At 42.4% G+C, this 139,210-nt stretch overlaps 1 protein-coding gene across 1 annotated transcript; it reads left to right on the top strand.

The window, feature by feature from the left end:
* Positions 1 to 57,110: 57,110 nt before the first annotated feature.
* LOC140696738 (uncharacterized) lies at positions 57,111 to 122,465 on the top strand. Its single transcript, XM_072962168.1, has 4 exons — positions 57,111 to 57,482; positions 58,453 to 58,573; positions 63,510 to 63,744; positions 122,134 to 122,465. The coding sequence occupies exons 1-4, from the start codon at positions 57,302 to 57,304 to the stop codon at positions 122,206 to 122,208; spliced, it is 612 nt and encodes a 203-aa protein (XP_072818269.1). The 5' UTR covers positions 57,111 to 57,301; the 3' UTR covers positions 122,209 to 122,465.
* Positions 122,466 to 139,210: the final 16,745 nt, after the last annotated feature.

Raw genomic sequence — 139,210 nt, 5'->3', positions numbered from 1 at the left:
AAGATAACCAATAATGTTTTTAAATATTATACTTACTGAACTTTTGCAATAAAATGTGTATTTATAATTCTGTCTGGCTACAGAATAACTTCATAATCCTGAATGTGGCTGGTGGCTCCCATGGTGGGCAGCACGGGCCTAGAGAATTTAAGTGACTTGTACAGCCTCGCTCAGGAAGCTCATGGTGGGATCAGAGCTATAGGCTGGGACTTTTCCTTCCTATCCAACAAGTCCCTCTTGGAGGCTTAGAAGCTTCTCCTTTGGTGCCCAGCTGTCTGTCCGTACATATGACATCTTGTCAGGTGTCCCAGCCTGCTCCTGAACATCAGCCAGAACCCACTTCTGCTCTTTTCTGGCCAGGTAATACATTCTAGCAACTTCCATTGACTTCTTGGCATCAGTTCTTACCTGGAAGGGTAGTGGCTAGAGATGTAAATGTGTCCACATGACAGGGTTTTCATACAAATAGCAGGAGTTGTCAAGAGAAGAAAACGTCAGGAAGACGAGTGGAAGCAGGTCATTTAAAATACCAAATGGGTACTTTCAATGTATGTTTGTCTTTCCAAGTCCAGACTTGTTCTGCTTGTGCATTACAGGCTAGTAAATCGGGAGAGCAGGTTTTGGGGCAAGAAATAGCAACTTTAATTTGGAAAGCCAGCTGAAAAGATGGAAGTCAAATGTCCTGGAAAACCATCTCCCAAAGTCAGAATTCAGGATCTTTTTATATTAAAAAGGGGAAGCAGGAATGCTTGGTTGTTGCAAACTTCGTTTATGAATTCTTTGTTGTTAGAATCTTTTGTTCTTGCAGCTTTTCACCTGGGTCAGATCCGTGTAAACCTCCAACAAACAAATGTTATTTTCTATTTTGTAACTTGTTATCTTTATATGAATGGAAAAGTGTTAATTTCCTTTAAGGTCAGAGCCTTGAGAATAGGGTCTCCTGTATATTTCAGGCTTTAGGCAACACTGTTTTACAAAAGGTGCAGAACCAACAAGACTAAACCTAGGAAAAAGGGCACAGGGTTAAAGTCAAACGAACAGATCTAATATGGAGTAAGATTTGTTCTTTCCTATTTCAGTAGTGCCATGGAGAAGGCACTTTGGGCAGCTTTTTGTAGGGTCCTGGAGGCTTTCTTTCTCAGCCTCTGGGCTCCTCTATGGTAAACCCTTCACAGCTGTCTGGCCTGCTGGAAAACCACTCCGACTGTTTTGCCCGGAAGATGTGTTTGGTTTATAACTCATCTCTACTCCTTGGAAAACAACTCAAGAAAAACTCAGTTGGTTTTTCACCAGCCATTGGCAAGGTTGAGGGATAGCATTTTATTATCTTATAAAGTAAATTAAAAATAAAATTAAAAATAATAATAATAATAGAAGTCTTATAAAAGCACTGGGCACATAGGAGAGAGTCAATAAATGTTTCCTGGCTTAAATTAACAGTGATGGCTCAGTGATTCCATGGCTGCTGTATTTGCTGTGCTAGTTACTCCTTTGCTCCATTACAATTTTTTTTAACTGAAGAAGAAATACATGCATATGGTTAAAAAAAATTCAAACAGAGCACAAAAATACACAAGTGAAAGAAAGTTTCCCTCATCCTCTGTTCTTTCAGGCTTCCCTGGAGATGCCACTGTTTACTATCCTTTTCGTGCTTTTCCAGATATGCATTGCACATTCCTACCTATGTATGTAAATTCCTTTAAACTTTTTTTTTTTAACTTAAAGGGATTTAAATCCTCAAGTGGCTTCTGCCTGGGTAATAGAACAGAACAAATCTGACTCCATATTAGATCTATTCCTTTGACTTTAACCCTGTGCTCTGTCTCCTAGGCTTCATCTTGCTTGTGAAACACTGTTGTTTAGAGCCTGAAATATACAGGAGAGCCTTTTCTGAAGGCTCTGACCTTTAAGGATATTTAACATTTTTTCATTCATAAAAAGATAACAAGTTGCAGAATAGAAAATAACGTTTGTTTTCTGGAGGTTTACAGAGATTTGAATCAGGCGGATAGCTGCAAGAACAAAGGATTTTAACAAAAAAGAATTCCTACACCAAGAATTTGCTACAACCAAGCACGTAGGAAAGAAGCCTGAATTCTGACTTGGGGAGATGGTTTTCCAGGACATTACTTTGCCATCAAGGTCTACAGAAACTTGCTATTCCATGCCCCAACACCTGGTCTCCCAACTTACTGGCCTGTCCTGCACTGAGGAGAATGAATTTGGACTCAGTAACACTCCTATCTACACAGCAAGCTGGGCACTGTAAATGAGGACAGCTCTCCCACACCCAGGGACCTACTGTGAGCCCTTGATGGTTCCCCTAGGGTGGGGTGTGGTTTAATCAGGCGGGATGGGAATATACACCAACACTCAGGCAGTATGCTCCCTCTGGGGCTCTGATTTTATACCTCCCACTCCCCGCCAGCTCAACACCTGGGATAGTGGAGCTAAGGGCAGAGATCTTGCCTGCCTGTTTCCCAGTGTGTAAAAGGGGAATATGTACTCTTCCAAGGTAGTTCTGAGCGACAACACCCTCCGGTGCTTGGTTCCCAGAGCAACAGGAAACACATCTCCGCGTGGGGGCAACGGACGTGATCCCATAGGGGTACTGCAGAGGCCTCGACTGAAGGGCTGGACAGGGAGATAAAATTTGAGCTGCGGGCCTTGAAGTGTTAGAGAAGGGTGCAGAGGCAGGACTGCCGCCTGTTTCGGGGTGCCGCCAGAAGTAAAGCTTATTCTCTCCATCTCTGCTACTCCACTCCCCTCTCCAGATCCCTCCGTTCTCTCTGCAACTCCTGTCCATCTGTCTCCCTCCACTTTTCCCCTCCTCCCTTCTTCCTCCCATTTTCTCCCTCCCTCAATTCCCCAGCTTCTCTCGCAGGAATCAGAGGGTCGCTGGCACAACTGCGCATGCGTAGTCGGTGCCAGCTGGACCGCGGGTTGGAAGCTCCAGCTCAGAGCCCGGGATCGGCCCCAAAGGCTTCTCAGCTCTGTCGCCCGTTAGGCCTTTGGCTTCTGCCTGGGGCCGGGGCCTCCGGCTGTGGAAGTGCAAGGTATGGGCTCCCGGGAAATGTTCAGGCTGCTGGGGGAGGGCGATCCGCGTGTCACAGCCCGCGAGGGCGCGAGTCAGCGTATGTTCAGCTGAATTGCTCGGGCTAGGCCCCTCTGCCCCGGCGCCTCGGCCACACCTGTCCAGGGCGAGGTGTGAACCTGCCGCCTCTCGCCCCAGCCGGGATCCCCTCAGTCCGAGGCTGGCGTCCCCTTCCCCTCTCCCGCCTGCGAGAACTCTCCTCCCAGGCTTCCTCTCCTCGGCCGCCGACCGGTCCCCACACCTGGGCGGGCTGTGTCCCGCGCGGGCGGGGTCTGCGGACCCGGACGGGGGCGGGCGGCTGGGGCTGGCCTCCGAGCGGGGCTGCCGCACGCGTCTCCCACCCAGCTCTCCCTGCCCCACGACCCCGGGGCTGCCCTCCTCTCCCTTTCCCGCTCCCTGCGGACCAGCTCAGTGGCGTGGGCGCTGCTCCCCGGGCTGAGAGCCTCAGGTTGTAAATACCAGCTTCTCCTGGTGGAGTCGGGAAAAGGTAGCGGCAGTGCTGAGGGAGCTTCTGTCTCCTTGCTCAGTATTTCGGACCCAGGTAAGTACCTTGAACACTTTCAGGTGTTATGATGGCGGTGCTTGATGATGTCACGTGTTTTTATAGTGAGAGGGATTTTAGTGGTGAAAGCAGGGCTTGGTTCACCTAAAAATGAGCTGAAGGTATGAGGCTGTGACATCCTCCAGGTTTCCCTCTCCGAGGGTGAAACGTGTGACCGTAGATTTTAGAAAGATAGTTACAGTCCCTAACTAGTCCAGCCCAGCTAGTGTGTGTTAACAGGAACAGCACCACCAGAGGCCTTGGAGACCCAGGGACATTGCAATCCTAAAGAGCTCCTGGCACAGTTTAGTTTGTTCTGGCTTTTTGGTTTTCTTAAATTGTGCGGCAGACTAGTTGTATAGAGGGGAAAATAATTGTCAAGAAATATTTTTTTCATATAACAACTTTATTGTGATTTTGTTCACACACCATGAAGTCCATCCATTTAAATGGTACAATTCAGCAGCTTTTAGCATATTCACAGTGCTGCAACCATTATTATTCCAGAACGTTTTTCATCACTTCAGAAAGGACAGTGGAAATCAATGACCTATCCACCCTTCCCCAGTGATGTTTCTAAAGAAGTTTCTTGGCTATTCCTGACCATAAATTAACTTGTTACATTCCATGAAAAATCTGGTAGGAATTCTAATAAAAATTACATTGAATCTGTCTATCAAAACAGGAATAATTAATGTCTTTATGGCATAAACTTCTTCTACCGATGAATATATCTGAGACCCTAAATTTTCATCTGTCCAGAGCCTGGCCCATGGGAAGTCCTCACAAATTGTTGGGCTTGTGAATGATGAGATTCTATACATTCTTATTTGCAACTGTAGTTTTCACAGAAGAGAAAAGTAACCTCAGTGAAGCCAAGTGACACTCTGATGGTCAGAAAGGGTGACAGTCAGTTCTGGAGTGATCCAGTGGACTTGGTGCTTGCAACCAGAATTCTCCACCACCTACAGCTAAGGGGATTACAGTGTTCTTTTATTTTTTTAATGACTTGCTTTTATTTTTCTAATTATTTTTTATTGAAGTGTAGTTAACTTACAATGTTAGTTTCAGGTGTACAGGAGAGATTCAGTTATAAACAGATGTATATGTATATACATAAGTTTTAGATTGTTTTTAGTACAACTCATTACAAGAACTTGAATATAGTTCCCTGTGCTATATAGCAGGTCCTTGTCATTTATTTTATATTTATTAATGTGTATCTGTTAATCCCCCCTTTCCTGCCTGCTAAACACAGTTTGTTTCTATGTCCATGAGTCCATTTCTAGCAGCACCGTTTTTCCTAGTTAATATATGCTGCTTGGTGGCTTTCAGTTTCAGTAATTCCATCTTATCTGTGGGCGTATTTCTTCTGGTGGGCCTGTATGTGGTTTTCACACGTGGTAACAGAAATCTGTATTTGGGAGAACTCCAGGCCTCATGTAGTCCCTGGTACAGAGCGCCCACTGAGCTGATGCTTGAACTGGGAAAAAAGCACAGTAAATGTTAGAATTTCCACTATGATTGAGACTTCAAAGTTTCTATAATCTCTCTAGCCCACCTTAATTTTGGCTGCACCCATACTGGGTAAATTGGTGGAACTCCATGTTATGGTGATGTAGAGACAGGGCCTTGTATGCTTCTTCTCTTTCCTTTTTCTAACACTCATTCTCCTGGGCCTCCCAGATCTTCCCACAGTGGTGCCCAGGGCTGGCTTGGTGCTACACTCAGGCAATATTTGTTAATAAGGCCCTTTCCTCATCTCTTCTCAGCGTCCGTTTCCTTCTCTGCACAATGAGACCGTAGACTAGATAAGTGCTTTTCAGTTTCTTTTAAAGCCATGTTTCCTTTGAGAAACAGAAAATGCAAATCTCTCCTCCCATCCCAACCGTTTAGATTTTGATACGTCCTCCAAGGAGTGACAAAGTTCTTTGTGGAAAACTGATGTGATTGTGATTCCAGGTGGCACAGAAAAGACTCTTCAGAGATTTATTGCAGGGAAAGGGCAGGAAAGGGGCTGTATGTCACACTTTCTAGTGTGAGCAGTGGAGAAGGGGATTGGGTTTAAATACGGTGTCTGATGTGGCCTCTCTCTAATCTTGCACAATGCGATAAACTTCTCTCCCTCAGTTTCTTCATGTGTCAAGTTGGGGTGATAGTATTTTAGGGCTTTTGTGAAACATTATACACATAATCCATTTGTGTCTCGTTAGAAACAAGAGCTGCTAGGGCGTCAGTGATTTCTTTAAAAAAAAAAATCTTGTCCATAGCACTCAGTCTGTGTGTATTTTGAAGTTCCTGGAGGGTGAGTGTTGAAACTAAAGTCCATCGTCGGGCAGGTGGCCCATGGTTCTCTGTGCCCCAGATTGCCCCCTCCTTCCCAGTCCTCTTCCTCTCAGTCCAGGATGAAGTTCCCTTGTAGATTTACACAGAAGTCTTGTGGAAATGGCATTTCATTTTATTGTTTCACAAAGAGGGGCTGCCATCATGATCTCTGTGGTCAGGTTTTGGTGAACTGAAGGCTATGCAATTGGGGGTTTCTATTTAATAAAAAGAAAAATAAATTATAAATACAAACTTAGACCTAGGTTGGTGAAAAGGGCTCTTGGAAGTGGGGACCACTAGATTTGTTAGCTTCAGGTGCAGTGGCCTCTGGCCACGTAGATCCATCCTCATGTTCTGAATTTGGAGGGACCAGTGGGTTCAGTGGGAAATTTAACTGAGTGTATCTCATGGTCTAGGGATTGTTCTATTTGTGCTGTGTGTTCCTTATTTGAGACAGTGAGCTCATTTAACCTCAATATCCTCTTTAAAAAATTAGACTTTTAATTTTGTGATGTAATGTAGATTCCCATGTAGTTGTAAGAGATAATATGGAGAGGGCCTATGAACTTTTTGCCCAGTTTTCCTTAATGGTTCGCTCTTGCAAAATTCGGGTACAATTCATTACTGACTCAGTAACCCTTTGAAGTTTGTGTTATTGCCTTCATTTCTACTCACGATTAAACTGGGGCTTAGAGAAGCACACAGGCCTGCCCAGGTCACCCACATGGTTAGTGCAGAGTCTGGTGAACTTGGGCTTGGGATTTCTAGGCAGTACCACTATGATGCTCTATGGCAGGGAGCAGCATTCACTTTGCTTGTTTATTCATTCATTCAACAAACATTTATTGAGTAACCTCTGTGGGTCAGATGCTTTCATAAGGTTATCAGATTCTTCAGCAGTACTGAGAATAAGGTAAATTTTTCTTTTTTTTAATCTGAGAAAATTAGATGTGAGAAGTTATAACCCCCACCAAAGGTAATATAGCTCATAAAGGAGCGATAGTAAATTTCTACAGTCCCCCCTTTTTATGCAGGTGGTACCCTAGGCATTTTACATTTACAAACTTGCATAATCCAGATATATTCTTGTAAGGCAAGGTTTTTTTTAAATTGAAGTATAGTCAAGTTTACAATGTTGTGTCAATTGCAAGATGTTTTTTGAAATTTGAATTAAAATATTTTTTGAGGAGGGTAAGTATGTTTGTTTATTTGTTTCATTTATTAAAATGAGGTACTGGGGTTTGAACCCAGGACTTCGTACATGGTAAGCACGTGCTCTACCACTGAACTGTACCCTCCTCCCCAAGGCAAGTTTTCTTATCCATTATTCTGCAGCTTAGGAGTTCAAACAAATTGGAATTGAAATTCTGATGTTTAGATCCCACTGTGGTTCTTTTCTCTATATTCTGCTTAAAGGGATTTGGAAAGCCGTTCCTTTGTTCATTTCTTTATTCAGCAATTTTGAGCACTGACTTTGCATCAGGGTCTGGCTAGGTACTTGGAAACAGAAAACAAGAAATGACTGCTGTGCAGGCGCAGCAAGCCTAGACCAAAAGCTGGGTAATGTGATCCGAGCTACACTAGCCATGTGCAGACGCTGAGGACAAACTGTACCCCCGGCTTTGCTTGGGCTTCCCTTGCCTTCTGGCTGGTACACACGAGGTCACCGCAACCCAGAGGGGCGCACAGCCCACAGCAGAGTATGTATATCGATCTCCTCTCCCCTCTCTGCAGGGGCTGCAACATGAGCATCCCTCACTACGTGCAGTGCGCTGAGAACGACCAGAATCTCCCCGTGATGGTAAAAGCCGTTGGAATTATCTCAGAGGAGAATTTTTTTTGCATCTATAAGCGAATCTCCTTGGTGAGCCAGATCAGCCCGTGCGGCTCCCAGTGGCCACTCTGTATCCACTATAGGCACCACTATGCGCCCGAGAATGAGTGGAGAAACTTCCAGACCCATTGCACCATTACCGACTGCCTCTTGGCCAAGGCCTTCAAGAAGCTCCACGTGCAGAGGAGCTGTATGGCACCTCGTTAATGACTCTCAGCTCTTTGTCTTTGTGCTGTATGGGGAGGTGGCCGAGCAGACGCGCACCTACGTGGCTTTCAATCTACGAGGCCTGCAGGCTGGTGGAGAAGAGGATCGAGGACTTCACTGGGTCACTCTTCATCATTCTGAAGTCCAAGTGGCTGAATAGGGCCCCCAACAAGTCTGGAGACAAGATCCCCCTCCTCTGCACCTTGTTTGAGAAGGAGGACTTCCTGGGACTGGACACAGAGAGCAGGTAAGTCTACCTGTAGGACCGGCCACCCTGGCTGTGTGCCGGATTGCTTCCCTACATCCAGGAAGGGATCAGCAAGGAAGAACGCTGTCTTGTAGCCAAGGGTGGAGGAAGGTGCAGCCCGCCAGTTTACAGACATTTCAAAGTGAATCCCCCTTTGTTTCAGAGAGGTCCTTTTAGGGTTAGTGTGTGACACTTCCTCCCTCTTTTCAGCCAGGACCACTGGTGGGACCCCTGGAGTTTCTGTCCAATAGAGTAGCCACAGCCACTGATGCTAGGAGTGCTGAGGAGGAGGCTGGTCTGAGCTGACATGTACTGTAGGTCAAATGCACATCAGACGCTGAGGCTTGTCTAGAAAAAGGAATGTATTCTATCTTGTTACTTTCTATATTGATTACATGTCAAAATGATAGTATTTTACATACAGTAGAATAAGTAAGATCGGTTCTTAAAATCATTTTCTAATATTTGTTTTTTTGTTTGTTTGTTTAATTTTTAAATGTGGCAACTGGGAAACTTTCTTTACATGGATCTCATCTCATTTCTGTTGGGCAGCCTGTCCTGGGACAATCTCATCCCTTTGCTTATAGATGAGATGCTGAATCCCGAGACGCAGAACGAGGCGCTGGTTGAGCTGCAGCTGGAGCCGGTGTCTGCTGCCTCCCAGGCCCAGCACCTGCCCGGCTCAGGCCCTCTCTCCCTGCCCGACAGCGACCATGCCAGGTTAGGACATCAGAAACACCGCCAGGGACTTCCGAATGAACTCCTTATGCAGGGAATGTTGTGTCAAGGAGTATGGGACAGAGCAGGGAAAGGTTCCTCCTCACTTTGCCCCTGTGATTAGGTCAAAGGCCTCACTTTGCCTCGGAAGTGCAGACGAGCTCTTCTGGGCAGCCTACCCCCTCACCCTCTGCTCTGTTTCCCCATGTGTCTATCTTGCTGTCCCTCGGGCAGTAAAGGTTGAGATGCCTTTGCCGAGAGGTGGTTCCACTTTGCTGGGGAGAGTGAGGCAAGTTGTGTACCCCCGGCCTACGGCCTCGGGCTTTGAGTCTGGAGAGCGCTCATGGCGGTCCCAAAGGTGACGGTTGGAGGACCTGGCACGTTATGCCGGGCCCGCTGTGGAGGCGGTGCTCTGTGATTCTTGAACATACCTAAGATCAGATCCTACTTTCTGGTTGTTGGTCAGTTGGAGGAGAAGATGCCAGAGAATTGATAAAAAGAATGTCCAGTCCAGCCCTGTGAGTGAGAGGCACAGGGGACCCGAGTCCCACCAGCGTGTGGTGCCTGGCGAACTCTGGATGAATTTTCAGTTCCTCCCCGGATATGCCTCTGTGGCTTAAGGAAGGGGCAAGGCATGTCGTGTCCATGATCTGTACTTGTCCTCACAGGGCCCTGTGATCTACATGTCCGCACTCCCCTTCTGCTCCTTGGAGATTAGGTGGCAGGTTTAGGAGCCTGGGCACTGCTGAAAGCACAGCTGCCAGCACCGGGCTTCTCCCAGACTGACTCCGTTCACCTCACCTGTCACCTCCTGCTGATCCCCCAGGCGTTAGTCAAGGTAGGTACATCGGTGCAACATAAACAGGGACCACCTTATCCCCCTGCACATACTGGTGGGTGAGCAGTGGAAGCCTGGAGCCCTGCCCCAGCCCCCTGGACAGTGCTTCCTCTTTTGTCATAAGAGGCACTGGTGACATTTTTGCTCAGCAACTGCTTGGCTCTGAGTCTGTAGACCCACCAGAGAAAGCCAGCTTGTTTTTGCATTTTGAAGTCTGCCCTTGGGATTTGGCGGAGTAGCTGGATGTGTGCTTAGCACATAGTGGTTGACACTGTCCCCATTGTTTACCCAGAACCTCGTGTACCAGGCATGGCTCTCGGCATCAAAATACAGCAGCGCATTAAACCTCCCTCCAGGTGGGTCTGTCTGTTTTGGTACAATAAGCGCCCAGCCAGCATCTGAACGTCAGTGAGTTAACGCGGCCAGTGAGCTCGGGTCAAGCAAGTTCTCTTCCAGTCACTTTTACTCCATTGTAGCTTTTACTATTCCACAGTCATTAATTTATAAAGCAATTCTTTGGTGCAGGATCAGAGCCTAATTCTCTCCTGCTACTCTTGGTGGCAGTGAGTAAAACTGTCCAGCCTGAATTGCGACAAAATTTTGTAGCTCAAAAGCTATCTAGATGCATGTAGGTGGAGTTTTGGTTAGGGGAGCTGATCACGTTGGTGTCCCCGGCAGCGCCGCTCCCCACAGTCTCCTGCCTTCCCTGGAGCAGGAGGTTAGTGTGGGTCTCACCGTCCCGCGTCCCTGGCCTCACACATTCAACTAAGCTCTTGTACAGGTTGTCAAAGTCATTTTTGTTCTTCTGTGTTTCTAATTTTCGCTTGTTCCTCTTTTCCTTTTTCTTTTTTTCCTTTTTCTCTTGTACTGCCCAGTGAGGATGTTGTTGCGTCTGAAAAGGTGAGATGTGCACACCCTGCATTGGAAATAGCCAGATCGCCCTCCGTACTGTCTCCATTGCTTTAAAAAGCAAAAACTTAACAGCTCACTTGATTCATGTATTATCCTAGTCATCTATTTATTTTGTAATTTTTTGGAATATTTGCTTTCTTAGCACATTACCCACTGGTGTTTGATACCTGTTAAAATCCTTGCTTTGAGGAACCTGTTTGGTCCTCCTTATATTTGGTGACAAATGCACCCTTATTAAATTTGTTTGTTTTCAAGAAGTGAGATGCGAATTGATTTAGGCTGCTGCTGAGGGATTCTTTTCATGGAGTATTTAAATTGGAAAGTCAAAGTCTGCAGCATTTTGCTTGATTCTGGCTTTTACACAAACGTGCTCGGCATGTAGTTCCTGGCTGTCGCTGTGTGACGTGCGTGACGGCGTTTCCAGGCCGGCGGTCACTGGTGAGGAAGTGGCCGGCTCGAGGGTGAGCAGCTGCAGGGGACGCTGTTTGAGGAAGCAGTCACTTTTTTTTTTTGCATTCAACTTCCCCGTGCCATTTAGTTTACTTTGCCTTCATAAAGGAGCAGTATCGTGTCTAAAATCCATGCCACTCTTTTGTTCCCTTTACGAGGCTGGTTTCTCTGAGTATCAGGAATACATGGCCTTCTCCGAAGAGGCTGGCTCACCTGTATCTGGTGGACAAATGGACCGCTAAAGGGGACCGTAGGTTCCTCTCTGCTTCAGCCAGTGGGCATTCAGAGCCGGGTCTGTGGTTTGCCTCAGCAGCCTTGCAGGCCTCCCTGCACCGGCCTTTACTTTTACCCCTTTTTGGCAGTAAATAGCTGACTCCGTGTCTGTTGCAGCTGACGTCCACCACTGACGGCCGTGTCGTTAGTTTGTGGTAGTGAGACACCAACACCCCAGACAGCCATGAAGGAAGATGCTTTGGCCGACCTAGGACGTTGCATTCTCACCCCCACCATGATTCATCTCACCTAGGGGAAGGGTTTGGCCACCACCATCATGCTGACCATGAGGCCTTGTTTCTTCTTTCATGCTCTGGTCCAAATGTCGACTCTGCGTTTTTCACTGACTTGGTCTCGTTTGAGACAGACCAGAATTTCTGAATGAGTCCATCACATTCTGGGTGGGGAACAGAACAGAAGTAAGTGTCGCAAGTTGAATGAGTTTAGGCTGTCTGGGTTGGCAAATGCAGGCTGGGATCTGTGATGACTGGGCTGTGCCCTGGACACAGGCCTTTCCTGTGGCTCCTGAGAGCCCAGGGGTCGGAGTGAGAACATCCTTGCTTGGGCTCCTCCATCCTCTTTTGCTCACTGGCAGGTGTGTCTGCTCACTAGGAGCTCCCCAAGACCTCAGGCCCTTCAAAGCTCAGACCACGGACAAACCTTGAGTCCCTTCTCCTGGGCCTCCTTTGTGAGAATCCAGTGCCTTCTGAGGTGACCCGTGCCAGGAGATGCCTCCCCCTCCAGGGAGCACCCTTCAGAGGACTGTGACTCACTGCATACTGCTGTGAGCTTGTGGGTTTCTGGCTGTGGTCCCTGCAGAACCAGACTTGAGATGGGCTTAGCGACGGAAATAACAAGACTGATTCCAGGGCAGGGCCGCGGGGAGGGAACAGGGGAAATTTAATGTGACCTCAAACACCTAGATGTGTGCTGGGGCTGTTACTAAAATGGGAAGCCTGGGAGATACCTGCCAGGAATCGAATTACAGAGTAAATGGTGGACATGAGGCATTTTTTAGATGCAATTTTTCATCCAAGTTAGGACTTCAAAGAGGCACTCGGGTATGTGACCCTGGGGATAAGGTGAAGGTGCCGGAATAGAGATACACGTTGGGATTCGTCCTTCTTAGCTGGTGTTCACAGCCTTACATGTGGGTTAGCACTTCTCCAGAGGTGCAGATTGAGGGTGAGGGAGGGCAGGGCTGTGCCTGGGTTGGAGGAAAGCCCAGACCATGCAGCTTTGGTGTGTCAGTCAGTGGCGTTTGCTATTTTCAGAGCAATGCCATTTATCCTTAGGGGGCCTGGTGGTGGGCAGGGCCAGCCAGGAAGAAATCTGAAGGGAGGTTCGTGGCCACGTGTGTGTCTTGGGACGTTGCAGAGTCTGCAGGGTCCGGGAGGGTAGACTACTCAGAAGCTGGACTTGGAGTGGGGAGTGGGGAGAAGTTAGTCACACTTACTTTTGAGGGAGGGAGGGAGGCCTAGGGAGTCCCCACTCTACCGGACTCGATTTCCCATGAGCAGAAGGCAATCATACAGGATCTGAGATGAAAAGGGATGGGTGCTGGGAGGGGAGCCAACGTGGAGAATGGTGCTTGAACTGTTCTAGAATAGTCTCCCTGTATAATAGAGTTAAAACAACCCAGACTCTAAAGAATATTGATAGTAACTGGGGAGGAGGCAGTTTTTCTGGCCTCCTAAGGGTAAGTCATGTATCCGGGGATACACAGAAGAATCGGGCAGTCTCTTGCGGGGGCTTGATCCTTTCCAGAGGCAACAGTGCAAGTTTAAAGGGAGATAAGGGCAGCGGAGGGAAACTAGCCAGGCCCCGTGTCAGGTACCAGGCGGCCGCCCTACTTTCGTGTTGCATTCACATCCATGCCTCCCAGGTGTGCGGTGGCAGCCCCGTTTTGCAGATTGGGAAGCCTCCTCAGAGGGTTTAAGGAATTGGTCCATTTAGCGGCTAGTAAATGCTGTAGCAGGATTCAAGCAGGGCCTTGTCAGACTTCAAGGGCATGTTCTCTCTACTAAGTCCTGTTGTACCTGGAATGGTGAAGTGAGTCAGTTTCGGAGCCTTTCAGAAAAACTACGATTTAAGTGCCTCAGGAGTGTTTCACAAAGCTCAGCGTTCTTTGATGATTTGGAAGCACCGCAGTGCTTTACACCCTACAGATGTAAGGTTTTACTCCTTTGACGATGACGTGGTTGCAAATGACGTACAGGTGCAAAACCAGACTTAGCAGCTTCTGAAGGGAAACTCTCCAGTTCTCCCTTGATAGGCTGTCTTCCACGGGATGTAACTCTGCTGCAGCTTAGGCCTGAGGTTTTCGTATGGAGTGAGGGTTTGATAGCAAATGTTAACATAAAACGATCAGATGGAGAAAATCGACGTTGGCAATTTATTTTTGGGTTTCATTAGAAAAGATGCATTGTTGGTTAATAGCCCATATAACGTATGAAATTGAGTACAGAACATTGCATTTCTTACTTTCTACTTAGAAATGTGTTCTATTGTAAGGTTGTCTGCTTTGAAAATTCAGCTCAGACACTAGGGCCCCTGTCAGTGTGTTGGTGTGATTGCATTTACACAGTGCATGTAATCTGGGCTTCCTCAGCCCCAGACACTGCAGTGCAGAGTCATGGGCTGTAGCAATCACTTAGTTACACAAATACTTCTGAAACTATATGATTCCAAAAAAAAAAAAAAAAAAACGGAGAGAGAGAGATTGCCTTTATCAAAGTTCCTTTGGAATTTAACAGCATACTGTTGTTGAGCAGCTCTGGCTTGCTTTATATAAGAATATATACATTTCTTTGCATGTAACTTGGTTCTTGGACTAAAACACCAAGCTCTTGCTTTCCATGAGCCACAAAAATCGTAGCCAAATGACACATGTATGAAACATTTTATTCTTTTTTTCTGAGAAAGGATCCTTAAATTTGGGACTTGGGCTCTGATTTTGCTTTTTGCTCTTCCCACCCCTCTTGTCATCTCACTCCTTTTTCCCACGTGGCCTCCAAGATGTCATGGTCTCAAAGGAGTGGGTGGACATACACCAGTTGGTTGCCATGCAGTGCTGCTGTAGAAGAAGCCCAGCCAAGAGCTAAAGGGTATTATCAGAGAGGACTTCCTGGAAGAAATGGGCTCTACATTCAGTTCTGAGGACAGACTAAGAGTCAGCCAGGAGAAGGAGTCAAGAAGGTGGCTCATGTGGCAAGTGCAGCCCAGGCAGAGGCCTGGAGGCTTGTGATTGGGGACTCGTGGAGACTGCCCTCTGTGGTCCAGGGTGGAGGGTGCCCTGCTGGGGAGGACACTGGAAAGGGTCTGGGAGGAGGGCTTTGGAGGAGCTTGGGTTTTACTAAAACTGACACAGGAGGCAGTGAAGACTGTCAGCAGGAAGTGACCCTCAGGAAAGGTACTTCTGGTTTTGCTTCTGATATTCTACAGAAAGAAGGGCCGGGACGGGCGAAAGCAGGTATGTCTCTCCCTTTGAGACCCACCCCGTCATTCATTTATTTAAAACACGTGCACTTCTGAGTGTCTAGTGTAGAGAGGGTGGACCCACATTAGTAAGCAAAATGCATTAGCTTCTTGGGAGCTTAGCAGTGTCTGAAGTTGACTTAGCCTAGAATGTTCTAGGAACAGAAGAACAAAGTGGGGAGGTTGGAGGGAGGGAAGGCTTCCTTGAGAAACAGTCAAAATGAGCCTGGAGGCAAGTGGGAAATAGGAGCAGGTCAGGGGGCCCCTGAGGTCACTGGGGACCTGGGTACTGAGGTGAGGCTGGGCAAGCAGGGTCAGGGGTGGGGCTAGAACTCTACCAGGGAGCCTCTGAAGGGTTTGAAGTGGGTTGATGTAATCAGTTTTGTGCTTTGGGAAGGCTGCCCTGGCTCTGTGTGTGTATGTGTGTGTGTGTGTGTGTGTGTGTGTGTGTGTGTGTGTGTGTGTGTATGTAGCGGGGAAGAGGAGGAGGGTGCCACCAACTGGCAGGGTCATTAGAAGACCATTCTCAGGCTGGGAGGCGACCAGTGGGAGAGGTGTGTCTGGGCTGCTTGGGGACGGCAGGGGCAGTGTGTATGCCGGATTTCCTTATGGGGCGGGCTTGTTAGCGGGGCCGCTCTAGCTATACCTTGTGGCTGGAAGAAAACAGTTGGAGGCCGCCAGGTGGACTTTCTTCTCTCCTTCCCTGCCTTGTGTGATGATCTTAGCTCAGCCAACATATGGAACAGAAGAGCTAAGTGCCAGGGTAGCCCAGGATTTTGTTGCTCTCGTTCGAGTGAGATCAGATAGGACATAAGTTTGTGTTCAGATCTGCATGTTCACTTAGCTAGAAACGTCCCGTGTTTTGGATTTCCATAGGGGTTTTTATTCTTGATAAAAATTGCTTTCTTGGTGAGAGGAAATTTAATACAGCTGTGGTTTTTCTCAAAAAGAAATCATATCTTTTAAGAAATATAATATTCAAAAGAATCGGAATATTTAAAAATGATAAAGTAAGGTTTTGGTGTAGTTTCTTTGGTTTCTGAGTTAATGTGGAGTTAGAGCCTTTGCATTACTTAATAGCACATACTTATCAGTATTTAAAGAGCTGTTAGTGGGCGCACCAGGCCCCACCTCTCAAAGAATCGCTAAAGTTTTCTCTGAAATTGTGAAGTCATAAAGCTATTATTTGCAGAAGCGAAACAGTTGGTTTATAATCTGCAGCATAGCTCCCTTTATAAAATAATAATAGGATCAACATTAAGAAAGTGGAAGATAATTGATTTTCTTTTAAAGCTGAAACATAAACTTTCTTGTGCTAATGTTGCAACTGGAAATTTTGAAAAGAAAAATCCTACTCTAATAACATCTACGTGGAATACATATATGCCTTTCACGTTTGTAAAGTAACTGTGCAGTGGTTTTTGAAGTCAGGACCATTACACCACAGATACTGGCAGTGACGGTTGCTGGTTTTCAATGGAAGAACCTAAATTTGCCTTCTTCACTTTTTTTATTTTTTGTAGTGAGTGGGTGGAGTAGTGCTTTGTCAGTATGATTTTGGGGCAATTTGGGGGCAGAAGTCATGCACCAGCAGTGAGATATTTCCATGCATTTTACTTTCTGGACATCAACAGGGCACATCTGGGGTTTGTACCTGCAGGCTGGGATGCTGCAGGACTCCCTGATCCATCACCGTTATGTCCTGGAGCTGCTGCGGTCAGTGAATTGTTTTCTGTGTCTTGGAGGTAAGGTGGTCTGATACAGATGATCAGATGTGTACTTAAAGTACTATTACTTGAAATAAGAGAAACCTAGAAAAATGGCTCTAACAATACAGGATAAGGGAGAATTGTCTGAATTGCTTGAAGTGGGGAGTCTTCTCAGGTGACTTCCTCACAGTGATCCCTTCCAATATCCGCCCCAGCCCTGCACGGTAGACCTGCTGAAGCAAGCAAGCACTTTGCTTAGAAACGCAGTGAATTTCCTTGTGCCTCTATTGGTTGGCTTTTTTTTTTTAAAGCACATCTTTCCCTTTGTTTAAGTGCCATCCCTGCCAGTCACCTCTTACACTCATTCTTCTGGACCTGGAACATACATAGCTGCTGAATGGATGAAGAGAATGTAGTATCTCCATGTAGTGGAACATTATTCAGACGTAAGAGTGAATTAAAAAAATAATAAAAGCGAAGATGAAAAAGGCCTCCTGCTCTGGGAAGTCCACCCTGACTGTTCAACCCGCCCTTTTCCCTTTGAAACCCAATCCCTTATACTCCACTATACTCTTTTTGATAGTACTTACCACCTTCAAATAAACTTTTAAGTTTTCAAAAAAAAAAAAAAAAAAGACAGAGATGCTGATACCACTTCAACATGGACGAGTCTTGATAACAGCATGTTAAGTGAAAGGAACCAGACACAAACGGCCACATATTGTTGATTTCAGTGATCTGAAATGCCCAGAAAAGGCACGTGCAGAGGCAGAGAGCAGGTGATGGTTGCAAGGGGCTGGGTGGAGTGGTGTTAGGGAGTGACTGTTAGTGACAGGTGGTTTCTTCTGGGGTGATGTAGTGTTCTGGAAATAGATGGTGGAGAGGGCTGCACAACCGTGAGTGCGCAGAAGGCAGCTGAGCGCTGTCTCTGGGAGTGCCTGTTGTTGGGGCGGCTTTACTTTGTTCTCATCCTGCAATGTGAAGGGTCATCTTCTGCTGTGGCCGTTCTACTCCTGTGAGTGGTGAGGCTCAGAGACTTTGCAGAGTCATGTTTCTTTTTTCCCCCTTGCTGAGTGTAGGCAAAAAAAGTTTAAGCCTGAGAAAGTGCTCCATCTGCAGATATGTCTTTCGGGCTTGTATGGTGTAAAAATCTTGAGAGCTTTTTAATCTTTGAGGACAGTCTGTGGGGGGAAACAGCCCGTGAAGCCTGGGTGAGACCTTGAAAATCTGTGCTTCCCTCCCTGACACGGGTGGGGATTTCACCCCCGTTCATGCAGTGAAGGGCCCAGACCCGTGAGCGGAGTTAACAGTCGTGAATATTTATGTGTATCCGCTGCTTCATTTTGGATATTAATTTCAAGCTGAGTCAGTTTGTGGCGGCAGCCTCATCCTACATCAGGAATTTAAAGTATCTGCTCTTTGAGGTGAAGACCAGACAGACTTGATTATTTAACAGTCTCGAATTGATATCTCAGATACCTTTATCAAAAGCAAAACAGCAGAAATACAGGCATCCTTTAATAACAATGTGACGTGGAACGGGTTTAGTCTCTATGCCTCAGTGGCCTTATCTGCGGGTGGAGAAGATGATAAAAGTGCTTCCCTCAGATGGTGAGGGGGGACTGAGAAGCACAATGGAGGCCTAACACGAGATGCCCATGAATGACCGAATTTAGTGCTCTCAGCCTGGTGAGGCCTCAGGGGCAGAGATGTCAGAACAGAGCAGTCCTACCCGGAGCTCGATCCACGTTGGCACCTGTTATGATCAGTATCACCACTGTGGATTATCAGGTAGTTTTAAGACTTTGTAATATGAATTCATGAATAATGTTAGAAGACTAGACATTTCAGATCCAGGTTACATAGTTCTTAAGATTTCCTCTGAGAAATGGATGGTTTCTTCCTCATCTTAAATCTGAGATGAGTCTCTAAAAAAATTCTGTATTCCTCCATCTTTTTGCTTTAATTCTCCATTTCTTAAAAACAAAGTTTTTAAATGGAGTTAATGGGGACTGAACTGAGGGCCTCATTCTTGCTAAGCACATACTCTCCCAAATGAGGTATAATCTCCAACCTGATTTTTTTTTAAATTTACTTTCTTCGTATTCAGAGGTCAGAGGCCTCTAATTCTTTATCTGGAGACTTGTCCATGAACCAGTAAATCTATAATTAATGGACAAAACTTAGTTTATTAAAAAAATCCATAGAATATTCTGCAATCCACCCAAAAGGAAATGCTAACTGACTTAAAATGTTTCTCCTTTATGGGGATTTCTACTTTTTGGTCTAGCTTAATTTATTAACAGCCATCCTCATCATCATAATGACCAAACTCACTCTGAGTAGACACCTACCTAAGGCTAAAATGATTTCCTCATGTTTTCCTTCATAGCAGGTGTTTGAGGGTAGGTATAAGTGTCTCCTTTTTTGCAGCTGAGGGATTGAGAGATGGGCCAGCTTGTCCCAAATCACACGCAGCTGGCGGTGGCTAGCTCGGTGCTGGAATCCAGGCTGCACAGGATGCATTCTCAATTTCTCCTCTAATCAGCCTCCCGTTGAGTGGTTACCCGAACTCCTCTGAGTCCATAAATGACCGATTTTAGCGATCTCAGCCTGATGAGGACTTCAAAGGAGAGACACCAGTGAGAATGTGAGATAGAGTGGCATAAATTAAAATTGTGCATTTCACAAATGTTTTATTCTCAGGTAATGACTTAAAAAGGTAATTTTTTTTTATTTTAGTGCTTTGTAAGCACTAGAAACAAAACCTTTAAAATAATTATTGTGCAAAGGAGAAGTTGGCTTTGAAAGTCGAACCTTTGCTAATGATGATACTTGTCTTTCTCTAGTGCTTATTGACTGAAAAATTTACAAAGACTGAAATGGTTTTATGTAGTCTTAATATGGAAGGAAAGATTGTCAGTGAGTATTGTAAATAAAATCCTTACTCTTTTCTTTCCTGATGATGAATATGTTAGTTGTTTCCATGGCTTAAGTACATTTCGTCTTTTGTGAAATTTGAGTAATATCGTTTACTTTGTCTGACTGTGAGAGTTAGACGCCTTGAATACAAAGCACCGTAAAGGTGCTTAATAAAAATGTGCTGTCACAATGACCGATACTTTAGAAGGATCAACTCTGAATACTAAAAAGATTGGCTTGTTTCTGATGCATATTCAATATGTATATATATGATATATGTGAATATGGCTTAATGTATCAAGGATACAGTTTTTCTTTTAGTGCAGTATGAAGTTTTAATGAAATCTGTATCATTCTAGTGAGACAGGGACTAGTTAAATTGCCTTAAGCAGACGACCTTGAAGATTATTTACACAGAATGTGTATTGTTACAACTCAGAATTCATGTTGCCGTGTAACCATCCACTCAGACTTTTAAATTCGTGGGATTCTGACCAGAACCGTTAAGTTTAGAAAAATCCACATTGATCATTTTCAGGGAATAAGCTTCTCTATTTAGTGATTAAAGAAAATTTTGATTTTTTTCTGCACTCTTAACAGGTTTTAAAATATAAAATTTTTATTTGACATGTCACTTTTTTAATAGAGAGAATAAAGCTCATGCTGTTTTAATATGTAAATAAATGTTTTTGTATTTCAACAAACGTGTTATTTCCTGGCTCTTGGAGAAATATTTTGCAAGATACTTAGATTACCTACTGTTGGAAAAATACAGACGTGACTTTTATGAATATAGGCGTAGTACAGATCTGTTGGTTTTTTCTACAGTGCAAAACATGAGGCCTAGGAGAGCTTTGCTGCTGATTATCAGGAGGAAAGATCCAAGATCTCAGTCTCCCCTCCTGCTAAATTAAGTAGCTGGACTGAATTCTTTTCTCTTCTAAGATGAGTTTCCATGAGCCTATGTCTTTTGTTTATATTCAGGAGTATTAGCAATATCATATTAAATACTGAATACCCCTCCCTTCCCCCGAAGCAAAGTCTATTGTGTGCTAAATAAGCTTTTAGTTACCTGATTCTCGTTCCTCACCCTACAGGCAATTTTTGTGTTGCACCTTTACAGGCAACCTGGAAGGTCTTTTTAGCGATAGGTGGCGCTATTGCACCTTCTTACAGTCTTAATTTTCCTGTTTGTAAAAGAAGGCTTAAACAACGTTATTTTATTTTGATTTCTTTCCTTAATGCTTCAGAATAGCCCAATGTCCATTATGTCTGTCTACCTGGAAAAATTATTCTGTTTATATCTTAGTTTTATTCTGTCATCTCACTGTGAACATTTTAGACTTGCTGTGCAAAGAATGGCAAAATCGGACTTTTCTTGCAGTGTTAGAAACTAGTGAGCCGGGATTTTATAAAACAGCTAGAAGCGGCCTCTGGAGCAACTTAAAGGTAAAAAGTGTGTTGAGTTCACTGAGTATTGACCCTGCCGCTGTGTGTTATTTGGTGGTAGGGGATTTGGTACATATACGAAGGGGTGAAGTGCTTTGACTTGGCTTTGCGTGCACGCGCTGCCACTGAGCCACGTGAGCCTGAGTCAGTTTCTTCTGAGTTTTTCCCTCGCCTGTGATTTGGGGATGCTTGTATCTGCTTTGTAGAATTGTGAGAATTAGTAATTATGTAAAGTGTTTACCACAGTGGGTTTGTCAAGAGGGCTCTTAAACTTTAGCTGCTGTTTTGTGTGAAGCCATCATTTGAGAGTCTTTGGCAACAACTAAGAAACAGGAAAATAAGAAGAGATGGTTTTATGATGAAAGATATTTGAGGAGGTTCCATAATTCCTATACCTATAATTTAGCATCACCAGAGTCAGAACTGTTACACAGTCGCCATGAACCAACGTTAAGCCACAGAATTTTTTGTTGCTTTATATATGTTGGGGCCTCAGGGGATCCAAAAGTTATACACATGTCTCCAGCAGCCAACTGAGAGATGACACAAAAGACAAGGCAGGAGATAAATGTCTTCTTTGTTACTGATGAAGCCACATTCTCCATGAACTTCAGGGCTGTGGGATAATGCGTGTCATGATACTGTGTAGCAGAATTAGAGACTCACCCTGTCCCAGCTATCTCTAGGCCACAGCGAGCCTTCCCTTGAGAGGACCTGCCCCTTCATACACAGGGCTGTCCTGCCATGGAGCTGAGCATCCCGGGTGCTTCCAAAAGGTGGTCAACACTGGAGGGAACGGAAGGTTTTCACATGCCCTGCTTGTCTCCCCGGACTCACACATCACTCTGTTAGTGTGACGAGGTCAAGCTGTGGGCCAGAGGTCAGGGGTGTGAAGGGAGAAATACTCTATGGCCCAGAGGAGTGGGAAGAGGCATCCCCTCCTTCAGTTTAAACAGGTGGTGGGATGGAACAGAAGGGTGCACCCTAAGTGTTTATAAAAGGAGAAATAAGGATTTCCTTTGGGACTTAGTCTAGCCAGGAAACACAGAAGACAATTAGAAAGGAGACTTGTAAACCACTGTATTTTTAAGTTGACATTTGCTGAGAACCAAAAATGTGCTACATTCTTTTCTGAGGGTTTTACAGAAATGAATCGTTCAATCTTCTCAACAAGCGAGTAAGGACGGTTTGATTGTTATCCCAGGTTTACAGTGTGGAAATTGAGGCACACAGAGGGTAAGTAAGTTGGCCAAGGTCACAGAGTTAGTAAGTGGCAGAGCTGGTATTTAAACCCTGGCTGTCTGGTTTTGAGGCTCCCAGAGATGGGCTTTGGGTTTTTAGATGTATCTGCATCCCTGGATTTCTGTACGTCTGTGCATCAGTTAGCCCAGAAAGGACAGAGAAGGGAGAGTTACACAGGTGCTCAAAGTCGTGTCTCGGCCACTGCCCATGAAGAGTGCACCGTGATTGGCGTTAATTGTTTTCCAGGCAGTAGATCTGTTTGTATAACAGAAATTTAGTCCATTGAGTTAATCTAGAAACCCTTCCTGCTCTGCTTCTGTCCAAGCTTGCCATGTGACTGCCCGGGATTTGGCCGTTGAGGAGAAACTGTACTCATGGTTGAACACTGATATCGCAGTCTGGTTCATAGTTTCACGTCTTCTGTTACATTAAGTTTCTGGTTTTCTTGCATCAATGTCTCATGAGTTTGGTTAATGTGAAACCAGTCCATGGGAGCCCAGGAGTAATGACGGTGTAATTTCTTAGCACGTTGTGGTACTTCTAGCCTTGCAGACCTGACTGGAGGATGTCCGCCTTCCTCACTGATTTCCCGCAAGAACACGGTCGTCTCCCGCCCCCGGATATGAGGCTGGGAGCTCTCTGAGTAGGCCAGTCAGAGTCCAAGTCCAGCAATCAGAAAATGATGAAGTACCTGGAAGTGGGTTTAATAGAAGTAAGGGGCTTCCAGGTAGTCCGATGGGTTGTTCGAATAATTTGGTGAAAAGCTGTCCACTGTCTGTGGTTTAGCTGCTTCTTTGCTGTTGAAAAGTCTGGATTAGATGAAGGGATTTTAAAAAGCAGAAAGGAGTGATTTCAGGTGGTACATCCACACCCGGCAGATGTGATGGATGACCGCCTGTGTGAGGCATATACAAAATCTTACAAACTTTATAAAACTGCTTTAATACCTCTGCCATCTGAGTGCACTTCATATGGGGTCCAGTTCATCACTGGTCGTGCTGTGAGGGCAAGTAACTGATGATGGCAGAAAGGACATGGAGGCATCAAAAAGGTCTGAGTCATGTTCCCTCTTTAAAGGATGTGGCACAGTGTAATATATTTGAGCTGGTTTTTCACTGAACACTTTTGAGTGTTTTCTGGGACTCCCCAGTTCCCCAAGGTTCCATGCAGCTGGGTGTCCCCTAAGTGCAGCTCTGTCAGCGCTTGCCCTGGGGTGACGTGGTGTCACCGGGAGCAGGGCGGTCAGCGTCCCCGGCTCCTCCGAGCTCCGTCTCCTCATCCGCAGAGCCGGGTTTCTCATCTGTGTCTACTTAGTAGGGTTGCTGAGAATCACACGTGATGGTTATCAGGTGTGATTTGTGATTGTCTCTGTGATTGGCATATAGTCAATATTTGATAGAAACACTTGTTTTTTATTGTAATTATGGCTCCTCGATTGCAATGGTTTTTAGTCTATTTTTTTTATAACTATATTCTTATTTTTAAATATGACCTTATTTCTATTTATTTTTTTGGAGGTACTGGGGACTGAAGCCAGGACATTGTGCATGCTAAGCAGGTGGTCTACAAGTGAGTAACACCCACCCTCCTTGTCTGCACTTAAAAATAAATATTGCAATACACAAAATAGCTCTTAAACACCATCATGGGACCTAGTCTCTGTATAGGCAATTGAACACGTGTACTATTTCAATAAGAATATATGTTGTTTGGACATACATTTCTGAATCTGTTAATGTGCTTAAAGATGATCATAGCTAGTGATAAACACGAGACTTGGATCCAGTACTTCTTAGGGTCTGTTTTGCCATCAAGGGGAATTACATTCTACAGAGAAGGCTAATTGGGTCTCTTTGATATTTGGATGGTTTAGCAGATGATCAAGGCTTTCAAAAGCTGACAGTTTTGTATTTTAAACAAACTACAAAATTATCTTCTAGAAGTTGTAAGTCCTAAGCTTGTGAAGTGCCCAGTAATCCAGGGGGAATATGTCTGTGTCTGTGTGAATGACTGTGTGTGTGATTTCAGGAAGGTAGAAATAAGTTCCATATAGACTTCTGATATATTTCTCCTCTAGTTTAAGCTGTAGGCTTATATTTACACAAAATACTTGATATTCTTTAGTCATTTGGCATATTGGTGGAAATAAGTCATTCTCATACTTGTTTCAGAAGGGTTGGGAACCATGAGCTAAGAAAATGGGAGGAGAAAGAGGCAGGGAGGCTCTTCACACTTCATGCATAATATGAGAAACAGTAACTTTTCTCTTTTCTTCTAAAGCAAATTGGCACTGAATTGTAACCTGCTATTACTCAGAATTGCTTTTCTGATCAGATACAAGTGCCTCAGATTTTTCAAGGCAACATGAATGATGAAATGTGTTTAGCAGTTATCTTTAAAAGTAGTTTTATTTTTCAAGTAAAAGGCTATAGCCTGTTCTTTCTTCCAGCGGTACACGAAGTTCTCATTGATCCAGGTACATGATTTATGTGCTTAGTCTCTTTGGGTTTTTTTTTTTTTTTTTTTTCAGTGCTTGTTTCATTGTGGTGTGAATGAATGTTTAAAATTTCTGGATTTTGATCTTTAGAACATGCTGATTTATCAGAACTTTTAAAAACCTGATTGTTCTTTCGTCCTTGTTTGGTGGGGCACCCTATTGGTTACTGTTGTCTGTTAAAGAGGGAAATTCTTCCTCTAGCCTGCAGATCATTAAGTGAATGGTTGGCAGTGTGCCTTTAAATTTCATTGAATGCGTTGAACATGATTGTTCAGTGAATTTTGTATTGACTCACAGTAATGACTTTGCTTCTGTGGCTTTTGCTCCTCTCCACAAGAGTTTGAATTCTCTGTTGCATTTTGTATACGTGTTCTTCACAGGGGAAGAAATTTTGCATTTTTTTACAGAGTTGGGTTTTCCTAACCCCTCTGAATGCATTATGTAATTGATACAACAATAATCTGTTATTGCAGTGCTTAATTATTTCATAAACTAGTTTTTGGCTTAATCAGAAACAATGACAGAGTGATAATAAAAAATAGGAAAACATTCCTTCCTTTGAAGAATAGAAATCAGGTGGTCAGGCTCTCCCATGCTTTGTGCCAGACACACTTACTCTCATGTCATTGTGTATCATGATTCGGAGATGGAGTTGCTTCAGGTTTATAGATTTTTTTTAAACATTTGTGTTGAGTTCTTTCTTGAGGCTGATGTATCCTGTTGGGTTTGTTGAAAGTTTAGAAGGGAAACAAATGCGTTTATTTGGTTTCCGGAGGCCTGAGTTGCTCATGATAAAAAGCTGAGGGTGGGCTGAGAAACAAAGTGACACTCCCTCTCCTCTCAGATGAAATTGATGAACAATGTAATCAATTAAGTGTATCGGTATTTGACCAATAGAAGTTAGCGAGACCAAACTGGCTAGTTATGCCCAAAGAAATTACTGAATTCACCTGCAGAATTAAGTGCTTTACCGAGAAGCAGCAGCTTAGAGCAATCAGAAAAATCAGTAAAATGATTAGATATAAAATGAATATAATATCTTTTATTTCTGAAACGTTTCTACGTTAAGTTGTGTAGAGCTAAAATTAAGTTTCAAGCACCAGGAGTTAAGAATGTGGGTGGTTCTGTATGATCGTTATTCAGGGATGTGCCTAGACCCTGCTAGACTGGCTGAAGCTGGCAGGAAAAGGCCTAGAGCCAGAATTTGTCATCCTAGGGTGTCCTCCAAAATGGTTCCATGTGGGAGCCCATGATTGGGTTAAGAAATTTTAACAGACACCAGCCTTCTGTCAACTTTAAGAAGAAAAAAAATATGCTTAGTAACTGCTTTCAAACAAGCGCCTGTGCATTCTCACTGCTGTCTCCTTGCCTTAAAAAGCAGAGACAATGCTTTGCTTGCGAAGTTGAGGTTTTAGATAGCACTCAGCTCATTGCAAAGCAATGACCTAGGCCCTCAGCCATAAACGCTGCGCTTGTGTGCAGTTAGATAGTCTATTATCCCCAAAACAAGGACCTAGCTGGTCTGGTGGTCTGCTGTGTAATTGACATATCAAAAGAATATATCTTACTCACCTCACCCCATGACTTCCCTAAAGATACACTAAGCCTTTGTACTCATGTTGGATTCTACAAACTCTGTCTGATCCCTTCTTTCCCCAGGTTCCTGTTTACTATCAACACTGTAGCTTTTAATGACTTTTTACTTTGATTATACACAGTAAATGTGGGAGCATTTGAGAGGCTTGTGGAGTTGGCTCCCTACTCCCTCTCTATTTCTTGACTATTTCCACAGAGTCTTGAGTAATCATTCCGTGTCGGTAAGACTTCTGCCAGCCAGAACCCACAGTTCCAGGTGAGAACGATGCAGGCTTTATCTCTCCTACCCGAGGGAGAGAGAGAAGATAATTGAGATATGCTCCCCTCGTGGTCCCTTCCTGCCCCAGGGCCACTTCAGTTCACCTGCAGCCTTCTGGCCTCTGCTCAGAGGGCCTCTGTCCCAGGACTGACCGCAGCCTTTTCTTCCCTACTCAACATTTCCTGTGCCTTTCGGAAGTTGGTCTCTTCTCTGCAATTCAACCCTGGCAGATGTGATGGTGGTCAGCGTGCTGGTGGGCAGTCACTTGGGGACTTCCAGGAGCCATGCTGTTTCCTCAGTCTCTCATTCGGGGTTACAGAACAGTCGAGCCCCGAAGGAAGCCCATTCACGTGAGGTCAACAGAGTATTTCATCACTTTCATTTTATTTTTAAATTTTCAGTGGAGAAATAATTTGTAGCAAACTGTTCCAGGTATTCGGCCGCCTGCTTTCCTCACCACCTTTTCCTTGTTGCCTCTGGTGCTTGTTTTAAGAACCAGGTTTCTTCTCTGATCATTTCTAGCAGCTGGGCTTGCTAAATCTTTGATCTGCATTTGAAGCAGAAGGCTTCTTGGTGATGTCAAATTGATTTTCCTATTTCTGAATATTTCGTGAACACTCAGCAACAGTTTCAAGTGAATTTCTCTTGTCCAATTTCGGTTAACTCACATTTGCTGATCTCCTGCTTTCATGCTGAGGGCAGTTTCTTCTTCCTCTAATAAAAATTAGCAATTTGCATTTACTATTTGAAGGTTCTGGCCCTAGGTGCTTTTGTCCTTAACAGTTTTAATACAATTCACCCATTAAAATGTGCAGCGGTTTTTACTCAAAGCCCAGAATTGTGCATCGCAGTCAATCTTAGAATATTTTCATCCCCCAACAGGAAGCCCTGTATGCACAAGCAGTCATTCCCATCTTCCTCATCCTCCCCCAGCCCCAGGCAGCCACTGTTCTCTCTCTATGGATTTGCCTGTGCTGGACATTTCATGTAAAACAAGTTATTTCATGTAAATTGAACTGTCTATTGTGACTGACTTCTTTCACACTGAGTAACTTTTTCAATGTTTTTCCAGGTTGTGGCCTGGGTCAGTACTCTATGCTTTGCTATTGCTGAATTATATTCTACTGTATAGCTGGGCCGTACTGTTTACCCATTCATCAGGTGATAGTTATTTGTGTTGTTTCTGATTTTTGGCTGTGATGAGTAATGGCGCCGTGAATATTCCTGTAGGAGTTTTTATGTGGACATTTGTTTTCAGTTCTCTTACATGTGTGCCCAGAGAGCAGAATTGCTGGGTCATTCATAAACCAAATATTCAACTCTCTGAGGACCTGCCAGGCTGTTTTCTAAAGTGGCCACGCTGTGTTACATCCTCACCAGCAAGGGCTGCGCGCTCCGCTTCCTCTGTGTCCTCATTAGTGCTTATTACACTTTTTTTATAACCTATTGTAGTGAGTGTGAAGCAGTTTCCCCTAGTGGTTTTGACTTGATTTCCTTTACAGCTAATGATATTGAACACCGTTTGATTGTGCTTATTGGCCATTTGTAAATTTTCCTTGAAAAATACATTTTCAGATCCTTTATTCACTTTTTAATTGAGTTTCCTTTTTATTGTTGAGTTCTAGGGTTTTTTTTTTATTTGAAGATACAAATTCCTAATCAGATAAATGATTTTAAAAAATTTTCTCCTGTCTATTGCTTTTTCACTTTCTGGATGGTGTCCTTTGAAGCAAAGTTTTACATTTTGATGATCTCCATTTATCTCTGTTTTCTTTGTTCCTTTTGCTTTTGGAGTATTATATAAAATCTGAGGTATTTTATTTAAACTTTTATATATAAAATAACTTAATTCTTAGGACCATTCTAGCAGACGGGTCCTGTTTTTGTCCCCAGTCTATGGATAGGAGACTGTGATGCAGAAAATTTCACTGACATATCAGTGTCACAGCTACCCAGTGCTGTGGGAGATCAGACCCTCATGTTTGTCCCCAGCATCTGTGCTCTTCACCACCATGCTCCACTTCTTCCTGGAATCGTTATTGAAAAAGTCTTTCCTTTTTTGTTTTCTTGTTAGTTTGTTTTCTCATTGGGGACCTCATCTCCTCATTTTCCTTTCGGATATCAGTGTAGGTTTATTTTAGGTCTCATGTAGGCAGAAGCATTGCTGTCAGTTAACTTCTTTATTACTCACTCTCCAGTGATGATTGTTGCTAATTGACTTAATCAAGTCATGCTTAAGTCTTTCCTGCTCATGACACTAAAAACAGAGTCATGACTTACAGAATGCTCAAAGAAAAATGTACTTGAGTGATTTTATTTTTCTAACCAATCAAATAAAAACCACGGTGTTGACACAGATTATAAGCCTTCCAGAATAGGGTCACTGTCTTCCTTGGGTTTCATTTGTTTGGTCACAGTGTCTGGATAGTGCCTTGCTGTCCAGCAGTTTTGTTAGGATACGGTGCTCGTAAATCATTGTAAGGACAGAATTTTGACAACAGACTGTGTTGTTCATTTCATAAGGGAAAAGATCATATAGAAATACTGCTCAGATCCATTTTAAAATTAAGCTTGGAATTTTGAGAAGAGTTAAAGAAACATACAAAGCTTTTTTTCCCAAATTTTAGATCTATCTTAGATACATTATGTTTACATAGCAGAGTAACTTATCAACTAGATTTGACAAGAGGAGTGTATTATTGATTATTTGTTTTAGTTGAAATATTCTAACTTTCATAAAGTAATCAGTGCCCATAAATGAACAAATATGTTTGTATTATTTTGCAACATAGAAGCAGACATCATATGTTTCTATATAATATATATGACTGTGTGTTTTAATCTGTCAGTGTTTTCATAGTTTTTCAGCAATGTTGTAACTTTAGAATTCTTCTGAGATAATCACCCGCGATTCTAGTGCAGTTTGTACAGTGCATCCTGTCTTTTGCATGGGATTCCACTGTCCCCTCAGTGAGGACTTTCCTCTCCTATTGAGTTAGTAGCAGAGTTAAAGGAACTGTGATTTCTAGGCCTTCGCTTTCCATGTGTTTGCCTTTGGCTGTCAATCACGATTTTCCCTTTCTTGAGTTTTCATTGTTCCATTAGAATTTTTGAAAATAACTATTAATATGTTGCATCGGTCTCCCTAGAAACTTGATGTGTTTGTGCTTTTCAGTTTTTAATTTATGAAACATGTAAATGCACTCTTGTTTTTAAGTAGTACTTTTTCACTAGATATTTATCTCTTAATAGTTAAAATATTTTTTCCCAATGAATGAATCGGTGTTCATGTTTTAAAAGATACCTTACTTTTTATTGTTCTTATTGTAACAGTTATATTCATTGTAGAGAATTTAGAAAATAAGGATAAACACAATAATAACTTAAAAATGGCCTCTAACCTCACCTGGAGATACTGTTGTAAGGTTTGAAATTGAGAATTACAAGTCCTCTCAACTTGTTCTTTTTCAAGTATATTTTGGTTACTGAAACCCTCGAATTCCCATATGAATTGTAGCAGAAGCTAGACAGTTTCTGCAGTGGAGCCTGCTGGGATTGTGCTCGAAACCACGTTGTATGTATGAATCACTCTGGGGAGCATTGCCATCCCAAGAGCGCTGTCTTCTGATCCATGAATGTGCGTGGTGTCTCTGTCCAGGTATTTAGGTCTTCTTTAATTTTTTTCAACAATGTTTTGAGTTTACAGAGCATTACTTTACTTTATTTTTCTTTGCCTTTATACTGAGGACAATTGTGCAAGGTACCGGGATCAGAAGTGTATTTCAGCCCCGCGACTTGCTGCCACGATGAACGCTGCACTCTTGCTTGGCCCTCTGTAATATCTTGCACAAAATAGGACGTCAGTAACTCTCTCGAATGAATGATAATATGATTGTTGATTGATGTTTGAGGGTCCTTGTGATGATGTCTTTTTCCCAGCCTTTCCCCTCTTCTTAACTATGCCCTTTCTCTTCCTTTCCTCCAGCCTGGTTTTCAGCCTGCCTGTGGCATTGATTTTCCCTGCCTGTAGATTCTTCCTTTCACTGGTTCAGGATAATGTTACTTATGGGCTGTAGAAACATGCTAGATGACAAGAAAGAGCAAGTCCATTGCATGCTAGTATTTTTAGAATGTGTTATTCTTTTTTCGATTGAAATTAAGTCAGGCTAACCCCCTGAGCCCTCCCATGAGCTCTTTCCGCCATCCTACAAGTGATACTGCTCTTGTTGCTGCATGTTCCCTGCCCCCAGCCTTGGTTTTGGAGTTGAGTAAGTCACCATCAGTGAAGCCCTCTCTTTAAAAGTTGAAGAGAATATTTGCTCCTTCTCTCTCATTGGGGACTTGCATGAAATGAGTTACCAGATAAAGAATGGAGCCCCACCTCATTCTGAACCCCGCTCTTTCCGTTCTTTTCTCCAAGGGAAAAGAGTACAATTCAACAATATAAAGATTGATTGTGAGCTAATGAGATAGACAAGACAACCGATCATTTATTAAATATCCTTTCATGCTAGAAACAAATGTATTATACACACAAACAGCACACAAATCACGGTAGTACCGTGGTTACAAACGTGGGTCCGAGTTCGAGTCCTGCTCTGGAGTGACCAGTCCTGTGAGATGGAGAAATGGTAGGTCGGCTTAGCCTCTCCAGGACTGGTTTTCTGTCCTGCAGAGACTGGGCTCCCTAGGCGTCCCCCCCCCGTAGAGGTGCTGTGGGGTGTAAATGATGCGCCTGGGCAGCCCGAGCACAGCTTCTTGTTCCTCGTAAGTGCAGGATCGCATAGATTTTGCGGTGACGGCTTTATGACCGCCCCGTGTAGACTCTCAGTGCTCCGAAAGGATGCCTTGTGGTTTGGAGATGGGATTCTCACTTCTGTAAATACCCAAGGATATGGTTATTGGGCCCTGCTGATTTGAATCTCTTCTTTAGAATGTACATAATGTAGATAAATTTTTCAAGCATGTGTGCTTATTTTCTTTTATTATTTATAGTTCTACCCTCTCATCTCTTGGTGTTACTTTTCATGGAATCCAGGAAACAGTCCTAAGCTACCTGCCTCTTCACACTTCTCCGTGGTGGTTTCCTTCCCTGACTAGAAGAGGGTTTTGCATAGGAAATTTTATTTGTTCCCCTTTTCTTGGAGTCTCTGTCTGTCTGCCCATCTCTCACCTCTCAATCTGTCCATTTATCAACCCACTGATTCTTCTGACATGTTCCAAAACACATTTCAGGCAGCTTACAGAAAAACAGATACCAAATAAACAGGTGAGAAAATGAGACCAAGTTCATACAGTGAAGCTAGGGGGCGAGTCTTTATGACGGTTGTAGGCGTGAGACACACGCCTCTTCCCTGTGACTTACATGATGGACAGCAAGAGTGTGCCTAAGGCTCCCAGCAGACACAGGGAAACAGGGTTTGTGGGAGATGCTCATTGGCCGTGAAATAAAGAAGTGGCTGAGCTACTTAGGCTTAGAAGAATATTTTGAATGTCTTCCAAAATCAGAGTATTGCATCTTTTCTTTTGTGAGAGTTCTACGTATAGTTGGCTACATTCTATACCTGGAAGTTTCCCCAAAACTGCTTCCCACGTGAGTCCCATGGCTCGGGAATGGGGTGGTTCTGCTCATTGACGGGGGTTGGCCAGAAACAGAAAATGAGAGCCTCAAAGGAGCCTGGGATTTGTCAGTTATGTTTTGTCACTGCTGTAGAGTTGAAAAATGCTTTCACAAGTTTCTCTCCATCTGAGGCGGCAGCATGCTCTCTTACCAGCATCAGGAGCTCAGGGCCACGGGATGGTGTGGGCTGACTGCACTGCCGTCAAGACAGCTGAGCTAGTCACTGCAGGTGTGATTCTTTTACATACTTCATTTCATGTTCTTTACTAGAATGTTTCAACAGGGAGTTAATTAACTGAGTTAATTAACATTAAATAAATATGATCTTTGTTGAAAAGACATTTATAGGCAGAATATAAGCTGTGTAGACTTTAAAAACGGTTTCATTACTGAAATTTCATTTGGGAAGATACACAGTTTATCTTATATATGCCTCTCTTTTAAAGTAACAAAGAAACCGGACAGGAAAGGCAGAGGATAGTTTCTGTTCTTCCTCTCGGCTTGCAGGTACCCTCACCCCCAGTAGCATCCATCCAGACACCATCACTGACACTGGCCGTGCTCAGAACTGCCTCAGCCCTGAAGACACTGCTGACAAATAGAAGGGGGCCGCGCCCTGTTACAGCAGGTGCTCTCACTTTGTGGGTCCTTATGTAACTGCGTGGTGTTAATCAGGATCGCCCGTTGTACATTGTGTGACGCTGCTGTCTTGTCTCCTACTTACTTGTTTCTCTAAGTATTCATGTATTATTCTCCAATGCTTGGTACTACACACCTGAAAATGCTTTTTTCAGATGAAAAAGAATGTGCATTTAAAATAATAAGTCTGAAAAAGGGGGCAAAGTTGCTATCCTGGTCCCGCTATTCAAAGATAATAATTAACACGTTAACATCTGTTTTCTGTTCTTTTCGTCAGCGTGTATCACCTCTGTCATAAAAAACCAGAGAGCACTCTGTGCCTGTTTACTGTGTGGAGACCTCCATTTTCCATTCGGCTTTTTGTATGTTTTTCTACAATATTCTATCTCCTTTGGCATGATTTTTGATGACCAGTATAGCATTCTGTCTTATGGAGGCATCGTCCATTTTACTTCGGACTTAAATAAAGTTTTAAATTCCAAGTATACTTAAATGAAATACTAAAAAGAGAACTGTGGTGGTACAGGAAGGCCCCTAACTCCCTTCCCCTTATTTCATGAGAGTAAAAGCTGTTGAAAATTGGTATATATATTTCATGACCTTTATGCCTATGACATACATATATACACACATATGAGAATTTCATGTATACTTGTGTGTATATATGCTTTATTTAAAAATGAGACCATACTATATGTTTTTCTGCTGCTCGCTTTAATCACTCAGGGGTATATCATAGACGTCCCACCACTCCAGACTCACCCGGTCCTTTCAGAAAGAGTGGAGGGGTCTCCTGATGTGCGAGTGTGGTCTCTTGTCCACGGACACCTTTGGTGAGAGAATGCTGTGGATAAGGCCCTGGACCACGGTGAAACGCCGGCTCCCTCAGTGTTCGCAGGTCGCCGTGATTTACCGCATCATTGTCTTGATGGTGGACATTTAAGTTTTCTCCATTTTCCACTGTCAGAAAGGATGTTTGACTGGCATCCTTCTTGTACAGACATTCCTGTGATCTTGTATGTGTATTCCTTTAGTTAAGACTTCTGGAAATTTAGTCCCTGGATGTGACATTTACATTCATCATAGACTCCTTTCAAGTGACTCTAGAAATTCCTTCTCCAGTGGGGAATGAAAAGATGTACAATTACTTATGTAACCAATTCTCTATTGCTGGATATGATTTCACTTCAGTTTTTCTTCCCACCAATGTAAAGAGTGCTGTGTAAATGCCCTGAAAAGTGCATTTTTTGGACTGATTTTTTTTTTCCTAAAGGAAACGATTCCTAGAAGTGGTGTTGAGTCAGTGTGTACGTACGTTTTTCAGAGTTTACATATCCATTGACATGTCGTCCTCCGAAAATGTCGCTCATGCTTTGTTCTCCCACAAATGGACACTAGCTAGAATATGTATTAAAAATATTTGCCAATATGATGAGCAAAAGTGCTTTTTCATTGTTTTAGTTTGCATTTGATGACCAATGAGGTATTGAGCATTTTTTACCCATTAGCCATTTGACTTTTTTAAAATTAATGATACCTTTTTTTCCATTGCACACATTTAAGTGAAGGAGCTTCTTGTTGCTTTGTGACAGCTCTCTGTATGTTATGAACATTAACCCCTTGTCTTCATCAACATGTATCACAGAGCTTTTTCTTGTCATTTCTTGCCTTTCATTTTGTTCAGGAGGTTTTTTATTTTGGTTGTGTCTCAAAATATTCATATGATAGTAAATGTCTTCCTTATGGGTTTTATCTTTGACATTATTCTTAGAAATACTTTCTTATAATGGAATAAATTTCTTCTGTAGGTTTTTTTTTAATCTCTAACATGGAGATGATAATAGTACTTGTTAATGTAAGGGTAAGTTGAGTTGATAAGAGCAAAGTGTTGTATTTGCTGTTATTAGTACTTTTTAATATTTACATCACTGTCTGTAATTTATCTTCTGCTCCTTATGACAGGAATAGGATTTATTCTTTCCAGGTGATTCTCTGATTGTCCCAGGACAATTATTGAAGTCATACTTTTCTCTTTGATTTGAAATCCCACCTGTACAAAATACTTATGTACACTAGAGTCTCTTTTTGAGCTCATGGTTCCTTTCTGTCAATCTACCTTTCTTACTCCAGCACCATATGTTACATATTGTAAAAATTTATTTAATAATTGGCAGTCTGAATTTTTTTTTGATTATTTTCTTCCATCCTAAATTTTCTTGTCTAGTATTATGACTTTATTATTCCTGAAGGATTCCAAAATATTTTGTCCAAGTTAAAAAAAAATCAGATTGGGGTTTTCATGGGAATTTTTAGTAAGATTTGAATTATTCTAATGAGAACTTACATCTTTACAAAGCTGCCTTCCTCCATGCAATTTGTTGATGTGTCTACATTCACACCTCTTACTTTACCCCTCAGTAGAATCCTGAATTTTCTCCATTTAGAACATGGCCATTATTTTTGAATTTATTCCAGATTATTGTTTATGTTTTTGTCAATTTTGTAAATGAGAATTTTTTGCTATTATATTTTTAAATGCTTAAAACTGACATTTAGAAAGGAAGATTAGGTTTGTAAATACTCACTTTGTAACTTGTCATTTAAACTTGTAAGTATTAAGTACTTGTCCCACAGTCCTTTCTTTTTTGCTTTTAAAATTTGTATCCAAGATTCTCAAAATGGTCATAGCTAAGTAGTATAGGTGGGGAGACAAATGGAGAGAGGTAGTGAGGCTCATGTACAAACTGTGAGGAGTTTCATGGCTACCTTTAGGCTGGAGAAGCCACAGAAGAGCCCAGGTTAGACCAGGGATGGCTTTGGATGCACTTGAAAGCCAGCTTTCCTGCCTGTATGGTGAAGCCTGGTGGGCGTGGCAGGTAGATGATCAAGTTCTGATCAAGGTCATTGGCTGCACAGAGCGCTGTGTCTGTGAGAACTGGTGACCATTGCCATGGGAAATGCTTGGTGCCAGGAACACTGCAGAGGAGCTGGGGAGACTGTGTGTTAAGGATTTTCCAGTCCTGGGAGTGGGAAGATCAGACTCTGCATTCAGATCTGAGTTTGAATTCATCCTCTTAAGTTTACTGGTCCTCTGACTTTTGTCAAGTTATACATCCTGATTGAACTCCTGTCTCTCAAAACAGGAGAATTACGGCCTGCTGCTAGAGTGTTTGATCAGGGTAAATGATTTGTGTCTATAAGATGCCAAGTACAGTCACAAGCTCAGTGAGAAATGGGCTGTCGCCTCTTCTTCTGCAACTCAGTGCTCGGTAAGTCATCAGGGGAAAGCGAGTCCCTAATTTATATGTGGTGCAAGGAAGAACAAAAATAACGTCTTGCTTTTCCCTGGCAGTATTCTTACTTCTTTGCTTCATGTACCTCTTTCCTCCTTTACTCTTCTCTTTCACCTCCTCCACCAAGTGCCTGAGACTCTCTCAGAACACCAGATTCAAATTACTTTAAATGTTGGCTCATCCCCATGAAATGACAGTGACATAAAAAAACTGTACACATCCCATACTTGACTGTATTTGATTTACACACACACACGTGCACACACACACAGTCTACCTCCCATTTGCTGAGGGAGAAGGACCACTTTTTCTGAGTTTTTATTTACTGAGCGTGAGAGCAAAGTCTCTTGAGCAGAATTTCGCCTGGCTTCGTGCATGGTTTTTTAAATTGGATTTCTGCTTTGTGTCCATAGAAATATTCTCCTATTAGATGAGAGGAAGTGGAGACATAGATATTCTGCTGAGATATTGGTGTCATCATATTTGAGTTTTAAAGGACTTAAGACAGCATAGAGTCGTAACTTTTTATGGGTGAGAATCCATGATGGTGTAACTTGGACAACAACCTGGGTCTCCTGCCATCGTGTCCACGTGGGTGAAGAGGCAACTGGGTGGGGGATGGCAGGGATCCTTCTTGCTTGAGTTCCAGGGTCTTGTTAGTTTTCATGGCTCAGCTGCCTTTAGTTTATGTTCATGTGGCCTCTCATGGGAAGGTCACTCTGTCCTGATAGACTGAGTTTCTAATCAGCAAAAAGCTCTGGACCCACTCATATTTTCCAGAGTTTTTCTTCTGACCTGCTGACACTTTATATAAATGAGACCTAACAAACTACTGGATATAAAATCCTTATTGTTATTGTTTTCCCTCAAGTTCCATAGGAATGGGGTGCTGTCTCAGGCTGTCTAAGGCTAGATCTGAACAAATATAGGATGATAGGCTGTGCTGCTGGACCCTCCCCAGTTGAATGGGATTTCCACTTTAGTTTTTAGAATTGGGTAGACGAGTTCAAATCTTGTCTTTAACAGTTATTAGCTTTGTGACCTTGGGGAAGTAACTTTACTTTTTTGGGTTCCAATTTTCTTTATCTGTAAGTAAGTTCAGTCTATATTTTAGGGTTTTTGTTTTAGAATTGAATGAGCTAATTCCCTCATTTATACCTAAAGTACTTATCGCGTGGTTGTATGATGGTGCCTTGGTAGTTGATTACTAAGGCACTCGGCAGTGAGAAAGGGGGTGGGGCCCCCTGGATCAAAGAGCTTATATTCCAGGATATGCTTGTAAAAGACTGGATTGCATTGGATTTTTAGTAAATGTCCATTCCTTTCCTAATCCCCATTGATTGTGTATATATCTTTATACTAATATATGAACAATTTGTTTTTGCAATTTAAATCTTTGTAGTATTTAAAGAATGTAGCTATAACAAAAATACGTGAAATAAAATGATTTGACTTTTATTTTCCTTTCAATAGGCAAAACAGAATAAAATAGAAAAGAAAAGAAAAGAAAAAGTATTGAAGGAGTAGAAATAATTTTATTTCCGTGGAATTAACTCCCTATATTAGGTTTTTCCGTTGTGTTGTTAAACAGCATATAAAATTGACAGGTTGTGACTTCAGTGTTGATAGCTAGGTGAGTATACTTTATTTTGTATTTGTCTTTGATGAATTATTTGCACTAGATCATAAATGATGTGCATGTTACATATTGGAAACAAGGAAACAGTGGATAAATACTACCTCCAATGCAGTCATTTTGTTACCGAGTCCAAACTTTTTCTGCTTGCCACATGACAGGCCAATAAACTGGGAGATGAGGTGTTGGAGCAAGGAATAGTGACTTTATTTGCAACTCTGGCAGACCCAGAAGACGGCAGACTGATGTCCTGGAGAATAATCTTCCCCAAGTCAGAATTCAATCTCCTTTTATAATAAAAAGGGGTGGGTTGTGGTTGGTTGTTGCATACTTCTTGCTGCATGAATTGTTTGTCCTCTGAATCCACTGTTCTTGCAAGTGTCCATGTGGAACAAATCATGGTGCCCCTGTAAAACCTCCAAAAATACAAAGGTTATTCTCTATTTTGCAACTTGCTATCTCTACAGAAGTGCAGATGAGCTAACATTTTTAAAGATCAGGGCCAGGAGAATAGGCTTTCCTGTAGATTTCAGGCTAAAGGCAACTTTCTTTTACAAATGGTACAGATCTACCAAGTCTGAGCCTAGAAAACAGGGCACAGGTTTAAAGCCAAAGGAATAGATCAAACATAGGGTCAAAATTGTTCTTTTTTATTACAATTCCCTTTTCAGCTTCATAGATACTTTTAGTAAGAAACATGAGCAATTTTGTATTTTTGCTTCTTAATAACCAATAAGTGGGCCAACTATATTTTTGTGAGCAGGGATGCTGTGCGGGCCCTGGGGTGACAGCAAACTCTTGTTGGGGTGGCCGACCTTGCAACATGTCTGATGCCCCGTGAGTGTTGGTGAGGGTCCCCCTAGCCAGGGGCTCTCTTCAGGAACCAGCATATGGGCATTGTCCTCTGGAGACCTCTTTTACGGCTGCAGGAATTTTTTCAGATACTGTGATTGAAAAATCACTCCAGCTGGGGATAGTTAGGGGAAAAAGGAAAAGGAAAAGGGTTTGGAGTAGAGTAGAAGAGTAGGACATAAGATCACGGATCCTGAGTACTTGGCAGCGGGGCCTCGGGAGAGAGGGGAGCACAGGTGGGGAGGGGCCTGGCTCCGGAACCAGCTCCTGTACCTGTCCCCGCGCTCCATTCAAGTTGGAGACAGTAATTTAAGTCATCCCTCTTCCAGTATGTATAATTCTCTGGCTGCAGGTCATGGGGCATTGGAACTTTACCCAAGGATAGATTACTGAGCTTCACAAACAAACCTACTGTATCCTTTTCATAATTCAATTAAACTGTACAGCAATGTGACATAACAGCAAGGAATGATCTGGGAAGTTTCTTAGTAAATATGGACCTCAATTAACAAAACTAGAATTAGTATCCACTAAAATATAATCTTTTTTTTCTCTCTAAGGTTACCCTTAGTTTTCTCCAATAAAACCAAAAGAAGATTAATTTCTTTACAAGTGAAGTCTGATTATTTGATAATATAGGCTATTTTAAATTGGCTGTGTTGGAAGTTTTAATACGGAGTCTCAGGGTAGAATGTTAATAAGGTTTGCTAAGGCCAAGAAAGCCACGTCAAGGCTTTTCATGGGTTTCTGCCTTACAGATTTAGGTAAATTTTTTTCTCTTTAAAATCCTTAAAATACCTTTATAGTCCTATATCTATTAGGAGATGAACTTCCTAATTTGTCTGATAGAGTCACTGGGGACCTAAGTGTTTTTAGTCTCTTGAGGGATCAGATAGAGAGAAAAGATAACTGTTCCAAGTGTGATTACATAGGTATAATTTATCAAATTGCTGTGAACCATAACTAGCTTAAGGAGAAGAGATTCTTTATGTCTGGGAAACAGCTTAAAAGCCAGTAGTATTTCAAACAATATCAAAAATTATAATCATATTCACCAGTTTACTCAATCCCATGTAACTAATTCTTTTAATGAGAGTTTTCATTAGAACTTTAAAATTTCTTACCCAGTTTAGTTCAGTGCTATAGTTTGAAATTTATTAGAAAACAGTAAATCTCCTTGAAGAGAAAGCATTTTGCAAAACCAGCAGAAAAAAACAATTAACTGTCTATAAATGACAAAAGTTTTAAAAGCATGGTTAAACACCGTTACACTATAATCGATAAAGAAACCTGTTCACTATAACCATAATTATCACTGGTAACATTTCAGATATACCAGAATTTTAGGGAGTCCATATAATTTCTACAATATCTATATTAATAATATTTTCTCATTCAGTATAACCTTAAAAGTTTTATGATTCATTTGAAAATACCATGTTATTTAACATGCCAAATGAATCTTAGTAGTTTAAAATCTCTCTTTGGGATGTTTCAGGGGCCATCTGTAGCATCCCAAACTTAACAGGAGATTAAAAGAACTTTAATTAGAATTTGATATTTTTAGAGCTTGTTAAAAGATTTCAGAACACTTGGTCAGATAAACATATAGAACACTGTAAAGTAGTACTAATTCATTAACAAGAAAATACATCAAAAGTAAAGGCAGAACAGATCAGCTAAGTGGTATAAGAAGTTTTACAATCTGTTACTGAATGTGGATTAACATTTTAAGAAAATTTTTTCCTCTTAACAGAGAGAAAACCAAATCTATTCTTGTACCAGCTTACTTCTAAGATTCACTTACGTTGCCCAATTTGATTCTAAACTTAGCCAATTCTGACCATGTATAAAACACTTTCCTCAGGTTTCCTTTTCCACAAGCCTTCCACAGGTTTCTATACTCATATTAGTGTGTCCCTTATTTTCTCTTCCATTCAGAAGTAACCAGCTTCAGGAGAAAGTCACTATTTTCCATTAACAAAATATAATTCCATTCTTATATCTTCCTTTACACATTTATATTACTTTCCTTGGATACTGAGATCATTCCCTTAATAATAGAGACTTTTTCAGTGTGGCACCAACCATTTATTAATATTTCTAAACACCTTTAGTTTCACTGTAAGAGGAAGTTAAATATTAAGTAATTCATATTTCAATCTTATTTTATCTCAAAATGGCATAGCTATTTAATAAATCCCATCATTTAACTTAATTTAGCACAACTCTAGAATTTAAAGATACCAAACGTTTAGAGATTATCTTAAGCATACATTTTAAAAATATATATTAAATATTTACCCAAAGCTATCATCTCATTTGCATTTAATTTACTTAAAATTTTACCACACCACATTAATACTGTCTTTTTTTTGACAAATCTGCAACAGATATAACAGGATTTTATTTGACATTCATTAAACCTAGGTACAGTAAAGGTATTATACTTAATATTGATGACTTTAAAGATGTCTATATGAATTAGAACATACTTAAACTAAACAATATCATATATTATCTTAATATTGAATATTTTCCATTTCACGCGATGCTGAAAGTCAATTTGTTCAGTTTTTATCTTAAAAATACTTAATTTTTAAGTTCTTATTTTTTTACATCAATTAAGCAGAGCTCTTTCACTTTGACTTTTTTTTTTTAGCAATAGAAATATCTCACCACTATAATGTGTACGCTGGCTTATAATCAGACAAAAGCTAGAGATCTCATAGCTTCACTTTAAAACTTACTTATAAGATAGGTATAATAAAAGTTGCAGTAAGCTGAATTTGCTTGCTCAAATCACTAAGGCATACTATTTATGAAACAGACAGTTAAGTTTTCTTCACAACGTCTGAAGGGCCCGTCAGAGTTCTGAGTTCTAAAATGCCAAAAATTTCTTGGCCTTAAGTTCTATTTCGTTGAGGGAATTAGGCTCAGTCTAAGGTCACTGCTTGTTGTATTTATATTTCTGATCTGCAAGACAAAGACACTCTCTTCCAGGTCCCCAGAGAACTGCTCTGTCAACCAGACCCAATTTTATCTCCTTAATTGACATTTTTGTGTCAGTGAGAAGAGCTGTAAACAGAGAATTCCATGTTTTAAAACTTTAAGGTTTACTGTATCATGTCTTCCAAAGCTTGCATAAGGCATTTAGTAAGGTCTCTTTTCCTTGAGTTATAAGTTAAACCCAGGGTAAAACTCTAATTATATTTTTTTATTAGCCACTCAATATTAGTTTTTAGATTTACGTTATATTGGACGGCTCATGTATCAATATTGGTTTCCTTTAATTTGTTCAATTAATATTTTCAGAGGGACAGATATGTGCACAGCCTTATAATACCAAGAAGGGGAAGCGTTTTTCCACTGAAACATAACTATCCCAAAACACAAGCAAAAGGATTGTATAAAGACCATTTAAATATACCAATTTCACAATCTTTTATCTCAATTTTATTAAATCTTATACCTTTAATTTTTATATTTATTAGGTTTAATCAATAATTCTTATTTCTAGAAGGAGTGCCAGAAGCATTTTTTTTTTTTTTTGTGCATTGTATATAATTTTACAGAAGTCTCTAGGATGCCCAAGTTTCAGCCAAAGAGCTTAGGCCTTTCTCAGTTTTTAATTTCATTAATTGGTCTGTTGTCACAATCATTGATCAAGTATTTCAGTCTATATATACATATATTTTAAACTGTGGTAAATAAAACTGACTTGTTTGAACTTTAATATTGGGGGGGAGTAGGTGATTTCTTTGGTCCTTTTTTTTTTTTAACTTTACGTAATGTAGTATCAAAACCTTGTATGTAAATCCAAAAATGTCCATTTTATTTATCTCATTCAAAATAGCCATATAAAAATATTTATCCATTTGGGATAAGCTACTTATCGTTTTTTTAATGACATTTTTACGATCTTTTTTCCAGTTATTCAATTTAATTAACATTAATTATTCTAAGTTTTTATTAGCATCTCTAGAACCATTTATTGGGAAGGAAAAACAAAAATGTAGCTTTTCAAACCAGTTTTATTTTTTTAACTAAGTTCTTAGGTTAACCATTAGATATATTTTTCTACATTTAAACTTGATTTTAATAGGTACCAATAAAACAGCTGTTTATAATGAGATCTCTTTAAACTTTCACCAATTTAAAAGTTTTTCCAAATTAAAAGATCCATCATATGGCCATCAATTTATATATATATATAAATATATATATAAATTATATATATATAAGTATATATATAAATTATATATATATATATAGTGATTTTAAACCAATAAGATGAAGCGGCTCTTCCACATGATTGTCGGGGTGTTGCCTAAATAAAATTCAAAGTTTTCTCTCCAAAAGCTAAAGGCCATTGTGGTCCAGGCTGATGTAGCAAAGTTTAAGATGGTAAAATATCTGAAAATTGGTACAATCAAAGAATTGCTTAGAATTCCAATTTATTTGCGTGGCCACCATATGTACACAATACTTGAAACTTTTGTGTGGCAGAGTCCAAGGATTCCTTTAAAAAAAAAGGTAAACATATATATACATACATACACACACTTAGTACACCCAGAGAAAGATAAAACATTTACATTTCAAGGACACAGGAAGAGAAATCCAAGTTCCCCCTAAAGGGGATTTTGTTTTTATAAGTTCAGAATTCCAAAAAATGTTTTTATCAGGCTTGTTAATTACTTTCAGAGTGAGTTTTTTTTTTCTTACTCCCAATTATTGTTGTAAGTTTTGTATGTACATAAACCTGGCTGGGGTAATAGTTGGAGACAGGCAATCTGTTATTTCTTTTTCTTTTCTTTTCTTTTCTTTATTTTTTTTTTTTTTTGTATGTTCTATTCCCCATTGTAAGGTCGGGTTCCCAGAATAAATTTGTTGGTAAGATTTCCCACAGGGACAACTCTGTGACATGAAGTCTTTGTCACTACCACTGCTGGAAGATTCTCTGTCACCCGAGAAAGCTGTTACGAGCCAGGAGGATGGTCTGAATTTTCGAGTTGAAAGGTTCCTCATAAGAGTTTTACTTTTATCCTGAAAAATTCAATGGTTGTAACCATATTGATGAAAATATTAGACCAGCCTCTTACCTAACCACTCAGTCCTGAACCCAGTGTCTTCGAACTTGGACTCACTCGGGATGTCTCCCCTGGGTGAGTATTTTCCTCATATATTTCCACCAGCCCCACTTTGGACATCTCCTCAAGGTGGGTATTTCCTGTTATCTTTCAACCAGGCCCCACCCAGTATGTCTCCACTGGGTGGGTAATTCACCCCAATTTCTTTCAACTGGAGGGCCACGTACCTGGATACACCGCCAGATAAAACTCAGGATGATCAACCAATATGTGAGATCCGAGAACCAGGAGAGACTCACCCAAATTCATCTGGACTCCCCGAGGAGGCGGATGGCACAAAGGGCCACTGCTGGTACCAAGGCTCCGGTTACTCGGAGAGTCCAGGTGGAGAGAAGTCTGCCGTGGGTCCCTTCAAGGTGTCCAAAACTGTTGAGTGAAATACATGTGCAGCCTAAAAGTTAAGAGTTATGTTTTATTTGGCGGGAGGGCTCGAGCCGGGATGACAGCCTGCCAGATCTCTCTGAGGGACTACTCCAAAGAGGTTGCGAAGGAGCTAGGATATATAGGAGCTTTACAACAAAGACCAGATTGTTGGAACAATAAGAGATTGCTTGTTATCTAAAGAAAGCCAGGTATCTCAAGTTCAAGACTTTAGTGCTTTTCTATGTATGGGAGGAAGCAAATATTTTGGACTCACTGAATTCATTCTTTAGACAAGCACCTAGCTATCTAGGACCAGTAGCCTGTCCTTTCTTATTCTGATTCTGCTCAGAGGACACCATTGTGAGTTGCTGTAGCAGCTGAGCTGCAGGCCTGTCCTAGCTGGGGGGTGGCGGCAGCCTTTAATGACTTGGTTTCAGTATTCTTTGTTTACTGTCATGGTTGCAGTATTCTCATTCACATTGTACTATGTTCGTTCACAGGCTGATTATGGATTATCTGCAACCTTGGAAAGCAACCGAGATGGAATTACTGCAGGTACCTTCTGCTTTAATAAGCCGTGTGCAAACATATACATGGAGGAAGCATACACTGGGATTTGGTGGTGTAGGGAAGGGTTTCTGCACATTACAGGAGAACTCAGTGCAGAATTCCTTAAGTCGACCATTCTTTACTGTAGTGGTTTCTGAGAACTGTTTATGGTAATTAACCAACACTGACAAACGGTGGCACACATTGCGTTTAAGAGCTGGCCGGCTGCAAACTTGTGTATTGGACCGGTGGAATTCATAAGCAAGTGGTCAGGTGGATGGGATAGAGATGGAGCCAAGGCCTGGGCCCAGATTCCGGTTTAAATCGCCATTTTTTCACCATAGGGCCTTGGACTAGAATATAAACTCTCTAAAACTGTTGGAGAATATGTGAAATGGGCATGATAATATTCGTTTCTTCCTGGGATTGTTGTAAGTTTTAAAGAGTATTATAGCACACATGAAGCACTTAACACACTGGCACTTAGCAGTGTTCACTGTGTGGCGCCGCCCCGCTAAGCGTGTGTCAGAGCCGTAAAGGCAGCATTTGTCTGTTAAGGATGCACTGGTAGCCCCTTGGCTAGGTTGTAAATTTGGTGATTTCCTTTAATCCTTGTAACTCTGTGTGCCATGGGCAGTTATTTTCATGGACAGATGAGGAATCTCATGATAAAGAAGACTGTGTAATTTGCCCAAAGTCAGACCATAATTTTGGGTGCAGGGGCCTCGTTTCAGCTTGGGCCCCTGGGCCTTGTGCCCTCTCTGTTCAGCACCAGAGCCAGAAGTGGGGTAGGCTTTTTCCCTGCCCAGAATATCCGGCAGGCCACAAGACACACCTGGCCCTGTGCTGCTTGATCAAAAACTCCGAAGGAGAGGCAGTTAGAAAAGGGATAAACATAAAAAGAGGTGACAGCAAACTGTGATCAGCTATGAGAAGGAAAGGAACACGTCTCGTCGTGCAGAGCTGGAAGGTTTCCCATCGGGGCTGCTCTGGGGGCGTTCATCTCAGCTAAACAATCTCTGCTGCTGCACCAAGGCAGGAAGGCAGGGCGCGAGTGGCCAGGTAGACAGGGCCTCATTGATCGTACACATTCCCCCTTAAGCGGCAGCTTTCACGGGCACTTACCTAGTAAACATCGGCCATAATCTTCACGCAATTTGCTTGGTAGTTTTATTGACCCCAGCTTTGAGATGAGGTCATTGAAACTGGGGAGTTTGCTGCATGCCCGTGATTACCTTGGAAATACCCCCACTGGTCTTTCAACCTAGACTGGTGTGGCTGTCATGCCCCATCCCTGTGAATGGCATCGTGTAGCTTCTCCCAAGTGGCCCAAATGACTGACATTGATATGCTTAATTCGTAGGAAATGGTATGTGGCAATAAGAGAAAAAGGTAGTAAGAAATTGTTTGGAAAACAAGAAAAAAACCTATTCTTCCCCAGCTGGGGGAGCGTAACCTGTATCACCCACCCTAATCACTGCCTGTCACCTCCTCCCTGAGGATTCTGTGTTCAGAAGCCACTCTGAGCCTTGGGAGAACATTTTTCCTCATGACACTTTTGACTAGGACCCGTGACATCTCTGTCCCTGGTTAACACTCTCTTCAAAGCCGTTTAAATTTTTTGCAGGCTCCTCCACTCTGATGTAAGAATAGCCTCTTTAAACTTCTTGATGCAGCTCCTTAATGAAGATCTTGTGATGGAAACCTAGCCAAAACTGGGATGTATGCACATAGTGACTGCAACTTCAGCACATTGTGAGTTCATAATCAGAGGGGTGGGTGACTCAGGAAAGGCTTTTTTAAGGTAACAAGGGGAAAGTGAAAGGACGCTTGCTGTGTGAGAAAGAAACATCTCGGTCACAGCCAGCAAGACACCTGTGTTCATGATGGGGTGTGGCGAGTGCAGAGTTCTCACAAAGAAAGCAGTGATGTGATGGGAGGGAGGACAGTTGGGTAATTTATTGGGGAGGAAAAAAGTGGGCTGAACATTTCCTGGTTGAACAAGAGGATTGTGACATGACGTGCTTGTATTTTGGAGAGAAGGGTTTTGTGGGGACAGGCCTAGGAGTACGCTGTCTGGCTGGGGAGTCAGCACAACAGAGAAACACAGAGAACCTGGCAGACCCCAAGGTCCAAGCTGGGGGAGAGGCTGCCCGCAAATTGGAGACCTGGAAGCTGGTTCTGTCCCTTAGCTGGGCCTCAGACCTCACTTCACAGCCCAGTCCTGTTGATACAAGAATAAAAAACGTTGGGCATGAGAAGGGCTGTGTCCCAGGCTTTCGTTGATCCCATGGGATGTGCCCCACAAGATTTTGTTCTTTGACTTCATGCAGTAAAGAATTCAAGAGCAAGCCAGTGTTGAGTAAAGGTATATATATTCAGACAGATACATTGAAATGCAAGAGAAACGTCACGAGGTGTGGGGGTTTCATGCACAGATTAGAAGTAGGTACACACCCCACAGACAGAAGGTCGGTCTTCTCCAAAGAGGGAAAGAGAGTGGTGACCGCGAGGTGGCGCTGTGTTGCTTGTTTTCTTGGGCTTGGTGGTTTCATATGCTAATAAGTAGAAGGACCAGCCTTAGGGCAAGGGGCTAGGATTCCCAGGGAGTTGGCCATTTCCCACCCTGTGACATTTGGTAGCTAACTTTGGGACTGCCATGGTGCCTGGGGCATGTTATTCACCATGTTACTATTACAATGGGTGTTTACTGAAGCTTAAGATCTGCTAGAAGTTAAATCTCTTCATCCTGAGCCTCAAGGCCTATTGGGGGTTGAATCCTTCACCATTTTGATGTTAATTGCTGTGGCTTTCCTTGAATGGCTGTTCTCTGCCCCCTTCCATCCCATCTCACTGTGATGACACAGAGACAGCAAAGGCTGGGCCCTGCTTGTGCTCCTGCATTTAATGGCGGGATGGTTGGGGTGGGCTTATGATGACTCTGAGTGGTGAGAAGGATGTTTCAGATTTTCCCACATGAGACATGGGGACCTGACAGCAGCTACCGCAGATTTATCTCACGGGCATTATTGCTTGTGTTGTTATGGAAACAAAAGGCCAGCCAAGAAAGAGGCACCACTCAGAGGGTTGGAGTACTGAGATTTATTACGCTGGCGGGCTCAGAGGGGCTTCTGTTCCGAAACTCTGAGCACCTCCAAGAACTGCACATGAGGTTTTATAGGGTTAATTACAAGTATGGGGCTATTAGCCAATAAGGCTCAAACAACAAAAAGCAAGGAATCAGTACACTGAAGCTTATCAATTTGGAAAAGATCACGTTATTGACAATTGTTGACCTTAGATTTACGATTTAACTTATTAACCCAGTAAACTGACACTAAACTTCAGGTTTACCAGGTAGCCCAGCAAAACTTAGATCTGTAAACCGACACTTATCACACTTAGATTTGTGACTTAGCTTGTTAGCCCAGCTGGCCTTTTCCTTCACAGTGTCACTTATCTTCTCTATTTTTCTTTTTTTTTCATGTATTTAATCCAAATTTAATATCAGAGTTTTTTGGGAAAGAAATATCTCTTTTTCTTTTCTTTGGAACTCTTTTGGGGGGTGAGGTAATTAGATGTATTTATCTGTTAGTGGAGGCCCTGGGGCTTACATTCAAGACCCCATGCACCCTAAGCTCTACCACCCGCCCCATCATCTTTTTCTTTTTGCTTTAGCTGCCAAGAATCTTACAGCTGAATTCCTAGTCTGCCTTTAACACTTGCCCTGACTTCATGGAATCCATTTTTATGAGTTTATCTCCCCCTGGTTTCATTTAAGTATTGAATCTCCATTTTCTCTTCACTCTCAGTTTTGCCTTTTTTTTTATTATGGTTGTTAAGCTATGTTTAAAAAAATTGTTTAAATTCTCTTTAAACAAGAGTCTGAATGTAAATAAATATGTAAACAAACAGCACAATTAAATGCTTTTATATATTCTAAGTTGTTTAGTAGTTACTTAAAAATCGAATTGAATATTAAAGTGACAACATTTTAAAATTATTTTTTAATTTTTTATAAAGATATAGAAGAGTTAAAATATGATATTAGTTTCAGGTGTACAATAGATGCTCCATTTATATTTACTGTAAAACATTGTCTGTATTCCCTCTGTTGTAAGATACGTCCCTCAAGCATGTTTACATTACAGATGTTGCAGTTTGTATAAGAAAGTTGGGTAATGCAGAGTCTGGGACGTGGCTGGGTCTTACCCAGGTTCACGCTCACCCTGCCTGTCAGAGCTGAAGCCCTCACAACTGTCTGCAGGGGAGCGAGTGGAGGCAGCTCTCATCAGCGCTGGCACCACCCTCTGAGTGGCAGTGACAGCAGTGATTGTGTGTGGACGTGCAAAGTGTTGTTCCAAACGCTTTACATGCGTTTCTGCAATTAATAATTAAAGCCCTCCTGTGAGGAAGCGTTTTAAGTTTTTAATGTATAATACATTTTATTTTCATATTGATAGATTTCAAACCTCCGGAAAATTTACAGGAGTAGTACAATAAACGCTTAGATACAGTTCACCTTAAAGGTCACTATTTGGCTTTTTGTGTCTGGCTTATTTTAGCATAAAGTTTCAAGGTTCTTCCATATTGTAACCTGAATCAGTACTTTGTTGTTTTTGTTTGATAGTATCCTTTGTGTTTGTTTTCGTTTTTGGTCTATTTAAATATGTTTTCATTGAAGTCTAGTCAGTTTATAATGTTGTGTCAGTTTCTTGTGTGCAGCATAACACTTTAGTTAAATAGGAACATACCTGTATTCATTTTCATACTCTTTTTAAGCATACGTTACTATAAGATATTAAATATATTCTCCTGTGCTATACAGAATAAACTTGCTGTTTATTCTTTACATACTCAGTATCTGCAAATCTTGAACTCCCAGTTTATTCCTTCCCACACCCTCTCCCCAATGGTAACCATAGTTTGGTTTCTATGTCCCTGTGTCTGTTTCTGTTCTGTAGATAAGTTTATCTTTTTGTTTCTTTGTTTTATTTTTTTCTTTTTAGATTCCACATGTGAGCGATCTCACGTGGTTTTTTCCTTTCTCTTTCTGGCTTACTTCACTTAGAATGACATTCTCCAGGTCCATTGATGTTGCTACAAATGGCATTATTTTATTATTATTTTATGTCTGAATAGTAGTCTATTGGACAAATATGCTACGACCTCTTTATCCAGTCATCTGTCAGTGGACATTTAGGTTGTTTCCATATCTTGCTATTGTAAATAGTGCTGCTGTGAATATTGGGGTGTAGGTGTCTTTTTGAATTAGGGTTCCTTCTAGATATATGCCCAGGAGTGGGAATGATGGTTCATATGGGAGGTCAATTTTTTCTTTAGAGGAACATCTATGCAGTTTTCCACATTGGCTCCACCAAACTACATTCCCACCACAGTATAGGAGTGTTCCCAATTCTCCGCAGCCTCTCCAATATTTGTTGTCTGTGAACTTCTGAATGATGGCTATTCTGACTGGTTAGAGGTGATACTTGATTGCAGTTTTGATTTGCATTTCTCTGAGAATGATATTGAACATTTTTTCATGTGCCTACTGGCCATTTGTATGTCTTATTTGGAGAAATGTTTCTTTAGGACTTCTGCCCATTTTTGAATTGAATTGTTTGTTTTTCTTTCTTATTAAGTGTAAAAGCTGTTTACATATTCTGGGAATTAAGCCCCTATCAGTTTCATTTATTGCAAATATTTTCTCCCATTCCATAGGTAGGTTGTCTTTTTGTTTTGCTTACTCTTTCCTTAGCTGTGAAAAAGTTTGTAAGTTTAATTTGATCCCACTTGTATATTTTTGTTTGTTTTTCTATTGCTTGAGTAGACTGCTCTTGGAACATTGTTTAGATGTGTCAGATGTTTTACCTATGGTTGCTTCTAAGAGATTTATAGTGTCTTGTCTACATGTTTAAGTTTTTAACACATTTTGAATTCATATTTGTGTATGCTGTGAGGGAGTAGTCTAACTTCAATGATTTACATGCAGCTGTTCAGTTTTCCCTACACCATTTGCTGAAGAGGCTGCCTTTACTCCATTGTATGTTCTCACCTCCTTTGTCAAAGTTTCAATGACCAAAAGTTTGTGGGCCTATTCTTGGTAATTTTGTTTATCCGTTCATTGATGGATGGATATTGATAGTAACTTTTGGCTACTCTGAATGATACTGCTATGAATATTGATGTGAAATTTTTTATGAGAATATATTTTCATTCTGTTGGCTGTACAGTTGGCCCTCCATATCTGTATTTTCCACTACATGGATCCAGATGGCTGATTGTAAAAGGACTCGAACATTCTTGGATTATGGTATCCAGGGTGTGGGGTTTCTGAAGCCAACCCCCCGAGAATACTGAGGGATGACTCTATATGTAGGAGTGGAATTGCTGAGCCATATAACTCTAAGCATTTGAGGAAATACCAGACTTTTCCAAAGAAGCTGCACCATTGTACCTTTCCACTGGCCGCATATGAGGTTTTTCTGCCTCCTGAACTACATTTGTTATTGTCCATGTTTTGGTTATAACCATCCTAGTGGGTGTAAAATGAGATCTCATTTTGATTTTGATTTGACTAGTGATGCTGAGCATCATTTCATATGCTTATTGGCCATTTGTATATCTATTTAAATTCGTGGTAAATTTAAAATTTGGGTCTATTTTCTTGTATTGTTCAGTTGTAAGCATTTGTTAAATATCCTGGATGCTACTCTCTTATTAGATACATGCTTTGCAAAATTTTTCTTCTACTCTGCACATTGTCCTTTCACTATATTTTTTTAAACATTAAAACAATTTCTTTACAGGGGAGGTAATTAGATGTTTTGATTTATTTTATTTTTCTTGCTAAGCACACACTCTATCACTTGAGATACACATTTCCACTGTCATTTCACTTTCTTGATGATGTCCTTTGTAAGAAAAAGGTTTTAATTTTGATGAAGTCCAGTTTATCTGCTTTTTTCTTCTATCACTTGTGCTCTTGGTATTGTATCTAGGAAACCAAAGCCTATCCTAAGAACACAAAGATTTATACTGTGTCTTCTTTTAGAAAGTTTATAGGTTTAATTTTCACATTTCTGTCTGTGATCTATTTAGAATTAATTTTTATTTGTTATATAAAATATGAGTGTTCAGATTCCAGATTGATTCTTTTGCCTGCAGATACCCAGCTGTCCCTGTACCATTTGTTGAATAAAGTATTCTTTCAATGTAGTGTTGTTGTCCCCCTTGTGGAAAACTGTCTGTAATTGTAAGTTTTTTCCCCTTGGTTTTTATTGTGTCTCATAGATTTGTTTATCCAACCTTATGCCAGTACCATACTGACTTAGTTCTATAGCATTTTAGTACCCTTTAAAGTGAGTCCTCCAACTTTACTCTTCTTTTTCAAGGTTGTTTTGACTGTCCTGGGCCCCTTGCACGTCCATATGAATTTTGGGATCAGTTTTTCAATTTTTGCAAAGAAGTCAGCTAGAATTTTGATAGGGATTCCACTGAATATGTAGATCTCTTTGAGGAGTCTTAACATTTTTAATAATATTTTGTATCATTCCTTGAAAATGGGATATCTTCCATATATGTAGATCTTTTAAAATTTATTTTAGTGATACTTCAAAAATTTCAATGTACAAATCTTGTAAATTTTTGTTAAATGTATCCCTCATTTTATTTTTAATGCTGTTGCAAATGGAAAGGCTGAGTTTCTTATGGGTGGGACTATATATCAATCTTCTTATTTCTAGAATTCCTTCACAGCAAATACCCTATGTTTATATTTGCTACATAAATCTATCCACAACTATTCCCCACCCCGTGTTATAAGAAACCAAGACCCTAGTTAAGCTGCCTGAACACCTATGTGGAAGTGAGAAATGAGACCCTTGGGTGGGGCTTTGTGCAGATGATACTGATAGCTTATTCAGGATGGCTTCTTCATAATTTCTTTTAAACAACCCTTTCAGTGTATTTAGTCAGATGCATTAAGAACATGCCCTTTTGATGTGCGGAGTAGCTAAGACTATGGTTCTCAAATAATTTCTAGTGAGAGTGTTGTACTTGAAACCTAATTTGCATCAATCTTTGAAGATTTATGTTTCAGGAGCTTTGACTAAAGAACACCTGTCTTTATTCTATAATGACAACTAAATGTTCAAGCATCATGTAACATTTTGAGCAAACTGCCCCCGTGCCGTAGTGCTGGGGGACTGCAGCTGTAAATGGAGTCAGCGCTTACCTCTTCCAGTACGCTTGTGCTGATCTGCTCAAAGGGGTTCGTCTAAAATTTTGTCAGTTGTCTGTTGGACAAAGTCATAAAACATTGATTGAAAGTTGCTGGAATGCAATATATTCTTATTAATATTAAGTAAGCACATATTGAGTGCTTACTGTATGATGGAATTGTCCCTCAGCCTCACATGAATATTATTTCTCTTAAAACTTCTTATATTTCCTTGTTATTCTCACTTTACAGAGGAGACTGAGAATTAGGTCTTCTCTATTTTGGAGGGAGATCATTATCAATGATGGGAAGTTGTAAGGAAAAAGATATTGATTCATCCTAAGAAAACATTTTTCTAAGAGTCAGCAATGAAAAAGTTGAACACTGAAGAAGGTGATGATTGTTCGAGTGAGACAAGCCCCGGGTTGTACGGAGTCAGCATCCCTGTCTGCACACGGCACATGTAGTGCTACGTGGTGGGTGAGGTGGCGCGGCTGCGCAGGGAACGCGGATGCCGGGCCATTGGGCTGTGCTCAGGCACGGTGGGACTTTCTCCAAAGGGCAGTGGACCGTCATTGACAGATTGTAAGTAGGGGAGTGGGGTGCTCTCGTAGTTCACTTTTGTCTCATAGAATGCTTGGAAACATTTAGAAGGCTTGGCAGGATGAGTCAGAGTAGGGTGGCTGCGACGTGTAGCAGAGTTCAATTTTCAAGTGGTTTTCAGTCCCAGGCTTGTGGCCCAGTAGCCGTGTCACTTTGGATGACGCATTCAAGGAAGTGAAACAATTTATCTAATCAATTGAAGCAGTGATGTACCGACCTCCCAGGACTGCTGTGGAGATCCAGTGAGATAACGTGTGCACAGTGTGCAGCGTGGTCTCCAGCACAGAGTCAGTGCTGAGTGAGTGCGAGTGAGTACCTGGTAGGACAGGTGAGGGTGGTGGGCCTCGGTGACTGAGGATATCTGGGCCCTGAAGGAGGGGTCCATTCACATCTGTGAGTGATGGGCCTGAGTTGGGAGACACAGGGAGACCTTACCCCCCGAACAGGTGCCTTGGGCAGGACGACTATGGGAGGAGCACCGTGAAGTCAACTCTTTGCTGGTGGAGTTGGAGGTGCCCTTGAGACATCCAAGTGCAGTGTCACGAGCTCATAGTGGAGGTCTGGGCCCGGGCTGTGCATTTTCCTATAATCTCAATCCCTGAGGACGCCGAAGTATTGATCACTAAACGTGAAGACATACTTTACAGGACAAATGAATAGTAGTATCATGTCTGTCATCAAAGCTCACGTCTCTTTATTCATCAGTCACTTTGCTAATTTGGTGCTTACAGAGCTCACTTCACCGTCCTCCCCTGGGCTCAAGCTCCACAGAAAAGAGCTGGTGAGTCTCCCACTTTTCCAGAAGCAGACACATTTATCTGGTAGCCTTCTGTACCTCGCCAGTCTTAGGATATTAGTTTGTTGTTTTAATTCTATTTTCTGATGGCCATCTCCTGACAGGAGAGACTTTTTACCTCATGGACATGTTTCAATTAGCTGTTACTGAGAATTGCTGATCTGATACATAGTGCATGTATTATATTAGCTTTGTAGAGTAGTTATCAGTTTTCTGTCTTTGCCCTTTAATTTTGTTTGCCCCTTCAATGTTCTATCTTATTTTGGGCCTTATTTTTTTTTAATTAAAAAATATCATTTAACAGTTAAGAAAAGCAAAGAAAAAATGCACATGAGTGCTAAATTTAGAAAATGTATAGTGTGTTTTCTGTCTCGGCCTTGGAGGGTTCTAGAAACTCATGAAAACCTTCATTACACAAGTTCCTTAAAATGCTTATTAAGAAATAAAACCTTCCTTCCTCATCTTTCAAACTGCACAACTAATTGTCAAGAAAGAGAGGGGAAATCCTCAGAAGCCAAGACAAACGTGAAAGCAGGGATTCTGGGAGATACGCGAGCCTTAGAAGCCCTTGGATGCCGGTTGGCTCCCGAACTGATTTTCAGTTGCCTTGACAGGAGGGCAGGAGGTGAGCCCGAGGCCTCTCACACTGGGAGTTTGATGGCTGATCATATTATCGGCCAAGCCCATCCCGAGAATCTTGGTTTACTAAAGGTTGAAATAGGAAAAAAAATTCCTCAAGGCAAGAAAGTAAGGAAAGTCAATTTTGTTGGAAGAGGGGAAAAATAACAAATCCAAAGTAAGGATATAGTTTAAAGCTCTTCTGGCATGAGAGTGACCACAAACTCCTGGCAGAAAAGCACAGCTACTCCTTGATTGAGAAGATGTGTTTTGAATGAATCAGTGAACATCCATTCTGAAAAAGGCATCCAGATTCTTGTGGATCAAGATACTGGACAGCAAACACCTCTCTTCCAAGATCTCATTCAAATAACCAGAAAAGTTTTAAAGGAAAGTAGCAATAATCATAGTTCTATTTATTGACATTACTATATGCTAGGAATTCAGAGGTGACTATGCAGTTGTCTCCTCTTTTGTGAACCTTACTTCCTCTTAGGGTAGACAAAATGACATAGTTGTGTAGCTTGGTGGAGGAAGGTGTTCGTCTGTTGCAATTAGCCAGGAGAAGAGATTAAGAAAGCAGTGAAGGGTGGGTGAACTTTTTAGCTGAGGACAGTCTTGTTCACTTGGCTTTTAATTGCAGGCTCAATGAGCTGTCACTGGAGGGAATAGATCTTACGGATGATGGACTTAGCTTAGGACCCTTTAGAATGGACAAGTGAACCTGGAGAAAGACAGTCAAATCTGTGCAGACATTAAAGTTCACTTGAACGTGCTCCATCCCTGAGCCAAAGATAGGACAAATATGCAGCACTTCTTGAGAACAGAGGAGTGGTTTTTAAGGTTCTCCAAGAATAAATCCCAGGGAACAGGGATGGCCAGTCCTCAAACTGTGACTTTGCTCTTTGGACGGTATACCCACCAAGGGTATTGGCCTTTTATAGGTTTTCATTTCTCTTTATTACATGTCAGGTGATGGGGACGTGGGCACAGGTGTTTGACACTTTGTTGAGTCGACTTTGAGTACATGCCTAGAAGCACGGGCACAGTTGCGGCTGTGTCGTACATCTTGCAGCCCATCCCGTTCCCCGGCTCCGTGATCACGGTAGAGTGGTTCCTTGTTGACCTGTCCGTCTCCTCTGTGATATCATAACCCATGAAAAGACCGGAACTTATTAACTCGGCTTTGTTAAAGTCAAAGGAACAGATCAAATATGGAGTCAGATTTGTTCTTTCCTATTTCAGTAGTGCCATGGAGTAGGCAGTTTGGGCAGCTTTCTGTAGGATCCTGGTGGCTTTCCCTCTCAGCCTCTGGGCGCCTCTATTGAAAACCCTTCATAGCTGTCTGGCCTGCTGGAAAAACACTCTGTCTATTATGCCCTGAATAAGTTTTCAGTTTATAACTCATTTCTACTCCTTGGAAAACAACTCAAAAAAACTCAGTTGGTTTTCCACCAGCCATGGGCAGGGGTGAGGGGTACCTTCTTATTATTTCATAAAATAATAATAATAATAAATAGTAATAGTAATAGTAGTAGTTGTAGTAATAGTAGTAGTAATAGTAATAATAATAATAATAATAATAATAATAATAATAATAATAATAATAATAATAATAATAAAAGAAGTCTTAAAACAGGACTGAGCACATTGGAGAGAGTCAATAAATGCTTCCTGGCTTAAATCAAAAGTGATCACTCAGTGATTCCATGGCTGCTGTATTTGCTGAGCTAGTTATTCCTTTGCTCCATTACACATATTTTTTTAACTGAAAAAGAAATACAAGCAAATGGTTCAAAAAATTCAAACAGAGCACAAATATACACAAGTGAAAGAAGTTTTCCCTCATTCTCTGTTCTGTCTGCCCTCCCTGGTAATGCCACTGTTTACTATCCTTTGGGTGATTTTCCATATATGCTATGCACATTCCCAACTATGTATGTAAATTCCTTTAAGGTTTTAGTTATTTTTAACTTAAAGTGATTTAAATCCTCAAGTGGCTTCTACCCGGGTAATAGAACAGAACAAATCTGACTCCATATTAGATCTGTTCCTTTGAATTTAAATTTATGCTCTGTCTCCTAGGCTTCATCTTGCTTGTAAAACTATGTTGCTTAGAGCCTGAAATATACAGGAGAGCCTATTCTGCAGGCTCCGACATTTAAGGACATTTAACACTTTTCATTCATAAAAAGATAACAAATTTTAGAATAGAAAATAACGTTTGTTTTGTTGGTCATTTACAAAGATTTGACTCAGGCAGATAGCTGCAAGAACAAAAGATTCTAACAAGAAGGAATACCTACACCAAGAAGATTGCAACAGCCAAGCACGTAGGAAAGGAGCCTGAATTGTGACTTGGGGAGATGGTTTTTCAAGACATTATTTTGCCATTTAGGTCTACAGAAACTTGCTATTCCATGACCGAACAGCTGGTCTCCCAACTTATTGTCCTGTCCTGCACTGAGGAGAATGAATTTGGACTCGGTAACACTCCTGTCTACCTAGCAAGCTGGGCACTGGAACTGAGAGTTACGGAAATAACAGGTCAGCCAAGAAACAAGCACCAATCGGAGTGTTGGAGTACTCAGATTTATTATGCCGGTGGGCTTAGAGGGGCTTCTGCTCCGAAGTTCTGATCAGTTCCAAGACGTGCACATGAGGTTTTAAAGGGTTAATTACAAATAAGGGGGTATTAGCCAATAAGGCTCAAACAACAAAAAGCAAGGAATCAGTACACTGGAGGTTATCAACTTGTAATAGATCACGTTTCTGACACATATTGAGCTTGGATTTACGAGTTAGCTTGTTAGCCAGGTAAACTGACACTAAACTTAAGATTTACGAGTTATCCTGGCAAAACTTAGAGCAGTAAACTGACACTTATCACACTTAGATTTGTGACTTACCTTGTTAGCCTAGCTGGGCTTTTCCTTCACCTGAGGACACCTCTCCTACACCCAGGGACCTACTGTTAGCCCTTGATGGTTCTACAAGTGTGGGGTGTGGTTTACCCAGGAGGGATGGGGACTATGCACCAACACTCAGGCAGTCTGCTCTGTCTGGGGCGCTGATCTTGTACCACCCTGCTCCCCGCCAGCCCGACAGCTGGGACAGTGGGACTAAGGCAGAAATCGTGCCTGCTTGTCTCCCAGCGTGTAAAAGGGGAATATGTACTCTTCCCAAGTTAGTTCTGAGCGACAACACCTGCGGATGCTTGGTTCCCAGAGCAACAGAAAACCAAGCTCCGCGTGGGGGCATCGGGTGGAGGGCTGGACCAGCGAGGTAAAACTTCAGCTGCGGGTCTTGAAGGGTTACAGAAGGGTACAGAGGCAGTATTGCTGCCTCCTTTGGGGTGCCCCCAGAGGTAAAGCTTTTTCTCTTCGCTAAGACCCTCACCTATCCAGATCCCTCTCTTCTCTCCGCTCTTCCTGTCCATCTGTCTCCCTCCACTTTTCCCCTCCTCTCCTCCCCCTCCCATCTTCTTCCTTCCTCGCTGCCCCACCTTCTCTCGCAGAACACAGAGAGGATCGCTGGCCTTCCTGCGCATGCGCAGTGGGTGCCAGCTGGACCGCGCTTTGGAAGCTCCAGCTCCGAGCCGGGGATCGGCTCCAAAGGCTTCTCAGCTCTGTAGCCCGGTAAGCCTTTGGCTCCTGCCTGGGGCCGGGGCCTCTGGCTGCGGAAGTGCAAGGTGGGGAGCCCCCGGGAAAGTGGTCAGGCGGCTGCAGGAGGGCGGTCCGCGTGTCACAGCCCTCAGGGAGCCAGTCAGCCTGTGTCCAGCTGAATTGCTCGGGCCAGACCCCTCTGCCCACGCCACCTGCCCCGGCGCCCCAGGCACACCTGTGCAGGGCGAGGTGTGCACCTGCCGCCTCTCACCCAGCCGGGCTCCCCTCAGTCCGCGGCTGGTGTGCACTTCCCCTCTCCCGCCCGAGAGTCCTCTCCTCCCCGGCTTCCTCTCCTGGGCCGCCGGCCCGTCCCGGCCCCTGGGCGGGCTGTGTCCCGGGCGGGCAGGGTCTGCGGACATGGACGGGGCAGCTGGGGCTGGGGCTGGCCTCCGAGCGGGGCTGCAGACCGCGTTTCCAAACCCCCCCACCGCTTTCCCTGCCCCGCGACCCCCGGGCTGCCTTCCTCTCCCTTTCCCGCTCCCTGAGGACCAACTCAGTGGCGTGGGGGCTGCTCTCTGGGCTGACAGCCACCGGCTGTGATGCCCAGCTTCTCCTGGTGGAGTCGGGAAAAGGGAGCGTAAGTGCTGAGCGAGCTTCTGTCTCCTCCCTCAGTGTTTCTACCCCAGGTAAGTACCTTGAACACTTTCAGGTGTTATGATGGCGGTGCTTGTTGATGTCACGTGTTTTTATAGTGAGAGGGATTACAGTGGTGAAAGCAGGGTTTGGTTCTGTTAAAAATGAGCTGAAGGCATAAGGCTGTGACATCCTCCTTCTTCCCTCTCCCAGGGTGAAACGTGTGACCGTCGATTTTAAAAAGATAGTTACAGTCCCTAACTAGCCCAGCCCAGCTAGTGTGTTTTAACAGGAACAGCACCACCAGAGGCCTTGGAGACCCAGAGGCATTGCAGTCCTAAAAAGCTCCTGGCACAGTTTGATTGGTTTTGACTTTTTGTTTTTTTTTAAATTGTGTGGCACACTAGTAGTAAAGAGGGAAAAATAATTGTCAAGAAATATTTTTTCATATACCAGCTTTATTGTGATATTGTTCACACACCATGAAGTCCATCCATTTAAATGGTACAATTCAGCAGCTTTTAGCATATTCACATTTGTCCAACCATTATTATTCCAGAACGTTTCCATCACTTCAGAAAGAACAGTGGAAATAAATGACCCAACCACCCCTCCCCAGTGGTGTTTCTAAAGAAGTTTCTTGGCTATTCCTGACCATAAATTAAGTTGTTACATTCCATGAAAAATCTGGTAGGAATTCTAATCAGAATTGAAATGAATCTGTCTATCAAAACAGGAAGAATTAATGTCTTTATGGCATAAACTTCTTCTACCCATGAATATATCTGGGACCCTATATTTTCATCTCTCCAGAGCCTGGCCCATGGGAAGTCCTCGCTATTTGTTGGGCTTGTGAATGATGAGATTCTATACATCGTTAGTTGCAACTGTAGCCTTTCACAGAAGAGAAAATTAACCTCAGTGAAGCCAAGTGACTCTCTGATTGTCAGAAAGAGTGACAGTGCTGGAGTGATCCAGTGGACTTGGTGCTTGCAACCAGAATTCTCCAGCACCTACAGCTAAGGGGATTAGAGTGTTCTTTTATTTTTCCTTAATGGCGTTGCTTTTATTTTTACTTATTATATAAAATAATTTTTTATTGAAGTGTAGTCAATTTACAATGTTATTTTCAGATATACAGCAGAGATTCAGTTATAAACATATGCATATGTATATAAATTTGTTTTAGATTGTTTTTAGTAGAACTCATTACAAGAAATTGAATATAGTTCTCTGTGCTATATAATAGGTCCTTGTCATTTATTTTATATTTATTAATGTATATCTGCAATCCCCCCTTTCCTGCCTACTTACCACAGTTTGCTTTCTATGTAAATGAGTCCATTTCTAGGAGCACCATATTTCCTAGTAATATATGCTCTTTGGCTTCTTTCAGTTTCAGTAATTTCATCTTATCTGTGGGCACTTTTCTTCTGGTGGCCTTTATGTGGTTTCACCCGTGGAAAAAAGATCTGTATTTGGGAGAACTCCAGGCCTCGTGTAGTCCCTGGTACACAGTACCCACTGAGCTGATGCTTGAACTGGGGAACAAACATAGTAAATGTTGGAATTTCCACTATGGTTGAGACTTCCAGGTTTCCATAACCTGTTTAGCCCACCTTAATATTGGGTACACCCATACTGGGTAATTTGGTGGAACTTCATGGTATGGTGGTGTAGAGACGGGGCCTTGTATGCTTCTTCCCTTTCCGTTTTCTAACACTCATTCTCCTGGGCCTCCCAGGTACTCCCCCAGAAGGGCCCAGGGCTGGCTTGGTGCTGCGCTGAGGCAATATTTATTAATAAGGCCCTTTCTTCATCTGTTCTGAGCCTCCTTTTCTTCCTATTCACAAAAAGGGCTTGGGCTAGATAAGTGCTTTTCAGTTTGTTTTAAAGCCATGTTTCCTTTGAGAAACAGAAAATCCAATCTCTCCTCCCATCCCAACCCTTTAGATTTTGACACGTCCTCCAAGGAGTGACATAGCTCTTTGTGGAAAACTGATGTGATTGTGATTCCAGGTGGCACAGAAAAGACTCTTCAGAGATTTATTGCAGGGAGAGGGCAGGAAAGGGGCAGTATGTCACACTTTCTAGTGTGAGCACTGGAGCAGGGGCATGGATTTAAGTACAGTGTCTGACGTGGCCTCTCTCTAATCTTGTACAATGTGATAAATTTCTCTACCTCAGTTTCTTGATGTGTCAAGTTGGGGTGATAATATTTTAGGGCTTTCGTGAAACATTATACACATAATTAATTTGTGTCTCGGTAGAAACAAGACCTGCTAGGGATTCAGGGATTTGTTTAAAAAAGAAAAACCTTGTCCATAGCAGTCTGTCGGTGTGTATTTTGAATTTCCTGGAGGGTGAGGGCTGAGTCTGAAGTCCATCATGGGACAGGTGGCCTATAGTTCTTTGTGCCCCAGATTGCCCCCTACTCCCTAGTCCTCTTCCTCAGTCCAGGATGTATTTCCCTAGTAAATTTACACAGAAGTCTTGTGGAAATGGCTTTTCATTTTATTGTTTCAACTAGAAGGGCTGCCTTCATGATCTGTGTTGTCAGATATTGAAGGAATGCCATCATGATGTCTGGTCAGGTGAAGGCTATGCAAATGGGAGTTTCTATTTAATAAAAAAAATTACAAATAGAAAATTAGAACAAGGGTGGTGACAGAGGCTATAGAAAGTGGGGCCATTAGCTTTGTTAGCTTCAGGTGCGGTGGCCTGCCACGACAACCCATCCTCTTGCTCTGAAGTTTGCGGGACCAGTGGGTTCAGTGGGAATGTTTACTGAGTGTATCTCATGGGCTGGGCATTGTCCTATTTGTACTGTGTGTTCCTTATTTGAGACAGTGAGCTCACTTAACCTCAATAACCTCATTAAAAAATTAGACTTTTTATTTTGAGATATAATGTAGATTCCCATGTAGTTGTAAGAGACAGTATGGAGAGGGCCTATGGACTCTTTGCTCAGTTTTCCTTAATGGTTCCATCTTACAAAGTTGGGGTACAATTCATACTGACTCACTAACAATTTTAAGTTTGTGTTATTGCCCTCATTTCTATTCACGATTAAACTGGGGCTTAGAGAATCACACAGGCTTGCCCTTGTCACCCACATGGTTAGTGTAGAGACGGGTGGAACGTGGGCTTGGGATTTCCAGGCAGTACCATTATGATGGTCTGTGGCAGGGAGCAGCATTCACTTTGCTTGTTTATTCATTCATTCAACAGACATTTATTGAGTACCCTCTGTGGGTCAGATGCTTTCATAGGGTTATCTGATTCTTCAGCAGTATGGAGAATCAGGTATTGTTTTCTTTTTTTTAATCTTAGAAAATTAGCTCTGAGACGTTATAAACCTCCCAAAGGAAATATAGCTCATAAAGGAGCAATAGTAAATTTGTACATTCCCCTCTTTTTATGCAGGGGGTACCCTAGGCATTTTACATTTGCAAACATCCGTAATCCAGATATATTCTTGTAAGGCAAGGATTTTGTTTTTAATTAGAGTATAGTCAAGTGTACAATGTTGTGTCAATTGCAAGGTGTTTTTTGAATTTTGAATTAAAAATATTTTTTGAGGAGGGTAATTAAGTTTATTTATTTGTTTCATTTTTTAAAATGAGGTACTGGGGTTTGACCCCAGGAACTTGTACATGATAAGCTCGTGCTCTGCCACTGAACTGTACCGTCCTCCCCAAGGCAAGTTTCCTTATCCATTATTCTGCAGCTTAGGGGTTCAAATAAATTGGAAAGAAATCCAAATCTTTTGATCCTACTGTGGTCCTTTTCTTTATATTCTGCTGAAGGGGTTTGGGAAAAGCAGTGCCTTTGTTCATTTCTTTTCTTTTTTTTTTTTTTTTACAAGTACACATCTATGTTTATTGTTAAAATAAGAAAATTGCAGATATTTGATGACATTTGCCAACATCAATTTTTTTATTTTTATTTTATTTTATATTTTTACATTTTTTTATTGATTCATAATCATTTTACAGTGTTGTGTCAAATTCCAGTGTTCAGCACAATTTTTCAGTCATTCCCTTTGTTCATTTCTTTATTCAGCATTTTTGAGCAGTGATTTCGCATCAGGGCCTTGCTAGGTGCTTGGAAACAGAAATCAAGAAATGACCCTTCTCTGCAGGGGCAGGAAGCCTAGACCAAAAGCTGGGTAATGTGATTCGAGCTATGTGCAGACGCTGAGGACAAACTGTACCCCCGGATTTGCTTTGCCTTCCCTTGCCTTCTGGCTGGTACACACCAGATCACTGCAACCCAAATGCGCCCGCAGCCCACAGCACAGTATGTACCTCAATCTCCTCTCCCCTCTCCGCAGGGTCTGCAACATGAGCATCCCTGACTACGTGCAGTGTGCTGAGGTCTATGAGACTCTTCCCGTTGTGGTCCAACCCGTGGGGATCAACTCAGAGGAGAATTTCTTTTGCATCTATAAGCGAATCTCCTCGGTGAGCCAGATCAGCCCGTGCGGCTCCCAGTGGGCACTCTGTATCCACTACAGGCACCACTATGCGCCCGAGAGTGGGTGGAGCGACTTCCAGACCCACCGCAAGGTCGTGGGCCCTGTCACCATTACCGACTGCCTCTCTGCCAAGGCATTCAAAAGCTCCATGTGCAGAGGAGCTGTATGGCACCACGCTTAATGACTCTCAGCTCTTTGTCTTTGTGCTGCATGGGGAGGTAGCTGAGCAGCCACGCAGCGATGTGTCCTTCAATCTACGAGGACTGCAGGGTGGTGGAGAAGAGGATTGAGGATTTAACTGAGTCATTCTTCATCTTGCCCAAGTCCAAGTGGCTGGATGCAGCCCCCAACAATTCTGGGGACAAGATCGCCCTCCGCTGCATCCCGTTTGAGAAGGAGGACACCATGGGACTGGACACAGACAGCAGGTAAGTTTCCCTGGAGGCCAGTCCACCCTGGCTGTGTTCCAGGTTTCTTCCCTACATCGAGAAAGGGATCAGCAAGGAAGAGGACTATGTTGTAGCCAAGGTGGAGGGAGGTAAAGCCAGCCGGTTTACGGACATTTAAAAGTGAATCTGCCTCTGTTTCAGAGAGATCCTTTTAGGGTTAATGTGGACACTTCCTCCCGCTTTTCAGCCAGGACCATGGTGGGACCCCTTGAGTCGCTGTCCAATAGAGTATCCACAGCCACTGATGCTAGGAGCACTGGGGAGGAGGCTGGTCTGAGCTGAGATGTGCTGTAGGTCAAATGCACATTAGACGCTGAGGTTTGTGTAATAAAAGAATATAAACTATCTTGTTACTTCCTATATTGTTTACATGTCAAAATGATAGTATTTTACATGCAGTAGATTAAGTAAGATCTGTTCTTAAAATTAGTTTCTAGTATTTGTTTTTGTTTGTTGGTTTGTTTCTTTGTTTTCTGTTTTAAATGTGGCAACTGGGAAACTTTCTTTACATGGCTCTCATTTCATTTTTGTTGGGAATCCTGTCCTGAGACAGTGTCAACCCTTTGTTTATAGATGAGATGCTGAATCCCGAGAGGCAGAACGAGGCGCTGGTTGAGCTGGGGCTGGAGCCGGTGTCTCCTGCCTTCCAGGCCCAGCACCTATTTGGCTCAGGCCCTCTCTTCCTGCCCGACAGCCAGCATGCCATGTTAGGACATCAGAAACACCGCCAGGGACTTCCGAATGAACTCCTTATGCAGGGAAAAGCGTATCACGGAGTATGGGTAAGAGCAGGGAAATGTTCATTCTCACTTTGTCCCTGTGATTAAGTCAAGGGCCCCACTTTGCCTCGGAAGTGCAGACGAGCTCTTCTGGGCTGCCTACCTCCCCACCTTCTGCTCTGTTTCCCCGTGTATTTATCGTGCTCTGCCTCGTGCAGAAGATGCTGAGATGCCTTTGCCGAGAGTTGGTCCCTGTTTGCTGGGGAGAGTGAGGGAAGCTGTGTCACCCTGGCCTATGGACTTGGGCCATGAGGCTGAAGAGCGCTCATGGTGGTCCCACAGGTGACGGTCGGAGGACCTGGCACTTGCTGCCGGGCCCACTGTGGGGGCGGTGCTCTGTGATTCTTGAACTTAACTAAGATCAGATTCTACTTTCTGGTTGTTGGTAAGTTGGAGGAGAAGATGCCAGAGAATTGATAAAAAGAATGTTCAGACCAGCCCTGTGAGTTATAGGAACAGGGGACCTGAGTCCCACCTGTGTGAGGTGCCTAGCGGGCTCTGGATGAATTTTCTGTTCCTCCCGAACATACCTCTATGGCTTAAGGAAGGGGCAAGTCATATCGTGGCCATAAAATGTACTTGTTCCCACGGGGCCCTGTGATCTACATGCCCACACTCCCCTTCTGCTCCTTGGAGATGAAGTGTCAGGTTTAGGAGCCTGGACACTGTTGAGGGCATAGCTGCCAGCACTGTGCTACACTGAGGCTGGCTCCGTTCACCTCACATGTCACCTCCTGTTGAGTCCTAAGGCGTCATTCAAGGTAGGTGCATCGTTGCAATGAAAGCAGGGACCTCCTTCACCCCCTGGACAGACTGGTGGGTGATCAGTGGAAGCCTGGAGCCCTGCCCCAGCCCCCAGGCCAGTGCCTCTTTTGTCATAGGAGGCACTGGTGACACTTTTCTCAGCAATTGCTTGGCTCTGAGTCTGCAGAGTCACCAGAGAATGCCAGCTTGTTTTTAACTTTTGAAGTCTGCCCTTGGGATTTGACGGAGTAGCTGGATGTGTGCTTAGCCCATAGTGGAAGACACTGTCACCATTGTTTACCCAGAACCTCGTGTACCAGCCATGGCTCTCGGCATGAAAATACAGCAGCGCATTAAACCTCCCTCCTGGTGAGTCTGTCGGTTCTGGTACCATAAGGGCTCAGCCAGCATCTGAACGTCAGTGAGATATCGCGGCCAGTGAGCTAGGGTCAAGCACATTCTCTTCCAGTCACTTTTACTCCATTGCTGCTTTTACTATTCCACAGTCATTAGTTTTTTGAACAATGCTTTGGTGCAGGAGCAGAGCCTAATTCTCTCCTGCTACTCTTGTTAGAAGTGAGTAAAATTGTCCAGCCTGAAATGAGACCACAGTTTATAGCTCAAATCTTCCTAGACGCATGTAGGTGGAGTTTTGTTTAGGGGCGCTGACCACGTTGGGGTCCCCTGGCAGCGTTGCTTCCCTCAGGCCCCTGTCTTCCCTGGATCAGGAGGTGAGGGTGGGTCTCACCGTTCCCGCGTCCCTGGCCTCAGACACTCACATAAATTCTTGTACAAGCTGTCAAAATCATTTTTGTTCTTGTGTGTTTCTAATTTTCTCTTGTTCCTCTTTTCCTTTTTCTTTATTACTTTTTCTCTTGTACTGCCACGTTAGCATCTTGTTGCGTCTGAAAATGTGGGCTGTGCACACCCTGAATTTGAAATAGCCAGATTGCCCTCCGTGCTGTCTCCATCGCTTTAAAAACCAAAAAATTAACAGTTGCCTTGATCCCTGTATTATCCTAGTCATCATTTTTATTTCTAATTTTTTGAAATATTTGCTTTGTTACCACATCACCCACTGGTGTTTGATACCTGTTAAAATCCTTGCTTTGAGGAACCTGTTTGGTCCTTCTTATATTTGGTGACAAATGTGCCTTTATTAAATTTGTTTGATTGTTTTGAAGAAGTAAGATGCGAATTGATTTGGGCTGCTGCTGAGGGATTGTTTTCATGGAGTATTTAACCTTGTAAAGTCAAATTCTGCAGGATCTTTCTTGATTCCTGCTTTTACACAAACGTGCTCGGCACGCCGTTTTTGGCTGTCGCTGTGTGACATGCGTGACGGCGCTTCCTGGCCAGCAGTCACTGGTGAGAAAGTAGCCTGCTCTGGGGTGAGCAGCTGCAGGGGACGCTGTTGGAGGAAGCAGTCACCGTTTTGTTATTATTTTTTTTTTTTTGCATTCAACTTCCCCATGCCATTTACTTTACTTTGCCTTCATAAAGGGGCAGAAGTGGGTCTAAAATCCATGCCACTCTTTTGTTCCCTTTACGAGGCTGGTTTCTCTGAGTGTCAGGAATACATGGCCTTCTCTGAAGAGGCTGGCTCACCTGTATCTGGTGGACAAATGGACCGCTAAAGGGGACAGTAGGTTCCACTCTGTTTCAGCCAGTGGGCATTCATAGCCGGGTCTGTGGTTTGCCTCAGCAGCAGTGCTGGCCTCCCTGCACCGGCGTTTATTTTAACCCATGTTGGCAGTAAATAGCTGACTCCGTGTCTGTTGCAGCTGACGTCCACCACTGACGGCCGTGTCGTTAGTTTGCGGTAGTGAGTCTCCGACACCTCAGTCAGCCGTGAAGGAAGATGCTTTGGCCGACCTAGGACCTTGGATTCTCACCCCCACCATGGTTCATCTCACCCGGTGGAAGGATTTGGCTACCACCATCATGTTGACCATGAGGCCTTGTTTGTCTTTTCATGCTCTGGTCCAAATGTGGACACTACATTTTTCACTGAATTTGTCTCGATTGAGACAGGCCAGAATATCTGAATGAGTCCATCACATTCTGGGTGGGGAACAGAATAGAAGTAAATGTCTCAAGTAGATGGAGTCTAGGCTGTCCGGGTTGGCAAATGAAGGCTGGGATCTGTGATGGCCAGGCTGCACCCTGGACACAGGCCTTTCCCGTGGCTCCCGAGAGTCCAGGGGAAGAATTGAGAACAGACTTTCCTGGGATCCTCCATCCTCATCTGCTCACTGGCAATTGTGTCTGCTAATTAGGAGCTCCCCCAGACCTCGGGCCCTTCAAAGCTCAGACCACGGGAGAATCTTGAGTCCCTTCTCCTGGGCCTCCTTTGTGAGAATCCAGTGCCTTTTGAGGTGACCCGTGCCAGGAGAAGCCTCCCCCTCCAGGGAGCTCCCTACGGAGGACTGTGACTCAGTGCACCATGCTGTAAGCTTCTGGGGTTCCGGCCGTGGTCCCTGCAGAACCAGACTTGAGATGGGCTTAGCGATGGAAATAATAGGACTGATTCCGGGGCAGGGATTGTGGGAGGGAACAGTGGAAATTGAATGTGACCTCAAACACATAGATGGGTGCTGGGGCTGTTACTAAAATGGGGAGACTGGGAGGTACCTGCCAGGAATCGAATTCCAGAGTAAATAGTGGACATGAGGCATTTTTAAGATGCCATTTTTCATCCAAGTTAGGACTTCAAAGAGGCACTCGGGTATGTGACCCTGGGGCTCACCTGAAGAAGCCGGACTATAGATACACGTTAGGAGTTGTCATTCTTAGCTGGTGTTCACAGACTTGCACGTGAATTAGATCATCTCGAGAGGTGCAGACATTGGCTGGGGGGGGCATGGCTGTGCCTGGTTTGGAGGAAAGCCCAGACCATGCAGCTTTGGTGTGTCAGTCAGCAGCGTTTGCGATTTTTCGACTAATGCCGTTTATCCTTAAGGGGCCGGGTGGTGGGCAGGGCCAGCCAGGAAGAAATCTGAAGGGAGGGTCGTAGCCATGTGTGAGTCTTGGGAAGATGCAGAGTCTGCAGGGTGCCAGAGGGTAGAATTCTTTGAAGCTGGAGTTGGAGTGGGGAGTGGGGAGAAGGTAGTCACACTCACCTGTGAGGGAGGGAGGGAGGCCTGGGGAGTCCCCACCCTACCGGACTCACTTTCCCATGAACAGAAGGCAATCATACAGAGTATCTGTGGTGAGAAAGGATGGGCACTGGGAGGGGAGCCAACCTGGAGAATGGTTTTTGGACAGTTCTGGAATAGTCTCCCTGCAAAATAGAGTTAAAAATGCCCAGACTCTTAACATTGATAGTGACTTGGGAGGATGCAGTTGTTTTTCTGGCCTCCTAAGGGTAAGGCATGTATCCGGGGATACACAGATGATAAGGGCAGTCTGTTCCGGGGGCTTGATCCTTACTGGGGGAACAGTGTAAGTTTAAAGGGGGAGAAGGACAGCGGAGGGAAACTAGCCAGGCCCCGTCTCAGGTACCAGTCGGCCGCCCTACTTGCATGTTGCATTCACACCCATGCTTCCCAGGTGGGTGGTGGCAGCCCCCTTTTGCAGATTGGGAAGCCTTCTCAGAGGGGTTAAGGAATTGGTTCATTTAGCGGCTAGTAAATGATTTAGCAGGATTCAAGCAGGGCCATGTCAGACTTCAAGGGCATGTTCTCTCTACTGTTTCCAGTACTTCCCTGTTATACCTGGAATGGTGAAGTGGGTCAGTTTTGGAGCCTTTCAGAAAAAGTATGATTTAAGTGCCTCAGGACTGTTTCACAAATCTCAGTGTTCTTTGATGGTTCGGAAGCACCGCAGTGCTTTATGCCCCACAGATGTAAGGTTTTACTCTTTTGACGATGACGTGGTTGCAAATGACGTACAGGTGCAAAACCACACTTAGCAGCTTCTGAAGGGAAACTCTCCAGTTCTCCCTTGATCGGCTGTCTTCCACGGGATGTAACTGTGCTGCAATTTAGGCCTGAGGTTTACTTATGGAGTGAGGGTTTGATATTCAAAGTTAGCATAAAACGGTCAGATGAAGAAAATCGACGTTGACAATTTATTATTGGGTTTCATTAGTCAAGATATACTATCAGTCAATGGCCCATATAACAAATGAAATTGAGTACACAACATTGCATTTCTTCCTTTCTATTTAGTGTTCTCTTACAGAATAAGGTTGCCTGCTTTGTAACATCAGCTCCACCACCATGGCACCTATCAGTGTGTAGGTACGATTGCATGTACACCGTGAATATAATCTGGGCTTCCTCAGCTTCAAACACTACAGTGCATAATCACTGGCTGTAGCCATCGCTTAGTCACGCAAATACTTCTAAAATTATAGGATGCCAGAAAAGAAAGAAGAGAGAGAGAGAGATTTCCTTTATCAAAATTCCTTTCAATTCTAACTGCAAACTGTTTTTGAGCAGCTCTGGTTTCCTTTGGATATGAATATATACATTTTTTTGCATGTAATCTGGGCTTTGTACTAGAACACCAAGCTCTTGCTGTCCACAAGCCACAAAAATAATAACCAAATTGCACACGTGTGAAATGGTTTATACTTTTTTCTGAGAAAGTATCCTTGAATTTGGGACTTGGGCTGTGATTTTTGCTTTTTGCTTCCCCCAGCCCTCTTGCAATCTCTCACTCCTTCCCACGTGGCCCCCAAGATTTCGTGGTCTCAAAGGAGTGGGCAAACAACCAGTTGGTCACCATGTACTGCTGCTATAGATGGAGCCCAGCGGAGACCTAAAGGACATTATCTGAGAGGACTTCCTGGAAGAAATGGGCCCTACATTCAGTTGTGAGGACAGAGTAAGAATCAGCCAGGAGAAGAGTCAAGAATGTGGCTCAGGTGGCAGGTGCAGCCCGGGCAGAGGCCTGGAGGCTTTTTGTGTGGGGACCCGTGGAGAGTGCCCTGTGTGATCCAGGGTGGAGGGAGCCCCTGCTGGGGAGGACACTGGAGAGAGTCCGGGGTGTAGGGCTTTGGAAGAAGTTGAGTTTTACTAGAACTGACACAGTAGGCAGTGAAGGGTGTCATCAGAAAGTGACCGTCAGGAAAGGTACTTCTGGTTTTGCTTCTGATATTCTACAGACAGAAGGGTCGGGACGAGAGAGAGCAGGTATGTCTGTCCCTTTGAGACCCATCCCATCATTCATTTATCCATAACACGCGCACTTCTGAGTGTCAAGGGGAGAAAAGTTTCAGCCACATTAGTAAGCAAAATGTATTTGGTTCTTGTGAGCTTAGCATTGTCAGAAGTTGAATTACCCTAGAATGTTCTAGGAACAGAGGAAAAAATTTGGGAGGTTTGAGGGAGGGAAGGCTTCCTTGGGAAACAGTCAAAATGATCCTGGAGGCAAGTGGCAAGTAGGAGCAGGTCAGGGGGCCCTTTGGTCACTGGGGACCTGGGTACTGAGGTGAGGCTGGGCAAGCAGGGTCTGGGGTGGGGATAGAATTCCACCAGGGAGACTCTGAAGGGTTTGAAGTGGGGGTGATGTAATCAAATTTGTGATTTGGGAAGGCTGCCTTGGCTCTCTGTGTGTGTGTGTGTGTGTGTGTGTGTGTGTAGCGGGGAAGAGGGGGAGGATGCCACCAACTCGGGGGTCATTAGAAGACCATTCACAGGCTGGGAGAGGGGCGTTGGGACTGCTTGAGGACGGCAGGGGCAGTGTGATTGCCGGATTTCCTTATGGGGAGGGCTTGTTAGCGGGGTCGCTCTAGCGGCACCTTGTGGCTGGAAGAAAACTGATGGAGGCCGCCAGGTGGAATTTCCTCTTCTCTCCTTCCCTGCCTTGTGTGATGATCCTAGCTCAGCTAACTTTGGAACAGAAGAGCTAAGTTCCAGGGTAGCCCAGGGGTTAGTTGAGCTCGTTCAAGTGAGATGTGATAGGATTTAAGCTTGTGTTGAGATCTGCATGTTCACTTGGCAAGAAACATCCCGTCATTTCGATTTCCATAGGGGTTTTTATTCTTCATAAAGATTGCTTTATTGGTGAGAGGAAATTTAATACAGCTGTTGTCTTTCTCAAAATAAATCATATCTTTTAAGAACTTTAATATTCAAACGAATAGGAATGTATAAAAATGTTAAAGTAAGTCTTTGGTGTAGTTTCTTTGCTTTGTGAGCTAATGTGGATTTAGAGTATTTGCATTAGTTAATAGCACATCCTTGTCAGTATTTCAAGAGCTGTTAGTGAGCGCCCCAGGCCCCACCTCTCAAAACATCATTAAAGTTTGTTCTGAAATAGTGAGGTCATAAAGGTCTTTTTTGAAGAAATCAAAAAGTTGGTTTATAATAAGCAGCATAGCTACATTTATAAAATAATAATAGGTTCAAAATTAAGAAAGTGGAGGATAATTAATTTTTTTAAACCTGAAACATAAAGTTTCTTGTGCTAATGTTGCAACTGGAAATTTTGAAAAGAAAAATCCTATTGTAATATCATCTATCTGGAATACATATATGACTTTCACGTTTGAAAAGTAACTGTGTAGTGGTTTTTGAAGTCAGGAGCATTCCAGCTCAGTTACTGGCAGTGGTGGTTGCTGGTTTTCAATGGAAGAGCCTAAATTTGCCTTCTTAGCTTTTTTTTTTTTGTAGTGAGAGGGTTAAGTAGTGCTTTGCCAGCATGATTTTGGGGCAATTTGAGGGCAGATGTGTACCAGCAGTGAGATATTTTCATGCATTGTATTTTTTGAACATCACCAGGGCACGTGTGGGTTTGTGCCTGCAGGCTGGGATGCTGCAGGGCTCCCTGATCCATCACCGTTATGTCTTGGTGCTGCTACAGTCAGTGAATGATTTTCTGTGGCTTGGAGGTAAGGTGGTCTGATGCAGATGATCAGATGTGCAGTTAAAGTGCTATTACTTGAAATAAGAGTAACCTAGAAACATGGCTCTAACAATACAGGATGAGGGAGGAGAACCGGCTGAGCTGCTTGCAGTGGGGAGTCTTCTCAGGTGACTCCCTAACCGTGATTCCTGCTAATATCCGCCCCAGCCCTGCACGGCAGTCTTAATATGGAAGAAAAGATTGTCAGTGAGCAATCTAAGTAAAATCTTTACTCTTTTCTATCCTGATGATGAATATGTAAGTTGTTTTCATGGCTTAAGTACATTTCCTCATTTGTGAAATTTGAGTAATATCGTTTACCTTGTCTGACTGTGAGAGTTAGATGCCTTGTATACAAAGAACCGAAGAGGTGCTTAATAAAAATGTACTGTCACAATGACAGATATTTTAGAATGATCAACTCTGAATACTAAAGAGTGTCGCTTATTTCTGATGCATATTCAATATGTATATATATGATATATTTGAATATGGTATAAAGTAACAAGGATTTATTACTTTTTAGGGCAGTATGAAATTTTAATGAAATCTGTGTAATTCTAGTGAGACAGGGACTAGGTAAATTGCCTTAAGCAGACGACCTTGAAGATTATTTACACAGAATATGTATTGTTACAACTCAGAATTCATGTTGCCGTGTAACCATCCACTCAGACATTTAAATTCATGGGGTTTTGACCAGATCCATTAAGTTTGGTAAAATCCACATTGATCATTTTCAGGGAATAAGCTTCTCTCTTTGTGATTAAAAAAAATTTTGATTTTTTTCTGCACTCTTAACAGTTTTAAAACATCAAAACATTGATTTGACATGTCACTTTATTAATAGAGAGAATAAAGCTCATGTTGTTTTATTATGTAAATAAATATTTTTGTATTTCCACAAGGTTGTACGATTTCCTGGCTCTTTGAGAAGTATTTTACAATATACTTAGATAACCTACTGTTGGAAAAATACAAACGTGACTTTTATGAATATAAGCCTAGTACAGATCTGTTGGTTTTTGCTACAGTGCAAGACATGAGGCGTAGGAGAGCTTTGCTGCTGATTGCCAGGGGGACAGATCCCATGTCTCAGTTTCCACTCTTGTAAAATGAAGTGGCTGGACCGGATTCTTTCCTCTTCTAAGATGAGTTTCCATGAGCTTATGTCTTCTGTTTATATTCAGGAGTACTATCAATATCAGATTAAATACTGAATACCCCTCCCTTCCCCCGAAGTAAATTGCAATATGTGCTACATAAGCATTTAGTTATCTGATTTTCGTTTCTGATCCTACAGGCAATTTTTGTGTTGCATCTTTCCCGGCAACCTGGAAGGTCTTTTTACTCACAGGTGGCGCTGTTGCTCCTTCTTACAGTCTTAACTTTCCTGTTTGTAAAGGAAGGCTTAAACAACGTTATTTTAATTTCTTTGCTTAATGCTTCAGAATAGCACAATGTCCATTATGTCTGTCTACCTGTAAAAATTATTCTGCTTTTATCTTAGTTTTATTCTATCATCTCGCTGTGAACATTTCAGACTTGCTGTGCAAACAGTGACAAAATCGGACTTTTCTTCCAGTGTTAGAAACCAGTGAGCCGGGATTTTATAAAACAGCTAGAAGCGGCATCTGGAGGACCTTAAAGCTGAAAAGTGTATTGAGTTCACTGAGTATTGACTCCGCCGCTCTGTGTTAATTGGTGGTAGGAGATTTGGTACATATACGAAGGGGTGTAGTATTTTGACTTGGGTTTGCGTGCACGCGCTGCCACTGAGCCACGTGAACCTGAGTCAGTTCGTTTTGAGTTTTTCCCTCGTCTGTGAGATGGGGGCATTCGTATCTGCTTTGTAGAATTGTGAGAATTAGAAATTATGTAAAATGTTTACCACAGTGGGTATGTCAAGAGGGCTCAAAAACTTTAGCTGCTTTTTTGTGTGAAGCCATCATTTGAGAGTCTTTGGCAATTACTAAGAAACAGGAAAATAAGAAAAGATGGTTTTATGATGAGAGAGATTTGAGGAGGTTCCATAGTTCCTAAACCCATAATTAAGCATCAGCAGAGTAAGAACTGTTACACAGTCGCCCTGAACCAACTTTAAGCCACAGAATTATTTGTTACTTCATATATGTTGGGGCTTAAGGGGAACCAATACTTATACACATGTTGTCTCCAGCAGCCAACTGAGAGATGACACAAAAGATTAGGCAGGCGATAAATGTCTTCTTTGTAACTGATGAAGCCACGTTCTCCATGAACTTCAGGGCTGTGGAAAAATGCGTGTCATGATATTGTGTCCCAGAAGTGGACAGTCACACTGTCCTATGTAGCTCTGGGCCACAGCGAGCCTTCCCTTGAGGGGACCTGCCCCTTCATGCACAGGGCTGACCTGCCATGGAGCTGAGCATCCCAGGTGCTTCCCAATGGTGATCAACACGAGTGAAAGGAAGGGTTTCAAACTCCCTGCTTGTCTCCCGGGACTCACACCTCACTCTGTTCGTGTGATGAGGGCTATCTGTGGGCCAGGGGCCAGGGATGTGAAGGGAGAAGCACTCTCCACGGCCCAGAGGAGTGATTAAGAGGCATCCCCTCCCTCGGTTTAACCAGGTGGTGGGATGGAAGAGAAGTGTTCTCCCCAAGAGTTTATAAAAGGAGAAATAAGGATTTTCTTAAGGACTTAGACTAGCCAGTAAACATATAAGATGATTAGAAGAGAGACTTGTAAATCACTTTCCTATTAAGCTGACATTTGTTGAACACCCAAAATGTGCAACATTCTTTTCTGAGAATTTTACAGAAATGAATCCTTCAATCTTCTCAACAAGCGAGTAAGGAAGGTTTGATTGTTATCCCAGTTTTACAGTGTGAAAATTGAGGCACACTGAGGGTAAGTAAGTTGGCAAAATCACAGAACTAGTAAGTGGCAGAGCTGGTATTTAAACCCTGGTTGTCTTGTTTTGAGGCTCCCAAAGATGGGCTTTGGGTGTTTAGTGTTATCGGCATCCCTGAATCTTTGTACCTCTGTGCATGAGTTAGCCCAGAAAGGACAGGGAAAGGAGAGTTACACAGGTGCTCATAGTCGTGTCTCGGCGACTGTCCACGGAGAGTGCACCGTGATTGGCATTCTTTGTCTTCTGGGCAGTAGATCTATTAGTATAACAGAAATTTTGTCCATTGAGTTAATCTAGAAACCCTTCCTGCTCTGTTTCTATCCATGCTTGCCATGTGACTGCCTGCCTGTGATTGGGAGATGGAGGAGAAAATGTACTCATGGTTGAACTCTGATATTTCAGTCTGGTTCATAGATTCACGTCTTCTGTTACATTAATAAGTTAAGTTTCTGGTTTTCTTGCATCAGTGTGTCGTAAGTTTGGTTAATGTGAAACCACTACATCGGAGCCCAGGGGTGCTGACGGTATAATTTCTGAGCACGTTGTGGCACTTCTAGCCGTGCAGACCTGGCTGGAGGATTTCCGCCTTCCTCACTGATTTCCCCCAACAGCAGGGCCCGCTCCCACCCCCGGATGTGAGGTTGGGAGCTCTCTGAGTAGGCCAGTCAGAGGCCAAGTCCACCAATCAGAAAATGATGAAGTACCTGGAAGTGGGTTTAATAGAAGAAAAGGGCTTCCAGGTAGTCAGATGGGCTGTTCGAAACCATTTGGTGAAAAACTGTCCAGTGTCTGTGGTTGAGCTGCTTCTTTGCTGTTGAAAAGTCTGGATTAGATGAAGGGATTTTAAAAAGCAGAAAGGAGTGATTTCAGGTGGTACGTCCACACCGGTGAGAAGTGATGGTTGACCGCCCGTGTGAGGAATAGACAGAGTCTTACAAACTTCATAAAACAGCTTTAAAAGCTCTGCCATCTGAGTGCACTTCGTATGGGGTCTAGTTCATCACTGGTCGCGCTGTGAGGGCAAGTAACTGACGATGGCAGAAAGGACACGGAGGCATCAAAAAGGTCTCAGTCATTTTCCCTGTTTAAAGGATGAGGCACAGTGTAATATATTTGAGCTGGTTTCTCACTGAACAATTTTTAGTGTTTTCTGGGAGCCCTCAATGCCCCAAGGTTCCATGCAGCTGGGTGTCCCCTCAGTGCAGCTCTGTCAACGCTTGCCCTGGGCTTATGCGGTGTCACGGGGAGCAGGACTGTCACTGTCCCCGGCTCCTCCGAGGTTCGTCCCCTCATCCGCAGAGCCGGGTTTCTCATCCGTGTCTACTTAGTAGGGTTGCTGAGAATCACACTTGATGGTTGTCAGGTGTGATTTGTGGTTGTGTCTGTGATTGGCATATAGTCAATATTTGATAGAAACACTTGTTTTTTATTGTAATTGTGGGTCCTAGATTGCAGTGGTTTTAGTCTGCATTTTTTTATACCTTTACTCTTATTTTTAAATATGCACTTATTTTTATTTATTATTTTGGGGGTACTGGGGACTGAAGCCATGACGTTGTGCATGCTAAGCAGGTGGTCTTCAAGTGAGTAACACCCGCCCTCCTTGTCTGCACTTAAAAATAAATATTGCAATAAACAAAATAGCTCTTAAGCACCATCATGGGACCTAGTCTCTGTATAGGCAATTGAACACATATACTATTTCAATAAGAATATATGTTGTTTGAACATACATTTCTGAATCTGTTAATGTGCTTAAAGATGATCACAGCTAGTGATAAACACGAGACTGGGATCCAGTACTTCTTAGGGTTTGTTTTGCCATCATGGGAAATTACATTCTACAGAGAAGGCTAATTGGGTCTTTTTGATATTTGGATGGTTTAGCAGATGATCTAGGCTTTCAAAAGCTGACAGTTTTGTATTTTTAACTAACTACAAAGTCATCTTCTAGAAGTTGTAGATCCTAAGCTTGTGAAGTGCCCATTAATCCAGGGGGAATATGTCTGTGTCTGTGTGAACGTTTGTGTGTGTGATTTCAGGAAGGTAGAAAGAAGTTCCATATAGACTTCTGATATATTTCTCCTCTAGTTTAAGCTGTAGGCTTATATTTACACAAATAACTTGATATTCTTTTGTCATTTGGCATATTGGTGGGAATAAGTCATTCTCATAAATGTTTCAGAAGTGTTGGGGAGCGTGAGCTTAGAAAATGGGAGGAGAAAGGCAGGGAGGCACTTCACACTTTATGCAGGATATGAGAAACAGTAGCTTTTCTTTTCTCTTTTCTTCTAAAGCAAACTGGTACTGAATTGTAACCTACTATTACATAGAATTGCTTTTCTGTTCAGAGACAAGTGCCTCAGATTTTTCAAGGCAACATGAATGATGAAATGTGTTTTAGCAGTTATCTTTAAAAGTAGTTTTATTTTTCAAGTAAAAGGCTATAGCCTGTTCTTTCTTCCAGCAGTACATGAAGTTCTCATTTATCCAGGTACATGATCTATGTGCTTAGTTTCTTTGGGTTTTTTGTGTTTTTCAGTGCTTGTTTCATTGTGGTGTGAATGAATGTTTAAAATTTCTGGATTTTGATCTTTAGAACATGCTGATTTATCAGAACTTTTAAAAACCTGATTGTTCTTTGGTCCTTGTTCGGTGGGGCACCCTATTGATTACTGTTGTCTGTTAAAGAGAGAAATTCTTCCTCTAGCCTGCAGATCATTAAGTGAATGGTTTGCAGTGTGCCCTTAAATTTCATTGAATGCATTGAACATGATTGTCCAGTGAATTTTGAATTGACTCATAGTAATGACTTTGCTGTGTTTCTGTGGCTTCTGCTTCTCTCCACAAGAGTCTGAATTCTCTGTTGCATTTTGTATATGTGTTCTTCACAGGGGAGGAAATTCTCATTTTTTACAGAGGTGGGTATTCCTAACCCCTCTGAATGCCTTCTGTCATTGATACAACAAAAATATTTTGTTGCAGTGCTTAATTATTTCATAAACTAGTTTTTGGCTTAATCAGAAACAATGACAGAGTGATAAAAAAATAGGAAAACCTTCCTTCCTTTGAAAAATAGAAATGAGGTGGTCAGGCTCACGCATGCGTTGTGCCTGACACACTTACTCTCATGTCATTGTGTGTCATGATTCGGAGATGGAGTTGATTCAGGTTTGTAGATTTTTGTTTTAACATTTGTGTTGAAGTCTTTCTCCAGGCTGATGTATCCTGTTGGGTTTTTTGAAAGTGTAGAAGGGAAACAAATGCTTTTTTTCTGTTTTCCGGAGGCCTGAGTTGCTGATGATAAAGAGATGAGGGTTGGCTGAGGAAAAAAGTGATACTCCCTTTACTCCCAGCTGAAATTGATGAACAATGATATCAATTGAGTGTATCGGTATTTGACCAATAGAAGTTAGCGAGACCAAACTGGCTAGTTATGCTTAAAGGAAAGTACTGAATTCACCTGCAGAATTAGGTGCATTACCAAGAAGAAGCAGCTTAGAGGAATCAGAGAAATCAGTCCTATTATGAGATATAAAGTGAATATAATATCTTTTTCTTATGAAACTTTTCTACTTTAAGTTGTGTAGAGCTAAAATTAAGTTTCAAGCACCAGGAGTTAAGAGTGCGTGTGGTTCTGTAGGATCGTTATTCAGGGATGTGCCTAGACCCTGCTAGAGAGGCTGAAGCTGGCAGGAAAAGGCCTAGAGCCAGGATTTGTCACCCTAGGTTGTCCTCCATAATGGTTCCATGTGGGAGCCCATGATTATGTTAACAAATTTTAACAGACCCCAGCTGACTGTCAAATTTAAGAAGAAAAATATATGCTTAGTATCTGCTTTGCAGGCAAGCGCCTGTGCATTCTCACTCCTGTCTCCTTGCCTTAAAAAGCAGAGACAATGCTTTGCTTTCGTAATTGAGGTTTTAGATAGCACTCTGCTCATTGAAAAGCAATGACCCTGGCCCTCAGCTATAAACGCTGGGCTTGTGTGCAGTTAGATAGTCTATTATCCCCCAAACAAGGACCTAGCTGGTCTGGTGGTCTGCTTTGTAATTCACATGTCTAAAGAATGTATCTTATTCCCCTCACCCCATGACTTACCTAAAGATACACTAAGCCTTTTTACTCATTGTGGATTCTACAATCTCTGTCTCATCCCTTCTTTCCCCAAGTTCCTGATTACTATAACACAGCTGTTAATGAATTTTTCCTTTGATTATACACAATAAATATGGGAGCAATTGAGAGGCTCGTGGAGTTGGCTCCCTAATCCCTCTCGCTTTCTCGACTTTTCCCACAGAGTTTTGAGTAATCATTCCCTGTAGGTAAGACTCTTGCCCATTGGAACCCACAGTTCCATGTGAGAAGGATGCAGACTTTATCTCTCCTACCCGAGGGAGTGAGAGTAGAGGATTAAGATCTGCTCCTCCGTGGTCCTTTCCTGCCCCAGGGCCACTCCAGTTCACCTGCAGCCTTCTGGCCTCTGCTCTCAGGGCCTCTGTCCCTGGACTGACTGCAGTCTTTTCTCCCCTTGTCAACATTTCCTGGGCTTTTTAGAAGTTGGTCTCTTCTCTACAGTACAAAACTGTCAGATGTGATTGTGGTCAGCGTGCTGGTGGGCAGTCACTTGGGGACTCCCAGGAGCCATGCTGATTTTGCTGAGTCTTGCATTCGGGGTTACAGAACTGTCGAGCACCAGAGGAAGTCCATTCACGTGAGACCAGCACAGAATTGCATCATATTCATTTTTTTTTTGAATTTCCAGTGGAGAAATTATTTGTAGAAAACTGTTCCAGATATCTGGCCGCCTGCTTTCCTCACCACCATCTCATTGTTGGCTCTGGTGCTTGTTTTTAAAACCAGGTTTCTTCTCTGGTCATTTGTATCAGCTGGGATTGCCGAATCCTTGATCTGCATTTGAAGCAGAATGCTGCTTCTTGATGTCAAGCTGATTTTCCTATTTCTGAATATTTCGTGTACACTCAGGAACTGTTTCAAATGAAATGCTCATGTCTAATTTCAGTTAACCCCCATTTGCTGATCTGCTTTCATGCTGAGGGCAGTTTCTTCTTCCTCTAATAAAAGTTAGCAATTTGCATTTACTATTTGAAGCTACTGGCCCGAGGTGCTTTTGTCCTTAACAGTTTTAATACAATTCACCCATTAAAGTGTACAGCGGTTTTTACTCTGTGCCCAGAATTGTGCATCCCAGTCAATCTTAGAACATTTTCATCCCCCAACAGGAAGACCAAGTATGCACAAGCAGTCATTCCCAACTTCCCCATCTTCCCCCAGCCCCAGGCAGCCACTCTTCTCTCTCTGTGGGTTTGCCTGTGCTGGACATTTCATGTAAAATGAGTCATTTCATGTAAATGGAACCGTCTATTGTGACTAGACTTCTTTCACACTGAGTAACGTTTTCAATGTTTGTCCACGTTGTGGCCTGGGTCAGTACTCTATGCTTTGCTATTGCTGAATTATATTCTACTGAATACATGGGCCCCACTGTTTACCCATTCATCAGGTGATAGTCATTTTTGTTGTTTCTGCTTTTTGGCTGTGATGAGTAATGGCGCCGTGAATATTCCTTTAGGAGTTTTTATGTGGACATTTGTTTTCAGTTCTCTTACGTGTGTGACCAGAGAGCAGAAATGCTGGGTCTTTCATAAACCAAATGTTCAAATCTCTGAGGACGTGCCAGGGTGTTTTCCAAAGTGGCCACGCTGTGTTATGTCCTCACCAGCAAGGGCTGTGCGCTCAGCTTCCTCTGTGTCCTCATTAGTGCTTGTTACACTTTTTTTTATTATAACCTATTGTAGTGAGTGTGAAGCGGTTTCTCCTAGTGGTTTTGACTTGATTTCCCTTACAGCTAATGATATTGAACACCGTTTGATTGTGCTTATTGGCCATTTGTATATTTTCCTAGAAAAATACCTTTTCGGATCCTTTATCCTCCTTTTAATTGAGTTGCCTTTTTATTGTTGAGTTGTAGGTTTGTTTTTTTTTTTTAATTTGGAGATACAAATTCTTCATCAGATAAATGATTTGAAAAAATTTTCTCCTGTGTGTTGTTTTTTCACTTTCTGGATGGTGCCCTTTGAAGCAAAGTTCTAAATTTTGATGAACTCCAATTTATCTCTGTTTTCTTTGTTCCTTGTGCTTTTGGGGTATTATTTAAAATCTGAGTTATTTTATTTAAACTTGTATATATAAAATAACATAATTTGTAGGAACGTTCTAGGAGATGGGTGAAGTTGTTCTCCCCAGTCTATGGATAGGAGACTGAGATGCAGAAAATTTCACTGAAATATCAGTGTCACAGCTACCCAGTGCTGTGGGAGCTCAGACCCTCATGTTTGTCCCCAGCATCTGTGCTCTTCACCACCATGCTCCACTACTGCCTGGAATCATTAATGAAAACGTCTTTCTTTTTTGATTTCTTGTTAGTTTGTTTTCTCATTGGGGACCTCATCTCCTCATTTTCCTTTCAGATATCAGTGTAGATTTATTTTAGGTCTCATGTAGGCAGAAGCATTGCTGTCAGTTAACTTCTTTATTACTCACTCTCCAGTGATGATTTTTGCTAGTTGACCTAATCATGTCATGCTTAAGTCTTTCCTGCTCTTGACACTAAAAACAGTCATGACTTACAGAATGCTCAAAGAAGAAAGTACTTGATTGATTTTATTTTGCTACCCAATCAAACCAATCAAATATAAACCCCTGTGTTGGCACATAATATAAGCCCTCCAGAATAGGGTCACTGTCTTACTTGTGTTTCATTTGTTTGGTCACAGTGTCTGGATCGTGCCTTGCTGTCTAGCAGTTTTGTGAGGATACGGTGCTCATGAATCATTGTAGGACAGAATTTTGACCACAGACTCTGTTGTTCATTTCCCAAGGGATAAGATAATATAGAAATAATGGTCAGATTTATTTTAAAATTAAGCTTGGAACTTTGATAAGAATTCAAATACCATACAAAGATCTTTTTCACTGATTTTAGATATATCTTAGACACATTATGGTTACATAGCAGAGTAACTTATCAAGTAGATTTGACAAGACGAATGTAATATTGATTATTTGTTTTAGTTGAAATATTCCAACTGGGATAAATTAATCAGTGCCCATTATTGAACAAATATGATTGTATTCCTATGCAACATGGGAGCAGACTTCATATGTTTATATGTAATATACATGACTGTGTGTTTTAATCTGTCTGTCAGTGTTTATATAGATTTTCGGCAATGTTGTAACTTTAGAATTCTTCTAAGAAAATCACCCCCGTATCTAGTGCCGTTTGTACTGTGTATCCTGTCTTATGCAAGGGATTCCACTGTCCCCTCAGTGAGGAATCTCCTCTCCTTTTGAGTTAGTAGCAGATTTAAAGGAACTGTGATTTCTAGGCCTTTGCTATCCACGTGTTTGCAGTTGGCTGTCAATCAGGATTTTCCCTTTGAGTTTTCATTTTTCAATTAGAATTTTTAAAATAATTGTTAATATGTTTCACCAGTCTCCCTAGAAACTTGGTGTATTTGTGCTTTTCAGTTTTCAATTTATGAAAATTGTAAATGCACACTTGTTTTTAAGTTGTCCTTTTTCACTAGATATTTGTTTACCTCTTTATAGTTAAAATAATTTTCTTCCCAATGAATGAATCGGTGTGCATGTTTTAAAAGATACCTTACTTTTTATTTTTCTTATTCTAACAGGTATATTCATTGTACAGAATTTAGAAAATAAGGATAAACACAGTAATAACTTAAAAATGGCCCCTAATCTCACCTGGAGATACAGTTGTAAGGTTTGAAATTGAGAATTACAAGTCCTCTCACTTTGTTCTTCTTTTTCAAGTACGTTTTGGTTACTGAGACCCTCGAATTCCCATATGAATTGTAGCAGCAGCTAGTCAGTTACTGCAGAGGAGCCCGCTGGGATTGTGATCGAGAACACGTTGGGTATACGGATCGCTCTGGGGAGCACTGCCATCCCAAGAGCGCTGTCATCTGATCCAGAAATCTGCGTGGTGTGTCTGTCCAGCTATTTAGGTCTTATTTATTTTTTTTCAAGATTGCGTAGAGTTTACATAGTATTATTTTACTTTATTTTTTTGCATTTATACTAAGGACAAGTGTGCAAGGTACCGGGATTCGAATTGTATTGTAGCCCCGCCACTTGCTGACACCATTTATGCTGTGGTCTTTCTTTGCCCGCTGTAAAATCTTGCACAAAATAGGACCTAAATAACTCTGTCTTGAATGAATGATTTTATGATTGTTGGATGATGCTTGAGAGTCCTTGTGATGATTTCTTTTTCCCAGACTTCCCCCTCTTCTTAACTATGCACTTTATCTTCCTTTCCTCCAGCCTGGGTTTCAGCCTGCCTGTGGCATTGATTTTCCTTGTCTGTGGACTCTACCTTTCACTATTTCACGATAATGTTACATGTGGGCTGTGGAAACTTGCTAGATATCAAGAAAGAGCAAATCCATTGCATGCTAGTATTTTTAGATTGTGTTATTCTTTTATCGATTGAAATTAAATTAGGCTGAACCCTGAGCCATCCCCTGAGCTCTTTCCGCCTTCCTACAGGTGATACTGCTCGTTGCTGCATGTGCCCTTCCCCCAGACTTGGTTTTGGAGTTGAGTAAGTCACCATCAGTGGAGCTCTCTCTTTAAAAGATGAAGGGAACATTTGCTCCTTCTCCCTGTTTGGGGACTTGGATGAGATGAGGTAACAGATAAAGAATTGAGCCCCACCTCATTCTGACTACCACTCTTTCAGTTCCTTTCTCCAGGGGAAAAGAGTACAATTCAACAGTATAAAGATTTTGTGCTAATGAGATAGACAAGACAACCAATAATTTATTAAATACAGTTTCATGCCAGAAACAAATGTATTATACACATAAAAAGCACATAAAGCTCGGTAGTACTGTGGTTAAAAACGTGGGTCCGAGTTCAAGTCCTGCTCTGGAGTGACCAGTCATGTGAGATGGAGAACTGGTAGGTCGGCTTAGCCTCTCCAGGACTGGTTTTCTGTCCTGCAGAGACTGGGCTCCCTAGGCGTCCCCCACCCGTAGAGGTGCTGTGGGGTGTAAATGAAGCGCGTGGGCAGCCCGAGCACAGCTGCTCGTTCCTCCTCTTTGCAGGATCGCATAGCTTTTGCGGTGACGGCTTTATGACCACCTCGTGTAGACTCTCAGTGCTCCAAAGGGATGCCTTGTGGTTTGGAGATGGGGTTCTCACTTCTGTAAATACCCAAGGATTGTGTTATTGGGCCGTGCTGATTTGAATCTATTCTTTAGAAAGTACATAGTGTAGATATATTTTTCAAGCATGCATGTCCTTTTTCTTTTATTATTTATAGTTCTACCCTCTCATCTCTTGGTGTGACTTTTCATGGAATCCAGGAAACAGTCCTAAGCTACCTGCCTCTTCACATTTCTCCGTGGTGGTTTCTTCCCTGACTAGAAGAGGGTTTTGCATAGGAAATTTTCTTTGTTCCCCTTTTCTTGGAGTCTCTCTGTTTGTCTTCCAATCTCTCAGTTGTCCATCTGTCCATTTATCTACCCACTCATTCTTCTGACTTGTTCCAAATAGCATTTCAGGCAGCTTACAGAAGAACAGATACCAAATAAACAGGTGAGAAAATGGGGTCAAGTTCAGACAGTGAGGTTAGGAGGTGAGCCTGTGTGAGGGTTGCAGGAGTGAGAAACACTCCTCTGCCTTGTGACTGATAAGATCGACAGCAGCAGTGTGCCTGAGGCTCCCAGCATACACAGTGAAGCAGGATTTGTGGGAGATGCTCACTGGCTGTGAAATAAATAAGTGGCTTAGGAGAAGCCCAGCCTTTCCAGCTACTAATGTTTAGGAGAATATTTTGGGTGTCTTCCAAAATCAGAGTATTGCATCTTTTCTTTTTCAGAGTTCTATGTATAGTTGGTTACATTCTATTCCTGGAAATTTCTCCAAAACTGCTTCCCACGTGAGTCCCATGGCTCGGGAATAGGGTGATTCTGCTCATTGACGGGTGTTGGCCAGAAACAGAAAATGATAGCGTCAAAGGAACCTGGGATTTGTCAGTCATGTTTTATCAGTGCTGTAGATTTCAGAAAATGCTTTCACCTTTTCTCTCCATCTGAGGCGGCAGCGTGATCTCTTTCCAGCATCAGGAGCTCAGGGCCACGGGATGATGGGGGCTGACTGCACTGCCGTCAAGACAAATAGGGTAGTCACCACAGGCGTGGTAGTTTTACATAGTGCATTTCATGTTTTTTAATAGGTTTCAACAGGTAGTTAATTAACTGAGTTAATTAACATTTAATAAATATGATGCTTTGTTGAAAAGACAGTTATAGGCAGAATATAAGTTGTGAACACTTTAAAAACGGTTTCATTACTGAAATTTCAGTAGGGAAGATTCAGTTTATCTTATTTACGCTTCTCTTTAAAAGTAACAAAGAAACAAGACAGAAAAAGCAGAGGATGATTTCTGTTCTTCCTCTCGGCTTGCAGGTGCCCTCACCCCCAGTGGCATCCATCCAGACACCAGCACTGACACTGGCTGTGCTGAGAACTGCCTCAGCCCTGAAGACACAACTGACAAATAGAAGGGGGCCACGCCCTGTTACAGCAGGTGCTCTCACTTTGTGGGTCCTTATGTAACTGTGTGGTGTTATTCAGGATCGCCTGTTCTACAATGTGTGACGTTGCTACGGTGTCTCCTAGTTATTTGTTTCTGTAAGTACTCGTGTATTTTTTTCTATGTGTGGTACTAGACGTCTAAAAATGCTTTTTTTCAGATGAAAAATAATGTGTATTTAATATAAAAGTCTGAAAAAAGGGTCAAAAGTGTCTATCCTAGTTCCACTACTCAGAGATTATAATTAACACTTTAATATCTTTTTTCTGTTCTTTTCATCAGTGTGTATTACCTCTGTCATAAAAACGAGCAAGCACTCTGTGCCTGTTAACTGTGGAGACCTCCATTTTCCATTCGGCTTATTACACGTTTTTCTACAATATTCTGTCTCCCATGGCATGATTTTTAATGACCAGTATAGCATTCTGTCTTGTGGAGGCATCGTCCATTTTACTTCGGACTAAATAAACTTTTAAATTCCAAGTATACTTAACTGAAATTCTGAAAAGAGAACTGTGGTGGTACCGAAAGTCCCCTACTTCCCTTCCCCTTTTTTCCTGAGAGTAAAAACTGCTGACAATGTGGAGTATATATTTCATGACCTTTATGCCAATGTCATATATATATATATACACATACATACATACACGTATATGAGAAATCTATGTATATGTGTGTGTATATATATGCTTTATTGAAAAATAAGACCATACTATATGTTTTCTGCAGCTCGCTTTATTCACTCAGGGGTATTTCATAGACGTCCTCCCCCTCCAGACTCACCCGGTCCTTTCAGATAGAGTGGAGGGGTCTCCTGATGTGCAGGTTTGGTCTCTTGTGCAAGGACACCTTTCGTGGGAGAGTACTGTGGACAAGGCCTTGGACCACGCCGAAACACCGGAACTTTAGTGCCGAAAGCTCGCCGTGATTTACCACATCATTGTCTTGATGGTGGACACTTAAGTTTTCTCCATCTTCCACTGTCAGAAAGGGTGTTTGACTGGCATCCTTCTTGTACAAACATTCCTGTGATCTTGTATAAGTATTCCTTTAGTTAAGGTTTCTGGAAATTTAGTCCCTGGATGTGACAATTACATGCATCACAGGCTCTTTCAATTGACTAGGAATTCCTTCTCCAGTGGGGAATGAAAAGATGTAGAATAACTTATGGAACCAATTCTCTATCGCTGGATATGATTTCACTTCAGCTTTTCTTCCCACCATTGTAAACAGTGCTGTGTAAATGCTCTGATGAGTACATCTTTTTGAACTGATTTTTTTCTAAATGAAACGATTCCTAAAAGTGGAGTTCAGTCTGTGTGTACAAAAGTTTTTCAGAGTTTACATATCCATTGACATGTCGTCCTCCAAAAAGATCGCTCACATTTTGTTCTCTCAAAGATGGACACTAGCTAGAATATCTTTTAAAAATATTTGCCAATATGATGAACAAAAGTGCTTTTTCATTGTTTTAGTTTGCACTTGATGGCCAGTGATGTATTAAGCATTTTTCACTCATTAGCCATTTGACTTTTAAAAAGTGAATGATCCCTTTTGTCCTTTGCACACATTTAAGTGAGGGAGCTTCTTGTTGCTTTGTGACAGCTCTTTGTTTGTTATGAACATTAACCCCATGTCTTCATCAACATGTATCACAGAGCTTTTTCTTGTAATTTCTAGCCTTTCATTTTGTTCAGTAGGTTCATTTTTATTGTGGCCCAAACTAATCTTAAGGTAGTAATTGTCTTCTTTTTGGGTTTTATCCTTGATATTATTCTTAGAAATACTTTCTTATAATGTTATAAAGCTCTTGTGTAGATTTTTTTAATCTCTAAGTTGGAGATGATAATGGTACTTGTTATACTGGGGAGAAGTTGAATTAATATGAGCAAAGGATTGTATTTGCTGTTATTCGTACTTTCTAATATTTACATCACTATCTGGAATTTTTCTTGTTGTCATAATGACTGGAATAGAATTTGTTTTTTCCAGGGGATTCTCTGATTGTCCCAAGACAATTATTTAATTCATACTTTGCTCTTTGATTTGAAATCCCACCTGTAAAAAATACTTATGTACACTAGAGTCTCTTTTTGAGAACACGGTTAATTTCTGTCAATCTTACGTTCTTACTCCAGCACTATATCTTACATATTGTAAAAACTTATTTAATATCTGACAGCACAATTTTTTTGATTTTTTTTCCATCCCTAATTTTCTTGGCTAGTATTATGACTTTATTATTCCTGAAGAATTCTAAACTACTTTTTTCTAGTTAAAAAAAAAAACAGATAAGCGTTGTCATGGGATTATTTAGTAAGTTTTGAATTATCTTTAGGAGAACGTACATCTTTACAAAACTGCTTTCCTCCATCCAATATGTTGATGTCTCTACATTCACACCTCTTACTTCACCCCTCAGTACATTCCTGTACTTTCTGCATGTACAACATGGGCATTGTTTTTGAGTTTATTCCAGATTATTGTTGATGTTTTTGTTAATTTTGTAAGTGAGAATTTTTTGCTCTTATGTTTTTTAACTGTTAAAACTGACACCTAGGAAGGCAGATTCGGTTTGTGAATACTCACTTTGTAACTTCTCATTTAAACTTGTAAGTATTAAGTACTTGTTACAGAATCCTTTCTTTTCTGTTTTTAAAAATTTGTAAGATTCTCAAAATGGTCATAGCTAAGTAGTATAGGTGGGGAGACAGATGGAGAGAGGTAGTGTGGCTCATGTACAAACTGTGAGCACTTTCATGGCTGCCTTTACACTGGAAAAGCCACTGAAGAGTCCAGGTTAAACCAGGGATGGCTTTGGATGCACTTGAAAGCCAGCTTTCCTGCCTGTATGGTGAAGACTGGTGGGCGTGGCAGGTAGATTATCAAGGTCGATTGGAGGTTATTGGCTGCACAGAACGCTGTGTCTGTGTGAACTGGAGACCATCGCCATGGGAAATGCTTGGTGCCAGGATCAATGCAGAGGAGCTGGGGAGCCTGTGTGTTAAGGATTTTCGAACCATGGGAGTGGGAAGATCAGACTCTGCATTCAGATCTGAATTTGAATTCATCCTCTTTAGTTTACTGGTCCTCTGACTTTTGTCAAGTTATATACCCTCTTTCAATTCTTGTTTTCCTGTCTCTCAAAATAGGAGAATTACGGCCTGCTGCTAGAGTGTTTGATCAGGGTAAATAATTTATGTCTATAAGATGCCACGTACAGTCACAAGCTCAGTGAGAAATGGGCTGTCGCCTCTTCTTCTACAACTCAGTGCTTGACAAGACATGGGGGAAAGCTGGTCCCTAATTTGTGTGTGATGCAAGTAGGAACAAAATTAATGTCTTGCCTTTCCTTAGCAGTATTCTTACTCCTTTGCTTCATTTACTTCTTTCCTCCTTTACTTTCCCCTTTCCCCTCCTCCACCAAGACAGCCTGAGACTCTCTCAGAACACTAGATTCAAATTACTTTAAAGGTTGTCTCATCCTCATGAAATGAGAGTAACATAAAAAAATCTGTACACATCCCAGAATACATTGTATTTGATTTACACACACACATGCGCGCACGCACGCACACACACACACAAACACACAATCAGGCTACCTCCCACTTGCAGAGGGAGAAGGACCACTTTTTCTGAGTTTTCATTCACTGAGGGTGAGGACAAAGTCTGTTACGTAGACTTTCACCAGGCTTTGTGCATGGTGCTTTTAATTGGATTTCTGCTTTTTGGACATAGATATAGTCTCCTAATAGAAGAGAGAAAGTGGAGACATAGACATCCTGCTGAGATATTGGTGTCATCATATTTGAGTTGGAAAAGGCTTAAGGCAGCATAGAGTCGTAACATTTTATGGGTGAGAATCCATGATGGTGTAACTTGGACAAGAACCTGGGTCTTCTGCCATCTTGTCCACAAGGGTGAGGAGGCAACTGGGAAGGGGATGGCAGGGATCGTTGTTTCTTGAGTTCCATGGTCATGCTACTTTTCATTGCTCAGCTGCCTTTAGTTTATGTTCATGAGACCTCTCATGGGAAGGTCACTCTATCCTGATAGATTGAGTTTCTTATCAGCAAAAACTCTGGACCCACTCATATTTCCCAGAGTTTTCTGCTGACCTGCTGACAGTTTATATAAATGAGACCTAAGTAACTACTGAATATAAAATCCTTTTTGTTATCATTTGCCCTCGAGTTCCATAGGAATGGTGTGCTGTCTCAGGTTGTCTAAAGCTAGATCTGAACAAAGATAGGGTGATAGGCTGTGCTGCTGGACCCTCCACAGTCGAATGGGATTTCCACCTTAGTTTTTAGAATCAGGCAGATGAGTTCATATCTTGCCTGTACTAGTTATTATCTTTGTGACTTGGGGGAGAAGCTGTACTTCTTTGTGTCCAATTTTCTTTATCTGTAAATAAGTTCAGTATTTATTTTAAGGTTTCTGTTCTAGAATTGAATGAGCTAATTCCCTCATTTATAACTAAAATAATGATCGCGTGGTTCTATGCTTATGCCTTGGTAGTTGATTACTAAGGGTCTTGGCAGTGAGAATGGGGGTGGGGGGCCCATGAATAACAGAGCTTATATTCCAGGATATGCTTGTAAAAGACTGGATGTGCAGTGGATATTTAGTAAATATCCACTCCTTTCCTAATCTGCATTGATTGTGTATAAATCTTTATACTAATATACGGACAATTTTTATTGCAATTTAAATATCTTTGTAGTATTTACAATATGTAGCTATAAAAAATACGTGAAATAAATGATTTGACTTTTCTTTTCAATAAGCAAAACAAAATAAAATAGAAAAGAAAAAAGTTTTGAAGGAGTAGAAATAATTTTATTTCCGTGGAATCAATTCCGTATAATAGGTATTTTGGTTGTGTTGTTAAACAGCATATAAAATTGATAGGCTGTGACATACTGGAAATGAGGAAACAGTGGAGACATACTACCTCTAATGCAGTCATTTTGTTACCAAGTCCAAACTCGTTCTGCTTGCTGCATTACAGGCCAATAAATCGGGAGATGAGATGTTGGAGTAAGGAATAGTGACTTTATTTGAAAAGCTGGCAGACCCAGAAAATGGCATACTGATATCCAGGAGAACTCTCTACCCCAAGTCAGAATTCAGTCTCCTTTTATACTAAAAAGTGCTGGGGATGTGGTTGGTTGTTGCAAACTTCTTGCTGTACAAATTGTTTCTCCTTGTAATCCTGTGTACTTGCAGCTGTCCATGTCGGTCAAATTATGGTGCCCCCGTAAACCCTCCAAAATAAAACAAAGGTTATTCTCTATTTTGCAACTTGCCATCTCTACATAAGTGTAGAAGAGCTAACATCCTTAAAGATCAGAGCCCGGACAATAGGCTATCCTGGATATTTCAAGCTAAAGGCAACTTTCTTTTACAAAAGGTGCAGAGATTGAGCCTAGAAAACAGGGTACAGGTTTAAAAATAATTGAACACATTTAACATGGAGTCAAATTTGTTCTTTTGTATTGCAATCTCTTTTTCTACCTCATAAATAATTTTAGTAAGAAACATGAGCAAATTTTTTTTATTTTTGCTTCTTAATAACGTATGAGTGTGTCAAATACACCTTTGTGACAGGGATGCTGTGCATTCCTTGGTGTCACAGCAAACTCTTGTTGGGGGTGGCCGACCCTGCAACATGTCTGATGTCCCGTGACTGTTGGTGAGAGTGCCCCTAAACAGGGGATCTCTTCAGGAACCAGCATATGTGCATTGACCTCTTCAGACCTCTTTTTCAGCTGCAGAAAAATTTTTCAGATACTGTGATGGAAAAATCACTCCAGCTGGTGATAATCAGGGACTACAGGAAGAGGAAAAGGGCTTGGAGTAGAGTAGAAGAGAAGGACAGAACGTCAGGGAGCCTGAGGGCTTGGCAGCGGGGCCTCGGGTAAGAGAGGAGCAGAGGTGGGGAGGGGCCTGGCTCCGGAACCAGCTGCTGCACTTTTTCCCGCACCCAAGCCACACAGCTTTTAAATGGGCCCAAGACTCTCTCCTGTCTGGATGTCACCCTGGGCAGAACCTTGAGAATCGAAGGTAAGGGCAGCACTCACCTAGGGGGTCACTGAGGACTTTGGTCAAGTCCACAGTGCCTTTTCTAGTCATGTGCCTTCACCTGTTCTTTATCTCAGGATCTGAGAAGCAGGAGGAAGGAACTCAGGGAGAGATCCAGGAAGACACCTGACTGTGTTAAGAGACGACAGTCACAGCGACACGGGGAGCAAAGACACTTGCAGCAAAGTAAAATGATTTCACAACTATTGCATCAGAGCTGCAGGTGTGAGAGAGCGTAAGCCTGTCTCAGAGTGCAGGGGGCAAGAGGAAAGGAATGGTAACATTAAAACTGACAATTGAAATTTTGTTAAATAGCCTGCTACCCTTAATTTTATCACTTGAATGTATGCAGGTTAATTTCTATGAGCATTTATAGGTTCACACAACCCCACCAGCCACTCTTGCTCCCATCTGGGATGGGCTTTCTCAAGCACAGTGCCCCTCCTGCTTGGGTGGGCCACGCTGCGGGTCCTTGCCTGGGGCCGGACGGATACAGGACACTGAGTCCCCGAGGCATGGCCTGGGAGGCATGACAGGAAAATCTCTGCTCTTGGCTGAGGGCCTCCTTTTCCCCCTGCAGTGTAAGAATGCCGGTGACTCAGTTAGAAGCATGCATCCAAGCCATCCTTCAGTGTCATCACCATCTAGAAACGGTGCCTGAATCTTCTGAATTTCTTCAGCATGTGGTTTACAATCACCTTCAATAAGTGAGTGTGTGTCCTCTTACAAGTGGAGGAATTGCTGCCGTTTTCCTGGAACTTACTCACCACTAGTCCATCAGATTTTTCTGTGCTAGGATTCAGTATGGCCTGCTGAAAACTCTGCAGTCAGATCTTAACACCCTGATGAAGAGGATTATTTATTTTATTTCTTTATATGATAGTATTTTACTTTCAAAATTCAGAGTTTTCGGTTCTTGGAGGAAATTTTTCGGGGGTTGGAGAAACAACTTTACTCTTACCTTCTTTGTGACCTGTTGCTATATGCCTCTCACCTGTCTTCTGTCACTTGTGAAGCGGTTCCATTTGTGACCCTGTCCGGGTTGTTCATGTTATAAAACATAAAGTCTGTAAAAGTACAGTCCCTTTTACTCTGAAGACATTCCACAAATACTACTTAAATCTGGGTGTTGTTGTAAGAAGACAGAATCATTAGAACATGTCCTTGCAGGTTGCTAGTGCAAAATCCCCAAATCAATAGTCTCGGTCAACAACTAAAATCTTTCTAATCTACCTTGGATTTGTATGGATAAGTGAAGCAGTTTCCTAAGAACTCAAGACCAGGTTTAGAACACAGGCTGGTGTAGCTCAGCAGGTCCTCCCAAGATGATGCTCTGCCAGAGAGTGGGGCCGAGGGGAGACGGCGGGTCCTGCCCCCCCTGAGCTGACAGTTTGATTGCAAAGGCCTTCACCAGGTGAAGAAATTGGAGTTTCTTCTAAGAACAGTGGGTTTGAAAAGTGTCCAAAAAGGTTGGGAGTGACACAATCCCATTTGTCTCAAGTAGGGGAGAGCGGCTGAGGGGCCACTTTGGAGACTCGTGAGTCCAGGTGGGCAGTGTTGGTGGCTTCCTCTTGAGCGGTGGGACGGTCAGTGGGTAAAAGCGAACAGATTGAAGGCATGTTTTGATGGTAAAAAGGAAAGGATGAATGCTGTCTGTGAAGGAAGGATGGAGTAAGGCCCAGGTTTCTGGGTGGATTAATGAGGTAAATGATGGTCCTGCTGTGCTCTGAGGAGAGAAAGCTGCAGCGGGAGCTCTGGGGGAAATCTGATGATTTCAGCTGTGGGTAAAGTGAAAGGCTGTTAGATGTGTGGTCTTGGAGCTCAGGTGAGAGCCCGTAGTGAGTCGGGGGGGGAGAGAGACTTTCAAATCTTTTTGTCTTGTGAACATACAAATAAGTATGAGTAATGACACACTTAACCCATCTATATTCTGGATTTAAAACCCAGTAACAATTTGCTATATTGACTGCAGGAGTTCTTAATTTTTTAATAGAAACAAAATAGTGGAGTTAGTGAACATCTTAGAGTTGATGTGTGTCATTGTATGTATTTTCATACTTCATCTGTTTATAAACATAATCTACAAAACGTTAACTTTCTTAGCATAAGAATTAAACAGAGACGTGACACACACTGTTTGGAGTTGAAGCTGATTTCTTCGGCAAATTATGTAGCCTCTCTGTCTTAGTTGCATCTTCTGTGACTGCCCCCGGCCCCCTCATCACAGCTGATTTCCTAGACTAGATGTTGGGAGGGAGGCTGCTGAAGGGAGTAAGAGGTGGCAACTGCTAGGGATACTGAAGAGAGAGAAAAAAACAGATTAAAGGCGAGAAACTGAGTACAAATACCCTCAAAAGAGAAAGAATCCTGCAGTGTTTTGAGCCACTTAGCGTAAGGGAAACAAAATCACGTGGATCCAAAGCTCTTGAGCATGAGAGTATTGTGGGTGGGAGGGTGTCATCAGAAAAGTGTTGAGAAAAAGGCCTTTTGGTTTCCCATAACATTTCCAGTAAGGATGGTGCGCAGAAGCGAAAACCACCCGCTTCACAGTAGATGGTGCTGTTTTGTGCGAAAATGACCAAAGATTGGAGACCAGTCATCAGCGGTGCTGGCAAATGAAGAGGCTTCTGGATTGGGTGGGGCACCTACTGTGACTTCCAGGTGACCTGCTGGCTGGGGGCTGTGAGGCGGGCAGTAGGTTTTCAGGGTGACCCGGGCATAATCCCTGGCTCTGAGTCTGCTGGTCTGACTAGCAGACCTGGGCACCCCCAGTCCTAATGGGGCAGGTCGGGATGTGGCCTGGGACACCTGCCGTGCTGATGGCGAGAAGAGGGCTCCCCTGAAGGGGTGTCCCTGCAGAGAGTAGAAACGTCCTCCTGCAGGGGGGAAGAGCCTCTGAGCAGGAGGCCGGATGCACAGGCAAGACCAGCCTGAGCACGGAGGTTTCGGGGAGACGGAAGTCATACAGTGGCCCGAGCAGCCTTGTTTCTAAGAGACTGGAGGGAAAAGATGCTGAAAAGGCAGGCTAGGGACAGACCCTGTGGTGAGTCATGAGTGACAATAAAGGACTGTTCAGGCAGGCACGAGAGAACTCTGTGGGCGTCCCAGCTGGGGCGTCACGCTGGAGGGAGGAGCAGAGTTATAGACTTTGTCACTTATTATCTGTGTGACTTTGAGCAATATCACCCTACCTCTTTCTATATATATCTTCATCTCTAAAGATGACACAGTGACAAGCTCGTGTCATCAGAAGGCTTAGTTTAGCTCTGATCCTCTGTGTCCTGTCCTGTCAGTGCTGCCCTGCAAGGTTCTGCAGCGGCTGCTCTTACCCTGAGATGGGAGGGCATAGAAGGAAACTGTAGCACCCGAGGGCAAAAGGAGTTGCTTTAAAAACAGACATGCAGCCGCCTGCAGCAGCAGACCTACAGGCAGTTTGGCTGATGGTCGTGGAGATGTCTTTGGAGGCCTTAGCATCGTCTTAAGACTTGTTTTCCCTTGGGGACCGGAATTGTCTTTGCAGATTAATGCTGAAGATTTGGGCTTCTGGAAAAGCTGTTTTCAGAGATGGGTATATACGTAACACAACGTATAAAATAAATGTTTTTATTTAATATGTGAGGCTTTGCAGCTGTTGGGAACAGCTCTGTTGGCCTGGTCTCCTCGGTGGACACTAGGGGTCAGCAGAGCGTGCGGGAGGGCAGGCAGCCAGCCCTGCTTCTGCGGGGGGGTTCTCCCCAGCAGGGCACTCTGCAGAGTTGACTCTTGTCTGAGTTTTGTTCCCAGATGGGCAAACAGCAAAATAATGAGTTCTGGTGGGATTGTATAATGACAGGAAGAAAGAGGGAGTCGTAGATTTTCCTGACTAATACACGCTTTTGATTCCTGATCCAGTGTGTCCCTTTACAGAATTGACGATTTGTGTCTATTCTGGGACTTGATTGAAATAAACATGCAGCCTAAAATTTAAGAGTTAGGTTTTATTTGTCGGGAGGACTCGAGCCAGGATGACCGCCTCTCAGATCACTCTGAGGGACTGCTCCCAAGAGTAGGGGAGAAGCTAGGATTACATAGGAGCTTTACAACAAAGACCAGGTAGTTGGAACAATAAAAGATTGCTTGTTATCTAAAGAAAGCCAGGTATCTCAAGTTCAAGTGTTTAGTGCTTATCCATGCATGGGATAAAGCAATCATTTGGGTCTTTGAATCCACACATTTGACAAGCACCTAGCTGTCTAGGGCCAGTATCCTGTTCTTTCTTATTTGAGTCCACTCAGAGGGCACCACTGTGAGTGGCTGAGAGGCTGGGCTGCAATCCTGTCCTCGCTGGGGGTGGCAGCACCCTCTGATGACTTGGTTTCAGCATTCTTTGTTTACAGACATGGTTGCAGTATTTTCATTCACACTGTAGTATTTTCATTCACTGTGCTCCCCCATGGTCCTAAATTCGACCAATATTTTGAGAGACATTTCATGACCAATTTTGTCCCACGGTGCTAGGATGGCTCATTCCTAGTTCAGGTGAAGAATCTTCGGAGCTGCCATTCAAGGTGTTTGGTTTTTTTTTCAGGCCCTGTTGATACTGAAAGTTCTCTGGATCGCCTGTCTTACTAGTCTATTTTGATCCAGGAAATGTTTGCCCTTCGTTGCTCATTCCCATACCTAGAATCACACTATTAAATTTATTTTATGCAGGGTTCTAAGTTTAATCTATTTCTTCAAGATGCTTAGCCATCATCAATCTTGTGGGCCTAGTTACGCATTGGGAAATGTAAGAGACAACAATTTTATAAAATAGACAGGATATAAGTAATACAGCTAGTAACGTTAATAATGTCACGAGTAAGAATTTAGTACTCGAGAAGTTATATTTTGGGTTAAAATTTTGCTTGTGTTTCTGATTGAGTCTGAATGATCTTATGAGGAAGTTCATATTTATGATCAGGCTCAGGGAAGTTATTAATTGGCCAGGTGATGTCTCCCACCATGTAAGATGAACAGTGGCCTAAATAGAACTATAATTTCTTTTTAGAATAACGTTTCTCAGGGCTATCTAGTTAGAAACCTGGAGTAGGGAAACCCACCAAGGTAACACAGAAGTAATAGACATAGTTAATTTACCATAAACTTAACAATTGGTGTAGTTCATAATCAAAGGTTGGAGAAATTGTCAAAGTAATTAGTATACATGCCTGGTCCAATGTCTTGGGTTAGCTGTCTACCTCAGATGTCGTCTTCTCATCATGACATGGTAGCTTTTTCTCCAGTTGGGCATTGTTTTAAGGTGAGCAGTGCTCTATAAGCCATTGCACTGCAGGGAATGTTTCTTATAGGAAATGAATCTGAAAGTCCGTTTCCTTCAGCTTTGGTGTGTATGGTCTAGTTAAGCGTACCTGATAAAGGGTCCTTCCATTCAGGTTGGAGACAGTTCTTTAAGTCATGCCTGTTCCAGGATGTATAATCCCCTGGCTGTAGGTCATGGGGCATTGGAACTTTACCCAAAGTTAGATTACTGAGGTTCAGAAACAAAGCTAGGGTATCCTTTTAATAATTCAATTAAACTTTTCAGCAATTTCACATAACAGAAAGGAATGATCTGGGAAGTGTCTTACTAAATAAAGACTTCAATTATCAAAACTAGAATTTAATATCCACTAATATATAAACTTTTTTCTCTATAAAGTTACCCTCATTTTTCTCAAATATAGCCAAATAAAGATTTATTGTTTACAAGTTAATTCTGATTATTTGATCATATAGGCTTTTTTAAATTGGCTGTGTTGGAACATTAAATAAGGAGTCTCAGGGTAGAATGTTAATAAGGTTTTCTAAGGCCAGGAAAGCCACGTCAAGGGCTTGACATGGATTTCTGCCGTACAGATTTAGGTAAATTATTTTCTCGTTAAAATCCTTAAAATTCATTGAGATTCCTATATCTGTTAGGAGATGATCTTCCTAATTTGTCTGATAGAGCCACTGGGGACCTAAGAGTTTTTAGTCTCTTGAGGGATCAGATAGAAAATATAACTGTTCCAAGGCTGCTTACATAGGTATAATTTATCAAATTGCTGTGAATCATAACTAGCTTAAGGAGAAGAGATTCTTTATGTCTGGGAAACAGGTTTAAAGCGAGTAGTATTTCAGACAAAATCAAAAATTATAACCATATTCATCAGTTTACTCAGTCCTATGTAACTAAGTCTTTTAATCAGAGTTTTCTTTAGACCTTTAAAATTTCTTCCCCAGTTTAGTTCAGTGGTATAGTTTGAAGTTTATTAGAAACCAGTAAATCTTCTTGAAGAGCAAGCATTTTGCAAAATCATCAGAAGAAAACAATTAACTGTCTATAAATGACAAAAGATTTAAAAGCATGGTAAAACACCATTACACTATAATTGGTAATGTAACCTGGTCACAATAACCAGAATTATGACTGGTAACATTTCAGATATACCAGAATTTTAGGGAGTCCATAAAATTTCTGTAATATCTATATTAATATTTTCTCATACAATATAACCTAGGAAGATTTATGATTCATTTGACAATACCATGTTATTTAACATGCCAAATGAAACTTAGTTGTTTAAAATCTCTCTTTGGGATGTTTCAGGGGCCCTCTGTAGCATCCCAAACTTAACTGGAGATTAAAAGAACTTTAATTAAAAATTGATATTTGGGGAGGTTTTTGAAAGCTTTCAAACACTTGGTCAGATAAACATATAGATCACTGTAAAGTAGTACTTATTCATTAACAAGATAATTCGTCAAAGGTAAAGGCAGAACAGATCAGTTAATTGGTATAAGAAGTTTTACAATTTGTTTCTGAGGGTGGATTATCATTTTAAGAAAATTTCGTCCTCTTAACAGCGAGAAAACCAATTCTATTCTTGTACCAGCTTACCTCTGAGATTCATTTACATTGACCAAGTTGATTCTAAACTTAGCCAATTTCGACCACGTACAAAACCCTTTCCTCAGGTTTCCTCTTCCACAAGCCTTCCACAGTTTTCTATATTCATATTAGTGTGTCCCTTATTTTCTCTTCCATTCAGAAGTAACCAGCTTCAGTACAATGTCACTATTTTTCATTAACAAAATATAATTCCATTCCTTGTAACTTCCCTTACAGATTTATCTTACTTTCCTAGGATAATGAGATCTTTCCCTTAATAATAGAGACTATTTCAGTGTGGCACCAACCATTTATTAATATTTCTAAACACCTTTAGTTTCTCTGTAAGAGGAAGTTAAATGTTATGTAATTCATATTTCAATCTTATTTTATCTGAAAATGGCAGAGCTATTTAATAAAATCCTATCGTTTAACTTAATTTAGCACAACTCTAGAATTTAAAGATACCAAAGATTTAGAGATTATCTTATGCATACATTTTAAAAATGTATTTGAAAGAATTTACCCAAAGTTCTCATCTCATTTGCATTAAATTTACTTAAAATTTTACCACACCATATTAATATTTTTTTTGACAAATCTACAATGAATGTAACAGGATCTTATTTGACTTTCATTAAACCTAGGTACAGTAAAGGTATTATACTTAATATTGATGACTTTAAAGATGTCTATATTAATTAGAACATACTTAAACAAAACTTAATATCAAATATTATCTTAATATTGAATATTTTCCAGTTCACGTGAACCTTAAGGTAAATTTGGTCAGTTTTTATTTTAAAAATACTTAAATTGTAACCTCTTAGTTTTTACATCAATTAAGCAGAGCTCTTTGACTTTGTTTTTGTTTTTTTTTTTTTTAGCTATAGAAATATCTCACATATATAATGTGTACGCCGACTTATAAAGAGACAAAAGCTAGAGATCTCATACCTTCACTTTAAAACTTACCTATGAGATAGGGATAATAATAGTTGGAGTAAGCTGAATTTGCTTGCTCAGATCACTAAGGCTTACTATGTATGAAAGAGACATTAAAGATTTCTTGACAATGTATGAAGGACCCGTCAGAGTTCTCAGTTTTAAAATGCAAAAAATTTCTTTGGCCTAAAGTTTTATCTCGTTGAGCTAATTAGGCTCACCCCTAGGTCACTGCTGTATTTACATTTCTGATATGCAAGACAAAGACACACGCGTCCAGTTCTCCAGAGAACTGCTCTGTCACCCAGTCCCAATTGCATCTCCTTAATTTGCTTTTTTGTATCAGTGTGAAGAGCTGTAAACAAAGAATTCCATGTATTAAAACTTTAAAGTTTACTTTATCTTGTCTTCCAAAGCTTGCATAAGGCATTAAGTAAGTTCTCTTTCCCTTGTTATAAGTTAAACTCAGGGTAAAACTCTTATTATATTTTTTATTAGCCACTGAATACTAGTTTTAAGTTTTACGTTATATTGGACGGCTCATGTAACTCTATTGGTTTCCTTTACTTTGTACACTCAATATTTTCAGAGGGACAGACATGTGCCCAGCCTTATAATACCAAAAAGGTGAATCGGTTTTCCATTGAAACATATTTATCCCACAACATAATTAAGTAAAAGGTTTATATAAATCTGATTTAAATATACCAATTTTAGAAACTTTTACCTCAAATTTATTAAAACTTATACCTTTAATTTTAATATTTATTAGGTTTAATGAATAATTTTTATTTCTAGAAGGAGTGCCAGAAGCCTTTCTTTTGTTTGTTTTTGTGCATTGTATCTAATTTTATAGAAAACTCTCTGGGATCCCCAAGTTTGAGCCAAAGAGCTTACACCCTTCCCAATTTTTAATATGATTAATTGGTCTGTTGTCCCAATCATTGATGAAGTATCTCAGTATATAAATATATATATATATATATATATGTATATTTTAGCCCTATACATACATACATATTAAACTGTGGTAAATAAAACAGACTTGTTTGAACTTGAATGTTGGGGGGCAGTAGGTGATCTCTTTGGCCTTTTTTTTAACTTTACGTAGTGTAGTATCAAAATCATGCATCTAAATCCAAAATTGTCCATTTTATTTATCTCATTCAAAATAACAATATAAAAATAATTATCCATTTGGGATAAGCCCCTTACCTTTTTTTTTTATTATTAAGAAAAAATCAAAAGTTTTACAATCTATTTTCCAGTTATTCAACATAATTAACATTAATTGTTCAAAGTTTTTATTAGCATCCCTAAAACCATTGATGGGAAAGGAAAAACACAAATGTAGCTTTTCAAACCAGTTTTTTTTTTTTTAACTAAGTTCTTAGGTTAACCATTAGATATATTTTTCTATCTTTAAACTTGATTTTAATAGGTACCAAGAAAACAGCTGTTTATATTGAGAGCTCTTTCAACTTTCACCAATTTAAAAGTTTTTCCAAATTAAAGGATCCATCATATGGCCATTAATTTATATATATATATCTCTAAACCAAAAAGATGAAGAGGATTTTCCACATGAGGGTGGGGATATTGCCTAAATAAAATTCAAAAGTTTACTCTGCAAAAGCTAAAGGCCTTTGTTGTCCAGGCTGATGCATAAAAGGTTAAGATGGCAAAATGTCTGAAAAATGGTACAATCAAAGGATTGTTGAGAATCCCAATTTACTTGCATGGCCACCATATGTGCACAATACTTGTACCTTTTGCATGACAGAGTCCAAGATTTCCTTTAAAAAAAAGGAAACACATACATACATACATACACACACATAAAATACCCAGAGAAATATAAAACGTTTATATTACAAGGACACAGGAAGAGAAATCCAAGTTCCCCCTAAAGGGGATTTTGTTTTTATGAGTTCAGAATTCCAAAAAATGTTTTTATCAGGCCTGGTTAGTTACTTTCAGAGTGAGATTTTTTTTTCTAGTTCCCAATTAAAGTTATAAGTTTTCTACGTATATAAACCTGGCTGTGATAATAGTTGGAGGCTGGCAATCTGTTATTTCTTTTTCTTTTCATTCCTTTTCTTTTTTTTTTTTGAAAGTTCTATGCCCCATTCTAAGGCCAGGTTGTCATAATAAAATTGCTAGTAAGATTTCCCATAGGGACAACTCTGTGGCATGATGTCTTTGCCTCTACCACTCCTTCAAGTTTCTTTCTCACCCAAGAAAGCTGTTATCAGCCAGGAAGAGGGTCCCATTTTTGGAATTGAAAGGTTGTTCATAAGACTTTTACTTTTATCCTGAAAAATTCAATGCAGGTAACCAAATTGAAGAAAGCATTAGACCAGCCTCTTACCTAAACACCCAGTCCTGACCCCAGTGTCTTTCAGCTTGGACCCACTCAGGACGTCTCCACTGGGTGAGTATTTTCCAGGTATATTTCCACCAGCTCCACATCGGGCGTCTCTTCAAGGTGGGTATTTCCTGTTACCTTTCAACAAGGCCCCACCCAGCATGTCTCCACTGGGTGGGTAATTCCCCCCACTCTCTTTCAACTGGGGGGCCAGGTACCTGGATACACTGCCAAATAAAACTCAGGACCATCAATCAATATGGGAGATCCGAGAACCAGGACAGACTCACTCAAATTCATCTGGACTCCCCGAGGAGGCAGATGGGCACAAAGGGCCACTGATGGTACCAAGGCTCCGGTTACTCGGAGAGTCCAGGTGGAGAGAAGTCTGCTCTGGGTCCCTTCATGGTGGTCAAAACTGTTGACTGAAATACATGTTCAGCCTAAAAGTTTATAGTTAAGTTTTATTTGGTGGGAGGACTCTAGCCGGGATGACAGCCACTCAGATCACTCTGACGGACTGCTCAGAAGAGGTTGAGAAGAGCTAGGATATATAGGAGCTTTACAACAGAGACCAGGTAGTTGGAACAATAAAAGATTGCTTGTTATCTAAAGAAAGCCAGTTATCTCAAGTTCAAGAATTTAGTGCTTTTCAATATATGGGAGGAAGCAAACATTTGGGCTCACTGAATATATTCTTTAGACAAGCACCTAGCTATCTAAGGCCAGTAATCTGTCCTTTCTTATTCTGAGTCTGCTCAGAGGGCACCATTGTGAGTGGCTGCAGGCCTGTCTTCCCTGTGGGGTGGCGGCAGTGCTGATGACTTGGTTTCAGCATTCTTTGTTTAGTGACATGGTTGCAGTATTTTCATTCACATTGTAGCATTTTTGTTCACAGGAAATTATGATATTACACTGATTATGGATAATCTGGAAACTTGGAAAGGAACCGAGATGGAATTTCTACAGGTACCTTTTACTTTAATAAGACGTGTGCAAACGTAAACACGGAGGAAGCATACAAAAGGATTCAGTGGTGAATGGGAAGGGTTTCTGCACGTTACAGGAGAAGGCAAGGCAGAATTCCTCTTCTTTGTGGGCAGGGACGTGAGTCCAACTTTTCTTTCTGAAGTGCTTTCTGAGAAGTGTTTATGGTTATTAACCAACATTGACAAATGGTGGCACACATTGCATTTAAGAGCTGGTCGGCTTCAAACTTCGGTATTGGACAGGTGGAATTCATAGGAAAGTGGTCAGGTGGATGGGATAGAGATGGAGCGAAGGCCTGGGCCCAGATTCTGGTTTAAATCGCCATTTCCTCACCATTGGGCCTTGGTCTAGAATGTAAACTCTCTTAACCTGTTGGAGAATCTGTGAAATGGGCATGATAATATTCGTTTCTTCCTGGGAATTTTGTATGTTCTAAAGAGTATTATAGCACTCATGAAGCACTTAAAACACTGGAACTTAGCAGTGTACAATTTGTGCGGCCACGACGCTTGGCCTGTGTCAGAGCCGTAAAGGCTGTATTTGTCTGTTGAGGATGCACTGGTAGCCCCTTGGCTAGGTTGTGAATTCGGTGATTTACTTTAATCCTTGTAAATCTGTGTGCCATGGACAGTTATTTTCATGGACAGATGAGGAATCTCAGGGTAAAGAAGACTGTGTAATTTGCCCAAAGTCAGACCATAATATTGGGTTCAGGGGCCTCGGTTCAGCATGGTCCCCTGGGCCTTCTGCCCTCTCCGTTCAGCACCAGAGCCAGATGTGGGATCGGCTGTTTCACAGCCCAGAATATCCGGCAGGCCGCAAGACACACCTGGCCCTGTGCTGCTTGAGGAAAAACTCTGGAGGAAAGGCAGTTACAAAAGGGATAAACATAAAAAGAGACGACAGCAAACTGTGATCAGCTCTGAGAAAGGAAGGAACAGGCCTCGCTGTGTAGAGCTGGGAACTTTCCCTTCGGGGCTACTCTGGGGGCGTTCATCTCAGCTAAACAAGCTCTGCTGCTGCACCAAGGCAGGAAGGCAGGGCACGTGTGGCCAGGTAGACAGGGCCTCAATGTTCGTACTCATTCCTCATTAAGCGGCAGCTGTCTCGGGCAATTACCTAGTAAACAGATGTCGGCCATAATCACCACGCACTTTACTTGGTAGTTTTATTGGCCCCACCTTTGAGATGAGGTCATTGAAGCTGCGGAGTTTGCTGCATGCCCTTTTATATCATGGAAATACCCCCACTGGTCTTTCAACCTAGACTGGTGTGGCTGTCATGCCCAGCCTTGTGAATGGCATCGTGTAGCTTCTCCCAAGTGGCCCAAATGACTGACATTGATATGCTTAATTCGTAGGAAATAGTATGTGACAATAAGAGAAAAAGGTAGTAAGAAATTGTTTGGAAAACTAGAAAAAAACCTATTCTTCCCCAGCTGGGGGAGTGTGCCCTGTATCACTCACCCCACTCAATGTCTGTCACCTCCTCCCTGCCGACTCCGTGTCCAGGAGCCACTCTGAGCCTTTGAGGAACATTTTGCCTCATGACACTTTTGACTAGGACCTGCGAATTCTCTGTCCCTGATTAACTCTCTCTTCAAAGCCATTTAGTTTTTTGCAGGCTCCTCCGCTCAGAAGTAAGAATAGCCTCTTTAAATTTCTTGATGCAGCTCCTTAATGAAGATCTTGCGTAGGAAACCTAGTCAAAACCTGGGAGGTATGCACACAGTGACTGCAAACTCAGCACTTTGTGAAGTTCAGAATCAGAGGGGTGGGTGACTCAGGAAAGGCTTTTTTAAGGTAACAAGGGGAAAGTGCAAGGACGCAAGCTGTGTGAGAAAGAAACATCCTGGTCCCAACCAGCAAGGCACCTTCGTTCAGGATGGAGTTTGGCGAGTGCAGATTTCTCACAAAGAAAGAAGTGGTGAGATGGGAGGGAGGACAGTTGGATACTTTATTGGGGAGGAAAAAAGTGGGCTGAACATTTACTGGTTGAACAAGAGGATTGTGACATGATGTGCTTGTATTTTGGAGAGAAGGGTTTTGTGGGGACAGGCCTAGGAGTACGCTGTCAAGCTGGGGAGTCAGCACAACAGAGAAACACAGAGAAACGGGCAGACGCCAAGGCCCATGTTGGGGGAGAGGCTGGCCGCCAGTTGGAGCTCTGGAGGCTGCTTCTGTCCCTTAGCTGGGGCTTCAGACTTCCCTTCACAGCCCAGTCCTGTTGATACAAGAATAAAAAACGTGGGGCATGAGAAGGGCTGTGTCCCATGCTTTGGTTGAGCCCCTGAGATGTGCCCAATCGGATTTTGTTCCTTGGCTTCGTGCAGTAAAAAATTCAAGAGCAAGCCAGTGTTGATTAAAGGTAGATTTATTCAGAGAGATACATTGAAATGCAAGAGAAACGTCACGAGGTGTGGGGGTTTGATGCACAGATTAAAAGTAGGTACACACTCCACAGACAGATTGTGGGTCTTCTCCGAAGAGGGTGAGAGAGTGGTGACCGCGAGGTGACGCTGTGTTGCTTGTTTTCTTGGGCTTGGTGGTTTCATATGCTAATAAGTAGAAGGACCAGCCTTAGAGCAAGGGGTTGGGATTCCCAGGGAGTTGGCCATTTCCCACCCTGTGACATTTTGTGGCTAGCCTTTGGACTGCCATGGTGCCTGGGGCATGTTATTCACCATGTTACTATTACAATGGGTGTTTACTGAATCTCAAGCTCTGCTAGAAGTTAAATCTCTTCATCCTGAGCCTCAAGGCCTATTGGGGGTTGAATTCTTCACCATTTTGGTGTTAAATGCTGTGGCCTTACTTAAATGGCTGTGCTCTGCCCCCTTCCATCCTGTCTCACTGTGTTGACACAGAGACAGCAAAGGCCGGGCCCTGCCTGTGCTCCTGCATTTAACAGCAGGATGGGTGGGGTGGGCTTATGATGACTCTGAGTGGTGAGAAGGATGTTTCAGATTTTCCCACATGAGACATGGGGACCTGACAGCAGCTACCGCAGATTTATCTCACGGGCATTATTGCTTGTGTTGTTATGGAAACAACAGGCCAGCCAAGAAAGAGGCACCACTCAGAGGGTGGGAGTACTGAGATTTATTACGCTGGCGGGCTCAGACGGGCTTCTGTTCTGAAGCTCTGAGCACCTCCAAGACCTGCACATGAAGTTTTATAGGGTTAATTACAAGTATGGTGCTCTTAGCCAATAAGGCTCAAACAACAAAAAGGAACGAATCAGTACACTGAAGCTTATCAACTTGGAACAGATCACGTTATTGACAATTGTTGACCTTGGATTTACCAGTAAGCTTATTAACCCAGTAAACTGACACTAAACTTCAGGTTTACCAGGTAGCCCAGCAAAACTTAGATCAGTAAACCGACACTTATCACACTTAGATTTGTGACTTAGCTTGTTAGACCAGCTGGGCTTTTTCTTCACAGTGTCACTTATCTTTTCTATTTTTCTTTTTTACTTTTTTTAAGTATTTAATCCAAATTTAATATCAGGGTTTTTTGGGAAAGAAATTTCTCTTTTTCTTTTCTTTGGGGCTGTTTTGGCGGGGAGTTAATTAGATGTATTTATCTGTTAGTGGAGGCCCTGGGGCTTAAATCCAGCACCCCTTGCACGCTAAGCACAAGCTCTACCTCCAGCCCCATCATCTTTTTCTTTTTACTTTAGCTGCCAAGAATCTTACAGCTGAATTCCTAGTCTACCTTTAACATTTGCCCTGACTTCATGGAATCCATTTTTATGAGTTTATCTCCCCAAGGTTTCATTTAACTATTGAATCTAAATTTTCTCTTCACTCTCAGTTTTGCCTTTTTGTTGTTTTGGTTGTTAAGCTGTGTTTAAAAAAATTGTTTAAATTCTCTTTATGCAAGAGTCTGAATGTAAATAAATATGTAAACCAACAGCACAATAAAATGCTTTTACATTTTCTAAGCTGTTTAGTAGTTACTTAAAAACCGAATTGAATATTAAAGTGACAACATTTTAAAATTATTTTTTAATTTTTTATAAAGTTATAGCTGAGTTAAAATATGATAGTAGTTTCAGGTGTGCAATAGATGCTCCATTTATGGTTACTCTAAAACATTGCTGTATTCCCTGTGTTGTATGATATATCCCTCTAGCGTATTTACATTACATGTTGCAGTTTGTATAAGAAATTTGGGTAACGCAGAGTCTGGGACGTGGCTGTGTATGACCCAGGTTCACGCTCACCCTGCCTGTCAGAGCTCAGGCCCTCACTACTGTCTGCAGGGGAGCGAGTGGAGGCAGCTCTCATCAGCGCTGGCACCACCCTCTGAGTGGCAGTGACAGCAGTGATTGTGTGTGGACGTGAAAATTGTTGTTCCAAGAGGTTTACGTGCGTTTCTGCATTTAATAATTAAAGCCCTCCTGTGAGGAAGCGTTTTAAGTTTTTAAAGTATAATACATTTTATTTTGATATTGATAGATTTCAAACCTCCAGAAAATTTACAGGAGTAGTACAATAAACGCTTAGATACAGTTCACCTTAAAGGTCATTATTTGGCTTTTTGTGTCTGGCTTATTTTAGCATAACGTTTCGAGGTTCTTCCATATTGTAGCCTGAATCAGTACTTTATTCTTTTTGTTTGATAGTATTTTTTTTCTTTGTTTTCGTTTTTGGTCTATTTAAATATGTTTTCATTGAAGTCTAGTCAGTTTATAATGTTGTGTCAGTTTCTTGTGTACAGCACAAACACTTCAGTTAAATAGGAACATACATGTATTCATTTTCATACTCTTTTTAATCATACGTTACTATAAGATATTAAATATATTCTCCTGTGCTATACAGTATAAACTTGCTGTTTATTCTTTACATACTCAGTATCTGCAAATCTTGAACTCCCAATTTATTCCTTCCCACACCCTCTCCCATCTGGTAACCATTGTTTGGTTTCTATGACTCTGTGTCTGTTTCTGTTCTGTAGATAAGTTTATCTTTTTGTTTCTTTTTTTTTTTTTAAGATTCCACATGTGAGCGATCTCATATGGTATTTTTCTTTCTCTTTCTGGCTTACTTCACTTAGAATGACATTCTCCATGTCCATTGATGTTGCTACAAATGGCATTATTTTATTATTATTTTATGTCTGAATAATAGTCTATTGGACAAATATGCTACATCCTCTTTATCCAGTCATCTGTCAGTGGACATTTAGGTTGTTTCCATATCTTGCTATTGTAAATAGTGCTGCTGTGAATATTGGGGTGTAGGCGTCTTTTTGAATTAGGGTTCCTTCTAGATATATGCCCAGGTGTGGGATTGCTGGTTCATATGGGAGGTCAATTTTTTGCCTTTAGAGGAACCTCTATACAGTTTTCCACAATGGCTCCACCAAACTGCATTCCCACCACAGTGTAGGAGTGTTCACAATTCTCCGCAGCCTCTCCAGTATTTGTTGTCTGTGAACTTCTGAATGATGGCTATTCTGACTGGTTAGAGGTGATACTTGATTGCAGTTTTGATTTGTATTTCTCTGAGAATGATATTGAACATTTTTTCATGTGCCTACTGGCCATTTGTACGTCTTCATTGGAGAAATGTTTCTTTAGGACTTCTGCCCATTTTTGAATTGAATTGTTTGTTTTTCTTTCTTATTAAGTGTAAAAGCTGTTTACATATTCTGGGAATTAAGCCCCTATCAGTTTCATTTATTGCAAATATTTTCTCCCATTCCATAGGTTGGTTGTCTTTTTGTTTTGCTTACTCTTTCCTTAGCTGTGAAAAAGTTTGTAAGTTTAATTTGATCCCACTTGTATATTTTTGTTTGATTTTCTATTGCTTGAGTAGACTGCTCTAGGAGAACATTACATAGATGTATGTCAGATGTTTTGCCTATGGTTGCTTCTAAGAGGTTTATAGTGTCTTGTCTGCATGGTTAAGTCTTTAACACATTTTGAATTCATATTTGTGTATGCTGTGAGGGAGTAGTCTAACTTCAATGATTTACATACAGCTATTCAGTTTTCCCTACACCATTTGCTGAAGAGGCTTCCTTTACTCCATTGTATGTTCTCACCTCCTTTGGCAAAGTTTCAATGACTAAAAGTTTGTGGGCCTATTCTTGGTAATTTTGTTTATCCGTTCATTGATGGATGGATATTGTTAGTAACTTTTGGCTACTCTGAATGATACTGCTATGAATATTGATGTGAAATTTTTTATGAGAATTTGTTTTCATTCTGTTGGCTGTACATTTGGCCCGCCATACCTGTAGTTTCCACTACATGGATCCAGATGGCTGATTGTAAAGGGACTCAAACATCCTTGGATTATGGTTTCCAGGGTGTGGGGTTCCTGAAACCAACCCCCCGAGGATACTGATGGATGACTCTATATGTAGGAGTGGAATTGCTGAACCATATAACTCTAAGCTTTTGAGGAAATACCAGACTTCTCCAAAGAAGCTGCACCATTGTCCCTTTCCTCTGGCCGCAAATGAGGTTTCTCTGCCTCCTGAATGACATTTGTTATTGTCCGTGTTTTGGTTATAACCATCCTAGTGGGTGTAAAATGAGATCTCATTTTAATTTTGATTTGGCTAGTGATGCTGAGCATCATTTCATATGCTTATTGGCCATTTGTATATCTATTTAAATTCGTGGTTAATTTAAAATTTGGGTCTATTTTCTTGTATTGTTCAGTTGTAAGCATTTGGTATATATCCTGGATGCTGCTCTCTTAGTAGATACATGCTTTGCAAAATTTTTCTTCTATTCTGCACATTGTCCTTTCACTATATTTTTTTTAAACTTTAAAACAATTTCTTTACAGGGGTGATAATTAGATGTATTGATTTATTTTATTTTTCTTGCTAAGCACACACTCTCTGACTTGAAATACCCATTTCCCCTGTCATTTCACTTTCTTGACGATGTCCTTTATAAGAAAAGGGTTTTAATTTTGATGAAGTCCAGTTTATCTGCTTTTTTCTTCTATCACTTGTGCTCTTGGTATTGTATCTAGGAAACCAAAGCCTATCCTAGGACCACAAATATTTATGCTGTGTCTTCTTTCAGAAAGTTTATAGGTTTAACTTTTACATTTCTGCCTGTGTTCTATTTTGAATTAATTTTTGTTTGTTATATAAAATATGGGTGTTCAGATTCCAGATTGATTCTTTTGCCTGCAGATACCCAGCTGTCCCTGCACCATTTGTTGAATAGACTATTCTTTAATGGAGTGTTGTTGGCCCCCTTGTGGAAAACTCTCTGTAAATGTAAGTTTTTTCCCCTTGGGTTTTTATTGTGTCTCATAGATTTATTTATCCAAACTTATTCCAGTACCATACTGACTTAGTACTATTGCATTTTATTACCCTTTAAAGTGAGTCCTCCAACTTACTCTTCTTTTTCATGGTTGTTTTGGCTGCCCTTTGCACCTTGAACGTCCATATGAATTTTGGGATCAGTTTTTCAATTTTTACAAAGAAGTCAGCTGGAAATTTGATAGGAATTCCACTGAATATGTAGATCACTTTGAGGAGTCCTAACATTTTTAATAATATTGTCTATGATTCCATGAAATTGGGATGTCTTCCATATATGTAGATCTTTTAAAATTTATTTTGGTGATACTTCAAATATTTCAATGTACGTATCTTGTAAATTTTTGTTAAATGAATCTCTCATTTTGTTTTTAATGCTGTTGTAAATGGAAAGGCTGAGTTTCTTATGGGTGGGACTATATTATCAATCTTCTTATTTCTAGAATCCCTTCACAGCAAATACCCTAGCTATATACTTGCTACATATATCTATCCACAACTATTCCCCGCACCGTGTTATAAGAAACCAAGACCCAAGTTAAGCTACCTGAACCCCTATATGGAAGTGAGAAATGAGACCCTTGGGTGGGGTTTTTGCAGATGATACTGAGAGCTTATTCAGGATGGCTTCTTCTTAATTTCTTTTAAGCAACCCTTTCGTTGTATTTAGTCAGATACATTAAGAACATTCCCTTTTGATGTGCGGAGTAGCTAAGACTAAAGTTTTCAAACAATTTCTAGTTAGAATGTTGTACTTGAAACCTAATTTGCATCAATCTTTGAAGATTTATGTTTCAGGAGCTTTGACTAAAGAACACCTGTCTTTATTCAATAACGACAACTAAATGCTCAGCAACATGTAAGAGTTTGAGCAAACTGTCCCCGCCCCGTACTGCTGGGTGGCTGCAGCTGTAACTGGAGTCCGCGCTTACCTCTCCTAGTACCCTTGTGCTGATCTGCTCAAAGGGGTTCGTCTAAAATTTTGTCAGTTGTCTGTTGGACAAAGTCATAAAACATTGATTGAAAGTTGCTAGAATGCAATATATTCTTATTAATATTAAGTAAGCACATATTGAGTGCTTACTGTATGATGGAATTGTCCCTCAGCCTCACATGAATATTATTTCTCTTAAAACCTCACATATTTCCCTGTTATTCTCACTTTACTGATAAGGAGACTGAGAATTAGGTCTTCTCTCTTTTGGTGGGGGCTCATTATCAATGATAGGAAGTTGTAAGGAAAAAGATATTGATTCATCCTGAGAAAACATTTTTCTGAGTGTCAGCAATGAAGAAGATGAACACTGAAGAAGGTGTTCATTGTTCGAGTGAGACAAGCCCTTGGTTGTACGGAGTCAGCATCCCTGTCCTGGACACGGCACGGGTAGAGCTGCGTGGTGGGTGAGGCGGCGCGGCCGCGCAGGGAATGCGGATGCTGAGCCGTTGGGCTGTGCTCAGGCCAGGTGGGGCTTTCTCCTAAGGGCAGTGGACTGTCATTGACAGATTTTAAGTAGGGGAGTGGGGTGCTCTCGTAGTTCACTTTTGTCTCATAGAATGCTTGGAAACATTTAGAAGGCTCGGCAGGAGATGATGTGATGAGTCATAGTAGAGTGGCTGCGAGGTGTAGCAGTGTTCAATTTTCAAGTGGTTTTCAGGCCCAGGCTTGTGGCTCAGCAGCCGTGTCACTTTGGATGACGCACTCAAGGAAGTGAAACAATTTATCTAATCAATTGAAGCAGTGATATACCCAATTCCCAGGACTGTTGTGGAGATCCAGTGAGATGACGTGTGCACAGTATGCAGCGCGGTCTCCAGCACAGTGTCAGTGCTGAGTGAGTGCCAGTGAGTACCAGGTAGGTCAGGTGAGGGTATTGGGACTTGGTGACTGAGGATATCTGGGCCCTGAAGGAGGAGTCCATTCACATCTGTGAGTGATGGGACTGAGTTGGGAGAGGCAGGGAGATCTTACCCCCCGACCAGGTGCCCTGGGCGGGATGGCTATGGGAGGAGCACCATGAAGTCAACTCTTTGCAGGTGGAGTTGGAGGTGACCTTGAGACATCTAAGTGCATTGTCACGAGCTGAAAGAGGAAGTCTGGGCCCAGGCTGTGCATTTTCCTATAATCTCAACACTTGAGGACGCCGAAGTATTGATCACTGAACTTGAAATCATACTTTACAGGAGAAATGAATATTAGTATCACCTCTGTCATCAAAGCTCACGTCTATTTATTCATCAATCACGTTGCTAACTGGGTACTTACAGAGCTCACTTCACCGTCCTCCCCGTGGGCTCAGGCTCCACAGAAAATAGCTGATGAGTCTCCATCTTTTCCAGAAGAAGACACATTTAGCTTGTAGGCTTCTGTACCTCACCAGACTTAAGATATTAGTTTGTTGGTTTAATTGTATTTTCTGTTGGCCATGTCCTGACAGGAGAGAAATTTTACCTCATCGTCATGTTTCAATTAGCTGTTACTGAGAATTGCTGTTCTGATACATAGTGTATGTATTTTATTAACTTTGTAGAGTAGTTATCATTTTTCTGTCTTTGCCCTTTAATTTTGTTTGCCCTTTCAATGTTCTATCCTATTTGGGGCCTTATTTTTTTTTAATTAAAAAATGTCTGTTAACAGTTAAGAAAACAAGCAAAGAAAAAATGCCCATGAGAGCTAAATTTAGAAAATGTCTAGTGTGTTTTCTGTCTCAGCAATGGAGGGTTCTAGAAACTCGTGGAAACCTTCATTACACAAGTTCTTTAAAATGCTGATTAAGAAATAAAACCTTCCTTCTTCATCTTTCAAGCTGCACAACTAATAGTCAAAGTGAGGGGAAATTTTCAGAAGCCAAGACAAACGAGAAAGCAGGGGTTCTGGGAGATACACGAGCCTTAGAAGCCCTGGGGTGCTGGTTGGCTCCTAAACTGATTTTCAGTTGCCTTGACAGGAGGGCAGGGGGTGAGCCCCAGGCCTCTCACAATAGGAGTTGGATGGGTGATCGTATTATGGGCCAAGCCCATCCCGAGAATCTTGGTTTACTAAAGGGTGAAATTGGAAAAAAAATTCCTCAAGGCAAGAAAGTAAGGAAACTCAATTTTGTTGGAAGAGGGGAAAAATAACAAATCCAAAGTAAGGATATAGGTTAAAGCTGTTCTGGCATGAGAGTGACCACAAACTCCTGGCAGAAAATCACAGCTTCTCCTTGATTGATAAGTTGTGTTTTGAATGAATCAGTGAACAGCCATTCCGAAAAAGGCCTCCAGAGTCTTGTGGATCAAGATACTGGACAGCAAACACCTCTCTTCCAAGGTCTCATTCAAATAACCAGAAAGCTTTTAAAGGAAAGTAGCAATAATCATAGTTCTATTTATTGACATTACTATATGCTAGGAATTCAGAGGTGACTATGCAGTTGTCTCCTCTTTTATGGACCTTACTTTCTCTTTGGGGAGACAAAATGACATAGTTGGTTAGCTTGGTGGAGGGAGGTGTTAGTCTTTTGCAATTAGCCAGGAGAAGAGATTAAGAAAACAGTGAAGGGTGGGTGAACTTTTTAGCTGAGGACGGTCTTGTTCTGCTGGCTTTTAATTGCTGGCTCAATGAGCTGTCACTGGAGGGAATTGATCTTACGGAGGATGGACTTAGCTCAGGGCTCTTTGGAATGGACAAGTGAACCCGGAGAAAGACAGACAAATCTGTGCAGACATTAAAGTTCACTTGAACGTGCTCCATCCCTGAGCCAAAGATAGGACAAATATGCAGCACTTCTTGAGGAGAGAGGAGTGGTTTTTAAGGTTCTCCAAGAATAAATCCCAGGGAACCGAGATGGCCAGTTGTCAAACTGAGACTTTGCACTTTGGACGGTGTACTCAGCAAGGGTATTGGCCTTTTATATGTTTCCATTTCTCTTTAATACATGTCTGTTGATGAGGACGTGGGCCCAAATGTTTGACACCTTGTCGAAGCGACTTTGGATACCTGCCTAGAAGTATGGGCACAGTTGCGGCTGCATCATACATCTTGCAGCCCATCCCTTTCCCCGGCTCCGTGATCACGGCAGAGTGATTCCTTGTTGACCTGTCCATCTCCTCTATGACATCATAACCCATGAAAAGACCAGAGTATATTAACTTGTCTTTGTTAAAATCAAAGGAACAGATCAAATATGGAGACAGATTTGTTCTTTCCTAGTTCAGTAGTGCCATGGAGAAGGCAGATTGGGCAGCTTTTTGTAGTGTCCTGGAGGCTTTCTCTCTCAGCTTCTGGGCGCCTCTGTTGAAAACCCTTCATAGCTATCTGGCCTGCTGGAAAAGCACTCTGCCTGTTTTGCCCTGAAGATGTGTTCTGTTTATAACTCATCTCTTCTCCTTGGAAAACAACTCAATAAAAACCCAGTTGGTTTTCCACCAGCCATGGGCAGGGGTGAGGTATACCATGTTATTATTTCATAAAATAAAAGTAATAATAGTAATAGTAATAGTAATAATAATAATAATAATAATAATAATAATAAAAGTCTTAAAACAGGAATGAGCACATTGTGGAGAGTCAATAAATGCTTTCTGGCTTAAATCAAAAGTGATGACTCAGTGATTCCATGGCTACTGTATTTGCTAAGCTAGATACTCCTTTGCTCCATTACACATTTTTCTAACTGAAAAAGAAATACAAGCAAATGGTTAAAAAAAAAAAAAACTCAAATAGAGCACAAAATACACAAGTGAAAGAAGTTTTCCCTCATCCTCTGTTCTTTCAGCCCTCTCTGGAGATGCCACTGTTTACTATCCTTTGGGTGCTTTTCCAGGTATGCTTTGCACATTCCCACCTATGTGTGTAAATTCCTTTAAACTTTTACTTATTTTTAACTTAAAGTGATTTAAATCCTCAAGTGGCTTCTGCCCGGGTAATAAAACAGAACAAATCTGACCCCATATTAGATCTGTTCCTTTGAATTTAACCCTATGCTCTGTCTCCTAGGCTTCATTTTGCTTCTAAAACAATGTTGCCTAGAGCCTGAAATATACAGAAGAGCCTATTCTGAAGGCTCTGACCTTTAAGAATATTTAACACTTTTTCATTCATTAAAAGATAACAAATTGCAGAAGAGAAAATAAAGTTTGTTTTGTTGGAGGTTGACAGGTATCTGACCCAGGCAGATAGCTGCAAGAACAAAGGATTCTAACAAGAAGGGATTCCTACACTAAGAAGTTTGTAACAACCAAGCACGTAGGAAAGGATCCTGAATTGTGACTTGGGGAGATGGTTTTCCAGGACATTAGTTTGCCATCTAAGTCTACAGAAACTTGCTATTCCATGCCCCAACATCTGGTCTCCCAACTTACTGGCCTGTTCTGCACTGAGGAGAATGAATTTGGACATGGTAACACTCCTATCTACCTTGAAAGCTGGGCACTGGAGCTGAGTGTTATGGAAACAGGCCAGCCAAGAAACAAGCACGAATCGCAGTGTTGGAGTACTCAGAATTATTATGCCGGCGGGCTCAGAGGGGCTTCTGCTCCGAAGTTCTGAGCACCTCCAAGACGTGCACATGAGGTTTTAAAGGCTTAATTACAAGTAAGGGGGTATTAGCCAATAAGGCTCAAACAACAAAAAGCAAGGAATCAGTACACTGGAGCTTATCAATTTGTAATAGATCAAGTTACTGACACTTGTTGAGCTTGGATTTACGAGTTAGGTTGTAAGCCCAATAAACTGACAATAAACTTCAGATTTACGAGTTAACCCAGCAGAATTTAGATCAGTAAACTGACACTTATCACACTTAGATTTGTGACTTAGCTTGTTAGCCCAGCTGGACTTTTCCTTCACATGAGGACAGCTCTCCCACACCCAGGGAACTACTGTGAGCCCTTGATGTTTCCACTAGGGTGGGGTGTGGTTTATCCAGGAGGGATGGGGACTCTGCACCAACACTCAGGCAGTCTGCTCTGTCTGGGGCTCTGATCTTGTACCACCCCGCTCCCCGCCAGCCCAACACCGGGGACAGTGGAGCTAAGGCAGAGATCGTGCCTGCCTGTTTCCCAGCGTGTAAAAGGGGAATATGTACTCTTCCCAAGGTAGTTCTGAGTGACAACACCTGCGGGTGCTTGGTTCCCAGAGCAAAAGGAAACCTACCTCCCCGTGGGGGCAACGGGTGTGATACCCGTAGCTGTTCTGCAGAAGCATCGGATGGAGGGCTGGATCAGGGAGGTAAAACTTGAGCTGCGGGCATTGAAGGGTTACAGAAGGGTACAGAGGCAGGTTTGCTGCCTCCTTCGGGGTGCCCCAGAGGTAAAGCTTTTTCTCTCCAACTCCGCTACGACCCTCCCCTCTCCAGATTCCTCCCTTCTCTCTGCTCCTCCTGTCCATCTGTCTCCCCCCACTTTTACCCTCCTCTCCACCCGCTCTCATCTTCTCCCTCCCTCGCTGTCCCACCTTCTCTCACAGAACCAAGAGCCGATCGCTGGCCCTCCTGCGCATGCGCAGTCGGTGCTATCTGGTCTGCTGGTTGGAAGCTCCATCTCCAAGCCAGGGATCTGCCCAAAGACTTCTCAGCTGTGTCGCCCGGTAGGCCTTTGGCTCCTGCCTGGGGCCGGGGACTCTGGCTGTGGAATTGCAAGTTGGGGGGCCCCCGGGAATGGGGTCAGGAGGCTGCGGGAGGGCGGTCCGCCTGTCACAGCCCCCCAGGGCGCCAGTCAGCCTGTGTTCAGCTGAATTGCTCAGGCCAGACCACTTTGCCCGCGCCACCTGCCCCGGCACCTCGGTCACACCTGTCCAGGGCCAGGTGTGCCCCTGCCGCCTCTCACCCAGCCGGGCTCCCCTCAGTCCGCGGCTGGCGTCCCCTTCCCCTCTCCCACCCGCGAGTCCTCTCCTCCCGGGCTGCCTCTCCTCGGCCGCCGGCCCGTCCCCGCCCCTGGACCGGCTGTGTCCCGGGCGGGCCGGGTCTGCGGACCCGGACCGGGGCGGGCGGCTGGGGCTGGGGCTGGCCTCCGAGCGGGGCTGCAGACAGGGTTTCCACCGCCTCTGCTTTCCCTGCCCCGCGACCCCGGGGCTGCCCTCCTCTCCCTTTCCCGCTCCCCGAGGACCAGATCAGTGGCGTGGGCGCTGCTCCCTGGGCTGGGAGCCTCAGGCTGTAATGCCCAGCTTCTCCAGTTGGAGTCCGGAAAAGGGAGTGTCAGTGCTGAGCGAGCTTCGGTCTCTTCCCTTAGTGTTTCTGCCCCAGGTAAGTACCTTGAACACTTTCAGGTGTTATGATGGCGGTGCTTGTTGATGTCACGTGTTTTTATATTGCGAGGGTTTACAGTGTTGAAAGCAAGGCTTGGTTCACTTAAAAATGAACTGAAGGTATGAGGCTGTGACATCCTCCTTCCTTCCCTCTCCCAGGGTGAAACGTGAGACCGTAGATCTTAAAAAGATAGTTACAGTCTCTAACTAGCCCAGCCCAGCTAGTGTGTTTTAACAGGAACAGCACCACCAGAGGCATTGGAGACCCAGGGACATTGCAGTCCTAAAGAGCTCCTGGCACAGTTTGTTTTGCTTTGGTTTTTTGTTTTTCTTAAATTGTGAGGCAGACTAGTGGTATAAACAGAAAAATAATTGTCAGGAAATATTTTTTCATATAACAGCGTTATTGTGATATAGTTCACACACCATGAAGTCCATCCATTTAAATGGTACAATTCAGCAGGTTTTAGCATATTCACAGTTGTGCAGCCTTTATTATTCCAGAACGTTTTCATCACTTCAGAAAGACCAGTGGACATGAATGATCTATCCACCCCTCCCCAGTGGTGTTTCTAAAGAAGTTTCTTGGCTATTCCTGACCATAAACTAACTTGTTATATTTCATGAAAAATCTGGTAGGAATTCTAAACAGAATTGCAATGAATCTGCCTATGAAAACAGGAAGAATTAATGTCTTTATGGAATAAAATTCTTCTACCCATGAATATATCTGGGACCCTATATTTTCATCTCTCCAGAGCCTGGCCCATGGGAAGTCCTCGCTATTTGTTGGGCTTGTGAATGATGAGATTCTATACATTGTTAGTTGCAACTGTAGCCTTCACAGAAAAGAAAAGTAACCTCAGTGAAGCCAAGTGACTCGTTGAGGGTCAGAAAGAGTGACAGCCAGTGCTGGAATGATCCAGCGGAGTTGGTGCTTGCAACCAGAATTCTCCACCACCTACAGCTAAGGGGATTAGAGTGTTCTTTTATTTTTTCTTAATGGCGTTGATTTTATTTTTACTTATTATATAAAATTATTTTTTTTTGAAGTGTAGTCAATTTACAATGTTAGTTTCAGGTGTATAGCAGAGATTCAGTTATAAACATATGTATATGTATATACATTTGTTTTAGAGTGTTTTTAGGGAAACTCATTACAAGAAATTGAATATAGTTCCCTGTGCTATATAGTAGGTCCTTGTCATTTATTTTATATTTATTAATGTGTATCCATTAATCCTCCCTTTCCTGCCTGCTAACCACAGTTTGCTTTCTATGTCCATGAGTCGATTTCTATCAGCACCGCTTTTGCTAGTAATATATGCTGGTTGACAGTTTTCAGTTTCAGTAATTCCATCTTATCTGTGGGCACTTTTCTTCTGGTGGCCTTTATGTGGTTTGCACACGTGGTAATAGAGATCTGTATTTGGGAGAACTCCAGGCCTCACGTAGTCCCTGGTACGGAGCGTCCACTGAGTTGATGCTTGAACTGGGGAAAAAGCACAGTAAATGTTGGAATTTCCACTATGGTTGAGAATTCCAGGTTTCTATAACCTGTTTAGTCCACCTTAATATTTGGTGCACCCATACTGGGTAATTTGGTGGAATTTCATGGTATGGTGGTGTAGAGACAGGACCTTATATGCTTCTTCTCTTTCCTTTTTCTAACACTCATTCTCCTGGGCCTCCCAGATCCTCCTCCAGAAGTGCCCAGTGCTGGCTTGGTGCTGCAATGAGGCTATATTTGTTAATAAGGCCCTTTCCTCATCTCTTCTGAGCCTCCGTTTCTTTCTCTGCACAATGAGGGCTCAGGCTAGATAAGTGCTTTTCAGTTTCTTTTAAAGCCATGTTTCCTTTGAGAAACAGAAAATGCAAATCTCTTCTCTCAAACCAACCCTTTAGATTTTGCTAATTCCTCCAAGGGGTGACATAGCTCTTTGTGGAAAATTGATGTGATTGTGATTCCAGGTGGCACAGAAAAGACTCTTCAGAGATTTATTGCAGGGAGAGGGCAGGAAAGGGGCTGTATGTCACACTTTCTAGTTTGAGCACTGGAGCAGGGGCTTCGATTTAAATACGGTGTCTGACATGGCCTCTTTCTAATCTTGTACAATGAGATAAAGTTCTCTACCTCTGTTTCTTGATGTGTCAAGTTGGGGTGATAAATTTTTAGGGCTATTTTGAAACATTATACACATAAGTCATTTGTGTCTTGGTAGAAAAAAGACCTGCTAGGGATTCAGGGATTTGTTTAAAAAAAAAATCTTGTCCGTAGCACTCTGTCGGTGTGTATTTTGAAGTTCCTGGAGGGTGAGGGTTGAGTCTAAAGTCCATCGTGGGACAGGTGGCCCATAGTTCTCCGTGCCTGAGATTGCCCCCTCCTCCACAGTCCACTTCCTCAGTCCAGGATGAAGTTCCCTAGTAGATTTACACAGAGATCTTGTGGAAATGGCTTTTCATTTTATTGTTTCATCAAGAAGGGCTGCCATCATGATCTCTGTGGTCAGGTTTTGAAGGGCTGCAATCATGATATCTGGTCAGTGAAGGCTATGCAATTGGGAGTTTCTATTTAATAAAAAAAATTACAAATAGAAAATTAGAACAAGGGTGGTGACAGGGGCTCTTGGTAGTGGGCACCATTAGCTTTCTTAGCTTTAGGTGCAGTGGCCTATTGCCACGAGGACCCGTCCTTGTGCTCTGAAGTTGAAGGGACCAGTGGGTTCAGTGGGAATGTTAACCGAGTGTATCTCATGGGCTGGGAATTGTCCTATTTGTACTGTGTGTTCATTTTTTGAGACAGTGAGCTCACTTAACCTCAATAACCTCTTTAAAAAATTATACTTTTTATTTGAGATGTAATGTAGATTCCCATGTGATTCTAAGAGATTATATGAAAAGGGCCTATGGACACTTTGCCCAGTTTTCCTTAATGGTTCCATCTTGCAATGTTGGGGTACAATTCATTACTGACTCAGTAACAATTTGAGGTTTGTGTTATTGCCCTCATTTCTATTCACGATTAAACTGGGGCTTAGAGAAACACACAGGGTTAGTGTAGAGTCGGGTGGAACGTGGACCTGGGATTTCCAGGTATTACCATTATGATGGTCTGTGGCAGGGAGCAGCATTCACTTTGTTTGTTTATTCATTCATTCAACAAACATTTATTGAGTAACCTCTGTGGGTCAGATGCTTTCTTAGAGTTATCTGATTCTTCAGCAGTACTGAGAATCAGGTAATGTTTTTTTTTTAATCTGAGAAAATTAACTCTGAGAGGTTATAATCCCCCCAAAAGGAAATATGGCTCATAAAGGAGCGATAGTAAATTTGTACAGTCCCTCCTTTTTATGAAGGTGGTACCCTAGGCATTTTACATTTGCAAACTTGTGTAATCCAGATATATTCTTGTAAGTCAAGGAGTTTTTTTTTAATTGAAGTTTATTCAAGTTTACAATGATGTGTCAATTGCAAGGTGTTTTTTGAATTTTTAATTAAAAATTTTTTTTTGAGAAGGATAATTAGGTTTATTTATTTGTTTAATTTTTTAAAATGAGGTACTGGGCTTTGACCCCAGGATCTCGTACATGTTAAGCTTGTGCTCTATCACTGAACTGTACCGTCCTCCCCAAGGAGAGTTTTCTTATCCATTATTCTGCAGCTTAGGAGTTCAAATAAATTGGATAGAAATCCAGATCTTTTGATCTTTATATTTCTTTATATTCTGCTGAAGGGGGTTGGGGAAAGCAGTTCCTTTGTTCATTTATTTATTCAGCATTTTTGAGCAGTGATTTTCCATCAGGGCCTTGCTAGGTGCTTGGAAACAGAAAACAAGAAATGACCCTACACTGCAGGGGCAGGAAGCCTGGACCAAAAGCTGGGTAACGTGATCCGAGCTACGGTAGCCATGTGCAGACTCTGAGGACAAACTGTATCCCCGTATTTGCTTTGGCTTCCCTTGCCTTGTGACTGGTACACACCAGGTCACCGCAACCCAGATGGGCCCACAGCCCACAGCACAGTATGTACCTCGATCTCCTCTCCCCTCTCGGCAGGGCCTGCAACATCAGCATCCCTGACTACGTGCAGTGTGCTGAGGACTATGAGACTCTTCCCATGGTGGTCCAACCCGTGGGGATCATCTCAGAGGAGAATTTCTTTTGCATCTATAAGCGAATCTCCTCGGTGAGCCAGATCAGCCCGTGCGGCTCCCAGTGGGCACTTTGTATCCAGTACAGGCACCACTATGCACCCGAGAATGGGTGGAGCGACTTCCAGACCCACTGCAAGGTCGTGGGCCTTGTCACCATTACCGACTGCCTCTCGGCCAAGGGCTTCGAGAAGCTCCATGTGCAGAGGAGCTGAATGACACCACGCTTAATGACTCTCAGCTCTTTGTCTTTGTGCTGCATGGGGAGGTAGCCGATCAGTCGCTCACCAACGTGGCCTTCAATCTACGAGGACTGCAGGGTGGTGGAGAAGAGGATCGAGGACTTCACAGAGTTACTCCTCATCTTGCCCAAGTCCAAGTAGCTGGATGGGGCCCCCGACAAGTCTGGGGACAAGATCACCCTCCTCTGCATCCCGTTTGAGAAGGAGGACGTCATGGGACTGAAGACAGACAGCAGGTAAGTTTCCCTGTAGGCCAGTCCACCCTGGCTGTGTGCCAGGTTTCTTCCCTACATCCAGAAAGGGATCAGCAAGGAAGAGGATTGTCTTGTAGCCAAGGGGGGAGGGAGGGGCAGCCCGCCGGTTTACAGACATTTAAAAGTGAATCTGCCTTTGTTTCAGAGAGATCCTTTTAGGGTTAGTGTGGACACTTCCTCCTGCTTTTCAGCCAGGACCACTGGTGGGACCCCTGGAGTTGCTGTCCAATAGAGTAGCCACAGTCACTGATGCTAGGAGCACTGGGGAGGAGGCTGGTCTGTGTTGAGATGTGCTGTAGGTCAAATGCACATCAGACGCTGAGGCTTGTCTAGTAAAAGAATATTAACTATCATGTTACTTCCTATATTGATTACATGTCAAAATGTTAGTATTTTAAATACAGTAGATTAAGTAAGATCTGTTCTTAAAATCTGTTTCTAGTATTTGTTTTTTGTTTGTTGGTTTGTTTCTTTGTTTACCGTTTTAAATGTGGCAACTGGGAAACTTTCTTTACATGGCTCTCATTTCATTTTTGTTGGGAATCCTGTCCTGAGACAGTGTCAACCCTTTGTTTATAGATGAGATGCTGAATCCCGAGAGGCAGAACGAGGCGCTGGTTGAGCTGGGGCTGGAGCCAGTGTCTCCTGCCCCCCAGGCCCAGCACCTGTTCGGCTCAGGCCCTCTCTTCCTGCCCGACAGCCACCATGCCAGGTTTGGATATCAGAAACACTGCCAGGGACTTCCGAATTAACTCCTAATGCAGGGAAAGGCGTATCACGGAGTATGGTAGAGAACAGAGAAATGCTCATTCTCACTTTGTCACTGTGATTAAGTCAACGGCCCCACTTTGCCTTGGAAGTGCAGACGAGCTCTTCTGGGCTGCCCACCTTCTGCTCTGTTTCCCCGTGTATCTATCGTGCTGTCCCTCATGCAGAAGAGAGTGAGATGCCTTTGCCGAGAGGTGGTCCCCCTTTGCTGGGGAGAGTGAGCGAAGCTGTGTCCCCCCAGCCTACGGCCTCGGTCCTTGAGTCTGGAGATCGCTCATGGCGGTCCCACAGGTGACGGTTGGAGGACCTGGTACATGCTGCCGGGCCCACTGTGGAGGCGGTGCTCTGTGATTCTTGAACTTAACTAAGATCAGATTCTACTTTCTGGTTGTTGGTAAGTTGGAGGAGAAGATGCCAGATAATTGATAAAAAGAATGTCGAGACCAGCCCTGTGAGTGATAGGCAGATGGGACCCGAGTCCCACCTGCGTGAGGTGCCTATTGGGCTCTGGATGAATTTTCTGTTCCTCCCAGACATACCTCTATGGCTTAAGGAAGGGGCAAGTCATGTCGTGTCCATGATCTATACTTGTCCTCACAGGGCCCTGTGATCTACATGCCCGCACTCCCCTTCTCCTTGGAGATGTGGTGTCAGGTTTAGGAACCTGGGCACTGCTGAGAGCATAACTGCCAGCACCGTGCTACACAAAGGCTGGCTCCGTTCACCTAACCTGTCACCACCTGCTGAGTCCCAAGGCGTCAGTCAAGGTAGGTGCATCGGTGTAACATAAGCAGGGACCACCTTCTCCCCCTGGACAGACTGGTGGGTGAACAGTCGAAGCCCGGAGCCCTTCCCCAGCCCCCAGGCCAGTGCCTCCTCTTTTGTCATAGGAGGCACTGGTGACATTTTTGCTCAGCAACTGCTTCGCTCTGAGTCTAAAAACACACCAGAGAATGTCTGCTTGATTTTGACTTTTGAAGTCTGCCCTTGGGATTTGGCGGAGTAGCTGGATATGTGCTTAGCCCATAGTGGAAGACACTGTCACCATTGTTTACCCAGAACCTCGTGTACCACGCATGGCTCCAGGCATCAAATACAGCAGCGCATTAAACCTCCCTCCTTGTGGGTCTTTCTGTTCTGGTACCATAAGGGCTCAGCCAGCATCTTAACGTCAGTGAGTTAACGCGACCAGTGAGCTCGGGTCAAGCACATTCTCTTCCAGTCATTTTATTCCATTGTTGCTTTTTCTATTCCACAGTCATTAATTTATAAAGCAATGCTTTGGTGCAGGAGAAGAGCCTAATTCTCTCCTGCTACTCGTGGTGGAAGTGAGCCTGAAATGTGACCACAATTTGTAGCTCAAAAGCTGCCTAGACGCATGTAGGTGGAGTTTTGGTTAGGGGCGCTGACCACGCTGGGGTCCCCCGGCAGCGCCGCTCCCCTCAGGCCCCTGCCTCCCCTGGAGCAGGAGGTGAGGGTGGGTCTCACCGTCCCCGCGTCCCTGGCCTCACACACTCTCGTAAATTCATGTACATGCTGTAAAAATCATTTTTCTTCTTGTGTGTTTTTAATTATCTCTTGTTCCTTTTCTTCGTTCATTTTTCTCTTGTACTGCCCAGTGAGCATGTTGTTGCTTCTGAAAATGTGGGCTATGCACACCCTGCATTGGGAATAGCCAGATCGCCCTCCGTGCTGTCTCCATCGCTTTAAAAAGCAAAAACTTAACAGATGCCTTGATCCGTGTATTATCCAAGTCATCTTTTTAATTTCTAACTTTTTGGAATATTTGCTTTGTTAGCACATCACCCACTGGTGTTTGATACCTGTTAAAATCCTTGCTTTGAGGGACATGTTTGGTCCTCCTTATATTTGGTGACAAATGCGCCCTTATTAAACTTGTTTGATTGTTTTGAAGAAGTGAGATGCGAACTGATTAAGGCGGCTGCTGAGGGATTCTTTTCATGGAGAATTTAAACTTGGAAAGTCAAAGTCTGCAGCACCTTGCTCGATTCCTGCTTTTACACAAACGTGCTCGGCACGCGGTTCCTGGCTGTCGCTGTGTGACGTGCGTGACGGCGCTTCCTGGCCGGCGGTCACTGATGAGGAAGTGGCAGGCTCGGGATGGAGCAGCTGCAGGGGACGCTGTTGGAGGAAGCAGTCAGTTTTTTTTCCTTTGCATTCAACTTCCCCGTGCCATTTACCTTACTTTGCCTTCATAAAGGGGCAGAAGTGGGTCTAAAATCCATGCCACTCTTTTGTTCCCATTATGAGGCTGGCTTTTCTGAGTATCAGGACAACATGGCCTTCTCCTAAGTACCTGGCTCACCTGGATCTGTTGGACACAGGGACTGCAAAAAGGGCCGTAGCTTCCTCTCTGCTCCAGCCAGTGGGCATTCACAGCTGGGTCTGTGGTTTGCCTCAGCAGCCGTGCAGACCTCCCTGCTGTGGCCTTTACTTTTAACCCATGTTGGCAGTAAATAGCTGAATCCGTGTCTGTTGCAGTTGACATCCACCACTGACGGCTTTGTTAGTTTGTGGTAGTCAATCTCCAACACCCCAGTCAACCGTGAAGGAAGATGCTTTGGCCGACCTAGGACCTTGGATTCTCACCCCCACCATGGTTCATCTCACCCGGTGGAAAGGTTTGGCCACCGCCATCATGCTGACCATGAGACATTGTTGCTCCTTTCATGCTCTGGTCCAAATGTGGACACTTCATTTTTCACTGAATTTGTCTCGCTTGGGTCAGGACAGAATATCTGAATGAGTCCATCACATTCTGGGTGGGGAACAGAACAGAAGTAAGTGTCGCAAGTAGATGGAGTCTATGCTGTCCAGGTTGGCAAATGCAGACTGGTATCTGTGATGGCCGGGCTGTACTACCCTGGACACAGGCACTTCCCGTGGCTCCCGAGAGCCCAGGGGTCGGAGTGAGAACGGTCTTGCCTAAGTTCCTGCATCCTCACCTGCTCACTGGCAAATGTGTCTGCTAATTAGGAGCTCCCCCGGAACTCGGGCCCTTCAAAGCTCAGACCACGTGAGAACTTCTCCTGGGCCTCCTTTATGAGAATCCAGTGCCTTCTGAGGTGACCCGTGCCAGGAGATGCCTCCCCCTCCAGGGAGTAACCTACGGAGGATTGTGACTCACTGCACCATGCTGTGAGCTTGTGGGGTTCCGGCCATGGTCCCTGCAGAACTAGACTTGAGATGGGCTTAGTGAAGGAAATTACATGACAGATTCCAGGGCAGGGCCGGGGGGAGGGAACAGGGGAAATTGAATGTGACCTCAAACACATAGATGGGTGCTGGGGCTGTTACTAAAATGGGGAGTCTGGGAGGTACATGCCAGGAATCGAATTCCAGAGTAAATGGTGGACATGAGGCATTTTTAAGGTGCCATTTGTCATCCAAGTTAGGACTTCAAAGAGACACTGGTGTCTATGAGACTGGGGCTCAGGTGAAGGAGCCGGACTGGAGACACACGTTGGGAGTCGTCATTCTTAGCTGGTGTTCACAGCCTTGCATGTGAATTAGATTATCTCGAGAGGTGCAGAATTAGGCTGTGGGGGGCAGGGCTTGGTTTGGAGGAAAGCCCAGACCATGCAGCTTTGCTGTGTCAGTCAGCGGCTTTTGCGATTTTCGACTAATGGCGTTTATCCTTAAGGGGCCGGGCGGTGGGCAGGGCCAGCCAGGAAGAAATCTGAAGGGAGGGTCGTGGCTATGTGTGTGTCTTGGGAAGGTGCAGAGGCTGCAGAGTCCGGGAGGGTAGACTCCTTAGAAGCTGGATTTGGAGTGGGGACAAGGTAGTCACACTCACCTGTGAGGGAGGGAGGGAGGCCTATGGAGTCCCACCCTACCGGACTTGCTTTCCCATGAACAGAAGGCAATCATACAAAGTATCTGAGGTGAGAAGGGATGGGCGCTGTGAGGGGAGCCAACCTGGAGAATGGTGCTTGGAAAGTTCTCTAATACTCTCCCTGCAAAATAGAGTAAAAAATACCCAGACTCTTAAGAACATTGATAGTGACTTGGGAGGAGGCAGTTGTTTTTCTGGCCTCCTAAGGGTAAGGCATGTATCCGGGGATACACAGAAGATACGCGCAGTTTGTACGGGGGGCTTGATCCTTACCGGGGAAACAGTGTAAGTTCAAAGGGGGAGAAGGGCAGCGGAGGGCAACTAGCCAGGCCCCGTGTCAGGTACCAGTCGGCCGCCCTACTTGCGTGTTGCATTCACATCCATGCCTCCCAGGTGGGCGGTGGCAGCCCCCTTTTGCGGATTGGGAAGCCTTCTCAGAAGGGTTAACGAATTTGTCCGTTTAGTGGCTAGTAAGTGCTGTAGCCGAATTCAAGCATGGCCTTGTCAGACTTCAAGGGCATGTACTCTCTATTAATTCCGATACCTTCCTGTTGAACCTGGAATGGTGAAGTGGGTCAGTTTTGGAGCATTTCAGAAAAAGTATTATTTAAGTGCCTCAGGACTGTTTCACAAAGCTCAGTGTTCTCTGTTGATTCGGAAGCACCGCAGTGCTTTTCTCCCCGCAGATGTTAGGTTAGGTCTTACTCCTAGGTCGATGACGTGGTTGCAAATGACCTACAGGTGCAAAACCACACTTAGCAGCTTCTGAAGGGAAACTCTCCAGTTCTCCCTTGATTGGCTTTCTTCCACGGGCTGTAGCTGTGCTGCAACATAAGCCTGAGCTTTACTTATGGAGTGAGGGTTTAATATCCAAAGTTAGCATAAAACGATCAGATGAAGAAAATCGACGTTGACAATTTATTTTGGGGTTTCGTTAGTCAAGATATACTATCAGTTAATGGCCCATATAGCAAATGAAATTGAGTACAGGACATTGCATTTCTTCCTTTCTATTTAGTGTTCTCTTACAGCATAAGGCTGCCTGCTTTGGAACATCAGCTCCGCCACCACGGCACCTATCAGTGTGTTGGTGTGATTGCATTTACACAGTGCATGTAATCTAGGCTTCCTCAGCCTCAAAAACTCCAGTGCATAATCACGGGCTGTAGCCATCTCTTAGTCTCGCAAATACTTCTAAAATTATATGATGCCAGAAAAGAAAGAAGAGAGAGAGAGAGATTGTCTTTATCAAAGTTCCTTTCAATTCTAACTGCAAACTGTTGTTGAGCAGCTCTTGTTTCCTTTGGATAAGAATATATACATTTCTTTGCATGTAACCTTGGTTCTGGACTAGAACACCAAGTTCTTGCTGTCCACAAGCCACAAAAATATTAGCCAAATTGCACACGTGTGAAATAGTTTATATTTTTTCTGAGAAAGTGTCCTTGAATTTGGGACTTGGGCTGTGATTTTTGCTTTTTGCTTCCCCCAGCCCTCTTGCAATCTCTCACTCCTTCCCACGTGGCCCCCAAGATTTCGTGGTCTCAAAGGAGGGTGCAACTACCCAGTTGGTCACCATGTACTGCTGCTGTAGACGGAGCCCAGCCAAGACCTAAAGGACATTATCAGAGAGGACTTCCTGGAAGAAATGTGCTCTACATTCAGTTGTGATGACAGAGTAAGAATCAGCCAGGAGAAGGAGTCAAGAATGTGGCTCAGGTCGCAGGTGCAGCCCGGGCAGGCGCTTGGAGGCTTTTGGCGTGGGGACCCGGGGAGAGTGCCCTGTGTGGTCCAGGGTGGAGGGTGCCCCTGCTGGGGAGGACACTGGAGAGAGTCTGGGGTGGAGGGCTTTGGAAGAACTTGGGTTTTACTAGAACTGACACAGTATACAGTGAAGGGTGTCATCAGAAAGTGACCCTCAGGAAAGGTACTTCTGGTTTTGCTTCTGATATTCTACAGACAGAAGGGTCGGAACGGGCGAGAGTAGGTATGTCTGTCACTTTGAGACTCACCCCGTCATTTATTTATTCATAACACACGCACTTCTCTGAGTCTAGGGGAGAGAGGATGTAGCCACATTAGTCAGCAAAATGTATTTGCTTCTTGAGAGCTTAGCATTGTCAGAAGTTTACTTAAGCCTATAATATTCTAGGAACAGAGGAACAAATTGTGGATTTTGGAGGGAGGGAAGGCTTCCTTGGGAAATAGTCAAAATGAGCCTGGAGGCAAGTGGGAAGCAGGAGCAGGTCAGGGGGCCCCTGAGGTCACTGGGGACCTGGGTACTGAGGTGAGGCTGGGCGAGCAAGGTCTGGGGTGGGGATAGAATTCCACCAGGGAGCCTCTGAATGGTTTGAAGTGGGGTGATGTAATCAAATTTGTGATTTGGGAAGGCTGCCTTGGCTTTGTGTGTGTGTGTAGCGGGGAAGAGGTGGAGGGTGCCACCAACTGGGGGATCATTAGAAGACCATTCACAGGCTGGGAGAAGGGCGTCGGGGCTCCTTGGGGACGGCAGGGACAGTGTGGATGCCGGATTTCCTTATGGGGGGCCTTGTTAGCGGGGCCGCCCTAGAGGCACCTTGTGGCTGCAAGAAAACTGATGGAGGCCGCCAGCTAGACTTTCCTCTTCTATCTTTCCCTGCCTTGTGTGATGATCTTAGCTCAGCCAAGATTTGGAACTGATAATTTCCATTTGGAAATTTGGAAGAGCTAATTTCCAGGGTAGCCCAGGATGCTGTTGAGCTCGTTCGAGTGAGATCTGATAGGATCTAAGTTTGTGTTCAGTTCTGGATGTTCACTTAGCTAGAAACGTCCTGTCATTTCGATTTCCAAAGGGGTTTTTATTCTTGATAAAGATTGCTTGGTGAGAGGAAATTTAATACAGCTGTTGTCTTTTTCAAAAAAAATGATATCTTTTAAGAAAATTAATATTCAAAAGAATAGGGATATATAAAATTGTTTAAGTAAATTTTTGGTGTAGTTTCTTTGCTTTCTGAGCTACTGTGGAGTTAGAGCCTTTGCATTACTTAATAGCACATCCTTGTCAGTATTTAAAGAGCTGTTAGTGATCCCCCCACGTCTCACCTCTCAAAGAATCGTTAAAGTTTGCTCTGAAATAGTGAGATCATAAAGGTCTTGTTTGCAGAAATCAAACAGTTTGTTTAAAATCCTCAGCATAGCCCCATTTATAAAATAATAGTAAGTTCAAAATTAAGAAAGTGGAGGATAATTGACTTTTTTTAAACCTGAAGCATAAACTTTCTTGTGCTAATTTTGCAACTGGAAATTTTAAAAAGAAAAATCCTACTGCAATATCATCTACGTGAAATACATATATGAGTTTCACGTTTGAAAAGTAAATGCGCAGTGGTTTTTGAAGTCAGGAGCATTCCAGCTCAGATACTGGCAGTGATGGTTGCTGGTTTTCAATGGAAGAGCCTAAACTTGCCTTCTTACCTTTTTTTTTTTTTTTTGTAGTGAGAGGGTTGAGTAGTGCTTTGCCAGCATGATTTTGGGGCAATTTGAGGGCAGATGTCGTGTACCAGCAGTGAGATATTTCCATGCATTTTATTTTCCAGACATCACCAGGGCACATGTGTGGTTTGTGCCTGCAGGATGGGATGCTGCAGGACTCCCTGATCCATCACCGTTATATCCTGGAGCTGCTCTGGTCAGTGAATGATTTTCTGTGGCTTGGAGGTAATGCGGTCTGATGGAGATGTTCAGATGTGCAGTAAATTGCTATTACTTGAAATAAGAGTAACCTAGAAACATTGCTCTAACAATACAGGATGAGGGAGGAGAATTGGTTGAGCTGCTTGCAGTGAGGAGTCTTCTCAGGTGACTCCCACCCCATGATTCCTGCTAATATCCGCCCCAGCCCTGCACGATAGTCCTGCCGAAGCAAGCATGCACTTTGCTCAGAAACGCAGTGAATTTCCTTGTGCCTTTGTTGGTTGGCTTTTTTTTTGAAAGCACATCTTGCCCTTTGCTTAAATGCCATCCCTGCTAGTCACCACTTACACTCATTCTTCTGAACCTCGTCCATACATAGCTGTTGAATTGATGAACAGAATGTAGTATCTCCATGTAGTGGAACATTATTCACACGTAAGAGTGAATAAAAATGAAAAAAAAAGAGGAAAATGAAAAAGGCCACCTGTTTTGGAAAGTCCACCCTGACTGTTCAACCCACCCTTTTCCCTTTGAAACCCAATCTCTTATGCTCCACTCTACTCTTTTTGATAGTACTTACCACCTTCTAATAATCTTTAACGTTTTCCAAAAAAAAAAGAGAGAGATGCTGATACCACTTCAAAATTGACAAGCCTTGATAACAGCACGTTAAGTGAAAGGAACCAGACACAAACGGCCACATACTGTTGAATTCAGTGATCTGAAATGCCCAGAATAGGCACATGCAGAGGCAGAGAGCAGGTGATGGTTGGAATGGGCTGGGTGGAGGGGGATTAGGGAGTGTCTGCTAGTGAAAGGGGGATTCTATTGGGGTGATGAAGTGTTCTGGAAATAGATGGTGGTGAGGGCTGCACAACCGTGAGTATGCAGAAGACTGCTGAGCGCTGTGTCTGGTTGTGTCTGTTGTAGGGCGGCTTTAATTTGTTCTCATCCTGCCATGTCAAGAGTCATCTTGTGCTGTGGCCGTTCTACTCCTGTGAATGTTGAGGGCCAGAGACTTTGTAGAATCATGTTTCATTTTTCCCCCTTGCTGAGTGTAGGCAAAAAAGATTTAAGCCTGAGGAAGTGCTCCATCTGCAGAAATGTCTTTTAGTTTTCATGGTGTAAAAATCTTGGGAGCTTTTAATCGTTGAGGCCAGTCTGTGGGGGGTAATAGCCCGTGAAGCCTGGGTGAACCCGGGAAAAGCCGCGCTTCCCTCCCGGACACGGGTGGGGATTTCACCCCCGTTCAGGCAGTGAAGGGCCCAGACCCGTGAGCGGAGTTGACAGTCGTGAATATTTACGTGTTTCCGCTGCTTCATCTTGGATATTAATTTCAAGCTGAGTCAGTTTGTGGCGGCAGCCTCATCCTACATCAGGAATTTATAGCATCTGCTCTTTGAGGTGAAGACCTGACAGACTTGATTATTTAACAGTCTCCCTTGAATTGATATCTTAGGTTCCTTTGTCAAAAGCAAAACAGCAGAAATACAGACGTCCTTCAATGCCAATGTGACCTGGAACGGGTTTAGTCTCTGTGCCTCAGTGGCCTTGTATGCGGGTGGGGAAGATGATAACAGTGCTTCCCTCAGAGGGGGTGGTGAGGGGAGAGTGAGAAACGCAAATGGAGGACTTACATGAGATGCTCATGTATGACCGAATTTAGTGCTCTCAGCCTGGTGAGGCCTCAGGGGCAGAGATGTCAGAACAGAGCAGTCCTAGCCGGAGCTCGATCTGCATTGGCAGCTTTTATGATCAGTATCACCACTGTGGGTTATCAGGTAGTTTTAAGACTTGATAATATGAATTCATGAATAATGTTAGAAGACTAGACATCTCAGATCCAGGTTACATAGTTCTCAAGATTTCTTCTGAGAAATGGATGGTTTCTTCTCAATCTAATATCTGAAATGAGTCTCTAAAAATTCTGTAATCCTCCATCTTTTTGCTTTAATTCTCCATTTCTTAAAAAACATAGTTTTTAAATGGAGTTAATGGGGACTGAACTGAGGGCCTCATGCATGTTAAGCACATACTCTCCCAAATGAGGTATAATCTCCCCCGTAATTTTTTTTAAACTTTACTTTCTTAGTATTCAGAGGTTAGAGGCCTCTAATTCTTTTTCTGGAGACTTGTCATGAACCTGTAAATCTATAATTAATGGACAAAACTTGTTTTATTAAAAAAATCAATAGAATATTCTGCAATCCATCCAAAAAGAAATGCTCATTGACTTAAAATGTTTCTCCTTTAAGGTGATTTCTCCTTTTTGGCCTAGCTTAATTTACTAATAGCCATCCTCATCATCATAATGACCAAACTCGCTCTGAGTGGACACCTACCTAAGTCTAAATTGCTTTCCTCTTGTTTTACTTCATAGCAGGTGTTTGCGGGTAGGTATCAGTGTCTCCTTTTTTGCAGCTGAGGGATTGAGAGATGGAGCAGCTTGTCCCGAATCACGCGCAGCTGGCAGTGGCTAGCTCGGTGCTGGAACCCAGGCTGCACACTATGCATTCACAACTGCTCCTCTAATTAGTCTCCCATTAAGTGGTTACCCTTACTCCTGTGGCTCCATAAATGGCCGATTTTAGTGATCTCAGCCTGATGAGGCCTTCAAAGGAGAGACAACATTGAGAATGTGAGACAGAGTGGCATAAATTAAAATTGTACATTTTCACAAATGTTTAATTCTCAGGTAATTATATATAAAGTTAATTTTTTTTTATTTTAGTGCTCTGTAGGCACTAAAAACCAAACATTAAAAATAATTATAGTGAAAAGAAAAGTGGGCTTTGAAATTTCAACCACTGCTAATGATGTTACTTGTTTTTCTCTAGTGGCCTTTATTGACAGAAATACTTACAAAGACTGAATTGCTTTATGTAGTCTTAATATGGAAGAAAAGATTGTCAGTGAATATTGTAAGTAAAATCTTTATTCTTTTCTTTCCTGTTGATGAAAATGTAAGTTGTTTTCATGGCTTTTGTACATTTCCTCATTTGTGAAATTTGAGTAATATCGTTTACCTTGTCTGACTGTGAGAATTAGACGCCTTGAATACAAAGAACCCAAGAGGTGATTAATAAAAGTGTGCTGTCACAAAGACAGATATTTTAGAAGGATCAACTCTGAATACTAAAGAGTTTCGCTTATTTCTGATGCATATTCAATATGTATATATGATATATTTGAATATGGTTTAAGGTAACAAGGATTCATTTTTTTTTTAGTGTAGTATGAAGTTTTAATGAAATCTGTATCATTCTAGTGAGACAGGGACTAATTAAATTGCCTTAATCAGATGACCTTGAAGATTAATTACACAGAATATGTATTGTTACAACTCAGAATTCATGTTGCCGTGTAACCATCCACTCAGATATTTAAATTCGTGGGATTCTGACCAGATCCATTAAGTTTAGTAAAATCCACATTGATCATTTTTAGGGAATAAGCTTCTCTTGTGATTAAAGAAAATTTTGATTTTTTTCCTGCACTCTTAACAGGTTTAAAATATCAAAATATTGATTTGACATGTCACTTTTCTAATAGAATAAAGCTCATGCTGTTTTATTATGTAAATAAATGTTTTTGTATTTCAATAAACTTGTATGATATCCTGGCTCTTTGAGAAGTATTTTGCAAAATACTTTGATAACCTACTGTTGGAAAAATACAAACGTGACTTTTATGAATATAGTGCCTAGTACAGTACTTTTGCTACAGTGCAAGACATGAGGCCTAGGAGAGATTTGCTGCTGATTGCCAGGAGGACAGATCCCATGTCTCAGTTTCCCCTCCTGCAAAATGAAGTGGCTGGACTGGATTCTTTCCTCTTCTAAGATGAGTTTCCATGAGCCTATGACTTCTGTTTATATTCAGGAGTATTAGCAATATCAGATTAAATACTGAATACCCCTCCCTTCCCCGGAAGCAAAGTGCAGTATGTGCTAAATAAGCTTTTAGTTATCTGATTCTCGTTTCTGATCCTACAGGCAATTATTTTGTTGCATCTTTCCCGGCAACCTGGAAGGTCTTTTTAGCCATAGGTGGCGCTGTTGCACTTTCTTAGAGTCTTGATTTTCCTGTTTGTAAAAGAAGGCTTAAACAACGTTATTTTATTTTGATTTCTTTCCTTAATGCTTCAGAATAGCCCAATGTCCATTATGTCTGTCTACCTGGAAAAATTATTCTGCTTATATCTTAGTTTTATTCTGTCATGTCACTGTGAACATTTCAGACTTGCTTTGCAAACAATGGTAAAATTCGTCTTGTCTTCCAGTGTTAGAAACCAGTGAGCCGGGATTTTATAAAACAGCTAGAAGCGGCCTCTGGGGCAAGTTAAAGCTGAAAAGTGTATTGAGTTCCCTAAGTATTGACCCCGTCGCTGTGTGTTAATTGGTGGTAGGAGATTTGGTGCATTTACGAAGGGGTGTAGTTTTTGACTTTGTTTTGCGTGCACGCGCTGCCACTGAGCCACGTGAACCGGAGTCAGTTCGTTCTGAGTTTTTCCCTCGTCTGTGAGATGGGGGCATTCGTATCTACTTTGTAGAATTGTGAGAATTAGAAATTATGTATAGTATTTACCACAGTGGTTATGTCAAGAGGGCTCAAAAACTTTAGCTGCTGTTTTGTGTGAAGCCATCATTTGAGAGTCTTTGGCAACTACTAAGAAACAGGAAAATAAGAAAAGCTGGTTTTATGATGAAAGATATTTGAGGAGGTTCCATAGTTCCTATACCCATAATTAAGCATCAGCAGAGTAAGAACTGTTACACAGTCATCCTGAACCAACTTTAAGCCACAGAATTATTTGTTACTTCATATATGTTGGGGCCTAAGGAGATCCAATACTTATACACATGTTCTCTCCAGCAGCCAACTAAGAGATGACACAAAACAGTAGGCATGCGATAAATGTCTTCTTTGTTACTGATGAAGCCACATTCTCCATGAACTTCAGGGCTGTGGGAAATGCATGTCATGACACTGTGTCCCAGAATTAGAGACTCACGCTGTCCCATGTAGCTCTGGGCCACAGCAAGCCTTCCCTTGAGAGGACCTGCCCCTTCATGCACAGGGCTTTCCTGCCATGGAACTGAGCATCCCGGGTGCTTCCCAATGGTGACCAACACTGGAGGGAAAGGAAGGATTTCAAATTCCCTGCTTGTCTTCCCAGACTCACACCTCACTCTGTTACTGTGATGAGGGCTCCTGTGGGCCAGGGGCCTGGGGTGTGAAGGGAGGAGCACTCTCCATGGCCCAGAGGAGTGGTTAGGAGGCATCCCCTCCCGCGGTTTAAACAGGTGGTGAGATAGAAGAGAAGAGTGCTCCCCAAGAGTTTATAAAAGTAGAAATAAGGATTTTCTTTGTGACTTAGACTAGCCAGGAAACACATAAATGATTAGAAGGGAGACTTGTAAATCACTTTGATATTAAGTTAACATTTGTTGAGCACCAAAAGCGTGCTACATTCTTTTCTGAGAGTTTTACAGAAATGAATCCTTCAATCTTCTCAACAAGCGAGTAAGGAAGATTTGATTGTTGTCTCAGGTTTACAATGTGGAAATTGAGGCATACAGAGGGTAAGTAAGTTGGCCAAAATCACAGAAGTAGTAAGTGGCAGAGCTGGTATTTAAACCCTGGCTGTCTGGTTTTGAGGCTCCCAGAGATGGGTTTTGGGTGTTTAGCGTTATCTGTATCCCTAAATTTATGTACCCCTGTGCATAAGTCAGCCCAGAAAGGAAAGGAAAAGGAGAGTTACACAGGTGCTCATAGTCGTATCTTGGCCCCTGTCTACGGAAAGTGCACTGTGATTGGCGTTAATTGTTTTCCAGGCAGTATATCTGTTCTTATAACAGAAATTTAGTCCATTGAGTTAATCTAGAATCCCTTCCTGCTCTGCTTCTGTTCATGGTTGCATGTGACTGCCTGCCCGTGATTGGGCGGTGGAGGACAAAATGTACTCATGGTTGAACTCTGATATTTAAGTCTGGTTCAGTTTCACATCTTCTGTTACATTAGTAAGTTAAGTTTCTGGTTTTCTTGCATCAATGTCTCATGAGTTTGGTTAATGTGAAACCAGTCCATGGGAGCCCAGGAGTAATGACGGTGTAATTTCTTAGCACGTTGTGGTACTTCTAGCCTTGCAGACCTGACTGGAGGATGTCCGCCTTCCTCACTGATTTCCCGCAAGAACACGGTCGTCTCCCGCCCCCGGATATGAGGCTGGGAGCTCTCTGAGTAGGCCAGTCAGAGTCCAAGTCCAGCAATCAGAAAATGATGAAGTACCTGGAAGTGGGTTTAATAGAAGTAAGGGGCTTCCAGGTAGTCCGATGGGTTGTTCGAATAATTTGGTGAAAAGCTGTCCACTGTCTGTGGTTTAGCTGCTTCTTTGCTGTTGAAAAGTCTGGATTAGATGAAGGGATTTTAAAAAGCAGAAAGGAGTGATTTCAGGTGGTACGTCCACACAGGTGAGAAGTGATGGATGACCGCCTGTGTGAGGCATAGACAGAGTCTTACAAACTTCATAAAATAACTTTAAATGCTCTTCCATCTGAGTGCACTTCAAATGGGGTCTAGTTCATCACTGGTCATGCTGAGAATGCAAATAATTGATGATGGCTGAAAGGACACGGAGGCATCAAAAAGGTCTCAGTCATTTTCCCTTTTTGAAGGATGCGGCACAGTGTAATATATTTGAGCTGGTTTTCCACTGAACAATTTTTAGTGTTTTCTGGGACTCCCCAGTGCCCCAAACTTCCGTGCAGCTGGGTGTCCCCTCAGAGCAGCTCTGTCAGCGCTTGCCCTGGGCTGACGCGGTGTCACGGGGAGCAGGACGGTCAGCGTCCCCGGCTCCTCCGAGCTCCGTCTCCTCATCCGCAGAGCCTGGTTCCTCATCCGTGTCTACTTAGTAGGGTTGCTGAGAATCACACGTGATGGTTGTCAGGTGTGATTTGTGGTTGTCTCTGTGATTGGCATATAGTCAATATTTGATACAAACCCTTTTTTTGTATAATTGTAACACCTAGATTGCAGTGGTTTTTAGTCTGCATTTTTTTATAACTTTATTCATATTTTTAAATATGCACTTATTTTTATTTATTTTTTTGGAGGTAGTGCAGAATGAAGCCAGGACATTGTGCATGCTAAGCAGGTGTTTTACAACTGAATAATACACGCCCTCCTTGTCTGCACTTGAAAATAACTATTGCAATAAACAAAATAGCTCTTAAACACCATCAAGTTACCTAGTCTCGGTATATACAATTGAACACGTATGCTATTTCAATAAGAATAATTGTTGTTGAGAAATAATTTCTGAATCTGTTAATGTGCTTAAAAACGATCATAGGTAGTGATAAACACGAATCTTTGATCCAGTAATTCTTAGGGTCTGTTTTGCCATCAAGGGAAATTACATTCTACAGAGAAGGCTAATTGGGTCTCTTTGGTATTTGGATGGTTTAGCAGATGATCAAGGCTTTCAAAAGCTGACAGTTTTGTATTTTAAACTAACTAAAAAGTTATCTTCTAGAAGTTGTAAGTACTAAGCTTGTGAATTGCCCAGTAATCCAGGGGTAAGTGTCTGTGTCTGTGTGAACGTTTGTGTGTGTGATTTCAGGAAGGTAGAAATAAGTTCCATATAGTCTTCGGATACCTTTCTCCTCCAGTTCAAGGTGTAGCCATATATTTACACAAATAAATTGATGTTGTTTGTCATTTGGCATATTGTTGTGAATAAGAGGTTCTCATACTTGTTTCAGAAGGGTTGGGGAGCATGAGCTTAGAAAATGGGAGGAGAAAGAGGCAAGGAGGCACTACAAACTTTGTGCAGGATATGAGAAACAGTAGCTTTTCATTTCTCTTTTCTTCTAAAGCAAACTGGCGCTGAATTGTAACCTAGTATTACTCAGAATTGCTTTTCTGATCAGATACAAGTGCCTCAGATTTTTCAAGGCAACATGAATGATGAAATGTGTTTTAGCAGTTATCTTTAAAAGTAGTTTTATTTTTCAAGTAAAAGGCAATTGCCTGTTCTTTCTTCCAGTGGTACAAGAAATTCTCTTGATCTATGTACATGATCCATGTGCTTAGTTTCTATTTTTTTGTTTTTAAAGGCTTGTTTCATTGTGGTTTGAATGAATGTTTAAAATTTCTGGATTTTGATCTTTAGAACATACTGATTTATCAGAACTGTTAAAAAACTGATTTTTCTTTGGTCCTTGTTTTTTGGGGCACCCTATTGATTTCTTTTGTCTGTTAAAGAGGGAAATTCTTCCTCTAGCCTTAAGATCATTAAGTGAATGGTTAGCAGTGTGCCTTTAATATTATTTGAATGTATTGGGCATGCATGTCCAGTGAATTTAGAATTGACTCATTGTAATGACTTTGCTTTGGTTCTGTGAATTTTGCTCCTCTCCAC

This window comes from Vicugna pacos, chromosome 6 (assembly GCF_048564905.1).
Source record: "Vicugna pacos chromosome 6, VicPac4, whole genome shotgun sequence".
NCBI lineage: Eukaryota > Metazoa > Chordata > Mammalia > Artiodactyla > Camelidae > Vicugna > Vicugna pacos.
The sequence above is the reverse complement of the archived record's forward strand: the minus strand, read 5'-3'. Positions and strand labels throughout refer to the sequence as shown.

Coding starts and splice junctions, on each gene's coding strand:
- LOC140696738 (XM_072962168.1), top strand. CDS start 57,302: ATGGTTTTTCAAGACATTATTTTGCCATTTAGGTCTACAGAAACTTGC. Junction 58,574..63,509: donor CTTCTCAGCTCTGTAGCCCG/GTAAGCCTTTGG, acceptor CCCTCTCCGCAG/GGTCTGCAACATGAGCATCC. Junction 63,745..122,133: donor ACTTCCAGACCCACCGCAAG/GTCGTGGGCCCT, acceptor ACCCACTGCAAG/GTCGTGGGCCTTGTCACCAT.